This window comes from Cnephaeus nilssonii (assembly GCF_951640355.1).
Source record: "Cnephaeus nilssonii genome assembly, chromosome: 4".
NCBI lineage: Eukaryota > Metazoa > Chordata > Mammalia > Chiroptera > Vespertilionidae > Cnephaeus > Cnephaeus nilssonii.
In genome coordinates, this window is record NC_137075.1 from 67,472,259 (window position 1) to 67,614,694 (window position 142,436).

At 51.7% G+C, this 142,436-nt stretch overlaps 1 protein-coding gene across 1 annotated transcript; it reads right to left on the bottom strand.

The window, feature by feature from the left end:
* Nucleotides 1–1,027: 1,027 nt before the first annotated feature.
* On the bottom strand, nucleotides 1,028–119,376 carry ITGA11 (integrin subunit alpha 11). Its single transcript, XM_079768683.1, has 30 exons — nucleotides 119,241–119,376; nucleotides 90,356–90,467; nucleotides 63,809–63,909; nucleotides 58,938–59,029; nucleotides 56,257–56,371; nucleotides 52,780–52,907; nucleotides 50,753–50,901; nucleotides 46,752–46,896; nucleotides 46,054–46,219; nucleotides 44,452–44,522; nucleotides 38,076–38,220; nucleotides 36,003–36,151; nucleotides 32,529–32,669; nucleotides 32,052–32,255; nucleotides 31,237–31,367; nucleotides 28,341–28,507; nucleotides 26,857–26,999; nucleotides 25,298–25,408; nucleotides 21,765–21,850; nucleotides 20,763–20,970; nucleotides 17,388–17,486; nucleotides 15,882–15,958; nucleotides 13,931–14,020; nucleotides 12,779–12,869; nucleotides 11,201–11,314; nucleotides 10,888–10,974; nucleotides 8,906–9,016; nucleotides 8,703–8,798; nucleotides 4,780–4,893; nucleotides 1,028–4,080 (listed from the first exon to the last, which is right to left on the bottom strand). Exons 1-30 carry the CDS (start codon nucleotides 119,290–119,292, stop codon nucleotides 4,009–4,011), a joined length of 3,567 nt encoding a protein of 1,188 aa, XP_079624809.1. The 5' UTR covers nucleotides 119,293–119,376; the 3' UTR covers nucleotides 1,028–4,008.
* Between the last annotated feature and the right edge of the window lie 23,060 nt (nucleotides 119,377–142,436).

Here is a 142,436-nt window from a genome sequence, read left to right on the forward strand (position 1 = left end):
CTGGGGGTTTTGTCCGTAGCTGCCACCAAGATTGGCCCCAGGGCAGCTGAGAAAGGCTGCCCTGTTTAAGAAACTGACATTGACGATTAGAGACTAACAGAATTTTGTGGCTCTAGGTCAGTGGTCGGCAAACTCATTAGTCAACAGAGCCAAATATCAACAGTACAACAATTGAAATTTCTTTTGAGAGCCAAATTTTTTAAACTTAAACTTCTAATGCCACTTCTTCAAAGTAGACTCGCCCAGGCCGTGGTATTTTGTGGAAGAGCCACACTCAAGGGGCCAAAGAGCCGCATGTGGCTCGCGAGCCGCAGTTTGCCGACCACTGCTCTAGGTTGCTGGTTCTCTATAAGTTTTAATGGGCTTGAAATTACCGTATTTTCTGGCGTATAAGACGACTTTTTAACCCAGGAAAATCTTCTATACGCCCAGTCATCTTATACGCCGGAAAATACGGTACATCATAGAAATCGGATTTGGGAGGTCTGGGTGGAACTTAGTCTGTGGTTCCGATTGAGGTGGCTCTGGGTACATAATCTACTTTAAGAGGCACAAATTGCCCTCTGAGCTTGCATGCCTACACCATCTAATGCCAGAGAGAAGCAGCACTTATCCCTGGATTTCTCCTTTCCAGCTCTCAGCTGGCCGGAACTGACACCACAGTGATGTCCATTTCCCCGAAGAACACTGAGGACCCTTGAGTCTACCCACGATTTGCCCCTCAGTTTCTGTGTCTTCTCTGAGGGGCTGCCCTTCCACATGGGCTCTCACCATGTCAGAGTCAACAGTGATACCACCCAGGACACCTTGCCCACCTCATTTCATAACTTCTTGTTGGAGGCCTTTCTCCTCTATCAGACAGTGAGCCTAGAACTTAAAAAATCCCCACAATCCATGGGCCAAATTACAAAACCATCTTCTGTCGGGAATTTGGTTTACAAGAGTCAGACCTTGCCCAGGCACGTTTTTCTCCTGCGCACTTGCTTGTTGCAGACTTGCTTAAGTATTACGTGGCCACCTGGAAGTCAAAGCAGCTGGTTTAGAGTATTGTCTAGGATGGGTCTAATGCTTTTAAGATAGTGAACAATACTGAACCATTTTTAAGTGAGTTACATTTCATGTTAACACTTGAGTTCAGCCCTTAGCTCCATCATCAATTACTCTTCTACCAGATAGAACATTGCTAGTAACATCCATCTGTGAACCACAATATGAATTTTAATGTTGATTTGAGGTTGCACTTTGGGTTGCTTGCCACTACGTATCAAAACTGCTGTTCATTTCCTCTCCCAGACAACAGCAAAAATCTGCAGCAAATCCCACTCTGGAGACTTGCTGGAATGAGAAAGTCTTCCAAACTGCAGGCTGGAGCGGAGTTAATTTGAACAACATTATGATGATAACACAATTCCCATTACTCATCATGAAAGGGCACCTGTGCATGTTAACCCCTTGTATGTTTTCTAGCCTATATGTTCACTTGCCTGCTGACCTCATCTGTCAGCAGCAGGGGAACTTTGAAGCAAAAAATGATGCCTTGGGTCCTCTCCCAACCAATTAAATCTGGATCCCTGGGCTGGGCCTTTGCATAGGTATCTGTTAAAGCTCCCAGGTGATTCTAATATGCAGCCAGGCCTGAGAAATGGCTCTAGCATGAGACTCTGCACAATATAAGATGCATCTTCTCCGCTTGCCCTACCAGGCACTCTTAAGCCAGTCTTAGATGTTTATACCCAGAGCAAATACATTGGGAAAGGGAAATTGATAAGAAAAAGAGAAAGACAATACAAAGGGCTTAAAGATGCAAGCCTCCCATTCTTTTAATCTTATCAGTTGTTCTTGGTGTAGGGCTGGGGGAGGCATGGAAGGCCTGGAGTTCTGGGAATAGGTTGCCTTTGAGAGTCCAGAGGTTGCAATTCAGTGACTTCTGGCTGCATCTGACCTGCAATACATTTTGTTTGGCCTGCAGTGTGGTTGTACATGGAAATTAAAGAAAAAAAATTAGAATTCCAGTCTCTAAAAGTAAGGTTCCAAAAAGTATTCTCTCAGTTGATTTTTGACAGGACTTGGTGCTTAAAGTGTGGGTTCATCGATTCTCCTTCAGCAAGGTTACTCCATTCATGGGGATAATAGCTCAAATGAAATATGATTTTAAAATGTTTCCTTCTGACTTTGGTTTTACCATTTGAGAAAAACATATCCCCATACATTTCTTTTGCTCCTTCACAAAGCCCTTTTCAGGCAGGGTTAGAACCTGGGATTAGTCTCGATTTTGCTGTGGAACCTAGGACTACCTCTTAATTTCACTGGTTCTGAGGGTCCACATCTATGGGGGAACAAGATCAAATAATTTGTAAGGTTCTACTTCTGGCTCCTTGGGATTACAGTAGCACAGAAACAGAATGGAGACCAGTTGGTCTAAGAGCAGCCTGTGTGTAAAGGTGGAGACACCCGAAGTCAGGGTGTGAGAAGGTCAGCACTGACATCCAGCTTGGAGAAGTCTGGGAGGTCTGGGAGGACTGGGAGGGGAGAGCGGGAACTAAGGGGTAGAAGCTACAGTGACATGTGGGTTTCAGCCATCCAAATTGGCCAAAGATGGAATGGCTGGTCTTGGGAGGGGGAGAGTGCCCCGTCACTGGAGATGTCCATCGCACACCAGGCAGCCACGTGAGGGAGCAAGTGGTGGACAAGGCCCTCCCACCACACGATGGGGGGGAAGTAGGAAGCCTCTTTTCATCCCCCTCCTCTCCTTTAAAGAACAGAGTGCATTAGCTAGGACCTTTTGCCCACAGAAAGGGAAGTCAGCACCTTGGTTGTTTTTAGACACTACATTTTTTTTATTTTTAAAAAATAGTTACGACAGTAAAGGTCGTACTATGTGACGGGGACAGATGCCTTTGATGTATCCCCCTTTCATTTCTACCTCAAAACAAGGCTAAGGCATAAATTACTCGGCTTGGGCACCAGCTGTGCCTCTGGTCCTCACGGCGCCGTCATTGGTGGTACCACTTGTCCCATGGGCGGGCGGGTCAGATATTTGCCACTGAGGGGGTCCCTGTACCGGCCTCATTCAGTGCATTCCGGAGAGGAGAACCCCTTTCCTGTGCACAGTGGATGGAAGGGAGGGTTGGAAGGGTGTGTGTGCGAAGGGACGGGTGATACAGGGAGGGGAGGCTCCCCACCCTCACCCTGTGCCCGGCTTGCCCCAGGAAGACTGTGGGAATGTGGAGCTATAGGGGATTAGAGGGGGTTGTGTCACCCACATGCTTCTGGATGTACCTTCTGGGAACAAAAGCGGTGGGGAAGGGGGGGGGCATGGGATGGGGGTCGCAAGCACCATGGGGGAGTGTGTGGCAGTCAGTGTGAACATATGGGGGTGCCTCCCCATCTCTGTGTGGGTGCCTGGTTTCTGGATTCCAGCTGCCTGTCCGTCACAGTCTCCATGTCCCAGAGTCTTCATCCCTGGCCCTCCTCCGTCATCATTGAGCCCTTGCTGTTCAGGGGAAGCTCGGGGACCCATCTCCTTCTTGGGGAAGGGGTAGGCATGACTCAGGAGCTGTTGGCAGCGTGGGGGTGGAGGACAATACAAAATTCAGATCTGCTGTCCCACTGGGTCCTATTGGTAGTAGCGGCCTGGAGTGCACCGAGTGGGTCTGCATTTGCAGTCTTCCTCTCTGGGTTTCTTCTGAGGAGGATTAGGAATTCCTAGCACCTTAATGGTGGGGGTAGCCAACCTCCCAGAGCCTGGGGGAGGCTTTGGGGTGTGCCTTGGGAGAGGTCCCTTTCTATTCCTAGGGATCTCTGTTGGAGGTGTCTCGGTCTCCCAGTAGGGCAGTCCCTCTTAAAACTGGCTTGAGTTCCCTTCAGAGGGAGCAGGCTTGGTTTCTCAGATGAGGTCAAGTGCAAAGCGAGCTGGCATCCTCTCTGCCCCAGCTCCACGGGGCCAGCGGCCTGAGCCTGCACACCGCCTGGCCCTGGCCCCATCAACTCGCAGCCTCCTCAGGAGCCTCACTCCAGCGCTTTGGGCGTGGGGTCCAAGCCGGGCTCCCTCCTGCGCTTGGCACTTTTAAAGAAGCCGAGCTGTGGGGAGGCAAAGGCAGAAAGAAGTCTCAGGAGTGGGCAGAGTGGACAAGGCCTAACTCCCCTCCCTTGCTGTCCCTCCACTAATCCTCAGGCATCTTCCCTCAGAAGGCTTCCAGAATACCCCAGCTCAGGACCACGAGTACCCGCTGTCCCTCCCCAGCTCTCTTCGGACCACTTAATTGGTGAGGGGGCACTGGAGCAGAGTGAAGAGAGCCTGAGTCTGGAGGCAAGAAGCCTTGCTGTGTGACCCTGCCCCAGGTAACACTCTTCTCTGGGCCTCCTTCACCTTCTCTGTAACAGAAGGAGGTTGAGATCAGGGCTTCTTACCCTGAGGCTCAGTGACAGCGAAGGGCTTTGAAGTGTTTAACAGCCTGCCTTTGTTGGAGACATTTTGTGGTGGTGTGTACATGCTGTTTTTCTGATGGGAGGAACCTTAGCGCTCATCAGGTTCTCAAAGGGGCCTACAAAAGGGTGGGAGCCATAGGTTGAGTGCCCTCTGGTGGCCAATCAGCCTGTGGTGATGAGGGGTGGGTGCTGTGGCAGCAGGCAAGTTCTGGGAAGGAGGCTAGGCAGGTGCCAGCTCGCATGGGGAGTAGAACATGGGGACTGGCCACAGGGCCCAGAGGTTGGAATCCCAGGCATGGGCCAACCAGCCAGGATGCTGCTCCCCACCGCCACCCTGTGGGGGGCCCTCACCTTCCACAGTGCCAGGACCAGCAGGGCCAGCAGCAGGAGGCCCCCCAGTGTGCTGCCCACAATGATCCAGATGGGGATCTGCCAGTCTTCTTGCTTGGAGATCTCAAACGTGATCTGCAAGGGGAGGAGGGACACCAGGGGAATAGATAGTGTCCTGGGGCCTGGGTGGCGCCTGGGGCCTGGAGCGCAGGAGACCGCTGGCCCCTGGCGGGAGAGCTGCGTCCGCTTCCTTAGGGAAAGCTGCAGGGGGGAGGTCGGGTGGCATTCAGCCTGCAGAGGCCTCGGAGCCCCCAGCCCCTGCACAGTGGACACCTGAGTTAAGTGGCCCAGGTGATCCTACCTCCTCTTTGAGACATTTCCTGCCTCTTGTCTTTGCTGCTTCCTCAATCATCTCCCAAACTTCTAAATGTTGGCATGTCCCATGGTTCTGCCCTTGGACATCTTCTTTATCTACAGTCACTCACTCCCTGGTGAGCTCAGGGCCGACTTACATAGTGGGCACAGTGGGCATGGTGCCCAGAGGCCCACAAACACGATCTTACTTATTTTAAAAAAATGTTTTTATTGATTTAAGAGAGAGGGATAGAAAGATAGAAACATTGATGAGAGAGAAACATCGATTGGCTGCCTCCTGCACACCCCCTACTGGGGATCGAGCCTGCAACCTGGGCATGTGTCCTGACCAGGAATTCAACCAGTGACCTCTTGGTTCATGGGTTGATGCTCAACCACTGAGCCACACTGGCCAGGCCTAACTTCTTTTAAAATTAGAGGATATCAATGAATATCATCTTGCCTGGATTATATTTGTCTTTATACGTACACAGTCATACAATGGTAATTAATTTTTTTTTAATAGAGGAAGGAGCGCCGGAGGCAAAAGTGTCCAGGGCCATGGAAGGCCTAATGCAGCCCTGGGCGAAGTCAGTCAGGGCTTTGGCCATCTATACTCTGACCACTCACGTTTCTACGTCTACCCGGACTCTCTAGGTTCATATCCGACTGTCTGCATGGCCTGCCTGGCACCTTCAGCAGGTCCCAAAGCAAACTCTTGATCCCACTCCTCACCCTCAATCCTGTTCTTACAATGTATTTCCCATCAAAGCAAATGACAGCAGCATCGTCCTTGCTGTTGCACAGGCCCGAAACCTTGTATTTGTCTCACATCCACATGGACTCCATCAGCAAAGTCTGACTGTTTTACCTTTGAAACACCCAGAATATGGCCACTCCTCTCACTTCCAGGGCTACCTCCTTGGTCTGAGCACCCTCATCTCCCATCTGGAGACGGCACTAGCCACCTCCCTGCTTCTGCCTTGCCTCCTACAGTCTGTTCTTTTTGTTTGTTTTTTGTTAATCGTCACTGAGGATATTTTCCCATTGATTTTTAGAGAGAGTGGAAGGGAAGGGGAAAGACACAGAGAGACATCCATGTGAGAGAGAGACAGGTATTGGCTGCCTTCCGCACACGCCCTGACCAGGGCCAGGAATCGAGCCTGCAACCTAGGTACGTGCCCTTGACTGGAATTGAACCCAGGACCCTTCAGTCCACAGGCTGATGCTCTAGCCACTGAGCCAAACCGGCTAGGGCCTACAGTCTGTTCTTGGCAGAGCATCCAGAGAAAGGCAGTTCTCTGCTCTGCTCTGCTCTGCTCAGAGCCTCCAAGTCTCCGTTCCATCTCACTCAGAGTAGAAAAATAGAGTCCTTGCCCTGGCCTGCAAGGGCCTACCTACACTCTCTGGCCCTGCCTACCTCCCTGACCTCATCTCCCACTGTCCCTCTCGTTCTCTACTCCAGCCCTCCAGCCACCTGGCCTCCAACATGCTAAGCATACCTGCTGTTGGGCCTTTGCATTGCTGTTCCTTCTGCTGGCATGGCTCATAGTCTCTGTCCGATGTCACTTTATTGGAGAGCTTTCCCTAATCTCCCGTATAAAATAGTGCCCCTGAATCTCCACCCTTATGTGCTTGCAATTTTTTTTGCAGACTTCATCATTACTTGATGCGACTTCATCATCACTTGATGCTTTTGAGCAGGTTTACAGTTGTTCATATGGAAAAATATATAATAATTAATGAATAATAAAAGAATAAACTGTTTTGCATACTGACAACTGTAAACCTACTTTTGCCCCCCTGTATTTATGTTAATTGCCTTTCTTCCCACTGAAGGTCAGCTCCAGGAGAGCAGGCTTTCCCTGATTTGTTCACTGCTCTATCCTCTGAGCAGGGCCTGGGCCTGGGACAGAGCCAGGGGCTCAGTGAACATGTTGAGTGACTGACCGTCGGCACCCCTGCACAGCGTGGTGGGGTCCTGGCTTGGCCACTGAGTCACTTTTTAACCTGAGGCAAGTCCCTGCTTCCCTGCTGCCTTATCTCACACAGCCTCAGTTTCCACACCTGAAAAATGAGGCTGTGGGGACATACATCAAAGATAACATGTGAAGAAATGGTTATAATAGCTGGCTCATAGTTAGGGTTCAACAAACCATAGGTCCCTTATATGTTCTTTCCATCCCTGCAGGCTGGACCTTGCTCTGCCTTCCCACCCCCGGCCCCTGGCACAGAGCTGAGCCAACACGGGCTTACGGTATTGCTGGATTTCAGAAAGAGAAGTGAGGCATCCAGAAAGCATAAGAAAGGTTTTGGGGTGGGGGCTGGGAATGGAAGGAGAAGGAGAATTCATTTAAGAGACTTGAACTAGTGTGGAAAGGGGCGCGCGCGCGCGTGTGTGTGTGTGTGTGTGTGTGTGTGTGGCCTATACCATGCCTCTTCTCTCTTGGTCACCTGGAAAATTCTAACACATCGCAGGATTCAGTTCAAGTGGGCTGTCTCCTGAAAGCTTTCCCTGGTCTGGCCACCTCCCACCCCCAGCACCTGTGCTCACCCCCAGATCGAGTCCACGCTTTGCTGTCCTTGTTCCTTTGCACCCCCTAGTAGGTCTGAGTCATAGAGGGGACACCCAACAAACGCTGAATGAATGAATGAACAAATCAAACCACTCCTGGGGTGGGGCCCCTGAGTGCTGCCTCTGGTTTCTGCACCTGCTAGCCCTTCGCCTGGCACACCCACCCTGTTTGTGACGGGTATCTGTGTGTTTCCTTAAGGGCTGGCTTCTAGCCCATGCCTGCTTTCTCTCCAGCGTCTGCTGGGGAGGGACTGGGGGCGTTTACTCGGCATCTGGTATTGAATGCTCACCTGGAGGCCAGGCTGGCAGTTTGGGGACATGGCCAGTGGAGGGCAGCAGTGCCTCACGCCTGAAGTGCCTCTATCCAGAGGACTGAACTCTTCAAGACACAACTTCTCATTTCCCCGCTGAGCACTGCCCAGAGCCCCACCCCTTTCCCAAACTTTGATTCAAGCCATTTTGATCTGCTTTTACCCAATACGACAAGCGTCAATACCAAGGTATCTCACACCCATTGGCCTTCACCAATTCAGTTCATGCCAGACTTCTAAAGCACAGTCACATGGTTTCATTAGATAAGAGGTGCGAATGGATGGGGGCGAGCACAGGTGTGGGGCTGTCATTCTAGGCTGCCAGCCTGCCCAAGGCAGCCTCCCTCTGCTGGGGCCACGAGCCGCCGGGCAGGCTGCCCTGGGCTCCAGTTTCAGGTTCCTGTAGTGTCAAATGCACAGGTTCCCTCCCTCCTCTGCCACATGGGGCTGTTGTGGTGCAGAGCCTGGGGCCCCCGAGGCCTGGGCAAATGCCTGCTTCTGGCCCCCTGTCCACTTTTGCCCCCCAAGGCCTATTTGTCTTGCTTTTCTCTCTCCTCTGATGCTACACTAACTGCTGGCGTGCCTGTCCATCTCTCTCTTGCAGGAACACACGGTAGAGGTGTAGGAAAACTGTAGGGGAAGGGGTAACCCTTACCAAGCTGGCCTGGCTCAAGCCCACGTCTGCAGGGTTCCCAGGGGCTCACCTGGCGGCTGGGATCCTCCTCTCGGAAGATGAAAGGACTGTGGAACTGCCTCTGCAAGGCGGCGTTGACCGTGATTCTCATCAGCTTGTACTTGAGCTGTACAATCAGAGGCCTTGTCAGAAGCGGGCCCCTCCCCGGTGGGAGACTCCCCAGCACCCACCTTCCCTTCCCCCCTGCCAGCCTCGCCCAGGTGCTCTACTTACTGCCTTTAGGGAGCGCAACCACAGGTTCCCCAGCAGATGGAAATGGATTTCCTGGTTGGGGGCCAGCCTCACATGGCAGTTGATGGAGACTACGTCAGAGTTGCTGTGATTCTGAAAGAGAGGTGGGTCTCGGGGGGTGAGCAACCAGGCTCTGGGGGGAGGGGTGGCAGAAACCTAGCCGTGACCTGAGAGTGTGAGCAGAGGCCGGGCCACCAGAGAGATGGCTCAGCTGCACTGCTAGGCCAAGGAGGGTTTTGTTCTTTGGGGAGAGGGGCCGAGGACGGGACCAGGTGGCGGTAGGGAGGGGACGCATGGTCTGGGGCTGCCAGAGGGTGGCTGGAGACAAGGTAAGGATGGTGTATCTGATGCTGCATTTGAAGTTGTGCATATTGGATATATTCCAGGAACAAAGTTTTGGTTCAATGTTAGGGAACCTATAAATGTCATCACCATATAAACAGCTTAAAGGAAAAAAATTAGATGATTACTGTATCAGATGCAGAAGAAGCATTTTAGGGACTTCAACTTCAGTTTATGATAAAAGCTCCTGGGGAACTTCCTGAATCTGAATAAAGGGTATTTATAAAACACTTACAGCAAGTATCATATTTAATAATGAAAAATTAAAAACAATGCCTTTAAAATCAGGATCAAAACAAGACTGTCATCATTTCTGTTTATCATTACCCTGGAGGTCCTAGCCAGAGCAATAACACAAGAAAAACAATTTATTAGACGTGAATGGTAAAGCTAAAGCTATTATCGTCAGCAGATGATATCATCTTAATAGAAAACCCAAACAAATCATCAAATAGTTACAATGTATTCGGTCAAAGTTACTTGTATCCCTCTTTTACATCCACTTCAACCCTACCCAGCCTCAAGTCTTCAGTAAAATGCACTACATTCAAAAAATGCTTTGTGTGAAGCACTTGTTTGGGGAAATCAGATCATAACAGCTAAGATATTTTGTCTGGGCAAGGAATAATGAAAGCATGCACAGAAATAGGTGTCTGGGGACAGAGGCAGCTGTGAGGATAGAAACCTGGAAACCAGCAGGTGTCTTAGCGAGGGCTTTGGGAGTTGAAGCTGAGCTGCCTTTCATTTCTGGGGCAGGGAGGCCCCAGTTGATTCAATGTCTCCAATACAAGTCACGTATGTTCTGGCCCCCACTGCAATGCTCCGTCTGGCTTCCTCCCCTTCCCTCTGCTTATCTGTATTCGATGGCTCTTTTAGGCTCAAATGCAAGTCCACTAGCTCTGTTCTTTTTAAAAATTATTATTACCTTTTGATCCCCTTCATCCATTTTCCCACGCTCACCCCCTGCTTCTGACTACCACCCATCTGTACTCTGTACCTATAAGCTTGATTTTTTAAAAAAGGATTCCACATATAAGTAAGATCATACAGTATTTGTCTTTGTCTAACTTATTGCACTTAGCATAATGCCCTCAAGGTCCAAATACATTGTCCCAAATGGCAAGATTTTTTCCTTTCTTATGCTGAATAATATTCTATTGCATATATCTATGTCTATGTCTATATATCATATCTATCATCTCTAGCTCTAGCTCTCTATATCTCATAATGTCTTTATCCACCGATGGACACCTAGGTTATTTCCATATCTTGGCTGTTGTCTGCAGTGAACATGGGGGTGCAGGTAACTTTTCAGGCTAGTGTTTCCATTTTCTCTCGCTGTTCTTTTACTCCAGTTTGCGCCTGTTGTCATTCTCTTGACACGTATCGCAGGCCTGTTCCCTGGCTTCGAGGCGCTCATTCTGTCTCCTGAGAGATGGTGAGCTCACCGAGGGCAAGAGGTACCTTTTCCTGATTGTTTCCTCTTGGTCTGAGGCTGGGCACATGGGAGCTCAATGAACTCTTACAAACGATGGGCCAAGGAGAGAAATAGCCCCGAGCTCGAGCTCACGCAGCACTCTCTCCCCGCCACCCCCATGGCTCTCGGTTTGGGGGACACTCACCAGCTGTGGGGTGCGACTCAGGTCTTCCTCCGTCGGGGAATGCCGGTACTCAGTGCTGTTTCCCCAAACGTTACAGGACGTGTTCGCCTGCAGGAGGGATACACACAGCCACTTCACAATCAGCGCCCCAAACTCAGCATCCGGGCGCCAAACTCAGGATCCGTGCGTTCTTCCTCCTCCTCTGCCAGAGGAGGCCCAGCGGGGCGTGGTTTGGGGCGAAGGAGCTGGGGTCTGAGGGCTTGGGACACACCGAAGGGTATGTCTGTCTTCGCCCGGTCCCCTCCCCTCAGCCAGCTCCTGAGGGCAGTGGTACCTGGTCGGTGAGGAAGTCCCTCAGCATCAGCAGCCGGTTGCCACTCCTGGTGGCGATGGGCACGGTGATCTTCATCATCACCCCGTGGACGGGGAACAAGCCCAAGTTTTGGATCTGTGGCCCGAGAGGGAGAGGTGTCGGTGCTCCAGCAGCAGCTGGGGGAGGGGAGGTGGAGAACAAGGTCCCCAGCCAGGCCTGGGAAACAGGCCTCTTCAAGCCCCCTGGCATTTTCACTGGGAGCTTGGAGGCTCTGCCAATCACCCCGGGCTCAGGGACCTGAGGGGGTGGGCTCCTGCAGTGGGGGCGGCAATGAGACTGGAGAGCAAGGGTTGCATTTATTGTCAACTCCTCTTGTCTCGGGGGGGATTTTGTTGCCTGGCACTGGTGGCCCCCTGGGGGTGGAGATGGTGACAGCAATTAATTTTTTATGAGACATCATTAATTAGTGAAGAATATAAATAGTGTGATAGTTCACATTCTAGCCATGACACACTTGGTGTTAGAGCTGCAGTGGTAACAGGAAGGCTTTGGAATCAGAAAGACTGGGAATAGAACCCAGGGCTGCTGTCACGCATGAGCTGTGTGGTCTTGGGCAGGTAACTAAACCTCTTGGATGAGCCATCCAGGTCTCAGTGAGCCTGATGTGCCGTGTCCATCTGTCAGCCTGCCTCTGACTCTCACACAGCATTCAGAGGTGGGGGAGACTGCAGGCCCACCGCGGCAGGCATCGCTAAGCTGCCTCCGAATTCTCCTCTCACCGTCCTTCGTGACAGAAACCACGACAAAAAGCTTCTTACAGCTAAATCACAACGTTCTGGACAATGAGAGGTAACTGGAAGTGTGAGGAACTGCCAAGGAGTTTATTCCTGCTCCTTGTCCCTTTCTTCTTCCTGTTGCCTGAGGAGTGAGGACGTGATGGCTGGAGCTGCAGCCTCCTTGGACTGTGAGGTGAACTCGAGGCTGATGATTGCATGTTGGGGAGGGTGGAACATGAGGAGAGAGAGGAGATGCAACCCTGGATGACTCTGTGAAGCTGCCAACTCTGGACTCTTGTATGGGAGAGAATAAACCCTGGGGCCTTTAGACCACTTTAAAAAAATTATGCGCAGCCACACCTAATTTTCACTGACACGTTCTCTCAGAGCAGCCCTGTTATTTTCCAGATGAGGACTGAGAGGCCCAGAGAGAGGAAGTGACTTGCCTAAAATCATCCAGTGAGTGGGTAGCAGGTTTAAGGTGACCCTGAGCTCTAGCAATGATTTCTTTCTTTTTTTTTTTTTTTTAAAAAAAAGGATTTCAGAGAGGAAGGGAGAGGGAGAGAGAGATAGAAACATCAATGAAGAGAGAGAATCATTGATCGGCTGCCTCCTGCACACACCACACCAGGGATCAAGCCCACAACCTGGGTATAAGTCCTTGACAGAAATCGAACCCTGACCTGGTTCATAGGTCGACCGACACTCAACCACTTAGCCACCCGGGCCGGGCATTAGCAATGATTTCTGATTCCTCCCCTCCCAAGTGGGGGACCCTCGGCTCCTGCCCTTCACTCTCTTCCTGGCTCCCCTCCAGCCTTACCTTGAAAACGCAGTGGAAGGGAGGCCCACTGCCATTGTAACTCTCCAGGGAGCTGTTGGGCTTGACCTCGTAGTGGCTCAGACTGCTGCTCCTGCAGGGACAGAGGACAGGCGGCCGTGACTCGTCAGCGTTGGCCAGGCGGGTAAATGAACGAAAAAGGGTGGGCACAAAAATAGGTTTCCTCTTGTGCCCATCGGGAACACTGTGTTGGGAAGGTTTCTGGGCTCAGCAGGAATAACAGCTGACATTCAGCAGCAACGTCTGCCTGGTGTGTGGGACGGGCACGAGCCGGGAGTGCCAGTTATTGGCCACCCCTGCCCTAGACTCTCAGCCCAGGCATGGCCTCTTCTGAGCGTGAACGTGCCCACTGTGCACCATTCCAGCCTCTAGTGGAGGTCGTGGGAGGGCCTGAGCTTGCTGTGTGTGTGCTGCTCTGTCCAGACGTCTCCATCTGCCTGGGAGCTCTCAGAGGACAGGCTGGGCCAGTGGCACACCCAGGGGGTGGAGTGTGAGCAGCCCGCGAGGGAGGAGCATTTTCTCACAGACGGTGTTTGGAATTGCTGGGGCAAGGTGGTAATGAGAAGCAGAAGGACTCAGTAGGTTTTATTACTATTTTAAAATTCTCCACAGATCATGCCCTCCTTATTGCCTACACCTGGGTGGATACCGCCTGCTGCCCCGCCCTCCCCATTTGACCTGCTGAGAGCTCCCTGGGGGCCAGGTCTGTGTCTCCTCCTTCCTCTGTTTTTTTTTTTTTTTTTTAATTTTAAAAAATATATATTTTTATTGATTTCAGAGAGGAAGAGAGAGAGATATATATATTAATGATGTGAGAGAATCATCGATCGGCTGCCTCCTGCATGCCCCCTATTGGGGATTAAACCTACAACCCGGGCATGTGCCCTGACTGGAAATCACCATGACCTCCTGGTTCATAGGTTGACGCTCAATCACTGAGTCACACAGCCTGGGCCTCCCTCTGTTTTGATTCCATCTCCCCACCATGGATGAAGGAGCTGTTTCTCTGACCCCTCAGGGGCCCTCTTGGCTCCATCTCATAGTCCCTCAGCACTGGGGCCCGGCTTCTGGGGCCTCTGACCCTACCAGGCCCGGCCCTCCTCCCATGCCTCCCCTCCCTGGGCCCCGGCCCACCTGGTGAAGAGGATGTCGGCCTCATATTTGAGGTGGAAGCGCAGGAGGGCCTTGTTGTCTTCCTTGGTGCTCTCCTCCTCGTCACTGTCACTGCAAGGAGAGCCAGGCCGCGGGGTCAGGACGGAGCCTGCCCTCCCTCTACCCAGACGATCTCACTGCAGCCAGAGGGGTCTAAGTCACACTGGGAAAGAGCACCCTGGCTCCTGGAGGGCTCCGGGGCTAGTACCTCCCAGGAGGGGAAGGGCTGGGGCTGCTGGGAGCTGATGACATCAGCTTTTCTTTTTTATACGGGTTCCAGGTGTACAATTCTATAATACACCATCAGTATACTGTATTGTGTGTTCACCACCCCAAGCCAAGTCTCCTTCCATCACCATTTATCCCCCCATACCCTTTTCTACCTCCTGCCCCTTTTTAAGTGCAGCACATCTGGGCTGGTGTGGGGCAGGAAAAGACTGGATGGAAGCTGGGAGGACTATGTGGGTGTGGCCATTCATTGCGAGCCCTGCTCCCGGAGCCCCTCATGGGTCAGAGGGCGATGATGCCCGGGCGACAAAGGCTGCCTGCTCTGCCCAAGGAGGGGAAGACAGTGGGGTTCTCAGTAGAGCAGGCTGTTTATCCTTGGGCTCCCCTCCCGGGCTGACGGGTGGGCACTCCCACAGGTTGGCTTCGCTGCCTTGACTGGAGAGTGAACTTAGGAGACGTTTGGAGGGATTTTTGTCAAATGTGTGCCCTTTCCTGCACCATGAATAGGAAAGTAATTTCAGAAAGAAAAAGGTGCGATTTCCTCGTTATATACCCTGAGCTCTATTCCCTGCGGGAGCCTTTCCCCTGACAGGGGTTTAACTCAAAAGGGGATGGTAGTGGACACGCCGCACTGCACGGTCCCCTCCCGCACAGGCCTGATTCTCCAGCACCCGCCGCTGTGCGAGGACACACTGCGCAGGTGCACCCGCCGCTGTGCGAGGACACACTGCGCAGGTGCACTCGTCTCCCGTGAGCAGGACCGTGCTTTCTCAGAGCAGGAAGGGCATGAGGAGGCCTGAGGGGATCTATACATTTTACAAACGGTCTTGGGTCAGGTGAGAATTCCACCCACATGCACAGTTTGTTGAACCACAGACATGCTGGTGGTTGAACCCCAGTGCTCCCTCCCGCGACCTCTGACTTGGGTGTGACTGAGTGTATGTATGTGTGTGAGTGAGTGTATGTGTGGGCATGTGTTGGAAGGCTGGTGTTTGGCTTGCCTTCAGTATTTATTTCTCAGCCAGGAAAAATTCTCAGGAGGGTTTGGGCCATTTACAAGGCTTCAGAGTTACCAGATCCCTTCCTGCCTCCCTTCCCACACAGAGAATGTAATTCTGTGAAAAAGAAAAGAGTGTTTACTACCCACACAGGGGGATTCACCCTGTGAACCCGTAGCAAATTCCCTGGGAGGGAAACAGACAGACAGACAGACCTACACAGAGTAAGGGACGCTCTTTTAAAAATGGACACATTTCAAAGAGGAGAGAGGTGAGCAGGACAGAAAGAGCCCTGGACAAAGAGTAGGACACTAATGTTCAGCTCCCAGTTGTGCTGTGTGTCGTTGGGAAATTCACTCAACCTCTCTGAGCCTCCCCTTTCTTACCTATAACTTGAGATGGGGTGGGGAATAACCCCTGCTTTACCTATCTTAGGGGCTGCAGCGGGGACTGACAGCTATTGTATGCACAGTGCTTTATAACTGGTTTTAAACAGCTGCTACATAAAAATACTACATGAAGATAAAGGTATTATTTATCTTCCAAGAATGAATGGTGGCCGCAGCAGGCAGCCGGTGGCCCTCATTTGGGGACTGACCAGGACCCCACCCCTTTGGGGTAGTTAGGGACAGGGCTTGGCGGGAGACGCAGTGCGGGGAGGGGCAGAGCAGGTGTGCAGGAGGGAGAGGGAGCAGCCAGGCCCTGACCTGCCGGCTGTGAGCTGGACCTCCAGGTGGTGCAGGAAGATGGATTTGCTGAACTCGAAATCTAGACGGAAAGCCACCTGCAAGGAAGAAGGCACTGGAGCTGGGGTGGCTGGGAACTGCGAGTCTGGGCATTGCCTGACCCGCCCTCCCAGCCCCCTGCACCTTGGGTGAGCCCTGCTGGCTGGGAGTGGCCAGGTGCTGAGGAACGGCCTGAGGCCAGTGAGGGGGACACAGCCAGACAACGGCTCCTCTGGCGGGATTCCTGACTGTGGGGCAGCCCCCTGCCCTCCTCCGTTTTTTGTTTTTAGCTTCAGGCAACTAGAAGGCAGCAAGCCCAACTTCGGACTCTCTGCAGGCTTTTAAGGGGAGGGCTTGCTGGTGGGAAGGGGAGCTGGCTGTCACCACGCAGCACAGCCTGTGGGGGCCAGACACGCGGGAGGACAGGCCTCCCACCCCTCCTTCTTGCGTGTGGTGGGTTGAGGCCTGAAGAAGCGTGATGACTGCCCAGGGCCACCCAGAGGTTAAGAGGCACCTGCCTCCTTGTCCAGCAGCCCTCTGGCCACTCTGATGGCCTTTGCCCAGGAGTGGGCCTGGGTCCCTGACTATGGCCCAATGACATCTGACCCTCCTGGCTGCCTTCCCCTCTATGGGGGCGGGGCGGGTGCTGGGGCTTTGCACGGACCACTGTGCTCTTCCCAAGTCTGACCCTCCTGGAGTTTCCCCAGGAGACCTGGGGTCCCCTTCTCCCAGGGAGTGGCATGGGTGGGGAGCTTGTGCTGCACCCGCCTCCAGGACTTCTATCTAGAGCTCCTGGTTTGTCAGAGTCACACCCCAAAACTACCATCCTGACTTGCAGTTCCACTGGGGAGGTTCTCTTAGGAGCCCTAGTTCCCCACCTTGCAGACCCTGCGCCTGGGAACACACTGCTGCTCTCTGGCTGGCTCCTGCCTTGAGCGCCCCTCCATCGGGTCCAGCTTTACAAGCAGCTTAGCTCAGGCCTTCTCTTGCTCGAGAACCCTCAGTGGCTGCCCTTAGGGGTGATGGGCAAACGCCCCCACAATCTGTAGGTCTCCTCCCTTCCCCTTGAATTTGCTTCTCTCCCCACGTCACACACCTATACTCTTGTCACATGCACTTTGAAGCACGTGGTAGGTGCTTGAGAAATGTTAAATTTCTCCCCATGCACAGCACCGAGACAGTGGCTGGATATTTAGACGACTTGCTAGTTTAAAGGATTTAAAGGGGAGTGGGATGATGGCTGAGGGAGGTGGGGTGGCGGGGAAGAGGCCGGGTGCTCTCCCGGGCGGTGGCCTGCTGTCCTGGGGATGCCTGGCTGGTTGGATCATTTGAATGTCATTGCATGGGAGAAACAACTAACATACTTAAAGCCCACCCTCAGGCCTCTCCATCCCTCCCCAGTCCTCCTTTCTGCTCACCTCCATTTCTCTTGCCTCCCTGAGCCTCCCTACCCGCCCTGTTGCCTCCCCAAACGCCCCCAGCCTCAACCTTGGCCTTGGCCCGGAAGAAGGGGTAGCTGACATTGCAGACTTTCTTGTGGAGTCGCCTCTCCTCGTTCACACACTCGATGCTGCCGTCGGAGTCCTCCTGTGGGGTGGGGGGTGGGGGACAGGGGTCAGCAGTTAGATGGGGCCTGAGACCCAGGTCACCCAGGTCTGGGGCACCCTTACCCCCCATTGCCCACTCTGAAGCAGCAGCACAGGCCCTCTGACGCTGGGACCACAGGGGCGCTGGGGGCTCAGGTGGGGCAGTGACGGGGACACTCAGTGGTGCTGGGTTGTGGATAGAGGGGTTCAGAGCTCCTGTGCACACCTTGTCATTCCCTCTGTATCAACCCAGGACTCGGGACTTATCCTGCTTACAGCTGGGGACACGGAGGCCCTGAGATGGGAAGTAACTGGCTCAGGCCACCGGAAGTGGCCCGAGTTGGGATTCGAAGGCTCTCCAGTCTGGCTGTCCTGCCTCCCTCTGGCTTTGCAGCCCTTTAATTGGCCGCGTGTCTTTCTATCAGAAGGATTGCAAAGGCTCTCTGTGAGCCAAGAAATGAGGCTTTTGGGGTCTCGCATGACTTTGTGATTCAGAATAACAGTGGGTGGGATATGGGCTGACTCCTGGTGGGAACTGTGGGGATTTTTCTGAGTCTCCCTCAGGGCTGGCTGCTCCCTTGTCATGAACCCTCCCACCCCCCTGAGCCCCCGCTGCCAGCAGACTTGAAGGCAATGCTTCTTTCTCTTTCCTTTTCCTGCGGCTAACCTTCTCCAAACACTCCCACCACTGTCTGGTTCAGCAGCAGGTCACTCACTGGCTGCTGGACTGGCAGAGTTTAGGGGGTCATGCCACCAGGCTCCCCAGCCTGCCCGGGGCCCTGCTGGGCTAGCTGAGCCCTCGGCACAGGTCCAGGGGGAAGGGACTCACACACAGCATGTGGCTACATGCTGCTGGTTGTGCACTCACTTGCTTGGGTCTCATTTTGCTCATCTGTTAAATGGGGATGATAGTACCTACCACATTTCATTGTTATGAGGATTAAATGACACAATGCATGCAAGTGCAGGGCCTCATTCAATGCCCAGACTCTTGTAATCATTCCATGTATGGCAGCTATCATGAGGGGTCTTTATCCCCACCGTGGGTACTGCACCACTGGGCACAGCCTGGGCACATGCACGTGTGGATGTGGAGATACATCTGTTAGACTGTGTGTGTCGGTCTGCACATGCGTACATGCATGTGCATGTGCCCCGTTGCATGCACATGTAGTATTTGTGTTTGCTTGGATGTTTATGTAGGTTTGTATGTTTTTGCATGTGTGTGTACAAAGTGTGTGTGATAGACAAACACATCTGCATTTGGCTGAGGGGGTGCTCTCCTTGGCCAGATGGTGGGGTCGGGGGTGGGAAGACAGAGGAGAGGCTGGTCTCCAAGCTGTGAGCATCTTCTGGCCGGGCAGACGGCGGCATCTGTGGAGGAGCCAGGCTGCAGGCCAGACCCACACACCACCCGCGTGTGTGTGGACACAGCCCTTGACAGAACACATTTCCTACGTCTCCTTTCCTTCACTTACTGCCAAGCCCCTCCGTGCCACAGAGACAAAATCCCATGATTCCTTCCTCCCAGGGCTATGAATAGACACAGGCTTATAAAGTCCGGGCCAGGGAAGCGGAAAACAGTGGCTGCAGGTTTGGGGCTCAATTTCCCCTAAAGAGACAGCTACAAAGCCTCTGGGCAGGGGAGGCTGGGAAAGGCTCTCAGACGGCCCCTCATCTCAGGGCTGTGGAGGAGGCTGGCGATAGGCCTGGGCCTGAGAGGGCCTGAGTCTGGGGCGGTGCTGGGCAGCGGCTCTGCAGTGGGGGTGAGGACAGAAAGGCACTGACACATGGTCCCCCCACTCCGGGCTCCACGTGGACACTCTGAGATTAACGAGAACAGAGACTGTATCTGCGGGGACCTGGGACACCCCAGCACCCACTGTGACAACGATGTCTTAGTTTACTCAACAGACACGTCTGGAGGATCTTCTGTGTGTCCAGCCCTGGCCCAGCCCTGGGGACACAAGTGGCTAAGTCAGGGCACTTGCACCCCGGGAGTCCAGGGCTAGCACCGGGCAGCACTCGGACACTGGTGATTTCCTTGGAGCACATACAGGCTGTGCCACAGAGCTATGCGGGGCCTGTGTGGCCCGTGGGAAGGAAGCCCAGAGAGCGTGACATGAGGACTACGCCTGGTCCTGAAGAGCAGCTCAGGAGCCACTTACTAGCTGGGTGGTCCTGTTCAGACTACTCAACCCTTTTCCATGCCTCAGTTGCCTCCTCTGTAAAATGGGGATACCACCACCACCACCACCACCACCACCACCACCACCACCACCATCACCATCATCGCCATCGCCATCATCACCACCATCAGCACTACCACCTCCATCACCACCACCACCTCTACCACCACCACCACCACCACAACCACCACCACCACCACCACCACCACCACCACCACCACCACCCCCACCACCACCACCACCTCCATCACCTCCATCACCTCCATCACCATCATGCCAAGAGTTGAGCACAGTGCTGGGCATTGTAAGTGGTTACTGAGAAGGAGCAGGAGCTTGTTGGGCAGAGGAGGGAGGGAGCCCCAGGCAGGGGACCGTGGGGGGAGGGCCTTGGTGTGAAAGAGCAGGTGTGTGGGAAACAGCGGTGGCCAATGGGCTATAGATGTGGAGGAGAGGGCAGAAGCAGCAGGTGGTGGGTGGGAAGCAGGGAAGGGCCTTGGACGCCATAATAAGGAGTTTGGAACTTGTTGTGAAAGTAAGCGGGGATGATGGGAGGTTTAAAAGTAAGAGTAACCTGTTCTAATTCTTGTTGGAAGGCCCCTTCTGAGAAAGCTGTTTTACTCAACAGACACGTCTGGAGGATCTTGGTGTATGCATGTCTGAGCCCTTCAGGAGCTTGGGGAGGAAGGTCCTTCAGCCTGTGTCCTTGGCCCTCATGCACACAGACACGCTTGGTGTATGCGTGTTTATGCGTGTCTGTGTGCATGAGGGCCAAGGACACAGGCTGAAGGACCTTCCTCCCCAAGTTCCTGAAGGGCTCAGACTCCCTTCGACTGCTGCTTCTCAATCCTGGTGGTACATTGCCTCCACGTGGGCAGCTGATCCAGGCCCCACCCAGACCAGATCCAGGCCCCACCCAGACTAGATCCAGGCCCCACCCAGACTAGATCCATTAGAAGTTTGGGGAGAAGTCTGGACACAGGAGTTTTTAAGCTCCCTGGTGGATTCTAATGTGCAGCCAGGCCTGGAGCCCTCCTCTCCTGCCTCTGCCCTTCGCCTCAGGCAGGCTGGGCAGGTCGCTGTGGTCTTACCCTCTGGATCAAGCTGGCAAACTGCAGGTTTGCTGACTGTGAAATGTTTAGGACCGTGCTATAGGCGTTCTCGCCCCTGTTCTCCAGCATGGCCTCGACCGCCACCCGCCGGCGCGTGCTCTCTATGATGAAAACCGTGGTGTCAAAGGACAGCGTGTATGCGGAGCAGTCCTGAGCGGGCTTCCTCAGCACCCTCTGGCAGTACTCCCTGCAGGAAAGAGACCCCGGGGATCAGGCCGATGGAGGGGGGAGGCGGGGTAGACCTTACTACTCATGCATCACCTCTCTGCTCAGCCTCTTTTCCTTTTGGCTCTGGCTGCCAGGAAGCTCAGAGCTAAATGCAGAAATAATTCTGATTATTAGCCTAGGTGCTTGGAATATTTGCTTTTTCATCCTCCTACAAGGTTTGAATGGCTATTTCTATTTTTTGTATATGTCATAGTATATATGTCTTCTATCTAAACCAGCTCATAGTTGTTTAAAAATTGAGCACAAAAAATTTGAAAACATAAATTCAGAATAGGATATTGTTCCTTCCTCTTCCTTGTAGGCTAGTTTGTGTCTTCCAGGGGATTGCAGGTCCCCTCTGCTAGTCTCCTTAGCATGGAGCTCATGCAGCCAGTCCATGAACCTTAAAGGTCACCTAGTCTGGGATTGGAGGATGAGGACCTGGATCTCCAGGGCCCTGGTCTCCACCTTTTGTCTGTCTTGTAGTATGGGCTCCAAAGAAAGGATTCCTTTTTCCAAGCGAAGTTTGAAGAGATTTGATTAGACTAGCAGGTTTCATTTTACATAGTAGGCAACTGAGGCCCAGAGAAGGAGGAGACTTGCCTGAGGTGACACAGGAGTTAGAGGCAGAGCCTGGATTAGACCCAGGCTCCAAGTTCAGTATTTGATCCTTGCTGCTTATGAGAAGGAAATAACCCAGGGCCCTGGGATTCCCAGCTGCACCAGCAGGGAAGGAAGAGGAGTCGGGGTAGGGGCCGGGGGAGCCAGACTCACATGGCTGTGGGCAGGTCACTGCGGGCATCCAGCAGGAGGTCAGGGACACAGTGCTCGTCCTCATTGCAGCCATTCCAGAAGGGAACCTGGACCGGGAGAGCCGGGGGGTGGGGCGTGGCTGGGTAGGAAACCCACAGCCTGGAGGCCACCTCCCTCACCCCCACAGCACACCAGCTCCTCTCTCCACTGCACTAGACATGGGCTTCGTCTTGTCTGCCCTTTTCAGACACCGCACTGCCGTTTCCCATGCTTTTGCATAGGTTTTCCCTTCTTTAAAAGATGGCTCAAAACTCAACTCCTCCGGGGTCCCTCTCAGATCTTAGCTGAGCCGGTAGCACAAAGTACCCACTTCCCCAGCAGGTCAGTTCCAGCGGACATGCACTGGTCTTCTGTGTGAGTGGCTATCCTAGGGCTCTCAGGTGAGGAAGACACAGGTTCTGCTCAGCTCATGGGGAAGATGGATGTGTGAACAACTAATTCTAGTGTGAAATGTGCAAAAAAGAAATCTGTGTGACGAAATCTGTGTGACGAAGAGGCAGAGGGAGGAAACAGTTATTTTGTCCTCTGGATGGTCAGAGAAGGCTTCAGGGAAGTTCTGAAGGGTGAGCCAGTTAGCTGATGGACCAGAGGGAGAGGACAGACTCAGAGAAGGAGGAGCCTGTGCAAAGGTCCCGAGGCACGAAGCAGCATGGGGAGTTGGGGAAACGGCGGATAGTTTGGTGTTGCTATAGTAAGGGGTGGGGGAGACGGAGAGATGGGCAGGGGCCAGTTCCTAAGGGCCTTGGGGTCATGCCTGACAACGGACAGGACCCACTCACTGCCTTTGGCAGGGAGTGAACTGCCAGGCCTGTATCCTGAAGGCCCCCGCTGGCTTCCATGGGTGGATGAACTTGAAGAGTCATGAGCAGAGGCAGGGAGACCTCGGAGGAGGCTGCTGAAATGTTCATGAAGGAGGTGATGACGGTGCCAGTGTGGTAGTGGGTGTGGAGAGGAGAGAACCGGTCATGGACCTCAGGGAGGGACCAGTAGGTCCTGGCTCCCAGGGCTAAGGGAGAAAGGGTCCAGGATGTTGGCTGAGTCTCTCGTTTCGTGTCTGGAAGGATGGCTGCTCCATTCGCTCCTAAGTGGAGGGGTTAAGTGGTGGGGCACGGTGTCTTAGGGGCACATCCGGTTTAGGGGCGTGTTGAGCTTGATGTGCCTGTGACCCATCCAGGCAGTTGGGTACTCAAATCAAGCCCCTGAGGAGCAGCGACTGTCACTCCCAGCCCAAGCCCGGGGAGGGAAACAGGTGTCACCGAGGCCAGGTGTCTCTTAAATCCATGAACTTTTCTCAAAGGCGAGCTCCTGGCCTTTATTAGATCCACATGCTCGTAGTTTAGACACATTCCTATCAAGCCCGCCCCTCGGCTTCCCCATCCCAGGGTGGGTTGGGGGGGGGGAGGGGAGGAGGAGGATTTGCAGCCAGAAGCAGGCACACTGTAATAGCGCCAGGAAAGAAGACGGCAGAGCCGTATGAAGTTGGGCAAAGAGAGGTCATTCTGCGAAGGGCCATAGTTCAAGACACTTTGGTAGCCTCAGGGGCTTCACTGTATTCCAGCGACCACGCCGCTTAGGTGATTTCACGTCTCCAATGACATAGGTCCCGCCTCTGCCCAGCGTGCTGTGAGAAGTGTGGAAACTCCATAATAACCTGCGGGAAAACGCCTATCCAGTTCATTAAAAGGAATACTTTAATGTCATAGCAGCTGTTCTACTCAATTATATGGAATGGCTCATTCCCCCAAGACAGTGGTCGGCAAACTCATTAGTCAACAGAGCCAAATATCAACAGTACAACGACTGAAATTTCTTTTGAGAGCCAAATTTTTTAAACTTAAACTTCTTCTAACGCCACTTCTTCAAGATAGACTCGCCCAGGCGATAGTATTTTGTGGAAGAGCCACACTCAAGGGGCCAAAGAGCTGCATGTGGCTCTCGAGCCGCAGTTTGCCGACCACTGCTCCAAGAGGTCAGTGCTGGGCGTTTAACAGAAGCTAACTAAGACTGTAGAAGAGTGATGGGAAGAATGTTGTTAATTTGTTGGGGGCTAGGCGTCCAGATTAACAGGGTTTCTAGAAGCTTCGCTGCTTTGCAAAGCCCTCAGTAGTGTGCCCCAGACTGTCTTTTACGGCTCGATTTCTCACCTTTTCTTTACACATCTCTTCACCTTGCTGTTTTCCACGTCCCTGCCAGTGCTGCTGGCGTGAAGCCCATCCTCCTCATCTTGGCATATCATCCGTTAAATCCAGTCAAAAGCCACCTCCTCAGGAAGTCCCTCTACCCTATCACCTGACTGCCCGATTACACTTCCTCGGAGCTCTTGGACCTGGCCGGTGGCCCTTGTCACCAGCTTGCATCGAGATCACCGGTGTCAGAGCACTGAGTACCCTGCACATGCATCTGCATCATGTGCTTCCACGTGTGTGTACAGTGAGCGACACATACTCAGTCATGTGCTGTCATGGCTTCGTAATTACTGTGATGGGGAAAACATTGATGACTGAGTGCGCCCAGCTCGCCCCCGCGCCTGGCTCTGCCAGTCCAGTTCTCTCCCTCTCTGCTGCATTTTAAGGCAGCCTCTCTTAGGCATTTGTGACTCAGAAGCAGGAGGGGAGGGAGAGGAGTGAAGGTTGAGGGTCGGGCGGCAGAGTGTGGGAGGTCTCGGAAGGGGGGATGCCGGAGGAGCTGGGGACTTGATGGAGGTGAATGGGAGCAAAGAGGGGATTTTCAGAAGTGATAGTATTGGAACCCTTTTATGTTGGAGAAATACGAGTGAGAACGTGAGTTGAGTATCTGAAATTTTGTTTGCCGGCTGGGTTCTCTGCAGTAATTCTCAGAGAGCAGACCTCACAGGTCACAGTCTTGAGAGCTTTGTGGTCTGTTCAGAGCTGTTTCCTAAATCCCGAGGGCTCAGGTCTGAGACCCTGCAGTTTACACATTTGCCTGGTTTCCCAGCAAAGCTCGGACAGAATTGGTACCCATCTGACATCTCCTCTGAGTGGGATGCGTAAGGAATGGCAGATGTCGGGGCGTCTCGTGTCAGATTTCAGAACATTCTGATGCCCCTCGAGCCAGGGAATAGAAAACGTGGGTGAGGGTGGGGCCAGAGCCCAGGATGAGGTGAATACTTAGGAGCAGGTGGGAAGGGTGTCTGCTATCAGCCAGTCATTCAACAAGCCGCAGACCAGGCCCGCTCGGGCCTCCAGTGCCCTCATCTGTAAGCGAGGCCCCTCAGGTCCTGTGACCCACTCAATGCTCACTCACCCTGTGCTGGGATGCGGGGGGCCTCCAATAGGAGAAGGCCTGGTCCTCCCCCTCAAAAGATGGTTCAGCACAGGCCACAGGGAGGCGGGAGGGAGCGTGCTGCGGGTTTGCGGGCAGGTGCAGGGGGAGAATTCCTTCGGGGCTGCCCCCCTCAGGTCTGGGCTTCGGGAGGAGGCAGGGGCGCGGCTGGGGCACGCACCGGGGTTGTGCGCCCTGTGTGCCAGACGTACCGAGACTCTGAGGGTCGTGGGCCAGCCGTCGTCCAGCATGGGGCCGTGGTCGGGGTCCTCCAAGGAATACTCGACTGAGAAGGCCACTGGCTTCACGTAGTCAGCGGTGTCCTGTGCGGGAGGAGGGGAGGGCGGGTGAGGGCAGAGGGGGCATCCGTTCCTGGGCTGGGACCACTGAGAGGGACGTCACCTCCCTGAACCAGGAGGGCAGTGCCCTGTGGGCCCTCAGCACGAGGACAGGGGAGAGGAGCTGCCGTGGGGGCTGGAGGTTCCCAGTCGGGGCCGCAGCTGGAGGGCGTGTCTCCTGGACAGGACCCTGGGCTCGGCCTGTGGCCACCTGGCTGCTTGGGTGCCTCACCCAGCTCCTGCTCCTCCTTCATGGCCGGACACCCATCTCCCAACACCTCCACCTCCGGGCAGCCGGGCAGCACCCCCCCCACATCCTGCCCAGACCCGTCACCGCCACTGCCACGTGGCTCTCAAGCTCCTGGTTGTGTAGGTCTTCCCCCCTCTGAACCCTCTTAGCACAGGCCTGGCACTGTGACAGGGCTGGCTCAGGGTGTTAAACCCATGAAGGAACAAGCCTGTGGCCAAATAGGGGTGATTCCGGTTGGTCTATGTATAGGCGGTAAGAGGGATGCTTGGAGGTCCTAAAAAATCCCCCCCCCCCCCCCAGGGAACCCCGATCCTGACATGCGTGGCTTCTTTGTATTAAGGCAGTAGCTCGCAAACTGGAGGTGCTGCAGGATGCCCGGGATGGGGAAGGGCTGTTAAAACACTGAGTCCACCCCCAGAGTTCCTGATTCAGTAGGTCTGGGATGGGGCTTGAAGATGAGCATTTCTAACGAGGTCCCAGGTGATGGGGATGCTGCTGGTCCCGGGGCCACCCTTTGACACCCAGTTGCCAGCACATCAGCAGAGGCGCCCTGTGAACGGACGCGAGGACTTCTCACCCCCACTAGCTCTCCTGACGTTGCCCATTGCATCCTGGGCCAGGGGGCCCTGAGTGCCCCATGCTTGTGTCCCTGAGGCTGGAGCTGTGGCCTGGGTACTTGAAGTTTTTTATCCATTAAATGGGGCACCCGGCCCTCATGGGTTCTCCCTCTCTGCCAGGCTGGCCTCTCTCTGTCCCTCCTCCCAGCTTGTCCACCTCACTGGCCTCACCTGGTCTTCATTTTCAGCCGATGCCTGCTTATTCTTTTTTCCCAAACCACGGTCCCTGCTGGCTGACCCTGCTCTTTCCACTAGCCCTCACTGAGCGCACCCTCCACATTTCACCCCTGCTAAAGAAACTGGGCACCTGAGAGCTGGAAGAAGGGGTTTCGGAGGAGGGCACTGTCAGTGGTAGGTAGTGTGTCCCAATGGCCTTTTCTCTGGGGCCTGAGTAGGGGGTGGCTACGGTCTAGGGCACTGCGCCCCCCCCCCCCCCCCGCCCCGAGGTCTGCTGGCACCAGCTGAGCTCCCTGGCTCTCCTGCGGCAGCACCCCCATCCCAGCCCCGTGTCCCCTTCCTGTCGGAACTTGGGTTCTGCCTGCGGGGCTGCAGGGCGTCAGGCTCACCAGGACATGGAAGCTGATCCGGTCACAGTGCTCCTGGCCGGAGGAGAGCAGGACAGCCCTGTTTGTGTATCGGTCCCCACCCTCGTCCAGGTGGGCTCGTGGCGTGTACCGCCTCTCATCCATGGTGGCATTGTACCTGATGCCTGGAGGAGGGAGAGGGCAAGACCCTGAAGGCGAAGCCACATTTCCACCCAAGGCTGTTTGCCTCTCGTTTAAAACAGCCTCTGGGAAGTCAGCCTCCTCCAGGAAGCCCTCCAGGCTGGCCAGCACAGAGCTGCTCCTCTCCCCTCCAGAGGCCCAGTGTGGGCAGGCAACTCCCATGCAGAGAGCAGGCGATGAAGGAGAAAGGAGAAAAGAAAGGAACCGAAGAGAAGAGGAAGGCAGAGGGGGAGGAAGGGAAATGAGGCTGACAGTGAAGGGAAAGAGAAAGCGGAAGAAATGGAGGCAAAGTGAATGCAGTAGGAGGAGAGGAGACAGGACAAGGGTCAGGGTGACGCCCGTGTGAGCCCTCCTGGAGCCAACACACCTTTCCGCCTCTGCCCTTTCCTCTCCCCAGCGCTCCCCCTTGGCTCTGGGATCCCAGCATGCCTGGCTCAGAGCCTCTGCAGGTAGCAGGTCCCATCACCCTCGTGGGGGGGGAGGCTGGCCAGCTCCCACCAGCTTCCCACACTTCCTCAAGCTTAAGACTCTGATCTGGGGTTGAAGTCCTACAGCCCCTCCCCTTCAGCGAGGCTGATCTTTCGCGGATTCCAGGAAGGCCCCGGCCCTTCTGGAACCCAGCCGGTCCTCTGGGCGCACCAGTCCTGGCATCTTTCTCCTTTCCTAGGTCGCAGCTGAGAGAAAGGCACACCACCCAGGCCCGACTCTGTTCTCATCTCCCCTTCCCTCCCCACCCCCCGCCACCTGTTTCTTCAAGGTTGGCTCTGCAACTTGGCTGAGAAGCTCTCTGGAGCCCCCCCTTCCTGCACGGCCTGGCCTGGGCCCGGGGCCTGCAGCTGGCACTTCCTAGGGCTGCCTGGGCCCAAGGCCGCCATGAGCAGTGTCTGACCCCAGCCTCGGCCGGAAGTGCAGTGACCGACCCTCAGAAGCGCCCCGCCTTGCTGCAGACTCACACCTCCCGCTCGGAGCAGAGCCCACCGCTGCAGGGTCTCCATCGCCTGGTCCCTGTCCCAGCTCCCCTCCGGGGTCTGAGATGCCCTGCATCCAGGCTGACTCCATGGCGTCCGCACCCAGTTTACTCCACTGCTTCCAGTCCTCTGTTCTGATCCAAACTGCACCCCCACTATTTCCTTCTTCCCCTGGCCTTTCCTCCGTCACCGCTGCTCACTGGCATGATATCCCCCCTCTGGCCTTTACAGTTAGAGCGTCAAATGGGCATCTAGCAGTCATCAAAGGTGTGACCTGGTACTTAAAACCCAGTGAAAGCCCAGGTTTTGAAACAGAGCAATCCCAACGTCCACGGGGGGAGGGCGGGCCCGGTTTACCGACTGTGGCTGTTTGGAAGTGCGGTGCCCGGAAGACGGGCGTGAAGCAGAGGAAGGCGGCCAGGCAGGTGGCGTCTCTGCCGCTGCGCTTGCAGTCCCTGTGGAAGATGTTGATCTTGGGCGGCTCGAAGTGGAGGCTGGCGTTGATCTGAACCACGGGGCGGGACCTGGAGGAGAAGGGCGGGCAGCTGGGGTAGGGTGGGCCCGAGGCGGCCCAGCTGGGACCTGGGGGGCAGGCGGAGAGCCGGATGGGAGTGGAATACGCAAAGCCATCCCTGGAGGGTGAGGCAGTGTGTGGGGACGGTGGGTAGAGAGGACCCTAGTTGTGGAAGAATTGGGGCAAAACAGGCACAGGTGACGAGGGGCGGCTCAGCGACCCCCTTGAGGCAGCCCTTCACTGTTTTCCTTGCTGCGGACCACACTGACTTCCCTTGGCCTCCTCGTCACGTTTAGAACAGTGGATTCTAACCCCGGATAAACGTCAGCGTCGTCGGGAGAGCTTGAGAAATCCTGGTGCCCAAGTTGCACGCAGAATGGGCATCGCCATGTCTTAAAGCAGTGCTTCTGTATTTTAACGCGGGCACGTCTCTCGGGGGCCTGGGAGAAGGCAGGCCTGATCGATAGGTGGGCACAGGTGCCGCATTTCCAGCAAGTTCTGGGGATTGCTGCTGCTGTTGGTCCCTGGACAGACTTTGCAGAGCTTGGTGTGAAAGCTCCCAGGGGAGTCCCGTGTGCAGCCGCAGGAGGGACCCGCTCCCTGCACTGGAGATTCCACACCCGCCCACCCGGCACCACCCGTCCAGGCAGCCAAGGAAACGCAAACGTCCTCTTCCGCTGGTCTAAGTCACCCTATTCCGGGAAGGAAATGCATTGCCTTTCCAAACCGTGCGTGGAAATGGAAAGAAGTGTAGTGGGATGTAGATGCTTCAGAGTTTCCGCGTGGCTGCCTGTGCTAACACTCTGCTCTTTCTAGCATGGGGGGGGGGGGGGGGCGGTGCTGTGTACTCGCTGTGGAGTGAAAAGGGTGGATTTGAGTCTTGGCTCCATTGGTTCCTCCCGGGACCTTGGGCAGGTCACGTGACCTCTCCCACGGGAATTGTAAGTATCAAAGCAGGTAAGTGAGACAGTGTGGGGTGTAAACATTATAGCTTATCTCAGTGGTTCTCCAACTCAGCTACCCATTGGAAACAAACACTGGGGAGTCTTTAAAAACTACTGTGGCTGGGCAGAGCCTGGGCAGTGAGAGATTTAAAAGCTCCCCAGGTGATGCTAACAGGCAGTCAGTCCCATGGGAGGTCGTGGGACCTAAAGTCTCCCCAGCGGGCTCCGCCCACAAGTCCATCACTGCTCAGGCGGCCCTTCGCATGGACTCAGAAGCTAGAGCTTGATCCAGTCCTTTCTGTTGGGGTGTGTATGCGCCCACTTTGTTTCTTGTAAAGGACTTACTTAGTTCATGTGTCACCCTAAGGACCCGCTAGGCCACATGTACACCTTACCCTGGGTCTTGGTCACCTGTCTTGGTTTCTGACTGGAACCAACACAGTGAATACCTTTACCGTCCGAGCTGCCACCTCCGATGACCTAAGAGCCCCCACGTTCGAGCAGACCGTCACAGAGAGCCGGGCCGCGTGCCAGGGCACGGCCGCTCCCACAGAGACCCTGCTCCCTGCGCTGCCCAGCGGGCCGGGGACACCACCTGGGAGTGTGGGCAGCTGGAGCTTGGCCATGGCCAGCGGGGTCATGAGGAGCCCGCAGGTGCGCTGCTCCCCCTCCCCCCCGCCCCCCTTGACAGCTATTGCAGGGAGCGGAGGTGGTGTCCCACCTCTGGAGAGACAGTGAGCAAGGCGCCAGGCCGAGCCTGCATAGTTCTCCACGGTGGTCACATGCCGTTCACAGGCCGCTGGACTGGCTAGTTCAGGATTCTCCCGCTGCAGTGTCCTTTCACCCACACGTCTGGGACGGAAGCCCTCCCCACCCAGAGCATTAACGCCTATGCGTCAGCTGGTTTCTAGAAAAGCTGGGCTCACACATTGCCCCATGGGATGTAATATTCCTGAGGCCCAACAGCATGTCTGCTCCTCCTTTACCACCCTGTGAAGTCACACCCCGGCCTGTTTAATGCCTCTTATAAGTTGTATGAAAAATGTGCCTGCATTTATAGACCATTATATGCAGGCGGAAAAAAGTTCAAAAGAGATAGGCCAAAATGTTAATAGTAGTGATGTTAAGGTGATGAAACTGAGCGATTTCTTTACTTTACAAATTTTCCTTAAGTTATCCTATTTATGATGAAAAATATCTCATGTATAAAAAAGTTGAAATTAAAAAAAATTTTTTCAGCTCAAAAAGTAGCCATCACATGGTAAAATATACAGGCTTTCAGAAAGCTTTTTTTTTTTTTTTTTTTAAAGCTGTAGACGACTGCTAAGGAGAGACCCTGTGTGCAGACAGACGGCAAATGTCTAGAGGGTTGGTGCAGGAATTAGGCCCTGGGAAGGGAGACAAGTAGTGCGAAGGGCTTTGGAGGGAAGCAATCTCTGTATTACACACATTCTTCTCCCCAGCGGAGAAGGGAGATCTGTTCCTTTAAGGAGCTTGAGAGGCTGAAGTCGAAGAAATGCCTAAGTAGCCAGAACGTTTAGGATACATTCCAAGAGGCGCTTTTTGACACTAAGTGCTCAAACATCTTAGAACTCCATTGAGAAGAGGGGTTGGGACTTCAAAATAACTTAGTCGTTCCATACAAAGATTTGTAACCACCACGGGGTAGGAATAGGGTGAGTTCGGCTGACAATGATTAAAGAAAGGGACTCAGATCCCCAAGCACAGCTTTTAAACCCTGTGTCCGTCGTGACTCTCAGGAGAGCCAAGAGTCAAGAAAAGCGAAGGAACCCACCACAAAATCACAGCGCTGCCCAGGGCGCCCACCGCCAGGTCGACGAGCCCATCCTCGTTGAGGTCCAGTTGCCCGTGGAGGCTGCAGCCGAAATACTGGAGGCCGGGAGCCAGCTCCGAGGCAGCGATTCTCTAGGGAGTGGGAAGAGAAAGCTGGGACTGGACACTGTTAGACCAGGGTGGGCGGGGCCCCCCTACCCGGCAAATACAAATGGGAACCCCGGAGGGAGCCTCCAGCCCAAAGCTCTCTCCTCTGCTGGTCTGTGCGGCCCCTGAAATGCCTGCCTTTAGGTTGTGCCTTTGGACTCTACTACTGTGTCTGAAAAGAGTTCCCCATGAAGTGTAAGTCCATGTTACCTGGCAGGTAACCCATTAGTATCGCAAACGTGGCCTATTAGACTGCCTTACTAGTAACATTAAGCAAAGAAAACGACCCTGCAGGGACGGGACCTGGAATGGGTCCCTTTTGAGGGCCGAGAGCAAGGTGACCAGCCTGAAGCATTTCTGGAGAAGAGCGAGCCCGGAGAGGAGCTCTCCGCTGTGGTCAGGTGCATGGACGCGTGTGGAAGGGGTGAGGCTCGGGTCCCTGGGACTCTGCTGTGGTTGTTGAGATGGAGTTAAGCAGGGAGGGGTGCCCACAGGGGTGATGTGGAAGTCCCCGAAGAAAAATGTACCCGTTTCACAATTTGGACACAAGGCAAGTAGAGGTAGGAGATGGGATCCTTCCCTGGATGAGGACCCAGGAGACAACCCTGAGCCAATGGCTGCGCAGGAGCCACTAGGACTTGAGGGCCCAGCACCCCAAATTGGCTCTACCTGCTTCGGCGTCTTTAGGAGGCCGCCCCGGAAGCCGTGGAAGATGTAGATGGCTCCTTCGTGGTTGTCCTCCAGCGGGGCTCCCACCACCACATCGTTGTAGGAATCTTGATTGAGGTCGCGCACCCAGACGATGGAGGACCCGAATCGGGCGTTCTGGTAGTTGTGGGAATCCTTCAGTGTCCCGTTGTAAACAAACCGGTTCTGGAAAAGCAGGGGCAGGAAAAGGCTCAGGGGGCCTTGGCAAGGGCCCTCGGGGTCACGACGCCCTCTGGCCTGCAGCATCCTCTCTCGCCGCTCTCCCCAGCATCCCTCTCTGGCTACAGAAGCCCAGCGACAGAGGAGCTTCCAGGCCTCCTCGGCCTGGCTCAGCAGCGGGTGTGGGCCTCTCCCGTGACCCAGCTTTCCGGGTGGAAACCAGGGCGAAGGCAGGGACCAGGTGCCCCTGGGAGGCTGCCAGTGCCCCCACAGCAGTACCTGTCTCAGGTTGTAGACGTACACCCTGCCTCGCTCGCGGCCCTCGCTGAAGTACATGGGGGCGCCCACCAGCAGGACGTCAGTCACACCGTCGCCATCGATGTCCACCGCGGTGATCTCACTCCCGTAGTAAGAGCCTATCTGCGGCACAGGCGGGGAGAGGGGGGGCGCTGGGCTGCTGGGAGGCCTTGCCTCGCCAGTGCAGGGGGACGGAGGACAGCCTTTGACTCGGAATTTAGGGTGAACAAACCAGAAGGCCCTCCCCTTCTCACGCCTCTCTCGCCCCCTCCCAGGGAGTGGACTCGCCCTGTCAGTCTGTCCTTCCTTCTCCTCCTTTTTCCTTGTTATACATCGCTGCCCCACTCTCCTTTCCAGTGTTCGATCTTATTGACTGCCATCTCTTCTGTTTGTAATGGACACATTATAATGGCAAAAAAGAGCAAAATAACAAAAAGGTCTAAAGAAGAAAACGAAAGTCACCCCTTGTCCAAACATCCAGCTGCTGTGAGCCTTTCAGTGTGTTTTCTTCCAGTCTGTTTTCTCTAGAGTGTGTGCCCTGTGTGTGTGTGTGTGTGTGTGTGTGTGTGTGTGTATGGTCTATTTTTCCAGCCCAGGATCATACTATACATATGGTTGGCATACTGATGGAGCATGAGCATTTATTAGTTTTTACTACACAACATTGCTGATTCTATAATATTCAAAATTATGCCTGTGCCAATGTGTTTAATCAGTCCTCTATTGTTGAACATTTAACTTGTTTCAATTTTTGATGTCACAGGTAACTGGGATTAGCACCGTGTGTGGTGAATTACGATTTATTTCCAGCTTTGAGCAGTCACTATGTTCCTCTCCCACCCCGGGTGCCACGCTCCCCACCTCAGTGAGGGCGCCATCACCCACTCAACCAGGGGGTCCTCCCCGGCCCCACCCTTTGCCCTCTCCCACCTGCAGTCTCCCAGCAAGTCCCACCTGGTGTTTGCCAAACATGGCCCCAATCCATCTACTCCCCCTCTGCTGCTCCCTCCCCAGGTCGGGCACCATCCAAGGCCTCCCTGCGTCCAGGCCAGTCCCTCCAGCCCACCCCATGCGCAGCCAGAGTGGCTTCTAGCCGCTGAACATGCTGCTTCCTTGCTTTTGGGAAAAAGTCCAGACTCTCTGGTGTGATGCTGCTGGACCTGCCTCCCTCCCCAGCCTCCGGCCCCCTCATCGGGCTCCTACAACCCCTCCTGCCACACCCTGTGCTTTCTCTTCTGCAGAAGCCCAGGCCCTCCTCGCCTCTCCCTGCCCCGTGAGTGTCTACCATCCCTCAGGTCACTTTCTATTAGAAGCATCTCTGCCCTTCCCACTCCACTCCCCACAGTGGGTGCCCCTTCTGGATGCTCCCCTGGCCTCATACTCCTCCCTCCAGCGGCTGCTCCCTCCACAGGTGCCTCGTGAGGTGGGCACTGTGCCTGCTGAGTTCCCTCCAGCCTTGGCGCCCTGCCTGGCACAGGGGAGGCACTCAGTAAATGTTTACTGAACCAGTGGGTCACCCAGGAAAGGGAAGGAGGCTTCCCAGGGACAGGCCCTGTATGATGCACTTTACAGCCTCGGGCTCGCATGCATGAGCCTCATGTTTCCTTAAGAGAGATCATGGTCCTCATCTTACAGGGAAGGAACTGAAGCTCAGAGAATTTGAGTCACTTGCCCAAGGTCCGAAGGCTGGTCATGGCCAAATTGGGCTGGAACTTGGGTCTGTCTAACACCCGAGCCCGTGACTCTCCCTCCCCCAGCTTAGGGTGCTTTCAGAAAAAACTATCCTAAGGCATGAACAGCTTTTAACTAAGAAGAAAGATAAAAATACAGAAGAGAGAAACAAAAATCATAAACCCGGGCAAAAGATGTGCATACCTAAAGTAATTAAAAGGCAGACAGAGAAAAAATGGGGGGGGGGGGGAGGGAGACACTTGTCTAAATATGTGGCCTCAGCTATGTGGGTCATGGTGCTTTAGAATCCACTTAATTTAGCTGCCTTCAGCACTGTGGTTTCTCTTTCGGATGTTGGAGGCGGGACTGGGCAGTAAAAATGTCATAAATCCATCAGCAAATTCCCTCTAGCTCTCAAGGTCTAGCCTTGGATTTCCAAAAGAGCTGGCCCTGGGCAAAGTGTGGGTGGAGAGGGCAGAGGCTGGGGGACAGAGCAGTGTCCTGGGTCCACCATTGCCCTTGAGATGACAAGAGGAATGGTGGGATGAGGGCCTCCTACAGCTGGAGGGGTTTAGGTTAGACGCAGTGAGGAACTTGTCCTCAAGGTGACAGGCCAAGGGCAGTAGTAGATGATGCAGGAGACAGGGCTGTTGCCAGGCTCTGTAGAGCTGGGACAGTAAGACCTGGACAGGGCCCAGCCTAAGGCCCAGAATGCCATGGATGCTGGATCCTGCTAGTCAGGAGGGGCCGAGGCCTGGTTTTGGGGTTGGGGTTTAGGAGGTGGCACAATGCAAGAGCCCCTCTGAGAGTCCTGGGTTCTGAACTTGACCCAGCCATGAACCCACTCTATAACCATGGAAAAGCTATGTTGCTTCCCAGGACCACAGGCTTCCTCGGCTATTGAAATGACTTGGATCAAACCCTGTGTTCTGATCTTTTCACCACCAGTGACTGTTGTCATAGCTTTCCATCTGCACTCATGACCGTCTAACACGAGACTCTCCGCAGCACCGTCTGGTTGCCCACCACATCCCAGGCGGGGCAGTGGCATTGGCCGCCGTACCGTTCTGCATTGTTAACATTCCAGGAAAAGGAAAGAAGCTGGCGTCTTGGCGAACCCATGGGGCCTCGAGTGGGTGGGTGCACAATTGCTCCCACTCCTGGCAGTGTGAAGATGGCTTAGGAACATGACTGCCCCTCGGGACACCTAGGGACCTGGCAGCCCAGGCCTGGAAGCACAGCCTAGATGCTGCTTCTAGCCATGAACTCTAAACATGACCAGGGAGAAGCTGGCAGTCAGGGCGAGGTCCATGAAATGCAGGCAAGCAAATGCTTAGCTTCTCGCTGCAGAGGGACCAGGCCTGGCTTTCTGGGGCTGGAACAGTTCTCTCCAAGGCTGGTGGGAAGGAGAGAGATGTCCCCCAACCAGGAAAGACGTGTGTGGGCCTGGGGACCGTCCTACTGAGAGGGAAGAGATGAGCTCTAGAAACCCCTCCAGCCCCGCTTTCCCCATTGGCCTAGCTCAGTGGTCGGCAAACTCATTAGTCAACAGAGCCAAATATCAACAGTACAACGATTGAAATTTCTTTTGAGAGCCAAATTTTTTAAACTTAAACTTCTTCTAACGCCACTTCTTCAAAATAGACTCGCGCAGGCCGGGGTATTTTGTGGAAGAGCCACACTCAAGGGGCCAAAGAGCCGCATGTGGCTCACGAGCTGCAGTTTGCCGACCACAGGCCTAGCCCTCTCTGTTCCTCCCTCCCCAGAAAACTCCCCCTTCGTTACCTGCTCGCCCCGCAGGGCCTGGTGGATGGTGAGACTCCGGTTGTTGTGCATGGTGAACAGGATGGCTTTGCCGGTGTGGTTGAACCGGGGGGCTCCAGCCACGTACACCCGCCCCTGCCTGGAGGACACGACCGATGTGACTGTGTACCCTGCCGCAGGAGGAAACAGGCTGGTCTCTGGCCCACATGCTCGGCAGGCCTTGCCAGGGCCCCACGAATGGCTCAGCTGGGCGGAGGACAGGCCGGGGCAGGACGTGCATTCAGGGCCGGCCGGGCAGATGCCATAGCGCAGGGCAGTCATTCCCAGGCCTGCACCCACCCCTGCCGGAGGGATACAGGAAGCCAGGCGGGGCCACTAAAGGCGTAGCTGGCCTGGACTGATCACATCCCCTCCTTCACCGGCAGCAGGAGGGAGAAGGGTGGGCCCAGGCCACGTTTCATTTTATATCAGGCAGGCTTGGTTTTTGATCCCCACTACCTGTTTATCGGGGACCCAACAGTGCCCTCGCCATTCCCATAAATCCTTGCTAAGTGGCTCATGAACACCAATGTTGTCTGTGTGGCTGCAAAGACCTCAGGGATTCTTGCAGCCCCAAAGCTTTGCAGACTCAAAGGAGGGAGCTCCCAGGTCCTCTCAGGCCACACACTCGCCACGCAGTATAGGAAGCAATGGGAACCCAGGGCTCTTTGGAAAGAGGCCGATCTGTGTTCTCAGGATGGCGCTGCCCGATCACTGTGACTCTCGGGCTGCCCACTCAGCACCCAGAGGGTGACCGTGCAGCATCTTCAGGCAACTCTCCGGAAGCATGCAAAACTCTCTGCCAGATGGTTTTGAATCTTGGATAGAGGTTTTTAGATGGGTGTCAGGCCTGCTGGCAGTTCCTGGGCTCTTTCTGGGAATGGATGTCTCCTTCTGCTATATGTGCATGTGTGTGCAAGTGTGCGTGTGTGCATGTGTGTGTGCGTGTGTGCATGTGCATGTGTGTGTGTGCGTGCATGTGTGTGACACTGTCATCCGGTTCCTAGCAGTTGGTTCCAGAGTGGCTGCAGGATGCACAGAGGAGCTGATTCAGTGGCTGGGAGTGTGGGAGCAGCAGGCTGTCTACTCTGGTTCCAGACACAACTTTTCTGACCCCTGGAGGTGTGTCCTGGGAAACTGGGCTTGAAAGGTCAGCAGGGCCAGGACGCCGCGTGGGGTAGCTACCGTGGCTGTGCATTTAGCACAACCACAAATGCCTGCATGAGGGTGGGGTGGGGTTAGCCTTGTGGTGTGGAGCAGAGATTTCTTCTGAGCTGAGCCCTCAGCGGCCCGGCTGGAAATGTTTTCAACTGGCCCTGGGCCTTAGGCCTTCCAAGTGGGAGAGGGTGGTGGTGGGAGGGGCCTGGGGCTGCATGTCCTGAGGGCAAGCGTGGGCTGACCCGCAAAGCTCCAAGCAGCACTGAGAATTTCCCATCAGTCTGCTGGCTGGGGCTTCGGTTCCCATGTGGCTCTTTGGCCAGCAGGCAGGGCCACCCTGAAAGCTGAACCAGCCTCCCGAAGGCCTGCCCAGAGGGCTCGGCCGGCAGGCCATACAGCTTCCCCCGTGGAGGCGGAGAGCCCGGCCTCCCAGTCTCCTTCCCCCAGTCTCCCCACTCCCTAGAGAGGAATCTTCCAGAGACCCAGACTCTGCCCTCACTGGCCGAGCCCCAGAGGGAGGAGGAGCAGGAGAGGAGGCACTCCCTCAGGATCCCACCCAAGGTGGTGACTGTGGTTAAGACCAGGGGTTTCATGAGGGTCCTTCAGCCTGGCTCTACCCACCATGACCTTCTAGGAGGAGGAGGAGCATTAGAAACATCCACTGGAGCACATTTCAGGGGCAGGTGTGTGGCTTGTCATTTATTCTACCTGCTTACTTGCCGGGCAGGGCGCTGGCGTGGTGGGCGCCAGGCTGAAGAGGCGATGGCCCTGACCCCGGCTTGAATCAGCACAGAATGCTCACAGATGGGCCCCTCGGGTCATGGGTGGGCGGTGTGACTCCTTGGGGCCCCTCCTTGCCCACTCACATGCCCAGCAGCAGCCCCCGCTGGCTCTCACCCAGATATGCGCCGTGGTTCTTGAGCTCCTCGGGGAACTCCTTCAGGTAGGACTCTCGGAGAGGGATGACCTTCCCGCCACTGGTCTCCTTGAGCACAGCTCCGTTCCAGTCATAGGCACCAACGGCTCCCAGCAGAACCCCGTCCTGCCAGTGGGGAGGGACACACATCAGCTCTGCTCCCCCAGGTGCCCCTCTCTGGGAGGCCACACCAGGTCCTGCACCACGAAGCATCTGCCAGCCACCCTGGGCGCCTTCTCCCGGGTTCATTGTTTAACAGCCCAACTTTGTAGCCAGGATCCTTGGCTTCTGAATGAGTCAAGGACCTTCTTGCCCCAATCCATCCTTAGAGCAAAATGGGTCAAACTAATCCTAATGATGGGATCTTAGGAGAGAAGGAATGTTCGAGAAAGAAACTCCACGCCCATGATCAAACCTCCATTACTCTTTGGGCTCTAGAACCCCTCCAGGAAGTCTCTTGTCACTCTCCCTCCCCTCTGACTCCCCTTCAAGCTGTGCCCTGCACTTGGCCTCCGTCCACATTCCTCTGTAGTTGAGTTGCTTCTGTAGTCTGAGTTGCTTCCCTGTGTGTAAATCCTACTTCTTCATTTTTTTAAGTAAAAATTCACTGTGTTTACTTTGTGCCAGTCACCTCATGGAGCTCAAAAACCCCAAATGAATATACAAATAAATGTAATAGTCGCAAACCGTGATAAATGTGAAGAGGGATGTAATAAAGGCCACAGTGAGGTTTAATTCAGGTTGAGACGGGGTCAGCAAAGGCGTTTTTGAATGCGATGCTTATCCAGACACGTGGAGGGGGTGGGGACAACTCATGCAAAGGCCCTGAGGCTGGAGAGGGTTTAGAGCCTTTGGTTTCAAGGAACTGAAAACTGGGTCTGGCATGCTGAGTGAGGGGGCAGTGCGGTTCAAGATGAGGCTGGACAGATGAGGCAAGGCCACATTCATGACAACCCTCTCCCTTCCTCTCTGCAATCAATAAAAATAAATATTTTAAAAAAAGCATCTGGCCCCGATCGTCAACAGGGCTGAGGTTGAGAATTCCTGGCCTCGTGGTTAGAGCATGAGCTCTGGAGACAGACCTTCCTGACTTGTTCCACTTCCAAAGCTTCTAGCTGTGTAACCTCTGGCAAGTTTCTCTCTTTCTCTGAGCCTCGGGTTCCTCAGCTGTTTTGTTGTAAGAACCAGCATTTTAAATTCTTAGCAGGTGCTTGGCAGCTACGAAGGACTGGGTACATAAGCAGCTGTTCTCATTCATTAATTCATCCACAAAGCACTTCCGGGGGCAGGGGGAGGGCAGGAGTCAAAGCATCAGCTCTCACAGTCAAGCGGGTGCTCCGGATGAATCTTCACATCAGCTCGTGAGCAGTGCTCTCACGGAGGCACCGACAACCTATTTTGGGGCCCAGCCGAGGGAGGGGGCGGATATACATGGGAGTTAGGAAAGGATTTTAAGAAAACCTTACTTGACCCATTATTACGTTAAGTCTCAAAATTGCAACGTCCTTTCCAAGCCTCAAGATTCAATTCTACAGTATTTTTCAGACATCGATTCAAAGACGGAGGTTCAGACAGGTTCAATGATTTGTCTGAGGCTGCACGGCCAGGCAGTAATGGAATGAGAATGCCAGGTGCCAGCAATTCTTCCCGGCACTGGCGAGGCAGGGCTGTGGAGGCAGGTGGAGGTGGTCAGCGGTGGTCCCGGGCGCTGGCGTGCAGGGAGACCACCTCTGGGTGCTGCCCTCCTCCCCCAGGCCCTCCCGTGGCTCCCTAGTGCCCGTGTGTCCACCATCAGAGTGACTCTAGAGGGGGCGGGACTCTATCCGCAGGACCCCCTCCTGAGGGTTACACCATTCAGAGGGCGCATTATGCTTTAACTAGTTGCTTGGATTCTGGCATGAAACTTGTTTTCAAAAAGCTCAGAGTGAAGCCTGAGGAAGGGTGCGTGCCAGGCGTTTAGAGGGGGCTGGGCAGGAAAGTCCCAGAAACAGGCCCTCAGCCTCTCTGTGGAGGGGAGCCCCTCCCCGAAGCCGCGGCAGGGCAGTGAGGAGGGGCTGCGGAGGGCCAGGGGCACCGCACCTGCTCATTCAAGATCTGCGGGTTGGCGCCTCTGCTCAGAGTTTCTGGGAACGAGGATCAGGAGTGGGGTGCTGGGACCAGGGCACGGCCCAAGGACACACGGTTGGGCTTAGGGGGACCTTAGCAAACCGGAAGTGATTCCTGCCACCAGGAGTCACCTTGTAAACAGTTTGGAATAAGCATGCTAGCAGACCTTGGCTACCATGTCCTGGCCTCACGGGAGGAGCGGGGGGTGGGGGGTGGGTGTGAGTGGGGAGGGGCCCACAGACAGCCCTGACCGACAGCCCTGACTGCCTGCCCTCGCAGGCGGGTGGAAGAGTCTACCCCATCGTTAAAGCATATGGGGGCTCAGGAGGGGCTCGCAGCTTCTGGGTCATTTCACCCTGAGGGACTGGTTTCGTTCACGTTGGATTGAATCAGATATGCAAACCTAGTTAAAATGCAAAACTTTCGAATAATAACAGCTTTAAGGCTTCAACAGCTAAGAACCGTAGATACAGCCAATGACCTTAGCTATCTGGTCCACAGCCCAGGAGGGCCCGTGTGGAGGGCACAGGCTTAAGAGGAGGGGGGTGTCAGATCATCGGGTGTAGGTTACAGGAAAAATGATCTCTTCTTATCTGGGGTTTTTGTAGACAGACCCACCCTAATAAAACTGCTTCCTTCTGTAAACATTTGGTGTTGAGGGGGATTTATGGACTCGTGTGGGATGCTTAATGTGAAATTCCTCTGCTGAGTCCTCCCCAGCAGCTCCATCCATCACCAATGGGCACCCATTACTTATGGTTCTCTTCCTTCCTCCACACCTTTCCCTGTGGCCCATGGGGATTATAGACTCTCAGAGTCGATGCCACCTGAGGGGGCGGCGGGGTTGGGTTATGGCTCCCTTTTGCAAGCTTTCTGAAAACTCTTCTTGATTACCCAGCTTGGCAGGGAGTTCACTACCTCAGTAGCCAGCCAGCCAACAGGAACAGAAGCCATTCCAGCCATTAGCGACCTTCGCATGCATTTCCAAATGCGAATGAAAGCATTGGCTTAAAAATCTGTTCTGGGATTTGACCAGGGAGCCGTATGTCCAGGATACTCTCTTTCTCCTTTTTGCAAATCAGGACTAGAGTTCTTGGGTTGGCTCCAGCTCTCTCTGTTTCCCTCAATGGCTCTGATCTTTGGCCATCAGCGTAGGATGCAATGTCTGTGGTCTGGAGCCTGGAGCTCTGTAGGTGGCCAGGTGATGTTCTGGGGCCTCCTCTCCTGTGCTGGGCTCTGGTCCCTCCTTCCTAACTCAAAGGTTGGTTTCCTCGTTGACAGAGGGCAGCAGACCAAGGAGCTGCTGGGCCTTTCCTCTACCATTTGAGAGCATTCTCCTGGGCCCCTCCCCCCGGACCAGTGACAGGCTCGGGGCAGCTGAAGCTCCTTCCCTCCTTTGCAGGAAGTAGCTGTCTGAGGCTGTCCAGGTGGAGCACTTCTGGGGGAGATGAAGCCTGGGGGTTCGCCCAGGAGATGGACTCCCGTGGGCTCAGGACCTGCTCTGGGCAAAGCTCAAAGGCTGGATCCACCTGCCCCTGGACCCCAGAGAGATCTGACTGCCCCTGAGAGCTGCGAGCTGGACTCCCAGGGACAGGTTGGCTGCAGCCAATTACGATGACATCCATGGCTGGCATTGAAAAATCTCTGTGTCTAATACGACCAAACAGTCTATCATCATTGCACCATTCCTTTGGATTTGGAAGTTTTTTTTTTTTTTTTAAGTATTCAGGAGTCTCATTCAAATGTAATCATCTTTCTTTTAAAGTCTATCACATAAAAATTCCAGCTACCTGCCACTTAAAAATAAGACTGGGGGTGACAGAAGAACTGGGGCCTGTGTCTACAGGAAGGGGAGAGGCACCCTGGTCCCTCGAGCTGGGCATGTAGAAGCAGCTGCACAGGGGCAGTGCATGGCCTAGACCTCAATTACAAGCTGGAGCTCTGAGCTCCTGGTCTCCCCGCTGCAGCTGCGGAACCTGTAGGTCCACAAGGACTCGCCTTGCTCCACACACTGAGCTGCATGGGCCATTGTCAGGGCTCAGCACAAGCATCCGCAAATACCTGACGTGTATCTTCATTTCCCTTTTCTTTAGATTCCCGATTTCTGGATGTACAGAAATCACAGTATGAGACTGAACTTACTATTTAAGAATCTTTCTCCCCAATTAGACCTCGAGCTGCTGTCAGCTGAAATGTTACCTTAGTCTTCATCTATTTATATGTCCCCAGTTCCTGGTACAGAGCCTGGCATCCAGGGAGGTGCTCAAGAAATGATTATGGAATGAACGAAGGCGACAAGGGACAGTCCCTCTCTCTCACTGGCCCCAGCATCAGGGCTGGCTCCTGGTGTGTGCGCAGATTTCCCCTGTTCTTCTGCTCACTGCCGCCCATGGCTGCAGGGATCCTCATCCTCAGGGGTCTGCCCAAGTGCCAGCCCCTCCCAGACCCTTCCCTGACGGCCTCTCCCCCCGCCTGGGCCTTTCCTCCCATAAGACCCTCCTCACACACTGTGTTGGTTGGCATCAGATGTGTACATGTGGTTCCCCCAACGAGCAGGGGGTCTTCCCAGGGGCTCCATGGATGGGGGCCTCCTGAAGTTGTACACCTTTACCAGGAGAAATCTATCGCTGCTTTGATCCTGCTCTCAAAGCTGAGGAATGCTGCCCGGGATTGCTTGCAGGTTGACAGACTCCTGGTGCCAAGAGGAAATCCCAGTCCCTTCTGGTACCTCAGTCGCATTTGACAAATGCTTGTTGGTTTTAGTTAAATTTGACTTCCTAGTTCAATTTTCTAATCAGCCCTGAGCCCAGGGTCAGGAGACCGGGCTAGTCCTGACTAGCACATGACGCGCTGCCCGACCTGCTTGAGGGATGCTCTCATCTCTCCTGGTGCGGGCTCCTGCCCTCGGACGGCGGGCTCCTTGAGGGCAGGGCTCGCTCTGCACCTCGTGGGATCCAGCACGGGACCCAGCACAGAGGAGGCTCTGGAAAGATGTGCTGATGTCACCACCTAACACCGGGCAACTATTACCACCAGACGACTTGGCGGGACTGCCTCTGAGCATGAATGGGGCGCAGGAATTTCCAATCCTGGAAAAATGTAACGCGCTCTGCACATGAGTTGACTGTTAGGAAACTGGGCTGGGATGCGGAAAGCTTGCTGCATTCAAGTGGGTGTGGCATTTGCGGTCCAGATGCTGCTCAGGAAAGGCTGAGCGTGAGGTGCGTCCGCCCATCTGCCTGCTGCGTGGTGTGCATGTGCCCCCTCCCCTCCAATTAGCCGTTTCTGACTCAGAGCCCCTCAGACCCACACTCTCTCACACAGCAGCTGCTCGGTGCGGGGAGAGAGCACGAGATGAGTATTTCTCTCACGGAGGGCACTTCAGCAGGCCACGCGACCATCCTGTGATGGGGTTTCTGTAGCTGGAAACTAGGAACAAGGAACCCTGCCCTATGCCTCTCATAGAGGAGTTAGCGGAACACTCCTCCCGCCCCCCCCCCCCCCCCCACCTGAGACACCTGCCTGTTCGGAGCACGCCCACGAGGGTTGGTGCTGAAACGGACACATCCAGGCTCTCCCCACAGGGCCCTCCCTGCACGCGGTACTCCCAGGCGGGGCTATATGCAAACAGCTTATAACGTGTTTTCTCTGGTATCGACCCCTCTGTCCCTCGGGCACTCCTGTGAGGTTGCAGCCCTGGCCTGTGAATCAGAACCAGGTGGCGTGCAGAGGGTGAGTGGCAGCCCGAGACTCGGCCTGCGATGCAGAGCTCCAGACACGACACGCTGTTTGTGACACCGTGTGCCCACCTGGGGCCTCTGTCATCTGATGCTGAGTTTGCGCCGAAAGGGGGCCCATGTGGGCGCCTGCCAGAGCACATCAGACACCTCTGGACACCTTCCCAACATCGCCACAGGGCCGCGCCCTGCACGCACCGGCCTCCTCGCTCACATGCGGGCACCGTGAGAGCATGTGCAGTTGGTTTGCCGCGTTGGCCTAGTGTTTGCACAAGGCTCCGTGGACTAGATGGGACCGTGGGTCCTGAGGGAAATGGCCCCGTCAGCACTCCCCACAGGGAGGGTGCGACAGCTCCCTGTACGTTGAAGACCTTGACTTCCCTCTTCCAACCACAGAAAACGGGAGGCGGAGAGATTCCAAGGACGAGAGAAAAGGGGATAGAGACAGCCAGGGAAGGCGGGGGACGGCCCAGAGCCCTGAGTGTGTGGGAGGCTGGCTGTGAACGGTCCCTACCTCCACCACGTGAGAGGAGAAGCCCGTCTGTGACATCTCCAGCCCGAAGGACGTTTCGTTCTTGTTGGTGCCTGAGACAGGGACAGAGAGAGGTCAGTTCCACGCCGGCTGACTTAGTGCCCACACAGCTGCAGCTTCAGCCACAGCGCGGCTTCCCAGGGAGCACCCGGGGTGGGGGAGCACCCCGCCTTGTCTGCCCCAGCGCAGGCACCTGCAAGGGAGGCGCGAGCACTCCCAGGGGTCGTGCGGGGTTATTAGTGGCCCACTCCCTGCTGGAAAGCGCTCGGGACAACATCTTACAGGGCACGTCTACCGTAAGACTGTCCAAATCGGGGAAAGACCAAGAAACGTGCATGGAAAGAAAGCGTGTTGGGCAAGAAATGGAATTTCCTACTTTGCTCATTCCGCTCACTCACCATGCTTGGTTCCAGCTGCCCCTGGATGACTCCCAGACATCAGCGAGGCCCTCCGGAGGAGAGGCCACCCCGCAGATTTGCACAAGAAACCTCGGGCGTGCTGAAAGCCCCTCCCCCAGAGGGCCCTTCCAACCTTGTCATCGGAGCCAATGCTCTTGTCACCCACGGGGACCATTTTGAGGGGAAATACACTGACTTGGAAGTTTAAGTTCTAGTGTGAGTGTCAACATGCAGGTTCATGCTTTCTATTTATCCTCGTTCAGGAGGTCTGTCTTTTGTCTCCCTGCGTGTGCCTGTAGCTGGTCGTTTCTGTGCTCTGCAGACTGCTCAGGCCTTGGGACGCTGCTTTCTACCTTTGACCTTCCTCCTCTATGGCAAGCCCCGTGTGGAAAGGGCCCTCTGTCCCAATATATGGTGCAAATAGATGGCCAGTCACAACTGGAGTTTAAGTCGTAGGGAGGCATCTGAAAGCCCTGCAGAAAGTGCTGTGGTAACCTGGCCAGCGTGGCTCAGTGGTTTAACATTGACCTATGAACCAGGAGGTCACGGCTTGATTCTCGGTCAGGGCACATGCCTGGGTTTCGGGCTCAATCCCCAGTGTGGAGCGTGCAGGAGGCAGCTGATCCATGATTGTCTCTCATCATTGATGTTTCTATCTCTCTCTCCCTTTCCCTTCCTCTCTGAAATCAATAAAAATATATTAAAAACAAGAAAAGAAAGTGCTATGGTGGACTGGGAGGCGGGGTTAGTGTTTTAGGCTCTGGAGTCAGTCCAGCTGGGTTCAAACTAAGGTTGCCAGAGAAAATACAGGACACTCAGCTATTGAATTTCAGACAACCAACGAATCATTTTTTTAGTATAAACCTGCCACAGATATTGTATTTTATATTTGCGGAATCTGGCGACTCTCAGCCCAGCCCCAGCCCCTTCTCAAGCTGTGGTGCTTTGGCAAGTCACTCAGCTCCTCTGAGCTCAGTTTCCTCCGTGGTCCAGGAGGAGGCCCAGCAAAGTCACCTCCCCGGGCTGTTCGGAAAGCACACGGCCTCTGTCTAGCACGGTCACAGTCCATTGCTGGCAGTTACTGTGAAGGGAGGACCATTTCACTCGGCGGGGGTGGGCTTCACTCCGGGGTCTTCCCCTGATGTGACCCCCAGAACCGGGACCCCTCTCTGTGTGAATGGCTCACCTTCCAAGCTGAAGATCCTGTCCCCCAGGGCATCCACAATGTCCTTCAGGGCCGCCTCATCCGTCACGTTGAAGAAGTGCTTGTCGTCGGGGTCGCTGGCGATGTATTTGATTTCATTTAGAAAAGTTTCTGGGTTGATCCCCCTGCGGTTGTAGTAGCCCAGGACCTGCCAGGGAACAAGGCAGGGCAACAAACCAGGACATAGCACGGACTTCCCGCACACCGGGCCCTGGCCTTGGGCCCAGGGAGGGCCCAAGTCGTCCTCCAAATCCCACTTGCATTTGAAATGTTATTTATTTATTTTTGTAATCTTTATTGTTGAGAGTATTACAGAGATGCCCTCTCTCCCCCCAGGCCCCCCTCCCCCCAGGTCTTCACCACCCTATTGTCTGTCTAGAAGGGCCAGAGACAGCCCTGTTCTAAGATGGGGCTCTGGGGGCTGGGAGGCCGAGGTTTCTAGCTTTCTGAGGTTTCAGCACCTCATGAAGCTCTCCATGGCTACTGCGGACGGTTCCAGGCAGTGCAGAGGAAGACGCACAACTTGCTCTTTAGAAGGAGAAGCAAGGAGAGGCCCATCTGAGGGCCCGGACCGCTTGTTCACTGCCCAGAAAGTGCCCCCTTGGGGTGCCTCTGTCAGCCAGCTGGCAGCCTGTGGGCAGGGGCAGGGGCAGGGGCAGGACAGGCGGGACAGGACTCACAGCCACAGCGTATCTGGTCACGTTGTCCCTCTCGCTTTGCTGGATCACCTTCTCCAGGTCCTGGCTGTCGTGGGACTCCCCATCCGTGATGACAATCATCACCTTCTTGGCCCCTTTCCTTCCTCCCTTCTGGAAAGCTTCTGAACTGAAACCCGAGCACAGGACGGGGGGGGGGGGGGGGGGGGGGCGATTGGAGGTCACAAGAGGGACACTGGGATGGGGCCGCCCCTCGTGGTCCCCCAGAGGGGCAGCCATGGAAACCAGGGCCAACTCCCACCCCCTCTTTATCTCCAGCAACCCAGAAGGTTCTGAGACCTCGAACCACAGAATAAGCAGGGTTGAGATGCCCAGGCCACGGCTTGTCTTTAAAAAGTGACTTTAAGAAGCCCCTGCCGGGTCCTGACCATGCTGTTTTGGGCAAGCAGATGGGGTGGGCTTGGGAGGGGAGCTCAGGGTCAGATGGAGACCTTTGGAGGCCCTAAGGTGGTGGTTCAAAACCCCGGCTGCACGTTAGAGTCACCTGGGGAGTGAAAACCAACGTGCGGCCCAAGCCCTCCCCAGACTCTTGAAGTTGGAATCTCCGGGTGGGTGGGGGGGTGGGGGGGGGCGGCCCGGGCGGCCGTCATTTTCAAAGCTCTCCTGCACACCGGCTTTGAGAACCGCTGCCCCATGTCCTGCATAGGTGCCACATCTGAGCAACTTAATGCCCAAACAGCTCTAATCCACAAAATCCCTGCAATGAAGCCTGACAAGGTTCTCATTTCTCCCATGAGGACAACTTTGGTTCTATTTTGGGAACGATTAAACATCAAATTCTACGGCAAATGTTCCTTCTTCTCGCTTTTTATTTTGTTTTCAGTGCTGGGAGCAGGCGCGTGGCCAGCCCGTTGGGCAATCCAGCCAGGGCTGGGTGGGGGTGGGGGCTGGCACACCTACCCCTCGGTGCCGCAGAAAGACTCCTGCAGCTGGAAACCAGGCTACGAAGCATGGAAAATTGGCTCCCGAGCCATCACCGGCTCTCGGTGCCTCTGTGGCCAACCCTCCCTTAGACCGTGAGGTTCTGAGAAGGGCAGACAGGGCCTGGCCCGAGAGGCTGGCCCAACAGGCAGGATTTGCCAATAAGGATCTAAAAATAAACGTTGCTCTGCAATGATTCCTTGTGGATCTGACCCACAGGTTCAAGCTCCACAATGCTAGGTGAAAGCCGGTCTCCGGCTTGGGTTACCAGGGGTATCTCTTGCTACACAGCAAGCGGATGAGCTGATGTGCGTGATTTAGCTGTTGAGGTATTCACAAAGGTGAATACATTAGGCTAGACTCTAGCCGCTAGAGCATCCTCAAGCTACCAGCTAAGAGAAACAGACCATCTGCCATCCTCTTAGCAACTCGATGATATTCTGAATATGCTGACCAAAAAATCCTCTAATTTTAGTCTGAGCTGGGAACTAAAGGGGGTGGGGGGCGGGGCAGAGGCGCACTCCGCATGACTAGGGCTGATTTGGGGCTTAAGTCCGACCCATTGGAGGGAGAACTTTGCTAACTCCTTAAAGGAGATTCTAGGTGCTTCCATGACATCATCAGAGGGCCAGGCTCAGAAACAAAACTCCACGCAAAATATATAGCAAGGAAAAAGCCAGGAACAATTTCAGGATCGCATTTCCATAGAGTGGCATAGTGTGAATATCGGCGTGAATCTGCAATAGGGTGAATGCTGGCATGAAACATCAGATTTAAAATTGTGATTTGTATTGTGCAAAAGACTTGGCTTTGTTCCTTTGTAAATCAGACGACAAGTTCCTGGAAAGCAGTGAGAGTGCTAAACTCACAACAGGCTCCACGAACCCAGAAGCCAGAGGGACCCCGTGGAAAAGTAGGCCACGTCATGCCTCCTTCCTGCTCAGAACCTGCAATGGCTCCCGTTCCCCTCAGGAGCTGACACTGGCCCACCGGAACCTTTAAGGTCTGGTCCCGTTATTTCTCTGAGCCCTCGCTTCCGCTCTCCCCTCTCCACCCACACTGGGCTGTGGTCAGAGCATGGCTCCCACTGTGAATGTTCCTCCACGGTCCCCATCCTCTGTCCTTATCAGGGCAGGATGTCTTTTGTGGAAAGTCTTCTCTCCACCTGTCCCTGCTGGAATCCGGGAGTCCTCCCAGGACAGGCCAAGTGCCACCCATTTGGGCATTCCTCCCTGGCCCCTGCCTGGGGCCCCTCCCTCTCTCATCCTCCCTGAGTTAGGCTGACAATGATTAGAGGCCCCCAAGTCCCTGGCTTGGCTCTTTGTACTTCAGTAGGTCCACAGCAAAAATGCACTATGAATAAATGGGCGAGGAGAGAAAACCTTTTACCCTCAGAGGCACTGGCTGCAATTTGGGGCCCAAACTTGGCAGGCTGGGAAGATCAGATTTCACACGTCACTGGAAGTGCCGATTGCACCCCCCAGTGGTTGCATGAGTCATGAATGGTTCAAACTACCTGGTGAGTCAGTGAGTCACACACTTCCAATCGCCCTGCAGTTGGTGGGCTGGGAAAGGAGAGCAGAACAGGGGGGGGGGGGGGGGGGGGAGCTCACACTGAGGAAGCCATAGCTCCCTGGGCACAGGCTGCCTCTCCCTGGTGTCTCCCCACCCCCGCCCCCCCCAGCCCCGGCATTTCACAATCCCCTCCTGGGGTCTCAGGGGCTCACCCCAATGATGACAAAACAGCAAAATGGCCTGTAACTTGTGAGAAGGAGCAAAAGCCACGTTCACACGGAGGGATGCTCATTTAGGGAAAAAGCTTGAGCAAGTTTTAGCAGCACAGAAATATGTTAGTGGAGCAGTAACTTAATCTTAGAGGGTTGTAAGGTTGGAAAAAAAACAACCCTTTTGACCGCATGAAGTCATGTTACTCCTATATAGCTCTAACTGCAGAATTCTGGCAAACACATCGACTAGCCCTACGAGAGGTGGGATTGTAAGGAACCGGGACTGCGGTTTCAGTGAACATAGCAGAACCCATGTTCGTAGGCGTGAAATTGACAATTAAAATCTGAATACCTGGGATACAGTCCTCTTAGGAGGTTGGGCCTCAGCTGAAAAGATCTTGGGGGTTTGCCTTTAAAATCACTCCCTGATTTCAGTGCGGGGGTGGGCGGGGTGAGCACAATGTTCTGAGTGATGGCAGCATCACTGGAGTAAAGACGTAGCCGCTGTGTGGACAGGGACAGAGGCAGCATCCATCGTCATGAGGAGTGGGTGCTGGTGTGATTTTTAAGGAACCAGCCTCATTGCTCTACACTCTCAGATGTTTGACTTAGCTATGTTCTCCGCACTCCACTGGTGACAAACACGCCACAGGAAGCTTCTCCCCTCACAGAGCCGACACACTTTCCATGGGGTCACTGTGGCAGAGCGGGTTTTCCAGAGTTGGCTGCAGCAGTATTTCCCATCGCAAATGCTCTCCTGCCCTGTGACCTTGCCAGTCCTCCATCAGGAGGCAGCATCAAATTCTCCTCCCCTTGAATCTGGGCTGGCTTTGGTGACTTGCTCAATCAAAGTTAGATTCTGGGACTTTTGCAGCGAGGTCCCGGGCAGTCTCAGAGTTCCTGTGTGGGTCTCTGGGAAAACTCACTCTTGAGTTGCTGTCTCTCAGAGCCCAGCCGCCATATTATGAGAAAACCAGGCCCTATGGCCACGTGCGGGTGCTCAGGTCGCCTCCCTCAGCTGAGTTCCCAGCCAACAGCCAGCATCAGCTGCTAGTCACACCGTGTGCCAGTTTGGACGTCCGGTCCAGTTGAACCTTCAGATGACAACAGCCCCAGCGGACACATGAGAAAAATCCAAGGGAGACCTGACAGGCTGAGCCCAGCCAATCCCCAGATCTTTGAGGAATTAATAAATTATTGTCTCAAGGAACTAAATTTTGTGGAGACTTGTTACACAGCAATATATAACTAGAACGATATCTGAGATTTAAAACAATTAAAAAAATTTTTTTTCTTTCTCTTTTTGTTGTTGTTTACCGAGCAAATTCTATGCCAAACGCCGTCCGGGTCTCGGTTCCTCCCCTCTGCTCAATTTGGCTGGCAGCCTCCACCACGTCCCTGACAGACCGGTAGTCACTGAGGTGGAATTCATGCACGGCGTCTTCTCCGTACTGGACAACGCCCACCTGCAAGGTAGAGGAGAGGCGTTGGGACACCTTGGCCCCCGGAACTTAGACCTTGGTGGTGAGGCTCCCTGGAGGCATCTGTCTGCCTGGGACTCTTCAGGAGCAAGGAGGCTGGGGACCTTCCCAAACCAAGGAGAAGCGGTTCTGAAAGTTCTGGGATCGAACGGATGGCTTGGCGAGACAGTGGGAGGCGCCTATCGTGAGAGGAGACTACGGTTCAAAGAAAAGCCCAAAGGTTAAGTTTCTCGCTTAAAAAGACAAAAGTTGAGCTGAAACCGGTTTGGCTCAGTGGATAGAGCGTTGGCCTGTGGACTGAAAGGTCCCAGGTTCGATTCCGGTCAAGGGCATGTACCTTGGTTGCGGGCACATCCCCAGTGGGGGGTGCTCAGGAGGCAGCTGATTGATGTTTCTCTCTCATCGATGTTTCTAACTCTCTATCCCTCTCCCTTCCTCTCTGTAAAAAATCAATAAAATATATTTAAAAAAAAGACAAAAGTTTAGAACAGAATTGAAATCTAAAATATTAGGAATAGCATGGGTGGAGGCCATGGCATTGTCCACCCAACTCTAGAACAAAGGTTCCTTAAAACTTGGAAGAGGAAAGGTTCTATCCCCAAGGTTGATAAAATATTGACAACATTAATAACCTCAAAATAAACCTGGAGACCTATAGTAGTGTTAGAATGATAAAACATTACTGTTGGGCGGGCCCAGAGTTTGTTTGGTACAAGTGCATTTCTAATGCTGGATTTACCCAAGACACCCTAAACGATCATCCAGCCCAGGCCGGTGTTGCTAAGTGGTTAGAGCCTCAGCCCACACACACCAAAGGGTCCCAGGTTCTATTCCTGGTAAAGGGCATGTACCTGGATTGCAGGTTTGATCCTCAGCCCTGGTCAGGCATGTGCGGGAGGCAACCAATTGATGTGTCTCTCTCAGATTGATTTTTTTCTCTCTCTCTTTCTTTGCCCCCTCCTTCCTTCCACTCTCTCACAAAAAAAAAAAAAATGAATGGAAAAAAATATCTTCAGGTGAGGATTAACAAAACAAAACAAAAAACACACACACACACACACAAAAAAAAAAAAACAAACAAAAAAAGAAAGAAGAAAAGAAAAGATCGTCCAGTGCTGGGTAACTCATTACTTCCTAAGAAAGCCCACTCCCTCAACAGCTCTAATCATTACAAAATAACTTCTCAGATGGGTTTGAAATCTGCCACCTGGGACCTTCTATCCGTTCCTCTTCGTCTGGCCTGCCAAAACCACGTGGAACAAATCTACGCCCCGTAGCCGGCAGTGCTTCAATACGGGCTGGCAGCGGTGGCCTCCTTCCTAGCCTCTTCTCCGAGATCCATGGGCCTGACTCTCCCCTGTGCCTCACGCAGCAGGGCTCTGGTGCTACTCAACACTCCTGCCTTCCTCCTCACTCGGTAGCTGGTCAAACTCTTTCCTTGAGAGCTTGTTTGGGGGTTCTAGCAGGGGAGCGCAGCTACTCGTATACCCCTGACCGAAGACCGGTCCTCTCCTCTGGGGGGAAGGTCGTCCTCTTCGACCGAGCGCGCAGCTTCGGGAGGGGCGCACATGGATCGGTGAGGGAGGAGGGGGACACCCGCCTAGCCAGCCAGGTCAGCCGAATCAACCCTGGCGATCAATGGGGTGACAGAGGTCGCAGCCAGATCGCCCTCACATCCCAAACTCTTTCCTGATAACTGGCGACTTCCCAGTGTTTGGGCCCTGGTGCTGGCCCTTTCCCCTACACCTTCTGAGCTCATGCAAAGACGCTCCCCCCCGCCCCCCCCCCCCCATACTCCAAGGCTGCATCTGCCACAGGTTTGGGAGGCCCTGTTCGGGGGAGGAAAGAGCCCGAGTGGCTCACCTGGATCTGCCCGGGGCCGATGTAGAACTTCTTCAGGATGTTGATGAGGAAGTTCTGGACCTCCACCCAGGGGTAGATGCTGTTGGAGCCGTCCAGGACAATGACGATGTCCATGTAGGTCTGGCACCCTGGGAAATCGGGGACAGTCACAGCTGTGCGTGGAGCCAGTGTCTGCAAGTTTCTGGTTCTCCAGAGGCTTGTCCAAAGGACAATTACATGTGCACAATTCCCTGGGCTGGGGAGCTGTCCTGGGCAGGGCGCGGTGAATGACCAGCCCAGGAATCCCTGGCTCTGCTCCCCTGCTCAGCGCTGGCTGTTTGAACAAAGCGTATGTACACCCGGCTGCCCTGCTCCTCGGGAACTCTGCTCACTGGGGGCTGACCACCGTCGGCGAGTCAGTGTTTCGGAGGCAGCCAACACTGTCCAAAGCAGGACCTGGTTACCGTTTGTTTTGCTGTAACACGCAGGCTGGCAGTTACCGCTTTCAGCCCCAAAGAATGGGTTTCACTTCTTTGGAGGGTGGTATGGTGTAATGGTTAGGAGTGTGGAATCTGTTGGACTCCTGGCTTTGACCTTGGGCAAGTCACTTAACATCTTGGCATCTGTTTCTTCTTCTGTAAAATAGGCATAGTGACAGCAGAGAATTGCCATGAGGAGTCAACGCGATGATGCTTCTAAAGGGCTGAGCACCAAGTAAGAGCCTCAGAAATCTTAGCTGATATTAGTTTTCCTTAAAAGCAAACCACTTTTGGCCCTAACCGGTTTGCTCAGTGGATAGAGCGTCGGCCTGTGGACCGAAAAGTCCCAGGTTCTATTCTGGGCAAGGGCTTATACCTTGGTTGCAGGCTCCTCCCCGGCCCGGGCCCTGGTCAGGGTGTGTGCAGGAGGCAACCAATCGATGTGTTTCTCTCACATCGGTGTTTCTCTCTGTCTTTCCCTCTCTCTTCCACCCTCTCTACAAAAACAGTGGAAAAGTATCCTCGGGTGAGGATTAAAAAAAAAAAAAAAAAAAGCAAACTACTTTGTTAATGTGGCAATAATATTATGGGTCAAGCTCTCATGCCTGTATCTCTGCTCTGAGCATAAAGGTTTCTCCATATTTTTGTAATATTAATGCCAAATTAAAAGGAATGATAGAAACCAACAAAAATAACCTAGTGAAACATTGGTTATATAAATAAATGTAAAAACTTCTTTTAAAATCTAAGCAATTTATTTCTGTTTGCAAATGGTTACTTTGAAATACGACATAATCTGATGTAACATGTAATGTACAATATATATGTTATAGCATATTGAAACATTGGGCATCTGCTTATTTTTGTTGGAGACTTTTCACACTATTATAAACTCTACAGCAATGTGTGTGGCAGGAGCCTTTTGTGTGAGAACATTCCAGCAGCTCCTGAATCAGGAAGGTCCAGTGTGTGGAAGTCAGTGCTCCCAGAGCGAGGAAGCTGGTGGCTTTGAGCCCAGGGGCCCTTTGCAGGCTTTGTGTTTGGCGGGCGGGGGGCTTGAACGCTCACAATCACCTCTGTTTTAGGAGAAGTTGTGAGACATTCTCGTCCCATCTGCACGCTGTGTACAGCTGTGGTGGCCTGACACGCCCGGGCTGACAGCACCGATGGCTTTGTCCTTGCCCAGTCTGCTTTAGCTCAACATGTGGATGAGCCCCCGCCATGTGTGGGGCACCATGTGATGGGGCGGCCACAGAGGTGACCGAGACCAAAATGCCTTCATTCAGAGGGGTTGCTGATCTAGGGGTAGAGACCAGGTTTCTTTGATTTTTTAAGCAAGTTTTTACTATTAAAATGCCTTTATTATTGCTGGTTATTTTTTTACAGTTTCAAATTCTTTTTTTTTTTAAAGATACCTTGGGAATTATGATAAGTGAAATAAGTCAGACAGAGAAAGACAAATACTGTATGCTTTCACTTATACGTGGAATCTAAAAAACAAAATAAGAGAACACACAGAACAGAAACAAACTCATAGATATAGAGAACAAACAAATTGGGGGTTGGGGGCTGGGTAAAAAGGGGAAGGGATTAAGAAGTACAAATTGGTGGTTATAAAATAGTCACTGGGGTGTAAAGTGCAGCTTAGGGAACAGTCAATAATATTGTAATAACTATATGGTATTGGCGGTGAGGGTGGGAACTAAACTTATCCGGGGATCACTGCGTAAGCTACACAAAGGTCTAAACACTATGCTGTACACCTGAAACCAATATAATATTGAAAGTCAACTGTAATTGAAGACATTTTTAAAATTAAAATTAGATGTCTTGGGAAGAATCTTGCTTTAGGTGTGTGTTTCCTAAACATGGCTAAACACTCCCCTGAAACGGGCACACACAGATGAACGCATGAGCGCGCACACACACACGCGCGCGCGCACACACACACACACACACACACACACACCCGGGGCTAATCTCAGACCTGCTGAGTTGGAAGCACCCTGGGATCTGAATGGGACAAGCTCCCTGGGCCCTCCTCCCCACAGGAGCCTCTAGGCTGAGCTTGTCACCCCTGGCTAGAGGAAATAGCACCCTGGGGGTGAGGGGGGAGGCGATGTTCCCTGTTCATATCTCTCCCCCTCCAGAGCCCCAGCACTGCTGTTTCCTCTCCTGTTTTGTGAGAATAGAGTCAATGCCTCCTCATCGCCCCAAGACAGCCCCTTTCCAGCCCCCGCTAGGATGCTGCTTCCTTGTCCCTCCCACAAGCACCATCTTCCCACCCCTGACTGGGCCCTGTTGTTTGAGGGAGGCTGCAGCTAGCCAGAGGCACTAATGCCCTCACCCGCAATAAAACGGCAGCAGCTGCTTGGGCGATGCTATTGAGCCCAGAGGAAATAGTGAGGCTTGGAGCTAAGCAGTCTGGGCTCGCAGGAGGCAAAGTCTGAGCTTCATTTCCCAGATTTTCGGGTGCGGAGTGAGTATGAGGTTCAGTGTTCCATGAGGTTCTGGGCAAACTGGGCAGAGCTTCCTAAGGTCCAGAGACACTGGCTGGACGGGACTATTACCAGGGATATTTCTGTTCTCCTTGGTCTTCCACCTACAGGGCAACTGAATGGCATGAACATCAAAGGGCACCATGCACACTGTAGTCTAAGTGAACGGTGTCCCCAGAATTGTGCAGTGCGTAGCTTGCCGGCTGTACACAGTGGCCCAGCAACTTCTTCCTCACTCAGGCTGGGTTTGCAGTGAGCCCCCCTGGCCACCAGGATTGCCTCCATAACCTTAGCTCATTTGCCCTCCACCATCACTCTGTGGGGGTGGGGAGCAAGACTATGACCCCACAGAGGCCCAGAGAGGTCAAGTGAATTGTCCCTGGTGCCCCACAGAGCCAGAGCAGGGTGGGGCTAGAGTCCAAGTGCTGCTTTGTAGCTGCAGGAGAGCGGTGGTCAGAGCCCTGCGCCTCCCAGGGACTGCCGGCTGCTCAGCCTGAGTCTGCAGAGTTGAAGCCACTTACTTTGGAGAGCTGGGGCCACGGTCTTGGAGAATCTGAAGTTGGAGTTGACTCTCGAACACATCCCTGTGGTGTAGTAGGAGCTTCCACACTCGTGAGACCAGAGGGGGCTGCAGGCCTGGAAGCATAGCACAGACCCCCAGTCACTGGGGGCCTTCAGGGTGGGTCCAGGCCCAACAGCCTTCAGCCTAGTCCCAAGCTCCATGACCCAAGACGGATCTCTTCTCAAGTGCTCGTATTCCCAGGCTCTAGAGCAGTGGTTCTCAACCTTCCCAATGCCGCGACCCTTTAATACAGTTCTTCATGTTGTGGTGACCCCCAACCATAAAATTATTTTCGTTGCTACTTCATAACTGTAATTTTGCTACTGTTATGAATCGTAATGTAAATATCTGTGTTTTCCGATGGTCTTAGGCGACCCTGCTAGCGGTTCTCAACCTGTGGGTCGTGACCCCTTTCACAGGGGTTGCCTAAGACCATCGGCTGCTCTAGAGGGTCTTCTTTGAGTTTACCTGAACTCTGCTGCCAGTTCCCTTGGTTTCAGGTGGAACAGAGAAAAACGAATCTTAGAGTCCTCCTTCTCCTATTTGCAAGGATCCATCCCACCATCTAGGGTTGATTCTCTTCTACCTGCCCACCCACCTACCACACAGGATCTGGGAAAGTCTTTTCACCCGTGGGAATGGACTCTGTCTGGACAGGTCACCTGGAGGTCCTTACTGGGCCAACTTCCAGGGCTCTGTCCTGAGAACATGCCCATGGTTCATACTAGGGGAGGGAAACAGAATGTCTCTGCTTTTACTCTGAAATTTGCTGCTAAAAACATTGATCTCAACGCCTCATTTAAAGACTGGGTGATGAGGTCCTCTCAGAGTCAGACATTAAAAATGAAAGCCCAGCTCCCTGTCTCGATTTTTCTCCTGCTGCTGGGAAACCCAGGGCTAAATTTTGTGCTGCAATTTCCTTTGGTTTGGAGGAATAATTATTCTACTTCCAATCCCTTCATTTAATTAGCTTTCTATTTTTACTCAGATTTTAAAGGCTTGGTTTTATTGGTATCCTTTGTTGAAACTGCTATAAGTTATTTTTGGAAGTAGGGGGAGAATAAAGAATGGGAGGGTGAATGATGGATGATGAATGGATGGATGGATGGGTGGATGATAGAAGATGCATGATGGATGATGCATGAAGAATGATGGATGATACATGAAGGATGATGGATGGCTCGATAGATGGATGATGGATGGATGTATGAAGGGATGGATGAAAGGATGGAGGATGAGGGGGTGGATACATCTACAGATGGATGAGTGGATGAATGAATGGATGGATGGATGGATGGATAGATAAATGGAGAGATGGATGATTGGTTGGGGAAGGACTGATGAGTGGAAGGGTGAATAGATGAGTTAATGAGTTAACAAAAGTTGCTATTTATATGCCAGGGACTCAGCCTACCCACAGAGGCCCCAGAGGGCATCAATGAGCATCTCAGGACTTTCACCAGCAGAGCCACTACGCTCTCCTCAAGTCCCTGAGCATTCCAGTCATCTTGTTGCTCTAGTGTCTGGTGCTCCAGACCCCAGACGTCTCATCTGTCAATAGAAATGAACTGATGGACAAGAACAAAGAGTGACACAAGCCCTCCCATCTTACAGTGAGTGACGCATTTTATTGGGCTTTCTGGGGTAATTTTTTCTAAAATCCTCTTTTGCAGAGTTTCTAGGAATAAGTCCCAGAGGATCCTGTTTTGAACCCCCAGCTTCACCCAAAGTCATGGTGATTCACTGGAACTTGGTGGCCAGGAGCAGGCAGTTCCCCTCTCTCATGCCACCTGTGTGCCAAGCCTGTGTCTGCGCACCTGGGCAGGGTGCAGAGACCTCCACGCATGACCCGCTGCTGCCTTTCTGTCCCGGAATCCTGTTTACATCACTCATTTGCTTACTGTTGTTTCCTCAAACCAGAATGTAAACTGCAGGGGGCAGGAGCTCTGCTGACCGCTGAGTCCCAGTGCCTGGCGTTGGCCAGTGTATTGAGAGTGCTCAAAATAATTGTTAAAATTAATGGATATCTTTATCACCTCAGCCCAAGTATCCGCACCTCTTTCTTCATTGCTAAGGCCTGTTTATTCTTTAAAAAAAACACAGGAACCTCCCCTGGGCAGCCTTCCCTCTAGTCCTGAGCAGTCCAGGTGGCCCATCACTCGGTAGCCTTTCCCGGTTGTAGTAAATCTGTGTTCACTCATTTTTTGCTTCCCTTCCAAGTCTCATTAGGGTGTGTGGAGTGTCCTATTCCTTTGATCAAACCTGGAGCAGAGGTTCGGCCTCTGTCTTGGACAGAGGGCTAGGCCCCCCATCGGGCTGTTGGCCTTTATTTATTTTTGTTCCTTTTCAGGCTTTCTGTCTCCCACCCTCAGGGTATGTGTGTAAAAGGGATCAACGCTTTTTCTTGTCTGGACTGTCCCTGGCCCCCCAAAATTTAGGGCACAGCAGCCAAAGTGGCTCAGGCAGGAAGCTAGCAGAGTGGTGTGTGTGGGCAGCAGCCTGGTGGATAGAGTGAGAGTGCGTGTGAGGACACAGTCACCCCATGTCTCTCCTGGTCCCGAGAGGGGGTCCATGGGGCAAGAGGGTCCATGGGGCAGGAGGGCTGGGGCTTGGAGAGAGGGAGGGGCAGGTGGCTCTTACCAAGAAGCTGTTGTCCTTGGGGTTGGTGGCTAGGCTCAGGCCGAGGCGCATGTTGTCCTTCCGCTCGGACACGTTGGATAGGGTGACCCTTCCTGAGATGGGAGGGAGAAGCTCAGCCTGCAGTCTCCCCCTCCCCCTAACCGCACCCCCACCCCCCACCCCCGCAGCCTCCCTCCCACCTAGAGTCTGCTGCGGCCGCTGGCCAACAGAGATGCCTGTGGCAGGGCTGGTGCCAAGTGAGTCCTCCCCACGTCTCTCTGCACGTTGATGCAGACCATCCCGGTTTACTAAGGCCTTGCTCAGACGTGGTCTAATCATTTCCTCTCAACTCCCTGTGAGATGAGGAAAATGAGTCTCAGAGAGGCCAAGCAACCTGCCCAAAGTCACACAGGAAGCCTTTCATCTCCCAGTCCAGAGCTTTCCCTCCTCCAGTGCCGGAAGCCAATTCCAGCATGTCAGCAGGGCTGAATCATCTGGGAATGGCTAAAGGCATTTCCCTAAACCTGAAAAGGATACATAAATTGCTTGCTTGCTGCCAGACAGCTCAGGGCATCTCAATCCACATGTTATTGCCTCCTGTTGGCCAAACACCTGAACAGCCGAAGGCAATTCCCCAATCTGACAATGGATTCTGTAGGAAACCCTACGCTTTGATGTGTATATCTACCTTGCCTTAGGACAAATTGTGTTAATAAAAAGCAAGGGTTCCTGAGACAAGGAGAACTTGGTTTCTTTAGCCAAGCTCGTCTGGCCCCCAAAATGCCTTCCAAAATTATGTTTCGTCTCTGGACTCTTATTTAATTTACGCACAGCGCCTTCTCCAGGTTCCTGAACCCTTCTAGATGCCAGATCAAGACCACCGGCATTATTCCAGCCCTTCGATGGACCCCAATCTTCCCCTTGTGTCCCATCTGACACATACCATGGCACCCCACCTGGCTTTCCCTGGGCAGTGACTCCTCCATATGTTTCTTCAAGCCCCCTGCCCTGAAACTTACCCACCCCTGGCCTGCTCTCTCAGGGCCCGCTTGCCTGATTCACTGATGATGATAACAGATCCTTTCTCACCGGTAGCAAATAGCCAACTAACAAGAGGCTTCTAGAGGTAAAGGTCTTGCCAAGAATGTCAAAGAGCAGGATTATCAGCCAAATGGATGTAGGGAGGGGGTGGTGGCAGATTAGAATTGCTAAATAAATTATGTCAGTTAAGATTTTACTAGATCATTCTGTCAGGCCACTGAAGGGAAGGAAGTGAGCTTGAATTCCCCGGACACATGTTGGGATATAAGTATACGTGTGTGCGCGCGCGTGCGTGCACACGTGTGAGTGCACACATGGGTGTGGGCACATGGAGGGAAGGTTTGGGGAAGCAAGTTGGGCATTTCGTTGAGCCCCGAGCCTCCTGCTTGAGGAGGATCTCATATCCTCCCTTTTGGGCAGAAGGGTGATTTCTAGGGGCTCCCTGCCTCAGGAGCATGGTTTGCATTTAGCATTGTTGGCCCTGGAGGTATGGAGAGCTGGCCCGCCTTCTGGACACAGCCCGCGGGGCCAGGGTGGGCGTTCACAGAGAGGAGCGGAGGCCAGGCCTGCAGCAGCCTGGCTGCGCCTGGCTGGGGTGGGCAGCTGTGTTTGTTGTTGTTTCCCTTTGGGCTCCCTCAGCTGGTAGTCAGGCTCCTTTTGAAATCCAGCCCCTGTCGGCTGTGCTGTGACTGGGATTGCTTTCTGTTTTATCCATCCAAAGGCACCAGAGAGAAAATAATAGTCATAACTGTGCTTTAAAAAATCGTCTCTTAATCATTTACAAAGTACCACCCACACGTGCCCTCCCCAGACCCCTTCTTAGTCCTGGGAGGCCCAGAAGTTACCATTCCCGGTTTACAGATGAAAAAAAATCAGGGTGCATAAAGGGTTAGTGACTTCTACAAAGGCAATTGCTGGTGAATGATAAAGTGGGGGCTTGAACCCAGAATATTCAAGGTTCCATCCTGAGCTTCCCATCTGCTGGCAGGGCTGTGCGGGCACTGGGGTGGCAGTGAGAAATCTGGAGAGGCAGCTCCTAGCCCCAACTGGGCAACACCCACCCTCAGCGGCTTGACGAATTCTGCCCTCCACTTACTTAAGGGGCACGTCCCTCCCCTTAGCCTGCCCCCCCGCTTTTCTCCCGTGTCTCAGGAACGGAAGTCCTCAGTGGAGCCGCGCCTGTGGAGGCAGATGGGCATGGCAGGGAAGACCGTCGTGTTGGAGGAAGAAAGACTCAGGCTCGAGTCCTGTTTCTGCGGCTTCCGCTGCCTGTGGATTTGGGGCAGGCACTACCTCCGTCTGTGACCAGGAGACCAGTGCCTTTCTCAGTGGGTCTCTGTGAGGGTCCGGGACACAGCCTCTCCTCACACTGGGCCTGCCTTCCAGAATCCCAGCTCCTCATTAAAACCCCTAGCTCCACCCGGCCGGCCGGCGTGGCTCAGCTGGCTGAGCATCGACCTAAGAACCAGGAGGTCACAGTTAGATTCCAGGTCAGGGCACATGCCCGGGTTGCGGGCTCGATCCCCAGTGTGGGTGGTGCAGAAGGCAGTGGATCTGTGATTCTCCCTCCTCATTGATGTTTCTATCTCTCTCTCCCTTTCCTTTCCTCTCTGAAATCAATAATAAAAATATATTTTAAATAACCACAAAACCCAAAAAGTCCCCCTAACTTCATCCAGGAGTTGGGAAGAAAGCACCCGCTGTGGTCGTTCACACTGAGGTGTGAATGCCTGATGCACTCAGCCTTCCGGAGAGAGGAAGGCACATTCCTGGCTTGGCGGGGCTCAGAGCCTGGAAAGGCCCGGGAAAACCCAGGACTCAGGTTTCCCTGCCTTGCATTTTCCACTGGGGGCCACGCTGACAGATGGTCTTCCTGCCGTGGAGCTCTCCGTGGAGGGGAAGGAACACGCCTGCGATGAGGCTTCTTGGCCGCGCAGGGCTGCCCAGCTATGTCCCAGGTCAGGAATGTTTTCAGGTTCCAATGGTTTCTCCCTGCCAGCGGGGGCTCCTCCTCTGCAGGGAAACCGGGCCCACAGGGGAACCCGGAGCAACAGCGGAAACGAAATGAGCGGTTCACGCATCTGCCCCCACCTGGTCCAGGAGCTTCTCTCGGAGGCCGCGGTGGCCCGGCCCCGACCCCAGTGCCTGCACCTTCCATCAGCCCCCTTGCTCCCTCTGCCCCAGGCACAGAGCCAGTCTTTCCAACAGAGGGAGCTTATTCCCACCTCAGGGCCTTGCACTTGTCTTCCTCTGGCTGGGATGCTCTGGTCCCAGTTCACCCCCAGACCTTTGCTCAAAGGCTCTCTGCTCAGAGAGGCCGCCCTGACCACCTTGCTAAGGCACAGGCCTCTCTCCCTACCTCCTCCTCGCTCACCCTGGCTTATCACACACAGCATTTCTCTCTACCCAGGCTGACCTTCATCCTAGTTTGTCTACTCACCTATTGTCTCCTCCTTGGAGTCTTGTTCTCTGCTGTGTCCCCAGTAACTCGCATTACTTATATGCTTAGCACATATCAGGTGCTCATTAAAGTTCGGGGGACATACTCGACTGGAATGAACCCTAGGATCATCCCCATTTTACACACAAGCAAACAGAGGCTCAGAGAGGGGCTGTGAGCGCCCTATGAGCACACGGTGAAGAAACTGCACAGCGGGGAGGAGACACCCAGCGTGGCCTGTTTTAGAAGCTGCGCTCTCAGAGTGGCGACAGCCGGATCCATGAGCTACCAGCCAGCCCCACCCCCCTAGTCTGTTTCCTCCTGAAGCCCAGGCCTCGGCTGTCCCGGGGTTTGAACTTCCCACCCGTGGTGCTGACGCAGATAGGAGCAGCAGGGGTGCCCGGCACCGCGGGCCGCCACTGAGATCGAGTTCTTGGGGCTTTCTCTTTGATGCGGGCCTTTTCATCCATCTGCTTATGTCTTGGAGCTCTGCCATCTCCTCCACCTCCCCACAGAGCCCACCCCACTGCTCTAGGGTGCAGGCTCCCCTTCTGGAAGAGGGGGAGGCGGAGGGTCCTGGACCTGGGCTGCCAGTCCTCTAGGGCAAGGCCTGGAACCGGGGCTTCTCAGCCCAAATGGAACTTTTACTCCCTTCCGTAAGCAAGTGGAGCAAGTGGTGGCCTGGCCACTGTCTGACCTTTAGGACAAAGTGGAAGTGGTTTAGAGGACTGGTGTGTGTACTTTAGGGAAAGCTCCCCCACCCCCCACCCCCACCCCCACCCCCAGATTTTACAAGGGCTGGGAAGGCCTGGAGGCGGCTCACAGCACCCGCCAGTGGCTGAAAGCTCTTCAGAGGAACAAAGCCTGCATTTCAGAAGGGCGTGTTAGGTAGTGGCAGTAGACTGCCTGGATTGAAATCCAAGCCTTGCCGCTTGTTAGCTGGGGGACCCCAGGCAGGTCCCCTCACCTCCACATGCGGTCATTTCCTCCTCTGTTTAATAGTTAGATTTTATAGGGGATTAAATGAGTCAACACATCTGAAAGTGCTGAAACCAGTGCCCGACGAGGCGCGAACATCCTCTAAGGTGTCTGAGTGTGAGCTGTGGCTGTTAGCACCCCCAAACCAGAAAGGAGGCAGCAGGCGTTTTTCTCCTGCTGGGAAGGGGCAGGGGGTGAGTCTGAAGGAGCAATGCCCTGGGACACTGGAGGCCTGGGCTTGATTCCCCGCCAGCCTCGAACAAGCCGTGTGACTGTGGGAAAGTTGCTTCCTCTCTCTGGCCTCAGCATCCTCATCTATAAAATGGGCGCAGGGATACCAGCAGGGAGGAGCCAGTGTGATTCTGCATTGTCCACCTGTCCCGCCCCACACAATGGTTGGCCTCCTTGTGGCGAGACCAGAGGCCCTAGTTACCCAGGTTGAGCTTTGTGCAGTTCCCGTGGGTCACCGGGCACTTGTACACGTCTCCCGTCTTCTGCTGGCCATTGGTTTCCAGCGGGGCACCCACGACGAGCCTGGGAAGGAAGAGAAGACAGGTGACGATGCTGGGGGAGGTGCTCCTTCCGGGTAAAGGCTGGAACCTGGGGGGCAATGATGAGGGGAAGGTGAGGTGTGTGTGGGGGGAACGTCCCTCTTAGGGAGGGATGCTGGGCTTTCAGTGTGAAGTCTCGGGGCCTGTGGCCCACTCCAGGCCCTTGCCAGGATGTGAAGATACGGAGGCGAAGGCCACAGGGGTGCAGCAACCAACGGGAGGGAGGCAGTCCCTGGGAGAAGGGCAGGGCGGACATCACGGAGGAGGTGATGCTTGAGTTGGGCCTTCACGGTTGAAGATGAGTTTTTCAGCTGGTAGGAGAGTGGTCATGGTGGTCCTTCAGGCAGAGGAATGCTTTTGGAGCCACAGAGCCTTCGCCGCCTGCCACCACCTGCAGGGCCTCAGGCCTCACCTGACCTGACAGCCTTTCAGCCAGCGCCTCAGATGCGGGGCCTGCTGCTCAAGGTCACGACTGTCCCCTGAGCCACGAAGTCGTTGCTCAGGGTGGGCCAGGCAGCCAGCAGGGCTCAGCAGTGCCCAGGGACAGCCAACCCTCTGGGGCGTCGGCCTTGAGCCTGTGCTGTCGTGAGCTTGTTTGGAAACGGGGTCTTTGCAGTTGTAATTACGGATCTCAAGATGAGGCCCTCCTGGGTTACCCACGTGGGCCCTGCAGGGAACCCGCGTTGGAGGTTTAATATGGCTCCCGCAGGAAAGGTGTCTGGGATATTGTGAGCGCTCTGTGTCAAACCTTCTGTGACTGTTTAACTCCGTGGCCTCAGGCTCGGCTCACTACCCAGAGAGCCGCCCAGAGATCGACGCCAGACCCCTGGAAGGAGGTTAATGAATGTACAGAGGGCGGATACCTGCCCGACGTAGTCTGTTAACTTAGACACGCAGGATTCTTTCTGGTGGTCTGTGTGCCTACCCCCATATGCTTTTACTACTAACACCCTATAAAAAAGAGACCCTGTCCGGGGAGGGGGTGGGCTTTCCCCGGCTGGCCACCCCTGGGAGCACAGCTGCTTTGCCCATGTAGGTAAGCTTCTCCTATTAAAGCTCTTACACATTTGAATAAGGCTACGTGTCAGTTCTTCGGAATCGATGCTGAATTTAGACCTTTGGGGCTTTCCCCCAACAGCCCTAAACCCAGCGAGTGTCCTTATAAGACACACGCGAAGGAGACTGAGGAGAGAGCCCTGTGAGGACGGGAGCGGAGCTAAGAGGGGTGCTGCCACAAGCCAACGAATGCCTGGGGCCACCGGAAGCTGGAAGGGGCAAAGAAGGGTTCTCTTCCAGAACCTTCCGCGGAAGCACAGCCCTGCCGGCCCCTTGTTTCGGATGCGTGGCCTCCAGAACTGCGAGAGAATGAAGCCCTGTTTTTGTGAGCCAGCTACTTGGTGCCAGTTTGTCCTGCACCCACTGGAAGTTAGCACACCTTGCTTACTTGCTTCTGGAAAATAACGAGCGGCCCCCCTTCCTGGCTTGCCTAAACCTGGTAGTGCCACCTCCCTTGAGGCCAGGGAGAATCCCACCTTCCCCTATGGCTCCCCAAAGCCCCCTCTCTGCCTCGCCCCCAGCCGGAAACCCAGGGCTGATCGAAAGCGAAACCCTGAGGGCAGACGGGGTTTCTCCTCAGTGACCACCTGCCGCTCTGCCAGCGCCGCCTGCCTCTGGCACATCTGGAACCCTCTAGGCATGGGGTGCCTGTCCAGCTCTCGGCCAGCAGCGGCCTCCTCGGCTCAGGCCCTCGTGATAACAGCCACTCAAGAATGGAACCCTCCCAGGAGGCTGCGTGGCAGGGCAGGGGGTTCCACAGCTCTCGTGGCCCGAGAGGCCTCCCAGGCCCTGTGGACAGAGCAGAGATGACCATGAGGTTTGGGCACTGGTATGTACGGGTGAGACGCTGGGAGCAAGATGGCCTTTCTGGAGCCCTGCCCAGCAGCTGTCCGCCCCCCCCCCCCCCCCCCCCCCCGCCCCCGGCAACTCGGCCCAAAGAAGAAGCAGTCAGTCATTTTCTGACTTAAGAGGGTTGAGAGGGGACAGGCCTGGAGGTTCAGGCTCTACAGGACTTTGGTGTCTTCTGGTGGTCACACTCCCCCGGCCCGCCTACCCGCCTACCCGCCTACCCGCCTACCCGCCTACCCCCCTCTCTGCGCTGTCAGGAAAGAAAGTGAGGTCTGAAGTGGGAGTTAATAGAGCTCTGTTTGAAATTAAGAGTCTATGAAATAAGAGCTGAGGTTTCTCCCCTGGGGACCAGATAATGACGGATTCTAAATATATCACTTATTAAGCATGCCCATTTTGGACTGGCAGGAATTAATTGGGCTCATAAAATCTGTTTGTCTAGACAATGTGATTTTTGGCTATGAGGGAGAGAGAGAGAGAGAGAGAGAGAGAGAGAGAGAGAGAGAGAGAGAGAGAGAGGTGTCAGTGTGCGCGGCTGAGGCGCCAGGCTTGCTTTGCTGGCTGCTCTGGTGTTCAAGGTCAACCTGACAGTTCAGCGAGTCTTCCAGGGGAATGTGCCCTCCGGCACACCCTGCCCGTAGGGGAGTGCTGTCTGCCAGGAGTGCCTTCGAGGAACAGCTTGCAGGGTGTCTCTGGGGGGATCAGGCACAGCAGGTTCTAGATGAGAAAACCATGGCCATCTCCTAGAAGAGCTACCTCGTGTCTTAGAAAACACCCCGGCAGCTGGCCAGGCAGACTCCCCACATTTCTTCCCATTTTACAGATTGGGACTCTGAGGGCCCCTGGCCTGCTCGGAGGGACCCCAACACAGGGTGAGGTCTTTGGGCTGAGAATCCAGGGGCTGGGTCTTCATCCTGATTGGGTCACCTGCTTGCCCTGTGGCCTTGAGAAGTCACTGACCTTTCCAGACCTTGGTGTTCTTGGCTGGGAAATGGGGTTAGCGATTCCTGCACTGCCTACCCCTCAGGGGCACCGTGGAAAGCCACCGACGTCAAGGGACACCAAGAAACAGAAGGGGTTGAATCAAGGTGAGGTCTGCACAAAGACCGCTGGCTTCCCGGAAGCCGTGTGTCCTGGTAATGGCCAACATGCGGCCTTCAGGCAGTAAATCTGCCAAGTCTCAGTGACCCCGAATTTGCTACAAGACCAAGAACAAGAGCCAGCCCTTACATCCATCTCCATCCTCCCGGAGCTGGTCTCTCTGGGTGTCCGTGGCACTACAGGAGGTGGCAGGACAGGGTTTATTATGCCCATATTACAGATGCAGAAACTGAGGCCCCGGGAAGGGCGCGGACCCAGGCCCCACAGTTTGTGGCAGAGGGCTCTCCCGAGACAGCTGTCCCGGTGTTGCCCCAAATATCTCTTCGCCGTGAAGGAAGGGCCTGGGTCAGCCCTCCTTGCCACTCTTGAGTGTCGGCATTACGTGTGCCTGTCGGGCTTGAGGTTTTGAGGATATGATTCAGTCTCACTGAGAGCGGAGAACTGCCTAAGCACGGGGAAAATGTTTGCGTCATCACCGAGACCCGCCAAATTGCTCCCGGGGTCTGGCAGCCCCTGCCACCTCCCGCGGCCGCAGCCTTATATAGCCATCTGCAACCTCAGGGCCTGCTGTGCCTCGTGGAGACTGGACACCCTACACCCTCTGGCGTGGGCACCAGCACGGCATGGCAAACCCCAAAGGTCGTGGTGAGCATTGGGCCCTTTCCATGGGCTGTGTGCCGTGACTCACTGGCTGTGGGCTCCCGGCATTCTTCCCGTGGAGGCGCGGGGGTCAGGGCTGCTGCGGATGGCAGACTTGGTGGCAGGCTTCAGCCACAGCCTGGTAAGCCCCCTCCTTGGTGACTGCCCTCTAAGCAGGGCCTGGCCACGGGAGGAGGCTCACCGTGGATCTGGCCACCTGAGGAAGGCAGGACAGGGTCCCGCTGGGCCCTGGGTTCCTTGGCTCCCAGCAGGACACAGGCGAAGAGAAGGGGTTTCTGGCTTCCTCCCTCACACCCTCTCCAAGGCCCCATGGACACTCATCCTGACTTCTGCTTATCCTAGGCTCCACCCTTCAAGGCAATTTTAGTCTCTCAACCTTTTAGGATGCCCACTCCTGTAAGAAAAAAAAGGTAACATGTGCCTCCAATGTGTGTAAAGTTTTACGTTAATTAAACCAGTGTATATTAAACAACTGTCAATCTGTAGATTAAATATCCATAATCCTGTTTTTTTTTCAAATAAAACATAAACCTAAATAGAACTTGAATCATTTTGTTTCTATACCCCCGTGTCACGTCCTGCACATCCTCTGTGGTATGCACACCCTACCCTGGAGATCAGTCCTTTAAGATCCAGCACAAATTCCCACCTGCTCCAGGAAGCCCTCCATGATTACCCCAATGTTTTCCACATAAACCAGCATCTAATCCCTGCTGTCTGTTGTGGCCAGTGCTTTAGTGTCATCTTTCCTTAAGGGCCAAGATGTTCACGTGTGTCGGCTGCATAGCATGGGGTGATCTGCAAGGCTCTCAGAAAGAGGGGCCCACTGGCTACTGTGGCCCTCTGCCTCACAGTCAGCAGCAGCAGCTTCGGAGCTTTTGGCTTTGCCTCAGGACTGAGAGGAGCCTCCAGACTCAGATCCTGGAAAAAGGGTTGCTGAGAAATTGTGTATTTTTCATGCACAGAGTTTCAGTGGAGTGACCCAACTTCCGTTTAAAGGCAACGTTGCTTGATTCCCTGGTTTCCACTTCCCTCTTCTCAAAAGTCCCCATTTCTGTATGGGATTCAGGGAGCCTGGCCCCATTCCCAGTTCTGGGGATGAAGCACATACCTCAGGCTAGGCCAGCGTATCTCCTGGCTGTAGTGTCTGAGACAGGTGAGCAAATGTCTTAAGTCACCCCAATCAGAGTGAATCTCAGGGCCTCTGTTTGGGACTCTGGGGCCAAAGTAGGTCCTTTCCTCTGGTATGTAGATGCAAGCCCTGGGACTGCTGGCAGTGACCTTGTGACAGTGAGAGGGGTGAGCTGATGCAGTGTGTGTGTGTGTGTGTGTGTGTGTGTGTGTGTGTGTGTGTGTGGCTGAGAGCAGCGTCTAGAGGAGGAGTTGAAGTCCTGATGATACTATGAACCCCTGGATCATTCTGAAGCTTGTGCTCTTCTGATATGTAAGCAATAACTACTTTTTATTGTATAAGCCCAATTGAGTTGAGTTTTCAGGTATTTATAACTGAAAACATACTAACTAGAATGTGCAAGGCCAAAAAAAAAAAAAGCACATAGTTAAAATTACTCCTAGAAATCCATATATTACCATACGATAAGAGGAACATGGCATCCAAAACCAATGAGAAAGGAGCAGATTCCTATCCCCCAGCTCATGCTCCACCTGGGGCACGTATTTGCTGCATGAGTGATGGGTGGACTCTCAGACGCCAAGCACATTGTTTTTCTCGGGTTAACTGAATGTGTAAGACTGTCCCCTGGCCCAGTCTTAGGGAAACAGAAATCCTTTTGTTCTATGTGCATTTACACAACCATTTGAATAGGGAGCCCTACACTGGGAAGTTTCTGGTTACCTGGTAACTAGCCTGGCAGACCGCAGAGCTGGGGGAATGTGGTGACTCCTTGGGCGAACCTCATGGCCTACCAATGAGGCCTGGGAGGCCGGGAGCAGGGAAGCGCTGTGTCTGAGGTCTTAGAGCAGCCGGTGCAGAGCTGGACTGATGCTCCGTGGCCTGACCCCCAGGGCAGTGCTCCCCCAGGCCACAGAGAGGGGACAGCCTGGAGGCAGGGGCTGGGGCTCTAGGCCCAGCTTGGGCCTTTACCGGCTGTGTCTGGGGAGGCACGTGTGAACAGCTTAGTTTCCCAGCAGATGAGGCGAGCAGACGCCATGGGCAGAAAAAGGCCATCAGATGCTTGGGGAAGGAAGGAGGAAACCTCCAGCTGATGGGCCTGCCCCTGGAGGAGATCCCAAGCCCAGAGGCCAGCAGGGACCACTGAGGAAAGGCAAGGTGTGGGCTTCACCCCCACCCTCGCCAGCCTTTTTGCTCCTCACTGCAAGACCTGGATCTACATCCCAGGAAGTCCAATGATCACTGTCTATTCTTTTCATTTCAACGATTCACTTTTGATGCAATTAAATTGTATTGATTTTGATCACCTTTGAGGTGATTAGTTTTGAGGCTGGAAGGGCAGTTAGTACCTGAGGCTCAGACAGTGGATGTGACAAGCCTGTGAAGAGACACTGGTCAGTGTCAGAGCTGGGGTCAGTGTCATTGTAAAGACCCGGGGTGTTCAGATAGCCCAGCTCTGGGCATGCAATGCCCAGCGTGGGGACACGGTGCCCTCCCCGGGGCCAGTTGGGCCGGATCCTCCTCTCTCACCCACTTCCCCTCCCGACCTGTTCCCCTCTCCCAGCACCCTTTCTCCAGGCAAACACACCGAGGCCCTTGGCTCCATTTCTCTCCAGGCTTCCTTTCCCTTTCCTGAAATCAGACAGGGCACCAAGGAGGGGGCTCCACTTGAGAAGCAGAGCACTCAAGGGAACAAAAGAGACTACTTCTTTAGCAAGGCTTTTTCCGCCCTCTCTCCATGGAAAATGTAATCTCCTCCAGCCAGGGTGAGTATGATGGCTAATGTGTTCAAGATGGGGCTGGGAAGTGCTGAGCAGCGCAAACTCCTACTGGGGGTGGGGGCCCTGGGGCTGCACTGGCTGGGGGCAGGTGTCGGGGGAGAGCTCACCTGGGACCTGCCTGAGGGGAGATGAAGGTACCTGCTTATCTTCCTGGGCTGGTAGGAGGGGCTTGTGGTTCACAGTGGCTCAGATGTCTGGCAGGGCCTGGACTCTGGGGGGGGGGGGGGGGGGGGAAGGGCAGGAAAATGAGGCTCCCTCTGTTTGCCAGCACATCCTTTACTCTCTCTACTGCTGTAACACCCTCATCCGCGATGGGGATCCTTGGTGTGTATTTTAAACAAACACAAATACTATGATGCTTAATTTTATGTGTCAACTTGACTGGGCCATGGGGTGCCCAGTTATTTATTTAAATACTAGAGGCTTGGTGCATGAATTCGTGCACGGGTAGAGTCCCTCGACCTGGCCAGCGATCAGACTGATTGGGGCTGTGGGAGGTTGGCCGGCCTGGAGGAGGGGGCCGAGGGAGGTTGGCTGTGGGAGCTCACTGACCACCAAGGGGAAGCTCCTGTGTTGAGCGTCTGCCCCCTGGTGGTCAGTGTGTGTCATAGTGACCGGTTGACCTGTTGTTCGGTCGCTTAGGCTTTTACATATATAGATTATTCTGGATGTGCCCATGAAGGTGTTTTTGGATGAGATGAGCATTTTAATTGGAAGACTGAGTACAGCAGATTGGCTTCTCCACCATGGATGGGCCTCATCCAATCAGTCGAAGGCCTGAATAGAACAAAAAAACTGACCCTTTTCCAGATAAGAGAGAATCCTTCCTGACTGACTGCCTTCGAACTGGGACATTGACTTGCCCTAACCGTTGGACTCAGATAGAAACATCAGCTCTTCCTAGGTCTCCAGCCTGCTGGCCTTCAGACTGCACTGCACCATCAGCTCTCCTGTCTCTAGCTTTCTGACTCACTCTGCAGATCTTGGGACTTGTCTGCCTCCACAATCACATGAGTCAACCCCTGATAATAAGTCTCTTTGCGTACAGACGGTTTCTGACTTATGATGGTTTGACTGACGATGTTTTTGACTTTATGATGGTGTGAAAACGATATGCATTCAGTAGGAACCATTCTTTGGATTTTGATCTTTCCTGGTCTAGCACTCTGCGGCATGACAGATACTCTCTCGTGATGCTGGACAGTGGCCGTGAGCCCAGCTCCCAGTCAGCTCCGTGGTCACGAGCGTGAACAAGCGATACTAGACCGTGTATTCATTGTGTCAGATGGTTTTGCCCAGCTGTAGGCTGATGTAAGTGTTCTGGGCATGTTTTAGGTGGGCTAGGCTAGGCTACAGTGTTTGGTAGTCTAGGTGGATTAGTTGCATTTTAATTATTAATTTATATATAGCATTTTTAATTTATGATGGGTTTATCGAGACATAACCCCCATCATAAGTTGAGGAGAATCTGTATATGCACATCCTATTGCTTCTGTTTCTCTCGAGAACCCTGACTAATACATTGACACAGTGCGTGTTATGTTCTGTGGGCTTTACACACATTGTTGCACGTTGCTGATGGTCCACACCCTTACTCATCATTGAATCAAAAGAATTCATTGAGCTCCTATGAGTGCACCAAGCACTGGGGGCAGATGATGGATGTCATGGTGGCCCTGCTTTCAGGAGGCCTCCAGCCTAGCAGAGGAGACAGGCAGGCCAACAGGCCATCACAGCACAGCAGTGGTTCTCACCGTGGTTCTCAGCCCCTCCCCAGTGAGCTGGTTAGAAATGAGATGTCTTGGGCCCTATCCAGACTGACAGGATCAGAAGCTGAAGGTGGGGTCCAGCATGTGAGTTTTAACAAGCCTTCCAGGAGATGCTAATGCACACTCCAGTTTGAGAAGCATCAGAGCACAGTGTGAGAAATGCTTCTGTGGGAAAGCAGAGTCATGGCGACCTGCAGCACTGCTGGGCTCAAAGCCCCACATCCCCCCTCTTCGCCAGGACTGCGAGGCTCTGCAGTACCTCCTTGCTGCTCACCTGTCTGCCTCCACTTTTACCAGGGCTGCCATGAATGCTGCACAGCCAAGTCATCATTTAGGGCTCGGCTTCAATGTCACCTCCCCAAGAGGCCTTTCCCGACCACCTGTCGCTCCCCATCTCGCCACCCTGTCTTACCCTCCTCACAGCACTTTGTGCTCTCTGATGCCATCTTTATTCACCTCTAATCCTTACCTCCCAGGAGAACGTGAGCTGCAAGGCAGCTAGGACCTCGTTGGTTAGATTTGCAGCTCCAGACACCCCAGCAACCAGAACAGTGCCTGGCACAGAGTAGATCCTTGAAATATAGTTGTCGAATGAATTGGCTAATCACCTGGCTTAGTGGGACGACTGTAATCCAATAGCCTGCAATTTGGGATCACTGACCGCAGGCCCTCCATTGTCTTCTAACACCTGTTAACCCCACTGGGAGACCAGGCTGTTAACTGCCCTGGGCCTCAGTGTTCTCATCTACCAAATGGGACTACATACATCTGGGCTACTTACCACCTAGGGTTTTGAGGGTGGTGGGTCCCAGACCTTGCTGGTCATCAGAATCCCTTGGGGAGGTATAAATGCAGATTCCTGGGCACCATCTCTGGAAAGCTCTGATTCAACCAGTTGGGGACACAGCCCGGGGAATCTATTTTTAGAAGTACCCAGATGTGCAGGCAGGATTGGGAGCCCTTGTGTGACGGATCTGCTGAGGAAGCAGACGTGAGGGCCCCTGGACGTGTGAAATAGCGTGTGTTCCAGGAATTTTCACCACATCTGGGGATCATGACCACGGCCGCCTCACTGATGGTGCAGAATTGGGTTTCACACAAAAATTTTTTGTTTCTTTTGGTCATAAGAGAACACATAAGAAATACCTACTTTAATGGGTACAAAAAGCACTAACTTACTTTAAAAATATTGTTTAAAAAATTTTTTAGATTATAAAGGTAATACAGGGTCATAGCGCGGAACTGTGCACTGGAAAACATGCAAGGCCTCTGCTTCCCTTTCTCAACCCAGCCCTCTAGACAACGCTGCCGTTAATGACAGGAATGCAGGAAACCTCCTGGGCATTTATGTATGAAATTGAAAAAATGGACTCCTTTTACATACGTGGTTCTATAGCATGCTTTTTTCACTGATTTATTTTATGTAATTTCATTGTTGTACATATCAATGCCACACTTAATAGTAGTCCTGATCGTCAGGGCTCCTGTCCTGGGTTCTGCTCTGACTTCCTATGGGGTGAAGAGTCCTAGGGATCAAGAGGACAGGTCCCCTAGAGCCCACATCCCACCTTTCTGGGTACCCAGGATGCCGGAATCTCCCTAAACAGCTTGGGACAGGCCTGTTCTCTGCATCTGACTTTCCGGTGGTGGATCACACCATCAACGGGACTAGCCCAGGAGTGGCTGCTTGTTGGGGTGTGGACAGAGCTTGGATGTACTGAATGGGGTGTCCACACCTGTGGGGCCCCTCAGTTACCAGGAGGGAGCTGTAGGTGGGAAGAAAAGGTGATGGGCTGTGTCCAGAGCCTCCATCCGCTTTCTTGACCCAGGCCCCTCAGATGTCAGGGCTGGCCTAGTGTAGATGGATAATACAGCTTTGCTTCCTTTATACTGGTTGCCAGTTCCAATTGATGGATATGTAAACTGTCTCATCCCTTTTCTCTATTGATAGCTGTTAAGGTGCTTTAAAAACTTCCCCATTGCACCAGGCCTTTTATCAATACTAATGAATAATGCCTCCGTGCACAAGCAGCTGTGCGGGGCAGTGCAAGCAGTGTATACAAGCTGGCCCTGGAGCCGGCCCCTGTCCTCGTGGGCACAGAGCCTGCTGACAAGCATCACCACAGCTGCTGATTTCATGAGCCTGGCTCTCTGCTTTGTTCCTGGAAACTTCTGGACCCACCTCAACTTACATCCAAACAGCATTCTGGCCTAAGTTGCAGGAGTACTTAGACCAGAAGAGGGAAGGGTGTTCTCAACCCATTTGAAGGGAAAATGAGAATCTGACCCACTGACTGTAAAGAACAGAGTGGCCAGCTTTTGCCATTTAGCACAACGCCCCTCCCCTTCTCACACCCCAGTGCCAACCTCACAGGGCCACTTGTGTTTTTCTCATCACACTTGGCACTCTTCTTCCTGCCTCTGTGTATGTAATTTCTTTGTCCCAAACTCTCAGCCTACCCCCTTCCACCCCCCATTTAGGGCCTCTTCCTCCAGGAAGCCTTGCTTGATCTCTCAGCTGAACGCTCTCTCCCTCAATTCCTATGATGCTTTGTTTATATCTCTCTTGTCTCTTTTTCTTTCCTTTAGATAATTTGCTTCTAGATAGCAGAGAGAGAACCTGATCCATCTTTAAATCTCCCCCTCAGTGCTGGTCAAAGTACCTTGAATACAGTCAAGGCTCAAAAATTGTTGAATAAATAAATAGATGGGCAGATGGAGGGGGCTGCTCATTCTGCGAAGACAAGCTAAGTCTTCACTTTTGGGGTGCAGCTGGGAGCAGAGCTGGGCTGAACTCTTATGGGCCCTATTTGCAGATGGACCACCAACCTTGGGGTGCCCTTGACCCCACGCTCTCAGGAAGGTGGCTGTGGTCTGCAGTTCCCCCAGAGGGAGTCCAGTGTGCAAATTTCTCCTTCTCTTTTCAAAACGTCTGATAAACTCTTGCTTGTTTTTTCAAGTCATGGTCAGAGACACCCCGCCACCCCCCTAGTTCTATAACAACTCTTTCCCCTGGAAGTGAAACACAAACACCATAATAGTGTGGGCAGATGTTTCTCAGTGGAATGTATAGTTTTAATTTCTTGGTATGTGGAAGGCTGACAGCTCCTATGCTGGAAAGAGGCCTTGGCACTCCCTGTTCTCCCGCCTGGGCAGGCCTATCAGGCTCATAATTAGAAAGTGATATTTTATTCTAGAGGCCCGGTGCACGAATTTGTGCATGGGTGGGGTCCCTCGGGTGGCCTGCGGGGATCAGGCCGAAACCCATAGTCCAATGCCACCTGCAGCTCCTACCTGCCACTCACACTCATCCCGGCCCCACTGTGTCTGCCGTGGGCTCACGCCCAATCAGTCCCTATCGGGGAGAGGCTTGCGCTGCTGCAGCAGCACTTGCCAGCTGTGAGCCCTGCATCTGGCACCCTCCCGAGGGGCGTGGCCTGCGGGATCTGGCTGAAACCTGCTCTCTGACATACCCCGAAGGGTCCCAGATTGCGAGAGGGCACAGGCCAGGCTGAGGGACCCCACCAGTGCACAATCGGGGCTGGCGGGGTAGGGACCAAGGGAGGGCTCCAGGGCGTGTCCGGCCCTGATCTGCCGGACCCCAGCAGCAAGCTAACCTAACGGTCAGAGTGTCTGCCCCCTGGGGGTCAGTGCACATCATAGTGACTAGTTGACAGGTTGACTGTCTGTCCCCTAGTGGTCAGTGCACATCATAGTGAGCAGTTGAGCGGCCTTAGCATATCATTAGCATATTATACTTTGATTGATTGAACAGTCAACTGGTCACCAGATGACCAGACACTTAGCATATTAGGCTTTTATTATATAGGATGTGCCCAGAGTGCACATCCAACAGCTCATTGCATCGGACCCATAGCTAGGGAAGGCAACTAGACAGGAGAGCAATTCTCTTTGACTGGAGAAGAAAGAAAAGCCCAGAGAATGTTGGATCCTCTGGGTAGAAGCTGAGGCACAATTGGAACACCCGTTATTCTGACTGTGTCCAGGGCTCTAGCCATGTGGACTCAGAGGAGGAAGAAAAAGAAAAGGCCATAATGTGTCCACAGGCCCAAGACACTCTTTTCCAGTCTTGGGCCTGTGGACACATTATGGTTAGCTCTGGTCTACTCTCAGGTGGGCTAAGTGACCTGGGTGAGTCATCTGCCCTCTCTGGGACTCAGCTTCTTCATATGTAAAAGGAGAGGCTTGGACAAGTTCAGTTTAAAGAAAGAGTTAGTGAGCACTTACTGTATGCTGGGCACTGTGGACTTAAAGGTGAATGAAGCATAGTCCACACCCTTAGTCTGGTGGGGGCCGAGAGATTGACACCTGACAATGTCAGTGTGGAAGACAAGGCTAAGAGAGGGGGTGCCCAGGTGTGGCAGGGGCACAGAGGAAGGGCTCTTGCCCAGCCACCTGGAGCAGGTGACTATCGGATAGAGACTTGCAGGGTGAACAGGTGTTACCCAGGTGAAGAGGGTCTGGGACCCAGAGAGGGGAATGACAGCTGAGTTCTGATGATGCCAGCGCTTATGTGTGGCATTCTAAAATACCTTCCATGGTGAAGGCTGAGCCCAGAGGGACAAAGTTCCTGTCTTCATGGAATTTGTCTCAACTCCAGGCTCACACGATTCATCTGCCTTCTTACCTCCCACCCATGCCTCACTGACATTCCAAATCCCCTCTCTTCTGCCCTCACTTGTCCAAAGAACTCCATCTAAAGTGGCCCAAAGTGTAGACAATGGTTAGATGCCTACATGGGCATTGCATTGTCTCTTCCCACTCCCACCTGCTTTCTAGGGTCTCTAAATTCCTGCCATTAGTCATCCCTTTGGATTTAGGCATTGAGGGTCACTCTCAGCATAAGCATTGAAAGGCATTGACCTATGAATCCATGAGAGCTCTAGACCCCTTAAAAATAATTATTAGGTCAGTGGTTCCAGACCTGCAATCAGGAAATAGTTAACAAACACAGGGTTATGTGTTTATCTACCTTCAAAGAACTTTGTATGAACAAGCATATAAATTAATGCAGCCATGAATGAATGTTTGGGGGAGTTTATTCTGTGTCAAGGATTGTGCTAGGTACTTCCTCTGACATTGATGCACTTAAACCTCAAAACAGCCCTGAGAGATGCTGTGGAAACTACAATATGGAGAAGCTGGGTGACTCATCCAACTTACCCAGCTGGCTAAGGGTGGCTCTTTGCCTCCCTCTTCTACCTGGTCCTCTCCCCACCTCTGAGGGTAGGAGAGCAGGGTGCACAGAACCTAGCCCTGTGTTCCATCTGGAAGCCCTGAGTTACACTAAGGAATTATTGGCTATGCAGAATCCTTTGAGGTTCTCTCCATCTGAATCAAAGCTCAGGTTAGTTTTCCTCCTCTCATTTCCACATCATGAGTAATAGCTCTTATTACAGCATTATTCTTATTTTGAAAAGCCACCAGGAAACAAAGAGGCTGTGGACTCACTTGAACCACTGAAGGGTAAAGTCTGTCATTACATTTTTGGAAATGTCTTCCTCCTTGGGTAACAAACTCACTGACTCAGTGGTTGGGGAGGGGCAGAGAGGACAGTGTAGAGAGAAGCTGCTGACACAGGGCAAATTGCCCAGAGTTGGGCCAGAACACCATCCACTGTATACCATTCACCTGCCCTCTGCCTGACCTTGAGTTAGCTGGGCCCCTCCAACTTCTACAGGAAAGACAAGGACAGGAAATCTTAATCTCTCTCTTATGAGGCCATCATCTCCATGCCCTTTATAACAAGAACTAGAGGCCCAGTGCATGATTAAATCATGCACATGTAGGGTCCCCTAGGCCTAACCTGCCATCCTGGTGCTGGAGCAGACAGGCACCCAGCTCCCCCGCTTTCGCTTTCGATCGCGGGGGAGCTGGGTGCCTGTCCGCTGGTGCACCAGGCCTTTCAGAAGCCTCCGGCGCGGGGGAGGCTTCTGAAAGGCCTGGTGCCGGAGCGGACAGGCACCCAGCTCCCCCGCTTTTGATGGTCCGTGGCGGGACATGGGCTCGCTGCCCCAGAGGCCCCTTCTGTGCCGCAGCACAGCCATGGTGCAGACGCTGAGCTCGCGCCGCCGCTGGTGACGCGAGCTCAGCGTCCTGCCGGCCCAATCAGCCACCCCGGCCACCCTGAGTCCCGCCCCCCTGCGCCTGCTGGCCAATCGTGGGCATAGCGAAGGTACGGTTAATTTGCATATTTGTCTATTATTAGGTAGGATGTCCTTCAACTTTGAAGCAGAAAACACCCAATCAGAACAGAAAAAATAATTTTAAAAAAAAGATGTTGTAAAGAGCCTCTCAGAAAACTTCAAGCATATCAACATTCACATCATGGGGGATACTGGAAGGAGAAGAAAGAGAACAAGAAATTGAAAACCTATTTGAAAAAAATAATGATGGAAAACTTCCCTAACCTGGTAAAGAAAATAGACATACAAGCCCAGGAAGCACAGAGAGTCCCAAATAAGATGAATCCAAAGAGACCCACAACAAGATACATCATAATTAAAATGCCAAAGGTTAAAGACAAAGAGGAAATCTTAAAAGTAGAAAGAAAAAAGTGTTAGTTACCTACAAGGGAGCTCTCTAAAGACTGGCAGCTGATTTTTCCATGAAACTTTGCAGGCTAGAAGGGATTGGCATGAAATATCCAAATTGATGAAAAGCAAAGACCTATAACCAAGATTACTTTACACAGCAAAGCCATCATATTGAATTGAAGGACAGATAAAGAACTTCCCAGACCAAAAGAGAAAAAGATATAGGAGTTCATCACCAACAAACCACTATTACAAGAAATGTTAAAGGGTCTTTTTTAAGAAAAAGAAGAAGAAAAAAATATGAATACTAAAATGGCCATAAATACATATCTATAAAAAATTACTTTAAATGCAAATGGATTAAATACTCCAATAAAAAACACACAATTGAATACTATGCAGCTGTAAAAAAGAAGGATCTCTTTCCCTTTGAGACAACTTGGAGGGATCTGGAGATTATTATACTAAGCGAAATAAGCCAGTCAGAGAAAGGCAAATATCACATGATCTCACTTATATGTGGAATCTAATGAACAAAACAAATTCATGAATAAAATAGAAGCAGAGGCATAGAAACATGGAACAGACTAATGAATCTCAGAGAGAAGTGGGAAGGGGGGCAGAAAGAGATTAACCAAAGAACTTATATGCATAGATGCATTGCCCATGGGCATAGACAACAGGGTGGTGAAGGCAGGAACCAGATGGAGGGGGGCAATTGGGGAAAAAAGGAGGGACATCTGTAATATTCTCAACAATAAAGATAACAAATAAAATTTAAGAAAAACAAGACATACGGTAACTGACTGGATAACAAAACCAGACCTTTACATATGTCTACAAGAGACTCACTTCAGATTGAAAGACACACACAGATTGAAAGTAAAGGGATGGAAAGAGCTATTTCGTGAAAATGGAAACAAAACAAAGCAAAACACCTGGGGCAGCAATACTTACACCAGACAAAATAGACTTGAAAACAAAGGCTATAACAAGAGACAAAGACAGACACAGCAATCCCAATTCTGGATATTTATGTGAAGAAACCCCAAACACTAAGTAAAAAAGACATATACATCCATATGTTTATTGCAGCATTATTTACAATAGCCAAAATATGGAAGCAACTTAAATAGATGAATGAATAAAGAAGTGGTGCATATATACAATGGAATATGATTCAGCCATAAAAATAATGAAATCTTGCCATTCGCAACAACATGGATGGACAAGGAGGGTATTGTGCTGAGTGAAATAAGTCAGACAGCAAAATACAAATGCCAGATGATTTTACTTGTATGGGGAATCTAAAAAATAAAATAAACAAGCAGAACAGAAACAGACTGGGATACAGAGAACATTTTGACAGTTGCCAGATGGAAGGGGGATTTGAGAGATGGGTGAAAAAAGTGAAGGGATTTAGAAATACAAATTGATAGTTACAGAATAATCATGAGGATGTAAAGTACAACATAAGGAATATAGTCATTAATATTGTAATAAATATATATGGTATCAGATGGATACTAGATTTATTGGGATACTCACTTTGTAAGTTATGTAAATGTCTAATCACAGAGTTGTACACCTGAAACTAATACAATAAAAAAAGAAAAAAACAAAGAATGTTCAGCTTTGGGCTTCCTTGAGATTTAGCTCAGGCCACTAGACTTTTAGAACTATCCTCTCCTCTAAAAATGCAAAGATGGCCCGGCCAGCACGGCTCAGTAGTTGAGTGTCAACCTACGAATCGGGAGGTCATGGTTCCATTCCTGGTCAGGGCACATGCCCATGTTGTGGGCTTGATCCCCAGTAGGGGGTGTGCAGGAGGCAGCTGATCCATGATTCTTTCTCATCATTGATGTTCTATCTCTCTCTCTCTCTCTCTCTCCCTTCCTCTCTGAAATCAATAAAAATCTTTAAAAAAATAAAAAAGCAAAGATGAATAAAAGGCAAGCCCTACCCTTGGTGGCTCACAGTCCTCATTCCCCCTTAATATCTCTTGCTCTTTAGTCTTCATTTCATCTTCCTTTCTCCTCTTTCCTGTTCCCCATTTCATTTTCCATTTCTCTTAATTGGCTTTGTCTACAGCTCTCTCTCCATGTCTCTCTGTATTATTGCCTCAGGGTGACTCATTATAGCTAAACCAAGAAGAAATGGTTTAAGAGGGAAAGTGTAGAGGATTTAGGAATTCAACAGAAACCTTGTCAAGATGGTTACTAGTCAATAACAAGCGTTTGCCATTGGCAGCGTGTCTGAGTGTGCAGCTGTGCAGAAGAGAAGTTGCTGAAAGAGAAGAAAAGCCATTTGAAAGAGTGAAATCCTGACAAGCTGTTAATTGTTCACGAAGGAGTCAGGGAAAGTTAGAAGGAGGTATTCTATCCAATCCTGGAGAAAAGAAGAGGTAGGTTAAGTAGTGATGAGTCACAGTTAAAATTAGTAAGAAAAAGCATATAGCACATTGATTTGTTTTTCTATCTAGAGGCCCAATGCACGAAGTTCATGCAAGAGTAGACCTTCCTTCCCCCAGCTGCCGGCACCGGCTTCCCTCTGGCACCCGGGACCCGGGCTTCCCTCCAGCTGCCGGCAGGCACCTGGGACCCAGGCTTCCCTCGCAGCCCCAGCTTTGTCTGGAAGGTTGTCCGGAAGGACGTCCAGTCTAATTAGCATATCATGCTTTTATTAAAGTGTAAAGCGTAACATGCTAATTAGACCGGACATCCTTCTGGACAACCTTCTGGATGAAGCTGCAGTGGTGGAGGCTGAGGCAGAGGTGGCTGCTGCTGTGGTGGGGGCCGAGCCCCTTGCACAAATTTTGTGCATTGGGCCTCTAGCTTGTATATAACCTTAAAACACATCTATTCAACTTTGTGGTTTTCAATAAGCAGTTCTGCTTTTCACTTTTTATCGCATAACTGAATGGAAGTGCATGCTGCCCTGAGTTAGTGACATCTATGGGAAGCTTAGTGACTGGAGAGAGGAGCCATTCATTACTAGTCAGCCTTACTCTTCCTAGCATCAGGTATGATAATTACAGATAAAGTGCTGAAGAGCAATTAAAAACTGAATATCAGTCTTGAAAATTCAAACCTATGAAATGATCGGAAGTCATTCTCTATATTGCACCCATATCTTGGCTATCTATAATAATAAAAACATAATATGCTAATTGGACTGGATGTCCTTCTGGACAACCTTCCAGATGAAGCCGGGGCTGCGAGGGAAGCCTGGGTCCTGGGTGCCAGAGGGAAGCCGGTGCCGGCAGCCAGGGGAAGGAAGGCCTACTCTTGCATGAATTTTGTGCATCGGGCCTCTAGTTGTAAATAATACAGCAATGAACCTAGATGTGCATATATCTTTTCTAATTAATGTTTTTGTGGAATTGCTGGGTCATGTGGTAGTTCTATTTTTAATTTTTTGAGAAACCCCCATACTGTTTTCCTTAGTGGCTGCATCAATTTACAACCTCACCAACAATGTGCAAAGTTTCCCTTTTCTCCGTATCCTTACTGACACTTGTTATTTATTATCTTTTTTGATCACAGCCATTTTGACAGGTATGAGGTGATAGCTCATTGTGGTTTTGATGTGGTTTTGGTTAATGATTTTGAGCATCTTTTCATGTCTTCTTTGGAGAAGTGTCTATTCAGGTCCTCTGTCCAGATTTTAATAGATTGTTGTTTGGTTTTTGATGTTGAATGTATGAGTTCTTTATATATTTTGGACATTAACCCTTTATTGAATTTACCATTTGCAAATATCTTCTCCCATTCAGTAGGTTGCCTTTTTGTTTTATGGATCATTTCCTTATAGTCAATAATATCGTAATAACTTTGGATGGTGACAGATGGTTACTAGGCTTATCATGGTGATCACATCTTAAGGTATATAAATGTTGTACACCTAGAGCTAATATAATTTTGTATGTCACCTATCCTATATAATAAAGAGGTAATATGCAAATTGACCCTCACACCCTGCAACAAGATGGCCGCCCCCATGTGGTCAAAGATGGCTGCCACAAGATGTCTAGCAGGGGAGGGCAGTTGGGGGCGACTGGGTCGGCAGGGGAGGGCAGTTGGGGGTTACCAGGCCAGCAGGGGAGGGCAGTTGGGGCAATCGGGTCGGCAGGGGAGCAGTTAGGCGTTGATCAGGCTGGCAGGGGAGTGGTTAGGGAGTGATAGGCTGGCAGGCAGGCGAGCAGTTGGGAGCCAGTAGTCCTGGATTGTGAGAAGGATGTCCGACTGCCAGTTTCAGCCCGATCCCTGATCGGGCCTAAATTGGCAGTCGGACATACCCTGAAGGGTCCCAGATTGGAGAGGGTGCAAACTGGGCTGAGGGACAAATCCCCCACCCCCCAGTGCATGAATTTTGTGCACCAGGCATTTAGTACTTTAATAAAAACAAGTCTGCCACAAAATAGTACAAGATTCCATTGTTATAAAGTTCAAAGGCAGGCTAAACTAATCAACTTTGATCATGGTCAAAATAGTGATTAGTTTTGGAGGGGACATTGATGATGAGGGTCCTGGCAAAAGTCTATCTTGATCAGTGTGGCAGTTACATGAGTATATGCATGTAGGAAACATTGACTGAGATGGATATCATCATTACATGTATGTTATATGTCACTTATGATTTGCTTACTTCTCCAAGTGTGATTCAATGAACATCCCCCCCCTCACCCCAATATAAAATCATTGTCCAGATGGAGTGAATTTAAGCATTAGTTTATTCTTCACCTCGTGCGAGGCACTCTCTTTCCCTCTCCTTGCTGGACTTGGGAAGGGCACTGGGGTCACAAAACCAACAGCGCTGGCGTCAGTGAAGGGGAAGAATGAAGAGCCCACAGGCTGCTGAAGGGGGGCAGCGGTTGGAGAAGATGCTGAGTTGGCAAACCCCTCTGGCTTCCCTGAACTGCCCACATTAAATTTATTTTCTTTCGTGGAGGTTAGTAACTAGGAGACTTTTTTTCCCATGTTTCTACTACTGAGATCGTGTGACTTACCCTCCCAAACCCCCTGTGGTTGGCCCCCTGCCTCGACCCTTCCATGGCCCTGAGGCCTGGCCTTCGATCTGGCTCCAGGTGACTGGAGTGTGAGTGTCCGAGGTTACCTGGGCCTCACTGACATCCTCTCCCAGTCCCAGGAAAACGGTGCTTGGAGGTACAGGGAGCCTCGGGGGCCTTCTGCAGGCTGCGTGGTAAACGCACGCACTGCCTCCATCTCCCTGTGATCCCAGCTGACAGGCTCTCGGCTGCCCGCAGTGCTGCTTTGTGCTTCTGAGGCCCCCAGGTCCCCCAGCTCCTCCCACGAGGACCACTGTCTGGATTCCCACTCCTTTAGCCCCTGCCGCTCACACTCGTTCTGCCCATGCTGCCTGCCAGGTCCGCGGGGTGGCTTGGCCTGGGATCCTGGGCCGACATTTCCCCACGAGTACCGTTTCTCTCTCTTTTTCCGTCTCTCTCATGCATTGGCTGGTTTCATCCTACCGTGGGCTTTGCTCCTGTAGTGATTTATCCTTTAACCAGAGTGAGTCATGGTGCCGGGTTTTATATGTTCCAAGAGAAAATAGCAGAGGGCATTTGTGTGCTGTGGTGTTGGGAGCCCGCGCTGGGGGCCTGAGCCAGGAAAAGGGGGAGCTTTGGATGCTCCTTAGAGAGACTTCCACAGCGACCAAGCCTGAGGCTGCCCCAGGCTTCACAACCCGCACTGGCACCCGAGGGGACAGGCGTGGATGCCATCTGTCATTCTGTCCAACCAAGAGTTCCTGAGGCCCGTTTCCTCGAAACCTCTCCCCTACCCTTTCTCAGGGGACAGACCAGCGCAAGGAGCTAGCGTACCCCGCATCTGCCCGTGGTAGACACTCCACACTCCACCTCCTGCTTCCTCCACTAGGAACCCTTTGGCGCAGGAGGTGGATGTGATGTGCTGGGGTTCCCGCAGCTTGGAAAGCGGCTGCACAGGGAAGGAACTCAGGCGTGTGTGGTTCTGAAGCCGAGACTTTTCCTGCGTAGGAGCACTCTCATGTGCCTTCACTTATTTGCCAAGGAAGAGCTGTACTCCCCTCCCCCACTGCTCTAACCCTGCAGAAAGGGTCATACACGAGGCCTGGGAAACCTGCTTGGGAGGGGAGGGGATGGCAGGGCTCGGGGGCTTCACCCCTTGGCCCAGGCTCGAGAGTCAACTTTTGTGGTTTTATTCCTCAGGGATTACTTTTTCCATCAGCCCCAAATTATACCATCTGGGGGCCTCTGAGTTTAAGACGTGGAAGATCCCAGCGAAAATGCAAATTTGCTATCTTGGAAGGTCAGTGCATAAAGGCATTGTAACTAATGCCTTACCCAAATGGGAATTTAGTTTAGGGAGATATCACCTCGTAATCTGGAGACAAGGGACCCAGGAAGGTGGGTGAACTAACCCTTTGGCGGTTTCAATTAAGCTCCAGAGGGAAATGCCACCGGAAGCGGAAGCAATGGGACTGGGAGATGGGACACCTGGTTTCAGTCCTGGCTTTCCCACCGACTTGCTGTGTAACCTTGGTAGAGTCTCTGGGCCTCAGTTTCCTCGTCTGTAAAATAAGGGGGTGGAGGTAAACGATTTCTAAGCGCCTACCTCAGGCCTTTGCACTTGCCATTCCCTCTGCCTGGAATGCTCTTTGCTCAAATATCTATGATTGTCTGAGAGTCTCCCTTTCCTTCAGTCTCCGATGGCTGTCACCCAGCACTGAGGCCTCCCTTGATGGTCTGTATAAAGCAGCAGCCTGCATCCTCACCCACTGCTCCAAGCCCCTTACCCTGTCTAATGCTTCTCCGTTGTACATCTCACCATCCGACAGACGATGGACAAACTAAAAATATGTCTTGTTCCAGCAGAAGAAAAGCTGCATCTGGGTAGGGACTTTGCAATTTTGTTCATCATTGTATTCCCAGCCTTAGCACAGGTTCTCAAGAATGACTGACTGAACTACTGATGCTCATAAAGCAGGCCCCTTCAACAAGACCCCACGCTTTCGACCCTCCACTCACCATGTCTTCTACAGCCTTCCCACCAGACTCCCGCTTCCAGGGTCTCCTCTCTCAATTCCATCCTCCACATGGTAGCCAAGTTGATCACCCTAAAAATTACAACTCTGGTGGCCCTGGTCAGGTGGCTCAGTTGGTTGGAGACAAAAAAGGTTGCAGGTTTGATTCTTGGTCAGGGCACAAACCTCGGTTGCAGGTTTGATTCCTGGTTAGAGCGCATGCGGGAGGCAGCCAATTGATGTTTCTCTCTCTCTCTCTTTCTTTTCCTTTCTCTCTCAAATCAATAATAAAAAAAACCTATCTTCAGGTGCACAACCCGGACATGTGCCCTGACTAGGAATCGACTGGCAACCTTTTGGTGCACAGGACAATGCTCCACCAACTGAGTCAGACCCGCCAGGGCCCGTAGACAATCCTCTTGCCCTGGTACTTAAAAACCTCCGAAGTAGAACCCTCACTCTCCCAGTCTTTGGTCTCACTGCTCTGTTTTCTGCACCTTCTCCTCCAGCCCCTCGGGACAGTGTCCTTTCTCTAAATGTGGCTTCTTCTTTCCCAGATTCCCTCCACCCAGTCCTGCTGAGTTAGGAATTCACTCTCTCTTACTTGACCTCCCAACGTTCTTTCTGGGTGCCCTCTCTTGGTATTTATCATCCAGGACTTGGTTCTGGGAGCATACGCCCTCTCTTCCCGGCTGCGCCACGCACTCACTCTCCCCACAGGCTGCTTATGTGACTGTGCCAGTGATGGGCTCTGAGGACAGCACAGCCTCAGCTCTCTCGTGGGCCAGCAGCGTAGCCAGTGAGGAAGGACACAGGCCGTGGAGACGGTATGTTCCTGGCCAGCCTCAGGGCTGGGGCTGCTTCTGTTCTGTGCAACCCCCTCCACTTGGGCCTAATAAGATCTGGGCTCCAGACCTGGCTCAGACACTTGCTAATTATGTCATCCCTCTCTTCAGAGTCTCAGTTGCCATGCCTGTAAAGTGGGGACAAGCCTACTTCTCTTACAAGTTGCTCATGTTCCTGGACCTGTATTCACCTTGGCCTCCTAAAGCCCGCTGAGTTTCTAAGGGGTCTCCTGTTGGAGCCCGTGTGTGTTGTCAGGCTCCTGCTCCCCAGGGGAGGGGAGGAGGCTAAGTGCCCGGCCTTGCTGACAGCTGAGGCTTCTCCCTCCAGGGGCGTGAGCTTCAATGACAAATTGGAAACTTGTGGGGCCCAGCTCCGTGTTATCTCAGCGCCACGAGGCTTCCTGTGCCAAGGGACCAGAGGCTTGAGAAGCCCTCTGCCAACCCTACCCTGGGCTCCGGGACATCCAGTGCTCGTACCAACCAACGACTTAATGAGTTCAATGTACGCGCAATAGAGTCATGTGGATTAAATTTCTCTGAAAATGCACAAGGGCTTAAAACGTAGGGGCAGAGAATACTCAGGCCGAGAGGAATTTGTTTTCTTTTCCTTCTTGTGTGCCTGTGAGTGTTGTTATTGTTGCTAAAACCCAGGCCTGGCGGGAAAGCTGTTCAAGATGTGTGAAGCACGGGTGCCTGGCCGGCGCTGCGCAGTTTGAGGTCTGAGTTGGGGATGCGCTGGGCAGAAGGGGAAGAGTTCATCAAGTGGCAGCCCCACCAGGTGTGTCCCATCTCCTCCAGCCATTGACATCCGGGGCTGCTGCCCCTGATGCTCCAGAAGGCTCCCAACCTGGTCATTGGGGACCAGACCCCGTTGGAGCCTGTGGTGGGGGACAGCTGTGGGCCCTGCTCTGGGGCAATGCTGGGACCTGGGTTTGGGGCAGAAGCTGAGGAGCGATGCTGTTTCCCACCAGCATCTCCCTCCCCTCAGTGGAGATGGTGCGCTTCTGTGGCCCCAGCCTCCCTGCTAGAATCTTCTTGGGGGGACTTTTTAAAACACAGATCCCCTGGCCCCACGGCAGGCCCAGGAAATGCAGACCGAGGTGTGCAAGCTCTGGCGTAAGGACTGAAAGCCAGGTAGCCCACACTCAGGAGGTAGGAAGAGCCGGGGCTGCGGGCTGAGGTAGGAGGTGATCTGTGTCACAAGAGAGAGGCTCGGGGAAGGCAAGACCACTGCAGGCAAAGAGAAGGGTCCACAGGTCTTCACGGAGAAAGTGTCTTACACAGATGAACATAATTAATACCGGGTCAGATTTTGTCTTGTACTGTTTTTTAATTATTTCAAGGATATTAGTGTTGCTTCCTCCACTGGTCTGTGAGTTATTCGGGAGTGAAGCCACGTTTTACCGAAATCAATATTTTGCAGAGCCTGGCAACATTTATTAACAGATGTTTAATAAACAAATATTAGTCAAAACAAATTATATCTTGGAAAAGCCAGTTCCATTTAATTTTTAACCCTTTATAGGAAAAGATTATGGATGCTGTGTATCTTACGCCTGGGCTGGTTGAGAGAGGCTCAAATAATTAATCCAGTTTTTCAAAATATGTTCTTATGAGCATCTACTAAATGCCAAGGATTATAAACCCTGATTTCAGGAAGAAAGACAATGAAACAGGCAATTACTATCCAGCTTGATAAATGTTTTCTCAGAGGACGTGGTATCGAAGTTGATAAGAGAATAAGAAAGAAGACTTTCGATTGCAGCCATAAACAACTATGAAAACGAGGCAAAATATACAAGACAACCATTTTCAGGCACCGGGCAGCAATCAGCGCAGAGCTCAGTAAGCGCAGGAGCTACACCCACATTCACCCAACTCGCTCAGGACACCACTTTGCTATTGACCATGGGGAACTAGAGTTCAAACAGGGAGCAGCAGTCTATACCCAATAAAATGAGTGCATAAGTGTACCCCATAAGAATGAGGGTGTCTGTCCATCAAAAGACATGGGTAAGAATGTTAATAGGATCTCTATTCAAAATAGCCCACATTGAAACAATCCAAATGTTCATCAACAGCAGAATGAAGAAATAACTTGTGGTGTGTTGCTACCGTGGATTATTACACACCAGTGAAGAAGCATGAAGTATAATACATTCATCACTATGCCAAACCTCAGAGAAGTGATGCCGAGTAAAGCAGGTCAGGTACAAATGAGTACCTACTGTGTGACAGCATCTATATAAAGTTCACAAACTGTCAAAAGGAATCTATGGCAACAGGAGCCAGAATAGTGGTTCCCTGGAGGGGCACTGAGTGGGTGGGGAGCACAAAGGAGCTTTCTGGGAGCTTCCAATGTTCTATGTTCTATGTTTAAATGTTCTATGTCACGTCCTGGGAGGTGATTCCACAGGCATAGACATATGTAGAAGTTTACTGAGCTGTATACTTAAAATGTCTACACTTACTGTACCTAAGTTATATCTCAATGGAAAGATATCAAGTAAGATACTCCTCTCTCTAATGTTTATAATTTCCCCCCCCCTATCTCTATCTTTGTCAGAGGTAATTGGACAGATCTGAATGGTGGGGTGTGGTGAGTGGGGAAGGTGGGAGAGGATATCATGGGAGGAAGGAACAAGATGGAAAGAGGGACCACCATGTGCAAAGAAGGCCTAGATTTCTGGAAAAATGGCTATAAAGCAATTTGACTAGTGCTGAGTGTGGAGCACAACAAAGGAGGTGGGGGAATGGAAGAAAAGAGGTTGGGGAGGGTAAGCAGTTGGGGAGGGTAAGATCTGGAAGAGGGCGGCGTAGGGCATTAATCGCCAGTGTCCCGTGGTCTCCGAACTCCGCCAGGGCTTCTAGGAGGGCCAAGCAGAGGCCCTGGCCTTCTGTTTCAGGATGGAAAGAAGGCCTTGCCTCTGTCAGCTAAACACCAGCTGGAGGGAGGCGGAGAATGGCCACTGACAGCTTATGTGCATGAGGATCTGACTGGGGTGATGCGAGTGTTCTCAATCTGATTTGCAGTGATGCTGCACAACTTGGTCAATTTACTTAAAAAATCATGGAATTGTACACTTGAAATGAGTGAATTTTATATGTAAAATATCATCCAGTAAAGTTATTTTGAAAAACATAGGCAAATCTTTCCCTCCTCTCGATTGCCCCCTCCCGAAAGGGGTCCTGGGATTTTCTGGCCCGCTCCTCCACTCCGTCTCGCTCTCACTTCCCTTTGCTCCACCACTGCCTGTTTTAGCTTGCGAGCACATTCACACCCACCCCTCAGAGACACCCCACACAGTTCTCTAAGAAGCCAGCACCAGAGGCGCTGCGCCACGGATGAGACACCGAGGCCCCGAGAGGGGTTGGGAGGGGGTAACTACTGGTCTCTGGGTACCTGCTAACTGTGCTGTCACCTAACCTGGAGGAGGAGGGGTGTTCATTCCCATTTCTCAGATGAGAAGATGGAGGTTTCATAGTCAGGGGCAGATCTTATGCAGCCTCTACTCGCCAGGACAAGAAGAAGTCAAGTCACTGGGAATGGGGTGTCTGCATGTGAGGACCAGTCTGGCAGCTGCGGGGTTCAGGGGCAGGGTGGTGGGCCAGGAGTGGGGCGCGCAGGGCTGCGTGGGGTGACAGCTCTCACTCACCACTTCTTGCCGCTGATGTCATGCTGCTGCACCGTGTAGCCGAAGAAGGCGGCCCTGGAGCCAGGGATGACTCGTGGCTTCCTGGTGTCCATGTTGAAGGTGTCCGTGAACCCTGGGCAGGGAGAAGAGGAGAGGGGAGCAGAGGAGTCAGCCAGGTGGAAGTCTGCACCCCAGGAGTATGGGGGCCCCCTGGCAGGTCTCCCACCTTGGATAGTCTGGGAGGAGTATGTTCCGCTATCCATGGTCCCTGCTTGGGGGAGCCCACAGTCTGATGGGAGAGGCCCAGCCCCTGCCCTGGGGGGCATACTCCAATAAGGGAGGCACAAAACCTACCCTTAGGGAGACCCTGTCTGAGTGGGAAGACCAGTCCCTCCCCTAGAAAATTCTCATTCTCAATAGGGGAGAGATAGCTCCCTTCCTCCATCACTCCTTTTTCCAACTCCGTTTCTTCCAGCTTCTACTGGTCTCCTCTTTCTTTTTCCCCTCTTTCCCCTCCGCTCTCTCCTCCCTTCTCTCATCTTTGCCTGCTAAAGAGTCAGGGAACTGCCTCCCCCCGCCTCCCCCCAAGCCCAAGGCTTAGTGGCCGTGGCCCCAGCACTGCTGGCCCAGCCAGTGTGCCAAGCTCTGCCTGGCTTCAGCAGGGGCCACGGATTGGCTGGGGCAGCGGAGGCGAAGCAGCGATGCAGTCCCGTAACCCTCTCACCCTGGCCCGAGGGTCTTCCCTGCTTGGGGAAGTCACTTATCAGTTTCCACCTGATGGAAACCTTGTTGTGGAGCCAAATGCGTTGCCCCATTTGTGCCAAGTTACAAGTAGTAACAACTCACATCTGTATGGCAGTTTGGGTTTCCATCATCATTTACCCTCTTGGGACTTGGGAGAATGTGCAAGCATCATCCACCTTTGGCCGAGGGGTTAAGAGTCTGGCCAGGGCTACTCAGCAGGTCAGCGGCAGCATCAGGGCCAGGACCTCAGATGCCTGCTCTGCGACTCCTTCCCTCCATTTTCTGGCATGTTTGGCCTTGTTGCACATCTAAGCGATGTCTCTGCCCAGCTGTCAGTACTAACAGGACCACCAAACTTGGGACCCTTGAGGTTTACAGGGTGGAATCCTACCTCAAGCCAAAACCTCAGATCAGTGAAAAGCCACCAGCACAACAGAATTTTATCACTGTCGCCCCTTCCATGCGTAGGGCACTTTATAAGCTTCAAAGAACATTCACATGTATCGTATCACTGGATCTCTATAACAACCCTGGGACGGGGCAGCAAACGCAAGCCAAGGGTCCGAGAGGTGAACCGACCTGCCCAAGGTCCCACAACCTGCCGGGGAGGAACTCGGAGTCGGAGGCTGGTACTGCCAGCAATCTCTGTCCTCCCCTGGGCACCGACCCCTGGGCTGAGTGCTCAGGGCGAGGCCCTGGGGCCCCTGCTTGAATAGGCCTGCTGTGCAGAAATGAGTGGTTCGCCACACTTCCTTCTTTTTTTTTTTTAAATATATTTTTTTGATTTCTTACAGAGAGGAAGGGAGAGGGATAGAGAGTTAGAAACACCAATGAGAGAGAAACATCGACCAGCTGCCTCCTGCACACCTCCTACTGGGGATATGCCCGCAACCAAGGTACATGCCCTTGACCGGAGTCGAACCTGGGACCTCTCAGTCCGCTGGCCGACGCTCTATCCACTGAGCCAAACCGGTCAGGGCCACACTTCCTTCTTTTGCTCAGCAAATGGATGCAGTGGCCAAAAGTTCCATCGTTAGTGTCATAGGATTAGAGTCCCCAGAGGCAGAACCGAAACACCGTCAGTAGGGTTGTTAGATATGTTATCTTACTTACCCTTGCCAATTGATTTTTAGTGCTGCCTGGAGCACTGATTTAAGAAAGATGCTGAGGTCAAGTCTGGGCTCAGTGGGCAAGATGAGTGTGATGGGTGGGCAGTGCCTGCTGGGGATACAGGAGAGGACAGTGGCAGCAGGCGGCCATGCAGCTGCCAACCCTGTCTTCAGGACTCGGAACCTGCCACATGAATTCAGTGCCACGGCCCTCAGGGCGGGTGGGGAGGACATGTGTGAGCCCATGGGTGTCTTATTTACAAAGCCCAGACCACGAGTGGACCGATCAGCCTGGGTGGCAGCAGGCAGCCCTGGGGAAGAGGACTCTGGTCAGTGAGCACAGGGGATGAAGGAGCCAAGTCCTTGGTCAGCGAGGACATGTCCCGGGGGAGAGAGACACCAGTGTCTACTGTGCAAAGCTGGGAGGTGAACAGAGAGGAACTCATTCTCCAACTCTGTCCCAGGAATGGATACACACACACATGAAATTCATGCACACACCAAAGTACACACATGCACACACACACACACACACATGCACACTCATACATAGGCCACATGCAATCCCCGAGCATGGGGCAACACTTTATCTGGCTCCCTGGTGCCCCCTGGAGACACCCCCTGGTGGTGCCTGGTACTTCCCATCCTGCATCTGACCCCAGCAGAGGGTGCTGGCCCTGAAGGAGAGGCAGGCAGGCTGGCTCTGGCAGTCAGGAAATCCAGGCCCACCCACCACTCTCAGGCCTGCAGCGAGGAAAGAACCGGTGAAGATGAGGCCATAGAGTGTGTCTCTGGGCCTCCCCACTATTAGTGCTTCTTGTACAAACACAGCCAGAAGGAGCCTTCCAAGACCCATCAGATCCCATCACTCCTCAGCTGCATACCCTCCATCCCATCAATTTCCCGCCCACGCACAAAGCCAAACTCGTTATCCGCAAGGCCCTGCATGAGCCCACCTCATTCCCTCTACCCACCATTCCCTGTCCTTCCCTCCACCTCTCTGCTCCCACATTGCCCCCACCCCTCCTTGCTGCTCCTAGAATGTTTCAGACCCCTTCCTCCTGATCAGCATCTCTGCCCTGGCTGTTCCCTCTGCCTGGAATGCTCTTCCCCCTCTTATCCGCGCGTGTCACTCCCTCGAGTCATTAGGATCTCTGTTTCAATGCCGTCTCGTCCATCACCAGGCCACCCTGTCACTCTTATCCCCTTATCCTTCATTTCCCTCACAGCATTATAACAGACATGTTATTTATTCTCATGTGGCTGATATTCTACAATATTCTTATGCTCTCTAAGTGCCACGAGACACTGCTCTCTCCTCACTGTTGTATCCTTAGTGCCTCAAAAAAGGTCTTGCTCCTAGTTAATGGTCACAGATATTGGATGATTGAATTGTTAGAGACCAGGACCAGTTTGGCTGGGATGCTTTCTCCTGTCAACCGGGGGGGGGGGGGGGCGGGGGGAGAAAACAATATTTATCGAGTACTGATATATTCGAGGCACTATTCTAGGTATTTAACCATTAATTTTATATTAATTAGTTAAATCTCACACCAACCCTGTGAAATAGATATTATCATGCCTCTGGGAGGTTAAGTACTTTGTCCCAAATCACTCAGCTGGGAGGAGGGTAGTGCAGTCCATGACCAAGTAGCTGTGGCTCTAGGGTGAGTGCTACCCCTAGGACAGTGGTCGGCAAACTGCGGCTCGCGAGCCACATGCGGCTCTTTGGCCCCTTGAATGTGGCTCTTCCACAAAATACCACGGCCTGGGCGAGTCTATTTTGAAGAAGTGGCGTTAGAAGAAGTTTAAGTTTAAAAAATTTGGCTCTCAAAAGAAATGTCACTCGTTGTACTGTTGATATTTGGCTCTGTTGACTAAGGAGTTTGCCGACCACTGAGCTAGGAGATCAGCCTTTCACAGGAAGGACCCACTGGGGGGCGGGAACATTCTTTTCAGAGAAGGTCTTCCTTCCTGCCTTCAGGTTCCCCTCCTCTGCCTTTGGGTTTGGTTCAAAGAAGCACCTGGGAGAGACGGCAGGGGCCCTGTGCTCCGCGCTCACTCAGGGCTCTGTCAGGCCCAGCCCAGTCTCCCTGAGCACTCCCACCCCTACCTCCTGGGACAGGATTCATGAGGTCTGGCCGCAAGGAAGAGGACAAAAGCCTTTCCAAATTCTGGTTTCTTCCCCCGGTTGGCATTTGCTTCTGACCAAGCGGAACCAACCAGAGAATGGATCTCCTAAGAGTGATGTCAAGTCTGTTGCTCTGACCTCAGCCCGACAAGGTCTCTGGTTGCTCCTCGGATGGCGCATGGCTTTCGTGCTTGGGGAATGTACCCTGCTCAGAGATTTATGAACCCCAAAGCCAACAAAACAAAACTAAGTTGTTTTTGATGGGAACCAAGAGGCCGGCTGCAGAGACGCTGGAGCTGGGTTGGGCAGCCTGCCAAGCCTCTGCCCTTGATATCGATGACAGAGGGGAAAACCCACAGTTCCTGGGCTCTCTGCTGTGGACTGTGGCCAGAGTTACATCAGCTGCTGCTCCCTTTCTCAGAATCTTATCGTCTCTTAAAAAGCATCAGTGAGTCCCAAGGAGGCACCGAAACTACAGCGTGGAGCTCGAGCATCCCTGGGGCCCGCGGTTCTCGAACCCATCCCTCCAGGCTAAGGTGGAGGCCACCATCATGTCACCAGGTGGAGCAGTCACAGTCCCGAAGGCTGAAGCATGCTGGCCAACACTTGTCTAGAGCTACTGTCCACTCCACAGCTGCACAGGGAGTGCTCACTCTAGCTGAGAGCAGCCGCTGAGCGTCCACAGTGCCCCCCGCCCCGCTCCCACCCACCCGCACCTCTGCCAAATAATAACTTTCCAGGGTTCTTGGGAGAAAGTCCAAAATCTCCATGTGGCCTCAAGGCCCTCCTCGGCCTCCTCGGCCTCCTCGGCCTTGGATGAGCTTTTCTCTGGTTCCCTGTGGTCCAGGCACCAGGGTTCCCCTTTCTGCGCCCCAGATGCACCTCGCTTCCTCCCACTTTGGGGCCTTTGCACATGCTGCCTCCTTTGCCTGAACGTCTCTGATGAACTTCTCCTCACCTTCACATCTCAACACAAATGTCACACCCTTTCCTCCTCCCCTAGGAAGCCTCCTTGACCCTTGATTATGCCAGGCCTTGTCTAATGATCTCACCACCCCTCATACGGCACTAACAGTTGACTGGTGACTCCACCTTTTCTTATCACAGTTAGTAATTATACACAACAGTCGTGATCATTTGATTACTCCCATCTCCCCATCAGGAGGGGGATAATGAGGGCAAGATGGGGTCTGTTTACTCATTGCTGGATCCAACACTGAGCCGGGGCTGGTCCGGAACACGCTGAGGGGGAAGCAGGACAAGAAGAGCGTGGAGACTACCAGCTTGGACAGTGGCCCACGGGACCCTCTGTGAGGAAGTGCAACGCTGAAACCAGGGTGCTGTGATTGTTGGAGGAGGAGGGACGGCGGTGGCTGGGTGGCAGGGGGCTTCTGGAGGTATGATGGGCCTTAAGGGCAATGCGTAGTGATTGGTGAGGTGGCCCAGGTGGTGGTAGGAATTGCTAGTGTGAATGGGGAGCCAGGGAAAGGAGAACAAAGGAGCCTGCCTGGGTGGTGGTATCAGGAACTGCCCCTCCCCCCGCCCCGCCCTCCTGCCAGGCTCCTTGAGGGTGCGGTACCAAGCACTGTTCCAAATTTACTTAACCCTCACAACAACCTTTTGAAGTAAGTATATTATTATTCTCATTTTATAGGTGAGGAAATTGAGGCACAAAGAAGGCAGATAGCTTTAGGCCAAACTCACACAGCTAGGAAGTGGCCGGGAGGAACTCTTAGGTCTCATTCGTCCTGCCCCACGCTGCCTGCCATGATCAAGCCATCCTTACCCCTCTCAGCTCCCCACCCCCCACCACTTAAGTTCCTCCCTGTGGTGGTCTCCCCAAGGCTTGTGCTCCTCCTCCCACCCCTTCTCCTTCTTTTTATTTTAAAAATATGTTTTTATTGATTTGAGTGAGAGAGAGAGAGAGAGAGAGAGAGAGAGAGAGAGAGAAACATTGATGAGAGAGAAACATCGATGGGCTGCCTCTTGCACGTCCCACACTGGGGGTCAAGCTGGCAATGTGGGCATGTGCTCTGACTGGGAATCAAACCAGTGACCTCTTGGTTCACGGGTCGATGCTCAACCACTGAGAAACACAGGCTGGATCACCCTTTCTTCTTAAAAACTCCCCCATTGTGGGTCCCACACCCTCAGATCCTGCTCGCTAGAGAACTGATCACACCAAGGTCTGCCAGAAAGACCAGCCAGAGTCCCGAGGGTCTTGCAGTTCTGGATGGAGCACCAGACTGGAGCTGACAGTGAGAGGAAGCCACTCTGGGACCCTAAGAGTGAACAGCGCTCAGCAGCCCTCGCTCATTCTCAGCTCAGCTCTCTGTGGCAGACGCACCTGTGTAAGCAAAAGCTTTCGTTTTCCTTGGATGGCGGGACCTGGGATGGGGGTGAGGGAGGCTGAAATATTACCCAAACTCTCTGGCTTTATCTCCCCCTTCCCAGTTTGACTTGGGCCCCAAGAATATTTACATTTAAAAGCAAATCACAGACTGGCTTTGGATTGGGGTGGGGAGAAAAGACCCTGAAATTGCCCCAAGTAAAAAAGAACTGGCAAGTGGACCTCCTGCTGCTATGGAAGGAAAAGAGAAAACAGGCCAAAGTGAGACAGAATGAGCTTCAGATGACTGCGCTCCAGCTGGCACCTGCATTGCTGCCCCCCTGCCTGGGGAAATCACAGAAGGTGGTGTGGCTCTTGCTGTCACCAGCCACCTCTCCCTTTGCCCGAGGTTTAGGGCAGTGGTCGGCAAACCGTGGCTCGCAAGCCACATGCGGCTCTTTGGCCCCTTGAGTGTGGCTCTTCCACAAAATACCATGTGCGGGCGCGCACGTACAGTGCGATTGAAACTTCGTGGCCCATGCGCAGAAGTCGGTTTTTGGCTCTCAAAAGAAATTTCAATCATTGTATTGTTGATATTTGGCTCTGTTGACTAATGAGTTTGCCGACCACTGGTTTAGGGCATTGCTGATGAGGCCCGAGGGTCCTAGTCCAGGCCCCTGTAATAGGTGCTAGTGACACATGGAAGAAGAGATGGGGAGGAGGGAGTACGTGGTCCTGCCTCATTGGAGTAGCTTCCAGCCAGCAGAGGGAAAAAAATCCTCCACTGGAGAGGAGGTCTCAGCTCAGGTTGCCCTCCAGCTCTGGGGAGACGTGGGATCCTCCCTTTGGTGGCCTGCTGCCCTCATAGGAGACCTAGTAACTATGTGAGGACCGGGACTGGATTTCATTTATCTCTTCATTCCCACGACAGGGTTTGGTACACAGTAAAATGTGTTAAAGTAGCAAATTCAGCTCTACTTACCAAGAACTAACAACACTGCTGAGCATCTTGTACAAGATAGTTCCATGTATTTACTCATTTACTCCTTCAGACAATCCTATGATATTCCCTATCTTTGAAATGAGGACACGGAGGCACAGTTTTTGGGACTTGCCCCATGTCACATATCCTGTAGGTGGCAGAGCTGGGGTATGGAATCAGGGTCCCTCTCCAGATTGCACTGTTAATCCCAGTTCTTCTCTCCTCTGTACCCACACCCATTTGCCAGGCAGCTTCGTAGCTCCTCTCACTAACAGGGCAGAGTAGATCCTCCCACTCCTACTTGGCTTTGGGCTGGGCCATATGCGACAGAAATGAAAGTTCTAGGCCGAGGTCTCAGGACACTGTGTTTGTCTCTACCTGCTCACATGCACTTCTGACGTGAATGTGAGCAGTGCTTGCTCAGGCTAGCCCACGGAGCTCAGGGAAAGGATGAGAGAGAGACCCTGGGGCAGAGCTGTCCCAGCTGAGACAGCCATCCCCCAGATACGTGACGTCAGCAGAGCTTAGCTTGGGTCAGCTACGCCCAGCTGCCCCCAGACATGTGAACTAAATAATTATTGTGTCACTCAGATTTGGGGGTGATTGTTTGTTATACAGCATTATTACAGCATTTGGTAACTGATATAATCTAACTCTTAAATGATGGACAATTGGGGAGGAGGAGAAACAATTCCACAGAGTGATTGGACAAAGACAGAAGGAGAAGGGAGACTGGGGATCTGTGGGGGCTTGTGGTTTCTGGGATAGTAAACTAAACATTTGCTTCTCAGGAGCTCATGGGGAAGCCTTACATGAGGCAGGGCTAGGCCTGGACCTTGCCTGTCAGAGAGCAGTGTGGCCCAGCAAGCAGGTCATGACCTCTCCTACTTGAGCCACACACTGAGCCTTAGAGATGAGCTGTCCTGCCTCATCAGGACACAGAATGGCAGACCCAGAGCACAGACATACAGACAGATTCCCAGCATTGATTTTTGGTTCAGGAGCAGGCTCTGTGCAGTAATAGAGCCTCCATAACATGAGGGCCCTCCTGTACCTCATTCTCCTTCCTCCCAAATACCAGGAGGCGTGAACTCATCCCTCCATCTCCCTATCCCTGCCCCCGACATTAACCACTGGGTCAAAGATGGTATGTTGCAAATCTGTTATCAGGGAGGGGTAACTTATTAAGATTTTCTTTTTAAGAGCAATCAGGGATCTTAGAGGTCAAATGATCTAGCTTGCTCCAAACTTTGTTTTTCTGCAGTGAACCCACCTTTTTGAACAAACTCAATGCATGAAAAACACACACAAAAAGTTGAGGTTGGGATTAGGGATAGAGGACAAGGAGTAGCTCCACACCCCCAGTGGCAGTCCTAAGACACTTCCTTGGAACACTAAGGTGTCCTGGAACACAGATTGAGAATCACTTGATTGGGCTTAAGACCCTTGTTATAAGTGACAGAACTAAGGCTAGGAGAGGGGTGGGGATTTGTCCATGGTCACCAGTTTTTCTTCATGCCCATCTTTAATCACCCCACTCCTATCTAACCTTCCTCTACAGTCCTTACACTCAACAGCTATGTCCATGCTGGGCAGTGGGACATAAAGTTGGATAAGACATGACGTATGGTCTTCAGAATCTACACCCACATGGCGTGGTTGGGCCAAGAGGCATGTTTGCAATCCACCAGAGCCAGAAGTGAAGCTGAGAGAAGGTTGCACCAACACGGGGTGATCTAGGTTCTAATCTCAGCTTTGTCACTAACTCGACCATGAGTCCATGGAGTCATGATGCCTCTCCAGATGGGGCCTCAGTCTCCTCATCTGTAAAACGAGAGGGTTCAAGCTCTCTGGCATCCACGGCCCAGCCCCAGCACTTGTCTGAAAGGCTCTCTTAGGCAAACGCATAGCCAGCTTCTAGTTGTCGGCGTGTAAGCATCTGTCTCGAGTCTCTGCAAACAGTTTAGAATTGGAGGCCAAGCCGTGTGGAGGAATGCAAACTCATCTTAACATTGGTTGGAGCCAAACACATTTAAGAAGGGAACTCTCCAGGCAACAATGATCATATTTTGCATTCCTAAGCCAAAGGGAAGGATAGAAGAAAACTGTCATCTAACGCTCTGCTTTATCCGTGTCCAGCTTCCTCTCTCTTCGCTTGGACCTTGGAGAACTGGCCCCAGGGTTCTCCTTCCCTGACTGTGGTCCAGGCACACCCAGATGTCAGAGGAACTGAGGTTTGGGTGGGGGTCCAGGCCATGTGGTCACCTTTCCAAGAAAGCCAAGCTCTGCGCTGAAGCTGGACGGTGCTGCTAAGACCTCAGCAAGATTGAGAGCAAGTGGGCAGGGGCACCACGGTTCCCTCCAGACCACTCTTATTTCAAAAATTGTGGCCACCAGGCTGTGTGCACTGGCTCCTTGAGCACACGGCTATGTGGCCTTAACATGATGGAGACTCCTCTCCCTAATCTTCTGGGAATGGAAGCAGTGATCCCCTCAGTGGAGAGAAATGGTTGGAGGACCATCACCAAGGTCAAAGGCCAGAGGATGAACTCCTCACCTTAGGACAACTAGTTCTAGTTCTCAGAAAAGGGGACATGGGAATTCCATGCCCACTTCCTGAGAGCCAGGACGGCTGTGGCAGGAAGACAAGCCTGGTATCGGGGGACCTGGATTCCTTCTGGGTTCTGCCATTAGGACTGGTGGGACCTTGAACAAGATAGTTTTTCTCTCTGGACCTCACTTTCCCCTTTAAAAATGAGGAGGCTGGGCCAGGTGTTCTAAGACCTTCCCAGTCAGGATGTCCTGGGTCTCCGTGCCCTTCTCCTTTGGATTCACTTGCAAATCCATCTCCCTTGGGAAGGGAGGAGCAGACCGATGTCATTGCCCCTGCAGGTCTCTAGTAGATGGGCTCTCAGGACTGAGGCCGTTCCCGCCCACCCCTCCAGCACGAGGGTTCAACGCAAATGCCCCTCAGCTTCAGGCCACTTGTGAAAGTGACGGCAACACCTTCCCTCCCGCCCGCCCCCAGCAGCTCAGCCTCCAGCTGAAACTGCCCCCTGCTAGAACTGAGGGCTGTGATGCCATCCAGTTCTTACCATCAGGCCCTGCTTCCCCCCTGTGCTTCACAGAAAACTTGCCCAAACTTGGGTCTCCCCAGGAGAAGGGGAGTCCCTCCTCTTTACTCTTGCAAAAGACCACCCCGTTTTCAAGCTCCTCTAATCAACTCATCAGCATCTTACTTCTTTGCAAAACGATATCCTCTGGATGTCAGTTCGTGCCTCTCTGAGAACTGGTCATTATCCCAGTGCCCTTTTCTCCGAAAGAAACACCATGGAGTCCACCCTGCCTTGCATTCATCCAACCACGAAGATCGGCAGCCGACCACCATCCTTCCCTTCCTTCTCTCTGCTGGACAGAACCGTGTGTCTGGATGGATTCTTATATCCTTGGCTTCCCTGGCCTTGGGCAGGCCAGGACACGAATCACTGGGTATACGTGTGTGTGTGTGTGTGTGTGTGTGTGTGTGTGTGTGTACATGCATGGCCACAGGATTGGCCAGAGTGGACAGCACGGGAGGGGTTATGACAAGAGGAGTCCAGAGACAGGAGAGGGTTTCGGGGACCGAGGTGCTTTCCATCGGAAGGACCAGCTGTACCCCCAGTTTGGACAGAGAAGGGAAGGGACAGGAGATTAGTGTGGAGGCTTCCGTGGAAAGGCGTCACCCTCCCCACAGCATGAGCACACGACTCGTTTCCTTGGAAATGTCTCAGAAAAATGAGCTCATTTGGGAAACAGTGTGTCCCGAGCCCCACCCACTGCTGCTCTGGCAGGGAGCTGCTCTGAGAGCGCCAGCATCTGTTTCGTGGGTGCCCGCGGCACATGTCCACCTTCCCCAGGAGGAAAGCCTCAGAGCCATATGAATGTTTATGTCCTTCGAACGTTAAATATGCGACAAAGAACACATCAGACTCAGACGAGGGGCGGACATCGTCACTAGATGGATTCTAGGTCCACTTGAGCTCCGAGACCCGAGGAAGCCCTCACATGTTGACACGGAGGGAGAGCTTTTACAGTCACCATCTCATTAGGTCTCTACAGGGGGCCCCTAACACGCTGTCCACACAGAAGGAACGCGGCCACTCTCACCCCCACGCCTTGCTCTCAGTTTCCTCTATCCACCTGCCTCCCTTTACTGTCGGCTCTTATTCTGTACCCACCTGTCAGCGGGGCCAATGCATGTCCCACTTCCTGGTCAATCTACCCTCCTCGTCCCTATCCCACTCTATGCCCCTCCCTGATGCCTTGCCTCCTGACACCCCTCCCATCTGGGGTGAGGAGTCCAGGGGACTGGACCATGCCACGTCCTGCCCGGGATCCCCTTGGTGCCTGCTGTCTCAAACAGAAGGCAGTCAACAGGCACAAAGTAAACACACACCAAGGGCAGGCTGGGGCCTCTTTCTCCAGTGGGAAGTGCCATGGCCAAGGCCTTCTAGTTGGTGGGCAGTTAGAGCAGGGATCAGCCCTCCCAGTCCCAGCGGTGAGTGCTCTTACTTCCCTTTTTCCCCAAATCTCCCGGGGGCATCCAGGTGCCTCAGTACAGTATTTCATTTAATTCTGACAAGGGGTTAGGGCTTTTTATCCCCACTGAAAAGAGGAGGATGCAGAGGCTCCAAGACTGACTTGCCCGTGGCCCCGGCACCAGGTCCCCATCCTGTCTGCTTCCAGCAACACATCCTTTACCCCTTTCCAGCGACCTCTCGGGTCAGCTGTGTCTGTGAGAGGGAGGCCAGGGCAGCTGAGAGCTCTCCTTGTGGGGTCAGATCAGACCCTCTCTTCAGAGCCATAGATGACCCCCAAGCTGGACCAGGAATAGCTCTATCTGGGCAGACCCTACGCTAACCTTTCTGTGGTGCCAAAAGAGAGGCTGCATTAACTAAGCTGAGGGGGCTCCGTCCCTCCTCATCTCCGTGTCCTGCCTGCACAGTGTCTGTAACACAGGAGTCTCTCTGCAATGGTGACAGGACAAACGCATGAATGAATGAATGAATGAATGAACAAACAAGGATGAGCTTATTGAATTAACTAGATATTCCTCCAAGGAGGGCCTAAACAGATGGATCACAGGACAAGTTTCCTTTTACCCATGGCCCTGCCAATTCACCCTCTGCTTTCTCTAGCCAGGCTCTGTCATGCCTGTGATACATGTTGGGTACTGACCACCTTGGAGCTCCCCCCTACCTCCCACCCGCCCTGGCTGGCCTACCTTTCTCCCAGATTTTAGTTTCCTTGTCTCATAAAAAAAGTCTGCTCCCTCAGAGTCCTATTTTGTGCTTGATAGACAAATGCTTGCTAATGAGTGTCTTATCACATTGTCCCCTCAATTCTCCACAGCATTTGCAACCTTGTATAAGGAAGAATTCTCTCAATCAGAAACGATCAGACCTGGGCTGAGCAGCCTGCTGGAGCAGAGAGGGCCCCATCGCTGGGGGTTGTGGAGGAGACAAATGCTTGTTGGGGCAGGTGGGGTGCCAGCTGAAAGAGAGACATTGGCCTAAACATCCTGAGAGGGGAGATGGAAAGAAGGAGCAAGTGTTGGGAGAGCAAGGGCTGCCCTTTAAATTTTTTTAAATAAAGAAAGCAGATGTTTGCCAATGTGCTGGTTAAGCAGATGTCTGGCTTATGGAAAACAGGCCTAAAAATTGAAAACAGCAAACACCAAGTTGAAATTTGCTGTCATTAACATTGTTTGTGCTCCCAGCCTTGGACAGCCCTCTCCTGCCTTCAGAGAACATGTGGCTCACCTCCTCTAAGAATAAGACTTACAATTTCATGAAAGCCAGTGCGTTTTTCTGCCTTACATCATTTACCCTTTTTTCCAAGTAGTGAAAGGGATCAAAACGGACCTCTTTCCTTAAGCTTTTAAGAGCTTCCATGAAGGATATGAAAACACACCAATATTGATAGTATGAATCTCTGTGTTGTAAGTTCATTTAATGTGCAATGAAGTCTTGGTCAACTAGACCCCGCCCCTTCTCCCCCGCCACACACAGCCCTCAAGCTGTGTGGAAAACTGGATTCAAGACGTGTGACCACAAATGTACACCTATAGGATCTGGCTGAGCATGCCCAGCCTTGGACGGCTGCCTTCACTACCAGTGGCCCAGGCTCCAGAGAACCTAGATCACACCCAGCCAGCCCAGACCTGCCCTCTGAGCCCCACGACCAACACCCAGCTGCCCACAGGACATTTCCACGTGGAGGTCTCATAGCATCTCACACTTCCTAGGACCAAACAGGCACCCTCGGTTTTCCCTTCCACACTGGCTTTTCCCCACGTCTCTCTGTCTTGGTACTCAGCATTACCACCCACCTGATGGCTCAAGTCAGAGCGTGGAAGCCCTTCCCCAGGATTTCACTTCATTGCCTGCAAGTCTTGCAGGTTCTACCCCTCCAGTTCCACCTCAATGTGCCCAATCTTCTCTATTTCTTCTGACAGCACCCAGACCAAGTCCTTTTCATCCTTTTGTGCCTGGACTTTTGTAAGAGCCTTCTAACTGGCCCCTCAGTTCTATTTTTGCTCAGCTCCAAGTTATGCTCTCCACAGCAGCCAGAGCGATCCTTTAAAAATTCCAATCAGAACCTGGCACTTTTTTTTCCTTAAAATGCTCTGGGTCCTACCATTGCATTTAGGAGAGATTCCAGATCCTTCCCCAGGGCCCACAAGGCCCTGCAGGGTCTGCCCGCTCCTGTGTCATGATCTTCATCACTTTCTACTTCCAGCCACACTGCCTTTCCCCCTGCTCCTCAAACACACCAAGCACTTCCCACGTCCAGGCCCTTTGCCTGGAACATTCTTCCCCGAGATCTTCGCTCTGCCAGCCCCTTCTCAACCTCCGGTTTTAATGTTGTGGCCTTGGAAAAATCTTCCCTTACTGCGCTATGGAGAACCCATTATTCTCCCTCAAAGCATCTTCTTTATTTTTATTTTTTTTTACAATGAAAGATAATAACAGATGGTTAAAAGCTCACTTAGACACTGTCTCCTCTACCCTGAAGAAGATCCAAGGAGAGGAACAGTGGGTGCTGGACCCTGCTCACTGAGCCGACTGTGTGCAATCTTCCCATTCAGTGATGTCATGTCGGTGCCTTAAAATGTTGGGAGGATTTACACCATGGTAATTGGCAAGTGTTACAATAAGGACTCTCCCCACTCTATCCCAAGAGCCAGAAGTGGTTGTTAAACATTGACCAGAACTCCTCTGGAAGTGATTGGATCTGTCTGTCTTCCCTACTTTTTCCTGGGCATCTAGAATAATGCCTAACACACATAGGTACTCAATGTGCATTTGTTACGAGACAGAAAAACTGGACTAGATGTTCTATCTCTGAGTCCCTCTATAAGATTTGATGAAGCCCCTTTATGTACACTGTTTCCACTTTCTTTACCTCCGGCTCCTGGGTCACTGCATTATATCACACAACTGCAGAGGGTGCTGTTTACATTGCAGTTGATTGAGTTATACGGTGCACAGCCTGCGTAGCTGTACGTGGCAGCTCTTCCCACTCTGATCCTGGCCACTGGCCATTCAAAGGGAGCCGAATTGGACAGCGAGTCCCTCCCTTTCCTGGCACACTAACCAGCTCAAAGAACTCAGACAGTTTGGTTTTGGTTTTCCATCTCCTAAGATTATTTTCTGCTTGTCATGGGTGTGTGGATCAAGAGCCCTGTGCATCCGGGGTAGGTCCCAGCCCAGGGAGTGTTTGGGCAGAGAGCAAGACAAGGCTCAGCATATGCAATTTGTGGCAGGGCTTTCCCTCGGAGGAGAGGAAGTAGGGCAGTGAGGACCCGGAGAACTGCTGTGCCCGTCTGCCCCTGGTTTTTGAATGCAAACTAAAAAAAGGAATTGTGGGGGCCCTTCCCTTCCCAGCTTACAGTGCCCGCCCTACAGTGGATACACCCACACCCATCTGAAAAGTTCTCTGGCTGCACAGAGCTCAACAGAACCCAAGATTAGTTGGATGCTATTGGCTAGGCTTGGTGGGGATGGAGGATGCTGGGTAGTGGAAGTGTTTTGGTTCCCTGAGGGCTATGCAGAAGCTCTTTGGTTTTTGGTATAATGGCAGTTACTCATGATTTCAAAATTATCTCAAATGTCTACTGCCAATTTTAGGTCTTTAGAAGAACCCAGGGCTCATGGCTCCATCTGTCTTTGCTGGAAAACAAAGGCCTGCCTTGTGAGGTGGTGAGCTCTCTATCATTGCAGGAATGCAAGCCAAGGATGGCCACTTGTCTAGGATGTTCAGGTTTCAAGTTCCCTTCCAGCCAGATACTTGGTACTGAGGCCTCCCAGGAGGCCCCGGGGCCCCACGACTCCGCATGGGCCCGTGGATGAGGAAGAGTCCACTGTGCACTGGTCCACCCAGGAGCTAGATGAAGTTACTTTAAAACAGAGTCCCTGTTGTCAACTTCTTTCTCATGTTACATGAGCCAGTCTAGGCTCTGGCTCAGGGAATGCTCATGGAAGCATGGGCGCAGAGCCCCAAAGAGCTTTGGGAATCAGGAAGGCCAAACATTTATTTTAGAAGTGATTAAGTGGAAGTCGTAAGAGGTTACGTGACTCACTCAGATTTAGCATTGGAGCCTGAACTTGACCCGGAGGTTGTCATCTGGAGCCCAGGGTTTTTTCATTGCTCTAGGCTTGAAGGGTCCAGCTAGTGGAAGATGTAACCAAGCCACAGGCTTTGGTTTCCACATCTGTAACATTCAGGGTTGGCCCGGATTGATCCATTTGGGCCAAATCATGGTTGATTCCTTAAAAAATCAGTAAGGGCTGGGGTAGGTCTAAGATTCTATCAGCCATGAGCTCTCCTGTGTGAATTACTTTATAGCTATTTTACCGCCCAGCAGGCTGAGCAGAGCCAGACTCTGAAGAAGACTCCGAGGCAGTGTCAAGACCCTCAGTGACTTCATTGCCTGGGTGATCTTGGGTAAGTGACTTAACTTCTACAGACCCCAGTTTCTCATCTCTAATGTGGGGGGAATGGTACCTTCTTACAGGATCAGGATCATCAAGAAGATGAGTGCTTAGAACAAAGCCTGATGCACGAAAGCCCTCAGGGAATGTTAGCAAGTATTTAAATGCAATAAATGAACATTTACTGAGCACTTCATCCTTGCCAGACATTTTGTGTGGTAGTCAGCATTTATAATTTTTCATACTGATCCTACAACATAGACGTTATAATTTCAATTATACATTCTAAAGAGAGGAAGTGACCTGCCTAAGGTCACACACCTAGTGAGTATCAGGGCCAGTATTCAAGCGCCAAGTCAGTGGAACATGACCCTCATATGAACCTTATTAGGAGCAGGCGCGGTCTCTCTACCTGTTTAATGGGTTCCTTGTCATCTCCCACACCACCGGATTGGATCATAGCCTGGGGTCTACTGTTCAGCCCTGTCATCTTCTGTGGGCACTGCCAGCTCCTTCTGGGGTACAAATGACATGGCCGTGTTCTTTGGTACATGGATATGTCTGAATCACTACCCTTCTGTGGGAAATGAGGCATTTTAAACTTCTGCTCCACGCCCCTTGCTTTCTGGGAAGTCCCATTGTATACCTAGGTTTGCACTGTGTAAAACAAGGCCTTTCCCACGTCTCCTTGTGTTTCTGAGTCACAGTAAATAACTCTGAACAGCATAGGGCTGCCTGCTGTTACCCGATTTGCCCCTTTCAAGGCCTTCCCTTGAAGAGCCCTTTTCTCCCTCCGCAGCCCTCCTTGCCCTGCTCACTGGCAACTGTCAGAAGCCTCTTTTTGTCTGGAAAGAAAGCTAGAAGCGTCAGGACTGAACGCGTGCCCACCTAGGGGAATGGCGTCTCAAGAAAGGTGACTGGAGAGAGAGTGATGCTAATCTCAAAGGGGATTAATTAGTGGGATTGCAGGCTGTTGCAGGCCAGGCCGGGGTGAGATTTTTATTAATTAATTCATTCCACAACTACTTATTACTAGCTGACTCTGGCTGGCACTGCTCTGGACCCTGGGACACATAAGTAAACAGAACATTCAAGCATCTTTGCTCTTGCCCAGCCAGCGTGGCTCAGCGGTTGAGCATCGACCTATGAACCAGGAGGTCACAGTTCAATTCCCGATCAGGGCACATGCCTGGGTTGCGGGTCCATTCCCCTGTAAGGGGTGCAGGAGGCAGCTGATCCATGATTCTCTCTCATCATTGATGTTTCTCTCTCTTTCCCTTCCTCTCTGAAATCAATTAAAAAAAATCTTTAAAAAAGAATCTTTGCTCTCATGGTTACATTCTGTTGGAGGAGACAGCCAATAAACAAGGTGAATAACTAAGTAGGTAATAATGCCAGACAATGAGAAATACCTCAGCGAGACTGAAGAAGAGGGAGGTTGAAATTCTAGTCAGGGGTGTCGGAAAGGCCCCGATGAGATGGTGATGCTGGAATAAAGACCTGAAGGAAGTGAGAGAGGCTCTTTGGTGAAGAGCATTCCAGGCAGAAGGAACAGCAAGTGCAAAGCCCAAGGTGGCTGATCTGTTTGAAGAACATTCCGGAAACTGTGGGCGGAACAGAATGAGCAAGGGGGGCAGGAGTGGAGGATGAGGTCAGGAAGGCAGAGGGAGCCAGCCAGACACACAGGACCTCTTACTCAGAGCAGGAAGGGGAGTCCTAGGGGGGTTGGAGCAGAGGAAGGACATGACATGATCTGCCCTACATTCTAGCAGCATCTTTCTGGCTACGGGGTGGAAGGTCCTCAAGGGGACAAGGACAGATGCAGGGAGATCAGTAGGTGACTGTTGCCACAAGGCATAGGAGCCTTTCTGTACCTCCCCCACTCTCCCCACTTCAGGTAGCTCCCAGACCCCTGCCTGCTGAGCAGAGGTGGGAAGCTGGATGGCAGGCCAGAGCTTTCACATGGAGGAGGGTGTGGGACCAGTGCAACTGACAGGCTGGGTGGGCTGGGGGAGGGGCCAGCTTTAAGATGTGCTAGAACACAGGCAGATCCTCGCTGAAAAGAGAGAAAAGAGCAGGGACACTCTGGGTGACAATTTGGACACATTCAGAACACTCGGTGGGGCCTCTTGCTGAGCCTGCCCGCGCCTCTGCCCCTGGCTGGCCTCACCAGCAGCAAGCACATTCCACAGCTGTTTAGCTTGTGGTCTGGCCTGGCCCTCTCACTGGTTTCTTCTGCTCAGAAAGGCTTTTAAAATCAGAACCTAAGTTTTCTTTAAGTTTGGGGCATGAATCATTGCTTGTGTGCCTGGAAAGGGGCTAGAGGGACAGGAGGCCCCATGCCCGGGGTGCTCCCTCTCACTCAGGCCTGCATGTCACCAAGGCACAGATAGGTGACAGGCTCGCTTCCAAGCTCTGGCCAACATTTCCCTTACCCGAGGGCCACCACCACCTGCCCCAGGAACCCTGCAAAGTTAACTTGTCCAGACTGACTCAACCTCCCCCTCCTCAAGCCTCCTTGTCTTCAGGTCAGTGGCACCACCCTCCGGCCTCTTAGCCTCCGTTCCTTTCCTGGCGACCAGGCCCTGCTCCATTCTGCCTCTCACAGTTCCACTTCTTGTTCAGCTCACCGCCTTCACTTCAGGAGGCCTCTTGCCTGGGTCATCATTCCACCTGTCCCCAGGTGGTGTCCTGTGGCATCCACCCCCACCACCCTGGAGCTTTTCAAAACACAGATTAGAACATGCCATACCCCACCTCAAAAACCTTCAACGGCTCCCCAGGTGCTAAATTCAAATGCCTTGCCCAGCCAGAGTGGCTCAGTTGGTTGAGCATCGTCTCATGCACCTAAAGGTTGCCATTTCAATGACTGGTCAGGGCAATACCTGGGTTGTGGGTTCAATCCCAGGTCAGGGCATGTACGGAAGACAATGAACCGATGTTTCTCTCTCATGTCAATGTTTCTCTCTCCCCCTTCCTCTTTAAGCACATCCTCGGGTGAGGATTAACAAAAAAATCCAAATGCCTTCGTTGGCATTTGGGTCCTCTCTCAGCAGTCCCAGCCTACTGTTCGTCCTGGCAGTTCCCCACAGCACATACTCAGCATCCCGCTGAACAAACATCAGGCTGTTTGCCCAGATACAGCCTCTACCCTTCCTGCACTTACAAATAATCTCTTTCTCATCTCTCAAATCCAAGAGTCTTTGGTCTGTAGCTCTCCTACAGCCTTTATTACGCCCCCCCCCCCCCGCCCCTTGGATTAGAGTTATTTATCCAAGGATCTTCTCTCCTACTACTAAACCATAAACTCCTTAAAGGACAGGACTTATGCCCCAGAGCACCTAGCACAGGGTCTGGCTCATACAGTCTATTGTATTGGGACCTCCTGAGGGGTGCATGTAAAAAGAAATTTAAGACATTTTTCTTGCCCTTTACGATCTTTCTGTCTACTTGGGTAGACAGTTCCTACATTCACTCAACACATAGCAATTAAGCACCTACACTGTGCGAGCCAGAGACACAGAGACCATTAGGAGATGTGCCTTCTGCTCTCAGTTCAGTGGGGGAAGATGTTCAGGCAACAATAATACTGGCTGCTGGATTAGGTACAGAGTATCTTGAGATCACACAAGTGGGGCTTCAAGCTCTAGTTAAGGGGTCAGGTGAGGCTTTCAGGAAGAAGTAGTGCCCAAGTGGAGATCTGAAGAGTAAGTGGAGGCGGCCAGGAGAAAGGAGGTAGAATGGGACATAGGAATCACTATGCGTGAAGGCTAGAGAAAGCTGGTGTGTTTGAGAGGCTAAGATGCTCAGTCCCGTGGGTGCTGTAGGGGTGTGCTTGGTGCCCGTGGTGCTGCTAGCGGTGAGTCCTGAGTGCAGGCCAGGGTCACCCCTTCAGGGTCTGGTTAGCTCTATTAAAGAGTCTGGACTTAGCCTAATGGCAATAGGGAGCCATTGAGTGTTGTTGTTTTAATCCTCACCCGAGGATATTTTTTGCCATTGATTTTTTTAGAGAGAGTGGAAGGGAGGGGGAGAGATATAGAGAGAAACATCGATGTGATGAGAGACACATCAATTGGTTGCCTCCAACACATGCCCTGACCAACACAGGGATCGAGTCTACAACCTAGGAACGTGTCCTTGACCAGAATCGAATCCCCAACCCTTCAGTCTGGGGGCCGATGCTCTAACCACTGAGGAAAACTGGCCAGGACCCATTTCGGGTTTTAAACAGGGGAGTGTCTACACAACACAGTCTGTGTTTTCACTTCACTCTGGCTTTTATCGAGAAAAGTCTGGATGGATCGGGGCTAGAGGCACAATGACACCTGAGTTTGGACTGGGGACTCAGTTAATTCCCAGGGCCCTCCTCTCTCTCCGTGATGGAGTATCCCTTCCCCACCCAGACAGGCACTTCCTTCACCTGCACATTCAACAGCTTCAGCAGGACCCACAATCACAGGGTGGGAATGACCTTAATGGGCTTGGTCCAATACCTGCTGGACACCTTCTTCCCCCCAACCTTCTGTGCTGCTCCGTCTTCCTGGGGGCAGTTCTGACCAAGATCCTCTGCCAAATCAGTCCCTGTTGGCCTTCTTTGTTTTTCCTGGGTCTTCACTTGGGACCACAGAGTCACCAAAAGCTTATGGCCTTAGGGGGACACAGACTGGGTCACCAATGAATAACCCTTCAACTACCAACTTTTACTCCAAAATTCCACCTTGCACTCAGCCTCTCAAATCAGACTCCAAGTTGTGTCTCCAGCCCAGCCTGGCTGTAAACCCCGTGCAGCTTTAGGATGGGGAGAGGGACCGGGAGAACTGAGTCAGGAGAACCTTGGCTTTGCCACTAATTGTTGTGTGACCCTGAGCAAATCATTTTCCTTCCCTGGATGGCGTTTTCTCTTGTGCTTGATTGGGGATTAGGTTTAGATGACATCAGTCATTCTCAGCCTTGGCTGCCCATTAGAGTTACTGGGAAGCTTTAAAGAAATACCGATGCTGGGCTCCACCAGGGAGAGTGATGGCATGGTCTGGGGTGGGGACTGGGCAGAGGTTTTGTTTTACACCATTATTCTCTGTCATCACTGGATTTACTGATCACCTGCAATCCCACGATAGACCAAGAGGGGAGGCCGAGGTGGGCAGGTAAAGGGGCCCCTTACTTAGAAGTGCTAGCCCAGCAAGGACCATAGCAGTACACATACCTGCAGCTGCAGAAAGGCCAGCGACTTCAAGCTTCGGCTTCTTGTAGTCGCCAAGGTGACTATCCAGAGCCCAGTGCCAAATGCTTGAAGGTCCCCCCCCCCCCACCCCAAAGTCTCAAAATGGTCTTGGGGCAGTAAGTGAAATTGGAAGCATCTTCTGAATTCCGTGTGCCTTGTGAACTGCTGCACGGACAGCCCTGCATCTATGGCCACCAGCACTTTGCTGAGCCCTGCCGTCTGTGTGTGATTGTGCCCTCCCTCCCCCACATGTTCCTTGAGGGCGAGGCTGTGGGATCCCTAGAACCTGGCTGTGCCTGGGGTGTCGTGGGTGTTCAGTACCTGTTGGCCAAATGGACAAGCCGCTCAGTTTCTTCATCTATAAAATGGGATTATGGAGCCTCCTCGCCAAATGGTAGGGACAACCACCCACGTGAGCAGGGCCAGCTTCATGGTGTGCAGCTGCTCGGAGAGCCACACTCAGAAGGGCCTCCACTTGGTTTAATGCTCTCCTGTGGCCACCTTGAAATTCCTAATAATTTTTAAACAAGGAGCCCTGCATTTTCACTTTGTATTGGGACCCACAGATTATACAGCTGGTCCTGCCTGTGTGGCAACTGGTGTGAATAAACTCAGGGAGGAGCTCTGTCTATGAATTATTTATAGGGCTTTGTGATTGTCGACAATCACTGAATATCAGAGACTACGGAAGAGCAGTGTCAGAAGGAGGGGAGCTGGGCACTGCTTTGTGGCTTTCTCTCTGGCAGGGGAGGCGGTGGTGGTCTGAAGGCCTGGGATGGGCCAGGCTGAGAGGGAGGATGTGGGCATGATCTTGTCCTACCTGCCTGCCACAGATGAAGAAAATGTACCATTAGAACTTCACTCCTTTGGCTGAAGCATTGCTTTCTCAAGTTTCTCTGATGGGTAGAGCAAACTGGGTTCTTAATGTCACCTTTGGCCACCAGACCTGCCCCTGAGTTCTCAGTGATCTTGGGAGAATCAGGGGAAACCATTCAACTTTTCAGAGCCCCACGTTCCCCGTCGATCTAAAGCCCATAGCAGTTCTGGCAGGGCCTCTGGCCTCACCTGGCCTATCCTGACTGATAGAACAAACGTATGGGAGTGCTCTTTGCAGACTGTCAGTAACTGCGCCCACTTGTTCATTTCATGATTTTTCCATGGCCTTCCTGAAGCCTGGTCCTCCCAATCTACAAAGAAATAGGCTGTAGAAACCGTCAGGGCCAGGATTTCTGGCAGCCTGACCCCGCGTAGTGATGCTTCTGGGGGAAGACAGCCGTTAGCCCTGCTGCGGAGGCAGGAACCACTTCTCTGTGTCATCCTGTTTGGAATCCCAGAGCACGTTGCTATAGCAAGTTGCCTAACTTGCCCCACATGCCACGTGGAAAAACCTCTGCCTGCTTTAGAACAGCATCACCCAAGCCACAGACCGGCTTCTTCTGTGTCATAGGACAAGGCTGTCATCATCCGCAAGGGCCGGGGTAGGACACACCTGACTGGCGATGGAAACGGGCTGGGCAGCTGCACCATGCCAGACAGGTACCCCTGCCTCAATTATTTTGTCTGCTGCTGGTCCTGGTGCCTGAAGTTCCACCATTAGCCCTTTATTCTTTGGCTCAAGGCACAGCCCAGTTAAAATGCAAACCCCTTTAGACAGGACGCATGAAGTGGTCATCACTCATTAGGACTGTTCAGCATGAATAAACTCATTAGGCCTGGAGCTCAGAGAAGGCTTTGATTAGGGGAATGGGAGCAGAGGTGGAAAGGGAGGAGAGGGGCACCCAGCCTGGACCATGAGGGTGGCTGGAGAGGGGGCCCTGGGGCAGAGTGGTCCGGAGTACTGGGCACTTGGGGGCAGGTGGTAGAGCCCCACTTGGCCCTGAACCTGGATATAAGTGAGCGAGAGAGAGGCTCCCATGTTAGGAACCATCAGGTGAGGACCACGACTCACCAAACCAGCATCTTGACTGAGAAATCACTGACTAGCTGAGTCTGAAGAGGGAGCTGCCACCCCTGGGCTTGTGCCCCTGTGAGAATGGCCAGGTGTCCACTGATCTCATGAAGACAGCTCCTTCAGCAAGAGCATCTGATTAGTCTTTCTAAGCCTGCTAGGCCCAGTTCTAAAGGGATATTATGCATGGATTAAGAACCGCAGCTCTGGGATCAGACAAATCCTGACAATCTGTACTCAATCTGCAGGACCTTGGATGAGCCATTTAACTTCTCATGTGTAACCCGGTGATGGCAGCAGTGACTTAATGCAGCCGTTTCGAGGCCTGAGATGTGAAGAGGTGCTTGACACAGTGGCTGGCATCAATCGAATGATAAATGATGGGAAGGGTAATAATGGCTACTGTTAACTGAGGGCTTACTGAGTGCCAGATGCTGTTCTACGCACTGGAGATGAATGAACCATGTAAGATCACCTAGTGCACACATCAGCCTGTGAAGTCATTATTCTCCCCATTTTATGGCTGAGGAAAGGCCCCGAGGCCTTATCCAGGGTCACCCAAATGGAAAGGTTTGAATCCAGACAGTTGGGCTCCCAGGTCAGGCATACTGATTATTGTTGCGCAGTAAACGTGTGGGTGAAGGGGGAATGAGAGACAGAGGCAGGGAGGGGTTGGACCACACTGACTTTTCCCTCCAGGTGGGATTTTATTCATCTTGTGACTCAGGTCCTAAGTACACAGTATGAAAACCCTCCAGGGAGTATTTTGGCAGCTTCTTTACTTTTGTGTTTACAAGATGACCAACTCCGGTCTCTCCCTTCCCCTTCTCTCCTTACAAAGCGCTCATACCGTTAGGCTTTCCATGATGGGGGCGGGGACAGTCCCACCTGGACCAGAGCTCCCTGTAGCAAGCGCCCCATACTGAGGGCCTGTGTGTGTCTTTGGAGCTCACAATTGTTTGGAGGAAATAGTTTCAAATGGCTCTGAATCCTCCATGGTAGCCCAGGGTTTGATGCTGGTGGGATGGGGCATTAAGTGGTGAGAATCAGCAGAGATACCATTTTTTTTTATATGTTAGTGCATGTTTAAAGCTTGTTTTATAGCTGATCCTCCGAGTCAGCCAGAGGCTATTGCTGCCTGGGGAGGATTATGATAGATCCTTTCTTTTTGTAATCGAAATAGAACATGGCTCAACTACTCCCAAAGTAAGATTTGAAGCCTAAAGTGAGACAATCATCTCCAAAGTCAGGTATCCTGGAGAGAAAAGAAGGCTTTTAAAATTCTCCAAGCTGCCTCTAGGTAGCAAGAGCCACGCCAGGCCAGCTCAGGATGCAGTTTTGGCCTAAGTTTCTGCAGCTGCAGGTATTTGTACAGCTCAGGATGAGGGATGAGAACAGAAGGAAAGTTCCCAGCTGCTGGAAGAAGCTTCCACTACAGGAGGGAAGAGAAGGAGGTTCAGAGAAGGCAAAATTAAGGTGTGTCCTCAAGGGCCCACAGCCCTGTGGAGGTGGGCTTCTTGGGACAAGGAGAATGGCAAGGAGAGAGATAATCCATTTCTGGGGGTCCACTGTGGGGTTGGTATGGTGTGGTGAGTAAGCAGAAAGAGGGTGACACTCCACATCCATCCCTTAGGGCCCCCCGTGCCTGATGTGGAAGGGTCCAGAAGCCCCTCAGCTGATGAAAGCTGAGAGGCTTGGCTGACAAGCTCCCAGCAGAGTGGGCAGTGGGGTAGGCAAAGTGACTTTGTCTCCCTCCATGCTCTCCCAGAGCTGGAGAGCAGGGCTTGGATCTTTGCACACCCATATGCTTGTACTGTGCTTTTTCCATACAAGTTTTTTGTGTTGTTTTTTTCCCCCCTTAAATAAGATCCTTATTCGCAAGTTCACACAAGGGCTATGCTGAGTGGTATGGTTCTTCTCTTCAACACCACAAAACACTCACACTAAAATCATACTAATTTTGGCAGCCTCAATGGTAAAAACAAAATACCTGAGTTCCCATTTTGATCAAGACTTTGGGCCAGGTCTTTGGATGCAAGAGCTAGGAACGTTTAGGTTTACTTAGAGCCCTGGCATATAGGCCTCCTCTGAGCCTCAGGGCCCTGGCACTCCCTCTAGACTTCTCTCATAGACTTGGGTTTGAAGTTACATCTCTGCGTCCTCAGATTCCTTACTCAATGGTCAGTATCTTGAGCACTGCTGCTGCTGGTGGAGAAGAAACACAACCTCCTCGAGTGCTTAATATGCACCTGGAACTTTCCAAGAATTTTATATACATTTGATCATTTAACTGAGGATAAATCTGTAAGTTCTTTTAATACAACCCCTCCCCCATTTTGCAGGTGAGAAAACTGAGGCACGGAGCCACTTAGTAACTTGCCAAGGGCACAGAGAACTGGCGGAGCCCAGACCCATCCCAGGCAGTGAGACCCGAGCCTTCACTCCCACGCTGTGTCTGAACTCCCTGTGTGTCTTTATGGGGCCTGGCAGATAACAGGTGTTCAGTAAAGACTGGGTTTTAAAGAATCATTACCTCATCCACCCTTACTTCAGAGGTACTATGGTAGTAAAGTTCGGGCCAGTGGATCTGCTCTCTCTGAATGTCAGCTGGAAAAGTCTTTGGACTTGTCTATTTTTTTTTCTGGCTTTCTTGATAGTTTTGCCCACCCAATCACCCTGCCCAGACTGCAGCAGGAGCTCCAGAAAGATAGAGGCTCTGAATTCATAATGGCCTCAATTCCAACTTGGCCTCTAACAGGTCCCCTACCCAGTCAAACTGTGCTGTCACCAGTAGGCAAGCTTCCTGGTATGCCTCTCACTGAGTCCATGTGATGCACAGATGAGAGACCAATCCTGCCCGGAGCCAGGGAAACGTACCCTGTGACCCCTGCCCTACTTCCATTCTTCAGAGTCCACACTGACCAGAGTCATCTTTGTGGTTTTAAAATATTCACCTTTTTGTTCTTTAAGTATTCCCAGGAACTAACTCTGGTGTACGAATACTTGTAGTCCCAGTTTATAGCTTGTCAACACTCTTCACACTCCTTCAAAGCCCAATTCAAACATCTCCTCTACCAGGAAGCCTCCCTGGCTTCTCCAAGTGGAACTGAACTCCTCCTCTGAACCGCAGCCCTTGCCTTCTCTGTGCCATTCACTCCCCAGTGCCTCTATTTATTTAGCCTTCCCAGATCGCCCCTTGTTCTCAGCTCCGAGCAGAGCCCAGATTGCGTACACGCTTGGGCTGCAGCCCCAGCTCCTTGCAAACAGATGTCGTTCCAACATTGATTGATATGTTTAATGAATCCCATATTTCAAGAACCCAAACTGACCAAACATAACTCAGGGGTGGTTTTCTCCATATAAAGGGAGCTCTGAGTCACAAATCCTGTCCCCATCCTTCACCCCATTTCCCCACCCCCGAGTGAGTAACATTAACAACCACTGCTTTAGCCCTACTGTGCACCAAGCCCTGTGTTAAGGACTTTTCGTACAGCGCCTCTCTTAATCCTCCTGACAGTGTGATGAACTCAGAATCTCGACCTCCAATCCACTGAGGAGGAGACCTGTTGGAGAACGCTCCTCGCCTGCTCAAGGTCACCCAGCTAGTGGGCGGCAGAGCCAGAACTGGGGCCAGGTCTGATTTCAAAGACTTTGCTCTTAGCTTCCTGAGGTGCAGACTGTCTTTGGCCCCTAAGGCACCCCCTCCAACCAGGGTCTGGTGTGTGGTTCCACCTATCTGGAGTCACACTCCAGAAAAGGAGTGCCCTCTCTTTTTCTGTGGCAGGATCTCCAGTGATTTGCAGACAGTACTGGAGTTGCCTCCCCTCCTGTCTAAATCAGTGGTCGGCAAACTCATTAGTCAACAGAGCCAAATATCAACAGTACAACGACTGAAATTTCTTTTGAGAGCCAAATTTTTAAAACTTAAACTTCTTCTAACGCCACTTCTTCAAAATAGACTCGCCCAGGCCGTGGTATTTTGTGGAAGAGCCACACTCAAGGGGCCAAAGAGCCGCATGTGGCTCCCGAGCCGCAGTTTGCCCACCACGGGTCTAAATGATCCAGAGTTCGCTTCACCTCTTCCTGAAGCTAGTTTCTAGATGCATGCTGGCCTGCTCACAGCTCTTCCCTCGTCTTCCTCCCCACCCCCCACTACCAAACAACAGGTACCAAAGTTTGTTTCCAACTGTGACTAGGGTCTGAATTGGATCCCACCAACCAGAGGCCCTTCCCAATGCAGGCAGTGCCAGAAGCTCCGCTGTAGACAGACGGGTAGGAGGGTGCACTTGTTACCCTGGTACCTCGGAACTGGGGTGAAGAGCGTGGGTGGTGGCGCCGTCTCCACCTATGCTCCCTGCGGGCACTTCTCCGGATGCCACTGCCCCTGACCCCCCATTACCGCTGCAGCCCGGATGCCACTGCCCCTGACCCCCCATCACCGCTGCAGCCCCAGCCTGGAGCGCACACAGCGGGAGAGACAGGGCGGGCAGCCAGTCCCTGAGGCGGGCGCAGGTCCTCGCGCGGTGGAGGCGCCCGGAAAGCTTTCGTGGTGGCGGGGCCTGCAGGGGCGCGGTGTGGCGCAGAGTGGGGAAGCCCAGGACGGGTGCCCCAGTGAGAAGATCCCAGGGCTAGCCTCTCGCTCCCCGCCGCACCCCGACACCTAGAGCGCATGAGGAGCGGCATGCTCAACCGTGAGCGCGACTTCCCCGGGTTATGAATAATTGCGCATAACTCCGAGCACGGTGTGTGTGTGTGTGTGTGTGTGTGTGTGGGGAGGGGGTTGGCTGGGGGGGGGATGCCCTGTCCCTACCCCGAGTGGCGGATAACGTTTCCGGGGCCCTGGACTGCGAAACTGCTGTCCCCGGTCGCCTTTGGCTCTGCTGTCGACGGCTCGTCACTGCCTAGGGGCCGACAGTCCTGGAAACCGCTCCATCCCAGGCCAGAGGGACTCTGCGAGGCTCTGGGCTCCCGGTCCCCCCAGCCCTCCGGGCCCGCCGCACCCGGCTCTCCACACTGCAGAGTGCACCCTCCGCTCCGGACGGGAGGGCAACGAGGTAGCGCTCGCTTTGCGCGTCCCATCCCCTTCCCAGCCCGGGCCGAGCGCCCTTGGCGCTCCCGGGACGGCCGAGTGCCCCGGCGGCGGCGCGGGAACCCCGGCGTGGCCCTGGGAGGTAGCCAGGGAGTCCAGTGGGGCCACCAGCCCTCAGCACGTTTCAACTCGAGCCTCTTCAACTCTTCCCAAACACACCAAACTCCCGCTCCAAGTCGCTTCCGCGGGCCCCCCTCTTTTGCGGAACTTGGCCGACCCGCTAGCCTGCAGCCAGTTCCCGGAGCCCCACGTCCCCGAGAGTAGCCAAGGTCGGACCCCGGAGGCGCACCGCGTCCCGCTCCCCGGCGGCAAGATCCGAGGCCCCGGCGCGCCCGGGAGCGGCTCCGGGAGGGAAGGGGAGGCAAGAAGGGCACGTACCTGGCCACAGGCTGAGCGCCCAGGCCACCAGGAGGCCCCTGGGCAGGTCCATGGCCCGCGGCGCGGCGGCGGGTGCCCGGTGCGGAGCGGCGGGGGCGGCGAGCCAGAGCGGCAGCCTCCTGGGCGCGGCGCCGGAGCCTGCACTGCGCGCCCGCCGCGCGCGGCGCCCTGACAGCCGGCGTGTTCAGAGGAAGTGGGAGGGCCGGAGCGGAGGCGGGGAGGGGCGCGGGACACCACTCCGCTCGGCTCGCGTCCAGGCTGGGCCCCTCTGCCACCTGGGCCGGCGGCGTGCTGCCGCCTCGACGCCCCCACCCCAGACCTCTGCCTTAGGAGAAACCCCCAGAGCGCTCTCCTGGGAACCACCTCGCCAGTGTAGCACCTTCCTTACACCACCGTCACCCAGTTCAGAGGCTGTCCAGGAAAAAGGGGGTCTGTTTTCATTTCCCAGAGGAAAGAGCTTCCAAAGCTGAGAAGGGTCCCTAAGATGACCCAGGAACTCCGGCGGACGGTGACTCAGGTCTCCCTTAGCCAAGGGGAGTAGATGTCCCTCCAAAGTCTATTCTGAGATGCCCCCTGCCTCCCTGCACCCTGGGACTTGGAATGCATAGAAAGGCACCTCGATTCTTCCGAGCCTGGAGTAAATGCAGACCAGGCCCCTCCACCTCCACTCCCCCAGCCCGCACATCTGAGGCTTCCCAAAGCCTCCAGGAGGACTGTGCCTACTTGGATCATCACAGCGAAGCTCCTTGGAACCCAGCCACGTTCCTTCCCAGCTCTTCTGACCACTGACAATTAAATTCAATGCACAGTTGTTGCACAAGCTTTAAATCAGGCCCTGGACCGCAACCCATGGGTGTGGAGGCTGGCCTTTCCCGCGGAGAGAGCCGAGACAAGGGAGGGTGGCAAGTGCGTGAAAGCGACAGCAGGGACCCCTCACCACCCTCTCCGGGAAGCCTCCCTTCCCCCCTCCCCTTAACCTGCCAGGTCTCAGCCCAGATACATGGCATTCTCTGTCTGTCTGTCTCTCTCTCTTCATTGTACTCAGTAGACAAACTACACATTAGTTGGTGTAATTGTTTAACTTTCCTCCCCGTGTCCAGGCTGAAAACACCGTTAGGGTAGAAGCCTCTGTTTGGTTCACAAAGGAGCACATAGCACACCCCCCCCCCCCCCCCCCCCCCCCGCCAGGAACCAGGACCATACTAAGTGGTGGATGGGTGCATGGATGGGTGGGAGTCAGGGGTTTGTGGGTACACAGAGGTTGGAGTTTTCTGTTTGGGAGGGATTGGAAGGACTTCCCAGAGGAGGTGACATTCAGGAGGAGTCCTGGAGGACGAGGTGGGTTTTGAAAAAGCCCAGGTTCACGTAAGTATAGTGGGCATTGTGCTCTTTTCTTGGTAACGACCCTGCTTTTTGTGTTGGTATCCTCACCTCTCCTTATCAGCTACTGACTAAGGGGGAAGCTGATTCCATCCCTGGGGTGTGTAGGGGTGGGGGTGGGGAGAGGGGATATGTGGTTTAGTTTAAAAAAGGGCAACATGACAAATGAAAAAGGTTTTCTGAGAAACAAGCTTTCTTGCTCTTTTAAAAGAGCTCCTAGAATAACTAACTCATCAACTTTTTCTCTCCTCTCCCCTCTTACTCTCAATCCCCTCCCAGGCTGGGACAAAGAATCACATAGGCCTTGGCATGGATAGGAGGGGTCTGGCTGGGGAAGGAGGAGATCTGGCATTGGGATGAGGCAGACATGGGATGACAGAATGGAGAAACCAGGTTCCAGGAGGGTCTTGTTGAGCCACTGAATCAAGCCACCCCCTCAGGACTTCCCAATGATGTGACCAATGCCCCCTTCATGGTTTAAGAGGGTTTGAGTCGGGATACTTTGAACCTAGAGCATCCTGATAACTGCTCTCCAATGGGCTGCACACCACTTCCCTGCCCGGCACACATGTATGCCCTCCCTAGTGGCTCCCGCCCGGCAGGTGCATGGGAGTTGCCTGGAGCACTTATGAGGAATGCACATGCCCCAAAGGCCAGGGCGTCCTGATGGGCACCACGGTCCTGATGGGCATGCTGCTGTGTGGTGGGCCGGAGATCGCGCTCTGAGACCGCACGCTGCTTGCTGTAGAGGCTCTCTGAGGTGGGTGTGCTGCTGCTGGTCCCCGAGGAACAGCTCTACCGCTCATTAACTCACATGGTCCTCATCAGGGCACCGGGGTCCCGGATCCAGCATGCCTGCCTTTGTGTAACTGTGGCGGGTGGAGAGAGGGGAGGTGTGTCCTCACTTATTCTTTCAACAAATATATGAGTGCCTCCTGTTCTCCCAACACTCTGAAAGTCACATAAGAGAAGCCTGCACTCGAGGAGCTAGTGATGGAGCTGAAAAGACGAGACATAACCGCATGTGTATTGGCAGTCATTATTATTTAATCATTCATTTAAATCATTTATTATTTAATGACCTTTAAACACTCTATATCACACAAGGCAGCAGCATAGGGGTGACAAATGCACGATCCACATTGAGTCTGGAGAAGCTCAGAGAAGGGCTTTATGGAAGCTGAGATTTTAGTTGAACAGTAGTAATAATAATAATAATAATCCTTTACATGTACAGAGCATATGTATTTGTTTATTTTTATTGAGGTGTAATTCACATATAATAATATTCACCAAGCAATTCAGCAATTTTTTAGTATATTCACAAGGTTGTGCAACTATTACTACTAATTCCAGAACATTTTTATTATTCCCCAAAGAAACTCTGTAACCATTAGCAGCCACTACCCGCTCCCTCATCCCAACCCCTAGCAACCACTAATCTATTTTCTGTCTCTGTGGATTTGTCTATTCTGGACATTTCATGCAAGTGAAATCATAGAGTATGTGGCCTTTTGTGTCTGGCTTCTATCACTTAGAGCATTGTTTTCAAGTTTTATCTTAATAGAGCATGTATCACTATTTCATTCATTTTTATTGCCAAATAAAATTCCATTGTACGGATTGACCACATTTTGTTTATCTACTCATCAGGTGATGAATATTGGGTTGTTTCCACTTTGGGGCCATTATGGACAAGACTCTATAAACCTCTGTGCATACGTTTTTGTGTGAACACATGTTTCCAGTTCTCTTGGGTCTATACCTAGGAGTGGAATTCCTGGGTCACATGGTAACTCTGTGTTTAATTATTTGAGGAACTACCAGACTGTTTCCACAGTGGCTGTCCCATTTTACATTCCCACCAGCAATAGATGAGGGCTGTACATGGTATTTACTAATTTTGAAATCCCTTTCACACCTATGACCTTATTTAATACTCAGAAGAGTCCTGTGTTGGGGGAAAGCACCAAAAGTCTAAATTCAGGATTGATTCTGAAGAACTGACACGTATCCTTATTCAAATTCACAAGAGCTTTAGTAGGAGAAACTTACATACCCAGGCAAAGCAGCTAGGCTCCCAGTGGTGGCCGGCCAGGAATTACCCACATGCCCCCCAGGACAGGGTCTCTTTCTATAGGGGTTAGTAGTAAAGCCATGTGGTGGGTAACAGTTCCATAGGTCACCAGAAACAATAATGCATTTCTAAGTTAACATCAAGCAGTTATCACACTCTATGCATTCAATGATCTCCTTCCTGGGGGCATGGAATTTATCTTTGGGTGGCATTCTGGCTTTCTGGGTAGTTGGCAGAGCCTAAGGCTACAGAGAGTTAAACAGTCATAGAAAGTTAAGCAGAGAGTACATTTCCCAGATGCCTTTGCTGCCAGAGCCATGTTGCATCTCTAAGTGAATTCCCCTGCACCTGCAAGAAGTTACATTCATTTTTATAGATAAAGAAATTGCATGGGTGAGGATTCTTTCAGTTTTAAGTAACAGCAACGTTATACAGAGCGACTAAATGAGAAAAGAAAATGTGCAAGCTCACGTAACTAGGGAGTGCAATGGTGATTTACTGCAGATATGGCTGGCTCAAGAGTCTCAAAGGAGATTCTTGTCTTTCTTTCTTTTTTTTTTTTTGTCTTCTCATAGCTTTACTTCACTCTGCTGCCCTTTCCTGGAGCATACAGGATTTTTCTCTCTCTACTAGAAAGATGTAGCTGGCCAGCTGTCCCACGCTTATACTCTATTAGATTCTAAAGGGAGAAGACAGCCTTCCCTCCTGAATCCAGCAGAAAAGCCCAGGGTTTTGGTTCACGCCCACCCCTGAACCAGTCAGTGCCTGGAGATTATGGTACTATAATTGGAGCAGTCTTGGGCACACATCCAGCCCTGGGGAGTTGGGAAGAAAAGGGCATTATGACTGACAGCCCCACCAAGACTGCATATTATAGGAGAGAAGTTCCTTAAAGGAAACAGAAAAAGGGGGATGACAGAATATCCTGGACAGACAAAATCCATAGTGGCTAAGTCCACTTGAGAAATCTAAACTCCAAACAGCAAGGGATTCACCCAAGACCCTACAGCAGAACTGGAATGAGAAACCAGGTGTTTTGACAGCAGGTTCAGAACTCATGACCGCATCGCAGCTGGATGAGGGGAGCAGGTCTTTCAGGCCAGAATGCATGAGGTTAGGCCCGAGTCCTATAGGTGGATCCTCTGGCTCTCAAGCGTTGGGTCTGAGCACCTGCTCCGGGAGTACCTGACTTCTCCAGGAGGAACAGGCGAGTGAGATGCCATCCCTCCAAAGGAACCCAGTTGTTCTGGGGCACTGATGACCGAAGCCTGTTTCTTTTATGACTAACACTCTTCATCCAGCAACATGCTTGGGATGGCCCGGCCTGCTTTCATTTTCCCACCCTTTCTCTGCGCCTTCACCTCTGTGACCACGGTGACCAATTGTCCTGGTGTGCCTGGGACCGAGGGGTTTCCTGGGTTGCTGGACTTTCAATTTAAAACCTGGGGCAATCCCTGGCCAACTGGGACACATTGGTTCCCTTATCCCCTATCTCTGTCCATCTTGGACCCTCTGCCTCACTTCAACTTTCTTCTCCAACACTCCTCCTCTCCCTACTCCCTAGCTCTCTCCCACTCTCTGGTACTTTCTCTTCTTTGCCTCCAGGTGCCCCCAATGCATCTACTCTCCATGTCAGCATTGGCGGGGCGGGGGTGGGGCGGGGGAGGGTTCCACCGTGAGGTGCCCCTGGATCACAGGCTTCTCTCTACCCCCCAGGCCCTCCTTACAGATCCGGCCTTCTCCCTGTGCCTTCCTTGTTCATTGCAAGGAAATGCAAACTTAAAAACAAAACAAAACAAAACAAAACTTCTAGTTACTGGGAAGGCACATCTTCTGCCAAAAAAATGACATAATAAACTCCAAAGCCAAAACAAAACAAAAGGAGTAGTAAAGAAAGCTCCAGGTTACTTTTGTTATCTGTTGTTTGAGTGATGTGTGCCTCTATTCTGAGCCACGAACGATGGGAGGTGACTGCATTTGTCACACACAAAGGGACTTAGAGGGTTTCCCTTGGTTTCTGTTTGTCATGCGAGGCCTCATCCCTGCCGACAGAGTGAAGGACGTTAGCTTTGAGTAAGTGCGTTTGCACCAGTAGCTTATGCTTGCCCCAACCACAATCTACTTGAAGTAGAAAGTCCAATTCAAAACGCTGGAGCCAGGCAGGTGGCGTGCCTGAGCCCCGACCTCAGCCCTGTTGCTGAGGGTCCGTGACTGGGATTTTCATTGGATCAGCCTTGTATACAACCTGTACCAAGTCATTTTATTTCTGATGTCCATTTCTCAAACCACAACTATGTACAGCATTCTCCGTAAAGAAATCAAAGGGAAGGAGTATAGCCACAGCACAAACAGACACAGGGTGGATAAGGACGCATCCCTTTGAAGAAAAAGTATGTCAAAGGGAATGAGAGAATACACATTGCCTTAAAAGCCGAGGTAGCAGTCAGCATCCAAGTTGAGAAATAATTTCTGATGAAGCTTAGGTGAGCTAAACCCTTGACTTTGGACCAGACTGGAAGAGCCACATTCGAAACAACCATCACAGCAACAACACTGTGAAGAAAACTGCCTTCGACGAGCACTTAATATGGACTAAATGCCACTCCCGCGTCATTTCCTTCAGTCATCAGCGCAGCCCAGGTGGCGGTCCAGTTCTTTCATCCTGGCCCTGGCTGGGCTGAGAGGTCAGGGAGAAGCAGTGAGAGTTATTAGGGGTCTGGGTGGAGTGCACAGAGGTCAGGATGGGCTGTCGGGAGCGGAGTCATGACATCAAACAAAGGCGTGGGGCAGAGAGAGTCCCACAGTGCGCATGGGGCAGCTGCAAGAGGCCCGACGCTGAGCCGTTCAGTAAGATGGTTACTGAACACACGCTGGGGATGGAGTGACAAACCAGATGTGGGTCACGCCTCCCCAAGAGGCTTCTAATCTGTGCCCCGCCTGCCCTCAAAGCCCTGTGTCCCGGACTTACTCCGGCCTTTCTTGTTCGTTTCCCACCTCTCTTCCAGACAAACCAGGCGTGGCCACTACTCAGCATGCCTGGAGCATGGATAATCAGACTAACGACCATCACTGACCGTGGACTAGATGTTGCGCTGAGTGTCTTACACCCTCTCGTCTAATCGCTCGGCATGCGGTGAGTCTATTTCCACCGAATGGATGGCGTTGCAGTCACTGCCTGTACCCTGATGCATTCCCTTGGCCCTCGCCATTCCTGTGAATGCCAGATCCCACGGCTTCCAACTACAAGCTGCAAAGAGTTCTCTGGCCCCTGGAGCCCTCCGAGCAGTCGAGGCGTGCTGGGGAATTATTGGGGGCAGGCCTCACCCAGTGACTGATGCGAGCTGGAGGAGGACAGACACTGAGCCCCCTCCAACACCCCTAACTGTGAACTGAATGTTGGTGTCCCCCTCCAATTCACATGTTGAATCCTAGCCCCTAAGTGATAGTATTAGGAGGTGAGGCCTTTGGAAGGCGATTAGGACAAGAGGGCAGAGCCCTCATGAAGGGGATTAGTGTCCTTATCAAAGAGGCCCCAGAGAGCTCCCTCACCTCTCCCGCCGTGTGAGACACAGCTAGAAGGTGCCCCATGGGCCAGCAAGCAGCCCTCACCAGACCCCTATCTGCTGGTGCCCTGATCTTGGGCTTCCCAGCCTCCAGAACTGTGAGAAATGTGTTTGTGTTGTTTACAAGCCACCCAAACGGTGTTTGTTTTTTTTTCTTTTTCTTTTCTTATAGCGACCTGAACAGACTAAGACATCCCTCCTGAGGGATGAGTCTGAGGTATGTTCTATAGTCTCCCAGGGGAGCCCAGTGGACTTGAGCCCAAATTAGCCACAAGGGCCACTTGCTCGCTACTGCTCCTCCCTTTCCCTGTCTTGCCTCCTGACAGTGTTTCCTGGGCCCACCTCCCCTCAGAATACTCACACTCACACCTTTTATCAGGGTCTACTTCCAGGGGACCTACAAAGGCAGGCGGTGTAGAGAGGTGAAGCAACTTGCTGGAAAGTGGCCGAGTCAAGATTTGAAACCAGGGGATGTGGGTGGAACAGGCATAGTGTCTCCAAACGACTCTAGTTATGCTGCCTCTAGACTTTCTCACATCTGTCCCAGCACCTGGGATGTCTGGGATGCCAGAAATGTTGCTGTTTTAGTTTCTGGCTCTTTGAAAAAGAAAAATCCCCTTGGGAAATAGGTGAACTATTAGGTAATATCAGCCATTCATCCATAGCATGAAGTTTTTACCACATCGTTTCTTCCCCAAGGTCCCTGCACAGAGTAGGAGCTTTAATAAGGAAGAGCAAGGGATATGGTGTTTCAGGAAGTGTGGGTCAGGAGCACCAGCTCTCAGGGAGCCGGAGAGGCCTCTGTGGAGAAAGCAGACCCTCAGGAAAGGCAGCTGCAAGGGTGACGAGAATGAGCGTGTGCTGTTTCCCTGTCTCGCGGAGAGCCAGTCCGAGCCCTCCTGGGCTGACGTCCTCATCCTGGAAGGACACGCAAGGATTCCTGAGCAATCACAAAGTTGCATAACGGATCTGAGAAGTCAAAGAGAAAAGATAGGGGAGCACAGCCCAAGACAAACCATAAAAAACATTCGTGACAATATGACCAGTGATGAAACCATGCTAATCTCTGCCTCCAGCCAGCCTTGCTAGTAAATGCAGTGACTAGAATTTTAAAAGGATGCTACCTCCCTCTACCTCCCCTTCTGCCGCAGGCCGAGGGGCTGGCCTTGTCCCTGTGATCAAATGCCTGCTGGGTGGGGGCAGCCACCAGCGGGTGCTTGCTTGGAGAATCTACTTTTCTCAAAGAGGACGGACCTCCAGCTCTGCCAGGGGATGTTGTCCCCAGACTGCCACAGCTGCTGCTGCTCATCCTCAAGCACGGCCCAGGAATAAACATCTCCCGAGCAATTTGCAGCTGGGGGCAGAGGCTAAGTGGTGTGGTTGGGGATGGGGGGGAGAGGTATGGTGAGTATGGATGTTTTAGTTGACATCTGAGTAACAAATGCTTTTGTGAACATTTTTTTCTCACTGAGCATTGGTGAGAAAAATGTGGATGCGAGTGCTGGGCTTAAGGCGTCTTAAATAATTCCCTTTCAATGGAGGCCAACCATTAAGCATCATGTGGAGGATTATTGCAAAGAAAATGGAGACTGTGACTTCCTTGGTCTTTGCAGAGCTTCAAATGGCTGGTGGCCCTTGAAGTTGCTCACGGGGTTATGGGGGGAGGGAGTGTAGTGGTTAAACACGTGGACTCTGGGCTCAGAGAGACCTGGGTTAGACCCCAGCCTGCCCCTTCATCAGCTGGGTGACTTGTCACTTATAAACATCTCACTGCCTATGGAATGAAAAGGATAAAACAAGCTCCTATAGACCATCTACCAAGTGCCAGACACAGTTCCAAGCACTTGGCATGTATGGACTCCCTGGATGATCACAACAGCTCTATGAAGTTGGTGCTATCATTATTCCCATTTTACAGATGAGGAAACTGAGGCCCAAAGGGGGCCATTAACTTGCTCAAGGACACTCAGCTGGTAAGTGGTGGAGCCTAGAGATGGCCGCGGGCAATCTGGCTGCAGCACCCTGGACCACTCTGCCTGCTGGGTTGCTGTGAGGAATAGACAAAATGCAGCTCATAAAGGGCTTGCTTGGCACAGTGCCCGCCACATGGCAAGCTCTCAATAAATGTTAGCTTTTATTATTAACAACATATGAAATGGTGTAAAACAGATTAGTCAAGCTATCCACACACCATCTGAGATTCTTAACAATGCCTGACATTTGTTTAGCTCTGTATATAATTCAAAGGGCTTTCTCAATGATGTCTCCTTTAACGCTCCCTGAAACCCTGTGAAGGCAGTGGGTGGTTTACAGTGGGCATGATTGTTGGATGGACGAGGACCTGGAGGCCCAAAGGTCAGTGGCTTGCATAAGGCCCACACTAGCTCTCTGGTCATTCCATCTTCAGCAAGCCTGCACTGATATCCCAGAGCCTGAATCACATGGTTTGAAGGCTGAAAAAAAAAAGCCAAGGAACCATCAGCATGTGCTCCTTTAGTATGTTTAATTCAGATTCTATTAATGCAAACATTTTTATACCCAACTGTATAAACCGTGATACAACAATAACTTTGTTAATTACTTATACCCTACCTTTTAATAATAGGGGTCCGAAGGACTTAAAATGCCAGTAGATGCTACAAACCTATAAAATCACCAAAAGAAATATATCAAAGACCAAGAGTCAAACAATAGAACTAACATTTGTACAATATTTTCCAGTTTATAAGCACGTATCTCATTTCAACCTCCAACAACCCACTACTGGACATAATTGTCCCATAAAACTTGGGCTGAGGGGAGCTACTATAATGGACAATCCTATGACTGTGCTCAAATCGCCTATTCTTGTTGAGTTTTGCCTATGTTTTGTCAGCTACTGAGAGAGTAGTGTTAATGTCTCCCACTAGTTTCAGTAAGACTCTGGAGCTAGACTGCTTGGTTTCAAATCTCAGCCCTCACACTTACTAATTCTGTGAATTTCCGCAAGTTCCTTAAGCTCTTGGTGTTTCAGAATTCTCACCTATTAATGAGACTACCTACCTCACGTGACTACTGTGAGGATGAAATGAACTGACACGTGTAAAGTGTTTGAAAAGAGCCTGGCACATAGCAAGTGAGATTGCTTATACAAAAATAAAAATAAAAACAAACTCCCATGAAGATTGTAGAATCATGTATCTCTCCTTGTAGCTCTGTCATTTTTTAATTTTTATTTTTTGCTTTATAGATTTTGAACCTAAGTCATCAGGTGTATACAAATTTAAAACGGTTATAACTTCTTGGTGACTTAAACCTTCTATCGTTAAAAAATGTCTCTATCTTTAACAATGTTTTTCCACCTTAAAAACTACTTTGACTGATATTTATGTAGTTATACTGGCTTTCCTTGTTTAGTGCTTGCATGGAATATCATGTTCCATTATTTTGCTTTCAATCTTTTTGTATCTTTGTGGTTTAGTCCTGTCTCATGTAAGCAACATTTAATTGTTTTAAAATCGAAGCATTAGTCCATTTACATTGAATTGTAGCAATACATGAGTTTAAATCTATTATCTTGGTATTTTCTTTCTGCTTGTCCTGCCTAATTTATGCTCCCTTTTCTCTCTTTTCTTGCTTTCTGTTGGACAGATTATTTATAATTATTCTAGTTCCCCCTCTGTTCGGTGGGAAGTAATAAGGTCATTTGCTACTCATTAATGATTTCCAGCATTCATCTTTGATTTATAAAAGTCTTCTATTAAGAAGTGCTTTTATCTGCTCTCAGTCAATGCAGGGACCTCAGAGCATTTGCATTGCAGTTGCTACCCACCTAATATACATACAGTTGTTTTAATTTTAATTCTCTCTATATTTTAAACACTATGAGACTTTAATATTTTCTACAGCCAATCAATATTTAGATTTAGCCACATATTTACCATTTTGGTTGCTTTTCCTGCATCTTGGACTTTCCATATTAGATCATTTTCCTTCTGCCAGAAGAATACCATTTACTATTTCCTTTAGGACTGGATTTTCTGGCATCCAATTCTTTCCATTCTTGTTCGTATAAAAATAAAATTATTTCATTTTTATTACTGAAAAATGTTTTCTCTGGGCGTTCTTCTTCTTCTTCTTCTTCTTCTTCTTCTTCTTCTTCTTCTTCTTCTTCTTCTTCTTCTTTTAATCCTCCCCGAGGATATTTTTCCCGTTGCTTTTCAAAGAGAGTGAAAGGGAGGAGGGAAGGGGAGAGAGAGAGAAGAGAGAGAAACATTGATGTGAGAGAGACATATCGATTGGTTGCCTCCTGCATGTGTCTGACCTGGGCTGTGGATGGAAACTGCAATCCAGGTATGTGCCCTTGGCCAAGAATTGAACCTGTGACCCTTTGGTGAGGGGGTGATGCTCTAACCACTGAGCATGCTGGCCAGGGCTCTGGGCATTATTTTTTTCTTTCATCCTGATGGAATTATCATTCTATTGCCTTCTGATTCTCATTGTTGTTGCTGTTTTTTTTTATGATAAGTCAATTGTTAGTTTAATCATTGCCCTTTGAAAGTAAAATGTCTAATTTTTCTTTTTTTTCACTCTCACAAAAATTTTTTTTGGCCTTTTTGTAAGACATGAATAGGAATTGACACAGTTCTCTTTGAAGAGGGGAACTTTTCTCTCTCTTTTTTTCTAATTTTTCTATAGCTGCATTTAAGATTTTTCATTTTCATTTTTGCTTTAAGAAGTTTTGCTCTGATGTAGATTTATTTTTATTCATCCTCCTGAGATTAATTTGATTTTTCTTTTACCCTGTAAATTTAAGCCTTTCATCAATTTTAGCCATTACCTCTTCAAACATTGTGTCTGTCCCATTTTATTTCTCCTCTACCACTGGGACTTCAATAAACATTTGTTAGAATTTGTCACTGTTTCTGATGTGGACCGAATGTTTGTGTTCCCCTATAAAAAATCATACGTTGAGGTCCTGACCCCCAATGTGATGGTAGTAAGAGTTGGGGCCTTTGGGAGGTGGTTATATCATGACTGCCGAGCCCCATGAATGGGATTAGTACCTTCGTTAAAGAGACCTCAGGGAGGCCTCTCACCCCTTCTACCACAGGAGGACATAGTGAGAAGATGGCTGTCTCTGAACTAGGAAGTGGGTCCTCACCGGACACTGAATCTGCTGGTGCCTTGATCTGGGACGCCCCAGCTTCCAGAACTGTGAGAAATAAATGTTATTGCTTAAGCCACTGGTCTATGGTATTTTTGTTATACCGTATAATAGTTGGAATGCACTAAGATTGCATGCATCATGCCTCTTACTTATCATCTCTTTGTATTTTCCAATTATTTTGGGGTATATTTTATGCCTTATCTTCTAATTTATTAAGCCTTTTCCCAGCTGACTCAAAACCTGTCCTTTACGTTCTTGATTTGGGTTAATTTTTTGGTTTGATAATTTCTATTTGGTACTTTACAGTTCTCTGTTAAGATTTTAAATCTTATCTTTTATCTCCTTGAACACAGGAAACATAATTTTAAAGTCTGAGTCTGATCAACTGAGTTATTATGGTCTGCTTCTATTATATGTTGTTTCTCATAATCCTCACGTATGATGTCTTGTCTCTCATGGGACTGGTTACTTTTGATTGTGCATAGGTCATTGTGCTTAAAAATGGTTTGTAAAAATAAATTGAGAGCTTGAATTTTATCTTCCAAAGAGGATTATTTGCTTTTGGTGGGGTCCTGAGGCCATTCAGATCTCTTGATTACTGTTAATAATGTTTTAGGATTGAGACTTTCTTGGGTACCCAGATGTCTAGGAGCTGGTTTGCTGTCCATGTGAGGAGGGGATTATGAACAGTTTATCCTCACTCTTACAGTTTTAAAGTGTTAGAGATTTACCATGATTCCCACTTTCCCCACCGATATTGCCACGAATGTTTCCCAGTTTCTCAGCTGTATCATCTGGATTTGGAAATGCCCCCGGGGCAAAGGCAGCCCCAGGTGCCAAGCTCCCTCTCTGGGCCTTCCTTCCTCTTTCAGATCTCAGTCCAGTACTTCTTTTTATTTTTTTATTATTTTATTACCTTGAGAGCTTTCCCAGACTTTCAAGCTGATTTTTGGAAAATATCTTGTCCAGTTTTTTGAGTTCTCAGCGGGAAGTTTTGTCTACATTACTCAATCTGCCAAAATTGGAAATTTAATACAAAATATGACAATATCATTTCCTCAAAAAGACCTTTAATAATATCTCATAAAACTCAGCAATAATTTCCTCATGAACATTCTAGAATTTCTATTCAAAAGCAAGTACTCTGGGATGGTGGTTTTATTCAGTCTGATTACAGCTCGAGTACTAGGAGATTAGTTCATTTATTTATTCAACAAATATTTATTGTCTGCTATGTTTCAGGTATTGACCTAGGCTCTGGAAATACCATAGTAAGCAAAGCAGACACCTTTCCTTTGCTCTCAAAGTTTAAAGTCTAGAGAGAGAGTGGGGGGGGGGGCGGGGAGGAGAATGAGAGAGGTGCAGATGAATAAAAAAAACAGCTACACTCAACTGTGATGACAGGTTGAGAGGAAATTGACTGAGAACAATCGATTGTAATAGGAAAAGGATGAGGTGCCAAGTACAAAAAGAATTATATCAATTGTGATGCAGGCACCAGAAAACTGGACCCGAATGGGTTTAAATAATGACTGAATGTATTATCCCTCATAAATAATAACTCTAGAGGTGGGGGTCACTCAGACAGAGGTCATCATGACTCTAGCTACTCCTCTGTCTCTTCCCTTTTGTTACCCTGGGGCTGGTACAAGATGAAGTTCCATTTTTCTCACCCGCCATGAAAACATCTAGAGGAAAAACAGAAATCTGCCTAGCACGCCTCTCCTCATTTTTCCTTGGGAAGAATCAGGTCACATGCCCTCTCCTATACCAATCACTGACAGAAGGAATGAAATTCCTACATGGATTAGACTAGTCATGATCTGTTCTTGGATGAGTAAGGGGCCATTTCCCCCCCGCCCCCGCCCCAACTCATGTGTGGGAGAGGCCAATTCCTCAACATTGGGGTTCTATTAGGAAGGGAGAAGAAAGGAACAGAATGGTTGTTGGGCAGAGAACCACCGGCGTCCACCACAGGGGTTGGTTGTAGAGGTGGATGTCACCAAAGACAAACCACCCATTCCACAATTCCCCTGGCGTCTTTTACATGTGCATGCTAATAGGTACGTCACAATAACCCCATAAACCAATAGCAATAGCTAACATTGCTCTGTGTTCACATATGTAAACTCATTTAGACCTTCTGACAGCCCAACAGGTGAGTCCTATTATTGTCCTAAATTTAGAATGGTGAAACTGAGTCACAGTGTAGAGGAGGTTATATGGTTGGTGGAACCTGGAGTTAAAGCCAGGTCCCTTGGTTCCGAAGCTGATGATTTTATCTGCTTTGATCAATTCCCTCTAGCAAGGTAAATGGAGATTATTCTTCTGATTTTCCAAGTGAGGAAACTGAGGTTCAGAAAGTGAGGTTCATTCATCCATTTGTTCACTTAACAAAACTTTATTGTGTCTTTTCATACTCCCAGCGCTATGCTAGTCTCGAAAGATGCAGTTCCAAACAAAACACTGTCCTCGACCTTAGGATGCTTGCAGACTAATAGGCTATCGGCGATTGAATGCTTACTGTGAGCAACGTGGCACAAAAGTAAAAAGGCTGTGGGCTCTGGCATCAGATGCGAGGGTTCAAGTCCCAGCTTCATGGCGCACTGGCTGTGACCTGGGGTGTCTTTGTTTTGATCACCACCTCTTCTCGCTATTGCTGAGGCAGAAATTACCATCCTAAGGTTATGGGGTTAGTTGAACACACAACACCCTACACTGGATAGATGAGGTAAACAGTAGCTTATTAGTCACCTGTACTCATCCTGGGGAGGACACCGCACAACCTGCAGGGCCACACACGGTTTCACTTGGGACCAGGGCGAGGCAGGCTTTGTCGTATCCAGAGGCTATGGCGCCTCCTGGATCCCACAGGAGGATGTGATTGGTTTGCACAAATAATCCTGCAGGTGGGCAGGGAGCTGAAACCTGCTGCTGAGGGCGAGCAAGAACTGCACCTGGCCCAGATCCACATGAGGAGAGTGGAGAGGGGAGCTGGCTGTTAGGACCCTCCTCATTTCTCCAGATATCAAGGCGGCACATAATATTGCACCTTAACTTCAGACCTTACCTCTTTACCTTGTTGCACTTTGGTTTCTGCATCTGTAAAATAGGGACAATCATGCTTAATTCATTGTTATTTGTAAATTTTGAATGAGGCAATGTGAATTAAGCATTTAACTCGGGCACTGGCAGACAGTGAATCTAGCCGTTGCCCAGTGCCAGGCATGGGCTGAGCGACTTGCATAAGGTCACATGGCTGCTGAGACGTGAGCTCAGATTTAACCACCTGCCTTGTGCGTCCAGATGCTGGAAACTTCGTACAACACTGAACTGAGACCTTGCTCATTGGGGAGACACCAGTTTGTTTACCCAGTAATCCAGCTAAACACACATGCGTCAGCCCACTGATTTGTTCCTTCATCCAGCACACATTTATTGAGTGCCTACTATGTGCCTGGTACCAGCACTGTGAGGATGGCCTTGAAAAGCTCACAGTCTGGTGGAGGAGACAGACATGACATGGGCACTATACTGGGTGATGGGTACTGTGCCACCAGCCGTCAGTGACAAGGATAAACCAAGGGAAGAAGCCCTGGAGGTGGGCTGTGGGCTGTAAAGACCTGGGAATGTACCTCAAAGCAGCCCGTTCAAATATCTCCTGTTCTCTCCCCCATGACAGTCGGGGCTGATGACCTCTGTGCTCTGCACTGGAGAGGAATTTCCACTGGGGTCTCTGGCTGTCAATCCACAGACTTTGAATAAGCGGAGGCTCCCTGAGCACGAGGACACTCTGGAACCTGCCTGAGATCATATCACCACAGGCATGCATTGGTGATGTGATCGCAGGCAGGTTCCTCCCCCTCTGGGCCTCAGTTTAGGCTCCCCCAGCTCTGTCTAAGGATGCTTTTTCAAACACTGTGTCTCATGAGACCACTACTCCATGGACTCACCGCTTCCTCCTTGCCCTCCTGCACCCCATATAAATGCTACACGCATCCTCCTGGTCCACCCAACACACTTCTCTGGCTAGGGACAGGCTTCTTCAGATAATTGCTTCCAGGAAAAAAGTCCAGTTCACTCTGAACAACATGGGTTTGAACCGTGTGGGTCCACTTATATGTGGATTTTTTTTTTCCAAGAAATACAGTCAGCCCTTCCTACAAGTAGGTTTTACATCCATGGATTCAACCACACACAGATGGAAAACAGTATTTTCACATTCCCTATCGCAGATGCCCAACCTCAGATAGAAGATACTCATCTGAAACAACAGCAACACAAGCAACAAAACCCAGCAGAAGGAAAACGCCATTGCTTGACCCTTTGTCTGTCTTTGAAGGCTGGCACAGTTCATTCATTTGAGCAGCTTCAAATGGGGCTGCCATCTTTAAATTAGACTGTTCCATGGCTCGGTGGCTCTATTTTTTATTCCATGCTTGGTGCTCCACAGGATTTCAGGAAAGAGCCAACTTTTCCATTTTCTCCAAATACGCTTGTTGCCCAAAGATCTGGAAGAGGCCCTCCCAGAGCTGGATGGAAAGATGGAAATCCAGCAGCATGCGCTACTTCCCTGCCCCGCCCGACCACAGCCCTGTGGGTAGGCGGCAGGCAGGCAGCTGGGTTGGCAGCTGGGGGAGGACCCAGAGAATGAGATGGGGAATCTGCCTCTTCCTCCAACGGGGAGTGTAGATGTGAGGGAGCGTGCCTGGTCCTGGGCTCCCTCGATCCTGTGTGTCTGGAGTCTGGCTGGGTCAGGGCTTTGCAGAAGTAATGTCGTGGGACCCCTCACTGGCCTGTTATCCACAAAAGCATCCCAGTTCTGCTTTTATTTTATTTATTTATTTTTTGGAAACTAGGTATTAAATAAGCTTTCGTTTTAATTCTCAGAAACCAGAGTAAGATGAATGCTTTACAGTAACAGTGAAATAATTAGAGCTCATTGGCCGCAGAAGCGGAAGCCAGTCCGAGATGAAAAGGAAGGAACGGGGTGCCGCCTTGCATGGGAGGCTCCTCCTGCAGCCGCCCCCGCGAGGGCGGAGCTCCTTGGGCTCCGTGCTCGTCCTCCTGTCCCAGTAGCCACCGCACCTGCACCCATGGAGCCCGTGGTGCCACAGGCGCTTGTGCTAGGAGGTCAGCTTGGAGTAGCTGGGCGGGAGAGCTTGCGCTTCAAATACTTTTAAAAATATATATATATATTTTATTGACTTTTTACAGAGAGGAAAGGAGAGGGATAGAGAGTTAGAAACATCGATGAGAGAGAAACATCGATTCAGCTGCCTCTTGCACACTCCTTACTGAGGATGTGCCCGCAACCAAGGTACATGCCCTTGACCGGAATCGAACCTGGGACCCTTGAGTCCGCAGGCCGACGCTCTATCCACTGAGCCAAACCAGTTAGGGCTGCGCTTCAAATACTTGAGGATGTAGAGCGAGAGGCATCTGACCACGGTGATGGGCGACACCTTCCCAGTTCTGCTTTTAATGGGGCATCATCAGAAAATCCATGCAAGCCTGGCACTGCCACTGACAGGCTGTGTGACCTTGGGCCAAATGCTTCACCTCTCCAAGTCTCAGTTTTCTCCTTTGCAAAAGGAAAGGATTGAGCCCTGGCTGGTTTGGTTCAGTGGCTAGAGCCCTGGCTGGTTTGGTTCAGTGGACTAAAAGGATCCAGGTTCGATCCTGGTCAGGGGCACATGCCCGGGTTGTGGGCTCGATCCCAGTAGAGGGCATGCAGGAGGCAGCTGATCAATGATTCTCTCTCATCATTGATGTTTCTATCTCTCTCTCTCCCTCTCCCTTCCTCTCTGAAATCAATAAAAATATATTTAAAAAAGGAAAGGATTGAATTGGATTATCCAAAAGTCACTGCAGGTTTTAAAATACCATGAGGAGGTTGAATCCTGGTCTCTGGAATCAGAAAGTCCTAATTTAAATCCCAGCACCACTTACCAATAGGGGACCTTGGGTAAGGGAGTTAACCTCTCGTAACTTCAGAGTTGTCTTGAGAACTAGATGAATTAGCAACATCAAAAGTGTAGCACAGGGCCCATTGGAAAGGAAGCATTCCGTAAATAAGTTATGAGCTCTTAAGACATTGAAGGTATGAGTCTGAGTGCTCAGTTGTACTCAGTTTTCTTCTGCTTGCTCTTCCTGGGGCAGAGACCAAAGCAAGCACCGTGAAAGGCAGCTCTTAACTCCTGGAGAACCCAAGCAATATCTGGCTGGCCACCAGAGGGCCAGAGACTAGACATTAGGTGGCTGCTGCCAAGGGGGAGGCAGGGAGCCAAGAGAGGCCAGCTGAAACCCAGAAAGTGCCAAAGGATGCTGGGAGAAGAGGCAAAGAGCATCTTCCGGAGTGATCATGATTGGGAAGATTCCAATTATGATCCTACCTCCAACTAGACAGGCCTTGTCCTCCTGTTGTGTTCCGAGCCATCCCCTTGTGAGGTGAAGGTGATGGCATGCACAGCGGGGAGTAAGTGTGGGAGGGGAAGGAGAGGCTTGGAACCATTTAAGGGTGCTGGGGGACACTTGACCTTCCTTGACTATAAATCAGAGACTTCTCCTGGCCATGCTACCCGGGGTGACCTTGGTGAAGCACCTGCCAGGTCAGCCCTGGCCCCAGGGATTCTTCTCTGAGCAGCACTCAGTGGAGTGTTACTATTGTGACAGTGTCAGCATCTATGTGGCTGTGAGCTGGCTTTTTCTCTCTAGAACATAGTCTCCTCTTTTGCAAAATGATAGAGACTTCTTTTCCTGCATGACATCAGACTAGACACCATGAATGACTCTACCAAGTAAAATAGTAGGCAATGCTGTATAGAGAAGAAAGAAATATTTTTAATGGCACTACTGAGCTGGCATAAAAGCAAGGAATCACAAATGAGGTGAAACCAGAAATCCTTGGATATAAACTGGTACCAAAGCTCTCTTTTGAATTGTAGTTTTCTGCCCAAATGTGGGGATCTTGAGCTTCTGTTTATGTTTTTACGGAATCAGAGAACACAATTGTGTGTTACGGTCCACCCAAGGTGGAAAATCTAATAGGAGATCTCTTTTTCATAAAGCTAGGATATCTGTAAATAGCTTTATTTTCATTGTAAGTGAATAAGAAGGAAACTCTGCAAAAAGGATAAAGCATGAAAACTAGCCTTAAAATTTTTTTGATTGCGGACGGAGAGGGGGAAAAAAAACCTCTGAAAATTCAAAACTATAAGCTGATCTTTAATGTGAGTGCTGTCTAAAGTCCTATTATCAGTGAGGCCCAAAAACCTCAAATGGAGAATTTAATTTTAAGTGGTCCTATGTTGGAAGAAGCAAATATGAATCATCTTTGGAGGAACTAAACTTAAATCCATCCCTCAAAGAATTCCCACAAGTAAACTTCCAAGGAAAATGAACAGCTCAGAGTAAAAACAAAATGAAACAAAACACAGAAGGAAATAAGGCACCAAAAAGTAGGGTCAGCAGAAACACCAAACAGCAGAAGTAGATCCACAATGACTTCATACTCTGGAATTAGCAGACAGAAGAACTAAATACTTTTTAAAGAAATAAAAAAGTATCTTGTACATATAAGCAAGAAATAAGCAGATTTGAAACAGAATCAAGTAAATTGAGAATTGAAAAATATGAGAACTAAAACTAAAATGAGCAGAACTCAAACCACAAATGAGCAGAAGATAATTGCAACACATAAAACTAACAATGGGGTTAATAGCATCCTGAATATATAAATACTAGAGGCCCAGTGCATGAAATTTGTGCACTGGGGTAGGGGGGGCGGTCCCTCAGCCTGGCCTGTGCCCTCTTGCAGTCCAGGAGCCCTCGGGGAATGTCTGACTGATGGCAGTTGGACATCCTTAGCACTGCTGCGGAGGTGGGAGAGGCTCCCGCCACCACCACTGCACTCGCCAGCTGTGAGCTCGACTCAGGGTTTATGGCTGAGCTTCCCTCCCCCTGTGGGGCAGCTCCTGTATTGAGAATTTGCCTCCTGGTGGTCAGTGCGCGTCATAGTGACGGGTCCTTCCGCTGTTCAGTTGATTTGCATATTAGCCTATATAGGATTAGTCAGTAAGAAAATGACAAACAGTTGAAAAATGGGCAAAAACTGTAAACAGGGACATCATAGACAAAGAAACATAAATGGCTTATAAGAGGAAAAAGAGACTTGACCTCATTAGTAATCATAAAGTAGAAACAACACAAATATCCATCACCACTTGATGAACAGATAAGCAATATGTGGTATATATACACTGGAATATTATTCGGCTATAAAAAAGAAAAGAGAACTACAACATGGGTGGGTCTTGAAAATGCTATGCTTAGTGAAAGAAGTCAGGCATAAAACATTACTTGTATGATTCCATTTATATGAAACATCAAGAAATCCATAGAGATAGAAAGTAGATTAATGATTTTTAAAGGTTATGGAGAGGGAGGAATGGGTATGGGGTTTCTTTTGGGGGGTGTGATAAAAATGTTCTGCAATAGATGATAGTTACGGTTGCACAACCATGTAAGTATACCTAAAACCACTGCATTGCTAACTGGAAGAGGGTAAATTTTATGTTATGTAATTAAAGCTCCATAATAAAAATTGCATATCAGGTGGTAAAACTACTTTCAAAAGTAAAGACTGGTTAACCCCAATCAAGACATGGATGGTTACCTCTAGTGATGATTACCTCTAGTGCACACGCGCGCGCGCGTGTGTGTGTGTGTGTGTGTGTGTGTGTGTGTGTGTGTTGGGTGGGTGGAGGAGAATGAGGGTATTGGTAATGTTTTGTTTCTTAATTTGAATGGTGTGTACCTGGTGTAATTTTTATGATTCTATAAACTAAACACATCTTTTGTGCACTCTTGTATGTATGATCTACACTGAGTGGCCAGATTATTATGATCTTTGAATGCATAATAATCTGGCCACTCAGTGTATATCCTATATAATTAAAGGCTAATATGCAAATTGTCCCCTCGACCAGGAGTTCCACCAGCAGGCAGGCTAGTCAACCGCCCATGTCCCCTCCCCCTGGCCAGGCTGGCCGGACCCCACCCATGCATGAATTCATGCACCGGGCCTCTAATATATATACTGAGTGGCCAGATTATTATGCGTTCCGAGATCATAATAATCTGGCCATTCAGTGTATCTTACAATAAGTAAAAATAATCAAGAGAGGGAGTTGGATTAGATCATCTTTGAGACCTCTGTGCCCAGATAGTCTCCAGTTCATGGAAGTGACAGGAGTAGAAGCAATGCTTAAGCACAGGTGCAATGGGACTCCGGGACTGGGAGCAATCCTGCACCTGTTCTCAGTGTGGACATTCCAGGGGGAAGGAGGTCTGCCTGACCCTGAGGGTGGCCTCTGGGGATGGTGGGCTGGCCATCTGCATTGTTAATTTGCAAGTAGAACGCAGTACTCTGGTGTGTGCCTACATTCTCTTCCTGAAGGGGGGACTAAATGGGGACTCTCATCTCCAGCCGGAAGTGGCTCCATGCACTCCCAGTGAGGACAGGGGGACTATCCTGTAGAACGCAGTACTCAAGTGTGTGCCTACATTCTCTTCCTGAAGGGGGGACTAAATGGGGACTCTCATCTCCAGCAGGAAGTGGCTCCATGCACTCCCAGTGAGGACAGGGGGACCATCCCTCTCACGCTTGGATGGCCTTGCCAGTGACACTGCAATCCTCAGTCTATTGATACTATTTCTTGCACGTCTTGTTTTAACAAAGATGACATACCCTGCATTCAACCAATACATATTTATCAAGTGCTATTATGAACCCATAGTATATACTGGGGATTCAACATTGAGCATAACAGAGTTTACAGCCTAATCATGAAGGCAGGACATAACCAACTAACCAAAGAGCTAAAAACAAAGCTACAAATTGTAATCAGTGCAACAGAAACTCATCTCTTCTGTTCACCAGTGAATCTCAGACCCCAGAGGAGCGTCTGACAAATGTGAGCTTGATGAATAAATGAATGACTAGAGATTGAATGAAATGAATCTGTTCTGTGAATGAAAATGCTGCCAGTTCATTGTCCAGGGCCTCCTCTCCCTGTATTTCAGTGTTGATCTGGGCTCCTCACCTTTCTCCACTCTTCTGTAATTGACCAGCCCTTTCCCATCTGACCTACACATTGTCTCTGGAAGGAGAGGTAAGGGTGGTCTTTATTGTTCAATTATAGTTGGCATATAATTTTATATTAGTTTCAGGTGTACAATACAGTGATTAGATAGTTACACAACTTATGAAGTAATCACCCCATAAGTCTAGTACCCATCTGACACGGTGCATAGTTATTACAACATTATTGACTATATTCCCTGTGCTGTACTTTATACCCGTGACTGTTTTTATAACTGGAAATTTGTACATTGGAATCTAGAAGGATGGTCTCTTTTGAGAGCCAACTCTGCCTATTTCTCCAGGAACCAGGGAGAGCGAAATAACCAGGTTCTTGCCTTGAGAGGTCACAGTCTAGCTGGTCAGACAGGACTAACCATGGAAAACGGATACAATGAGACAGGATGGAAGGAGCTGCCAGCATGGGTGGTAAAGGCTGAGTGAGCTGCAGGCCAAATCCCCAAACACAGTGTACCATAATGGTTAGAGCAAGGCATTTGGTTCACACAACCAACCCTGGGCTTGTGTCCCAACTCTAACATCGACGAGCTGTGTAATCTTCAACAAGTTACTTAAACTTTCTGGATCCCTGGATCCTCCCTCCCTTCAAAATGGAAATAAAAATAGTACCCCCTGGGGAGCGATAATGCACCTAGGGTGTACATGGGGAGATCGCCTAGCATCGCACTTGGCATGTGCTAAACTGTGATAAGTGTTAGTTACTGTAATATAAGTATTAGTATTATCCGGGTTCAGAGAAAGGCAAGAGGGCTTTAGAACCTGGGAGAAGCTTCATGGAGCGAGCAGAATGACTCCATTCAAAAAAGAGTAAACAGTGGATACGTGGAAAGAATGGCAGCAGTGGGCGAAACTGAGGCTGGGC

Excerpts from the sequence above, each read along its gene's own strand:
- ITGA11 (XM_079768683.1), bottom strand. The coding sequence starts at position 119,292 with ATGGACCTGCCCAGGGGCCTCCTGGTGGCCTGGGCGCTCAGCCTGTGG. Across the intron at positions 10,975-11,200 it reads GGGACTTCCTCACCGACCAG|GCGAACACGTCCTGTAACGT; the intron begins GTACCACTGCCC and ends TCCCTCCTGCAG. Across the intron at positions 8,799-8,905 it reads GGTTGCGCTCCCTAAAGGCA|CTCAAGTACAAGCTGATGAG; the intron begins GTAAGTAGAGCA and ends CTGATTGTACAG.